The following is a 141,269-nucleotide window of genomic DNA, read 5'->3' on the forward strand; positions in this document are numbered from 1 at the left end:
ACCAGTCCTTTAACAATTTTGCTCACAAATGCAGGTCCATTATCAGAGCCAACAGATGCCGGCAGCCCAAACCTAGGTATTATCTCTTCTAGGAGTGTCTTAGCCACTATTATTGCTGTCTCCTTTTTAGTGGGGTAAGCTTCTACCCACCCAGAAAATGTATCAACCAAAACTAAGAGGTAACGATAGCCATACTTGCCTGGCCTTACCTCTAAAATCTATCTCCCAATGCTGTCCCGGCCTTTCCCCCAGGTATCTTACACCCGCATGCTGTCCTTTTACCGGTCTCATCATCTGACAGGCCTTGCAGGTGCAGACTATGTCCTGTAATGGTTTTCTTTTGTCGGGGAAACCGCAGCTGCGCTGCTTGTAGAAGCGTCAAAGTCTTTTTCTCTCCCAAATGGGTGGTTTGATGTAAATGGGTACAGAGATGTCTGCTCAGGTCGGCAGGAAGCAACAGGTTGTCATCCTGGTCCCGATACCATCCGTCCTTGCCCGCAGGGTGGTTGGTGTTATCCTGCATCCAGCTTAAATCGGAGGGAGAGTATATGGGGCTTGGGGGGAGAGTCCCCATCCCCGGCAGTGGTAATCCTACAGCCAACACATGAGCTTGGCAGTATCCAGCGGCCAGCTCACGGGCTGCTGCATCGGCAGCATGGTTGCCTCGGGCCCTGGCATCTTCCTTTCTGGTGTCCTGGGACATGTACTATGGATACCGCCCGGAGCAAGTGGACCGCTGCCAAGAGTCTGCATATTTCAGGTAGGTTCTTAATCTCTTTTCCCTCTGCCGTCAAGAACCCCCGTTCTTTATATATATAGGGCCTTGAATATGCACAATGCCGAATGCATACCAGCTGTCAGTGTAAATGGTGATCTTTTTTTCCCTTTCGCCCTCTCTAGTGCTTGTGTCCCAGCTATCAATTCTGCTTTTTGGGTGGATGTTCCAGGGAGCAAAGCCTCGGCCCAGACGACCCTCCCAGTGTCATCTACTATGGCTGCCCCCGCTTTTCTCTGCCCATCCTTTATATAACTGCTCCCATCTGTGAACCGTATCAGCTCACTGTCCTTTAATGGTATGTCGCTAAGGTCTCTTCGTATGGCGGTTACCTCAGCCAATACTTCAACACAGTCATGGAGAGGCCCATCCTCCTCCGGGATGGGCAAGAGAGTAGCAGGATTTAGAAAACAAGGTGTCTGAAAGTGTATCTGGGGAGCATCTAACATCAGGGCTTGGTAATGGGTTAAGCGAGCGTTAGAAATCCACTTATCCGGTGGCTGTTTGAGGATCCCCTCTATGGCATGGGGAGTGTAGACCAGGAGGCGCTGTCCATAAGTCAACTTGTCAGCATCATGGACAGGGAGAGCAGTGGCTGCGATGACACGGAGATGGGGCAGCCATCCAGCAGCTGCCGGGTCCAGCCGTTTAGAGAGGTATGCCACAGGCCACCTCCAAGGTCCCCATTGCTGTGTCAGGACTCCCTTTCCCACTCCCTGCATTTCATCCACAAACAGTTGAAATGGCTTAGCCGGGTCAGGGAGAGCTAGGGCTGGGGCTGGGAGAGCTAGGGCCGGGGCTTCTAGCAATGCCCGCCGAAGTTCCTGAAACGCCTGCCTCATTGGCTCAGTCCAAGTCCAGTTCTTATTTTCTCTACTTCCTTCATATAGAGGCCAGGCCTTTTCAGCAAACCCCAGGATGCATAGCCTGCAGTACCCAACAGTCCCTAAGAACTCCCTCACCTGCTGAGGAGTCTTTGGCTAGGGGATCTGTAAAATAGTCTCTTTCATAGCCTGAGTCAACCATCTTTGCCCCTGTTTTTTTTGTACCCCAAGTAAACGACTTCCTGTTTAGCAATTTGGGCCTTCTTTGTACTCGCCTGGTACCCCAATGTCCCCAAAGTCTGAAGGAGGTCGCCTGTGGCCTCTAGGCATACCTCCTTGGTAGTAGCGGCCAGCATGAGGTCATCCACATATTGCAATAGGACAACATCGGGGTGGCTAGTCCAGTACTCACAGAGGTCCTCACCTAGAGCCTCGTTGAACAATGTTGGTGAGTTTTTAAATCCCTGTGGAAGGCGAGTTCCGGTCAGCTGTCCTATAGTTTGACTGTCTTCGTCAGTCCATTTGAATGTGAAGATCTCTTGGCTCTGGGGGGCCAGAGGCAAACTGAAAAAGGCATCTTTTAAGTGCAAGATTGTATACCAGATGTAGTCTGGTGGCAAGCCGCTCAGGAGGGTGTATGGGTTAGGGACAGTGGGATGAATGTCACTCACCAGTTTGTTAACTTCACGAAGATCTTGGACGGGTCTAAAGTCCATTCCCCCGGGGTTTTTCACAGGCAGCAGGGGAGTATTCCATGGGGACCAGCACTTTTTAAGAATCCCTACCTTCAGGAGGTGCTGTATGTGTGGCGTGATTCCTTGCCAGGCCTCCTGACTCACGGGGTACTGCTTTACCTTCACAGGGGTCTCTCTGTTATTAAACACTTTCTCAGCTGCCCTCACCAGATCCTGTATTGACTGTTCTCCCAGCCTCTCTATCCTCTGTAACTTCCTCCTGATATCCGGAGCTGCCTGATTAATAAATGCTAGCAAGACTGCTGCGCGTGACTCATCAGCCTGAGGGTCCATGGGCGTATACTGCCTGAAAGCCTCCATTAACCTCTCTAAAAAGGCTGCCGGGCTCTCATTTGGCTCCTGCCTTATCAAATTTACTTTAGACAAATTCGTTGGTTTCCTGGTGGCTGCCCAGAGGCCAGCCATCAGAGTCTGACTGTACACTTGGAGACGCTCCCTACCTTCAGCGCGTTCAAAATCCCAGTTCGGTCACTCAAAGGAAACCCCTCCTCGATTAGGTGGGGCTGCATGGTGGGTCTTCCGTCCACTCCTGGAACATGTTTTCATGTTTCCAATAGAATTCACTCCCGTTCCTCCATGGTGAAGAGCACCTGCAACAGCTGCTGACAATCATCCCAAGTAGGATTGTGAGTAAACAGGATAGAATCTAAGAGATCAATAAGACCTTGGGGTTTTTCAGAAAAAGAAGGGGTTTGAGTTTTCCAGTTATATAAATCACTCATAGAAAACGGCCAGTACTGGTATGTTCACTCCCCACCGGGATTTGCTGGCCCCACCCGGACAGGGAATGCCTGAACGGTGGATGAAGGAGCCTCCTGGCTTCCGTCCTCAGACAAGTCTCCACCCCTTCAAGTCCTTCCACGAGTTCCTTGGGCTGGCCCCCCTCCCATGGTGGAGCCGAGGGTTCTGGGTCCCTCCTTTGTTCTACGGACGACACCTGCGGTATCTGTGGGGGCAAGGGTGGCTGCATATATGGGGGAGGTGAGATTTCAGTGTCTAAGTCAATCAGGCTAGGATATAAAGAGGATTCCTGGAGCATCAGCTTCTTCTTCTGACTCTCCCAATCTTCATGGTCAGTCATTACAGACAAAGGGGTGGAAGAGCTTTGACCCATAATGACGGAGCTCACAATGAACACATGGCACCGACACACAAAGAAAGGCGACAGACAGAAGACAAACAAATATTGGCCAAAAACACAGAACTAGGTCTATCCCAGGTTACTGCTGTCTTGCTTCCCAATGTTATCTCACTGAAGGGCGTCCACTGCCCACCAGATTCGGAGTCAGGAGAGACGTTCCTTCCCAATCCCTCACAGAACCAGCTGCCTTCCAGCGCGAATGCTGGGCCCCGGTCTTATGCTGGCTGCCAGTTGCCTTCCAGTGCGCCCACTGGGCCTTGGTCTTACACTAGCTAGGATGACTAATTCACCTCTGATTAGGCCTTAAAAGAGCCAGCTGCCTTCCAGTGCGTATGCTGGGCCTCGGCCTTACGCTGGACTTAATCAGACTTAACACCGGTGTTCAAATATCTTTCCTCCTAGTGAGGAAACCCCTTCTACCGGGAGAGTGTTATTCTTCCCAGTTAAAGAGATCCCAGACGGGCCCCCAAACGTTATGCCCAGAGTCCGAGTCCCCAAAACTGAAAGAATAAGACATCCAGAGCAATGCAAAAGCATAAAGGGGTTTTATTTCTAGCTCGAGCTAGGGCTCCCGCCACATCCAACGCAGTGGAGTGGAGCAAGGAGCCCCAAGCCCAGATTTACAGCAGTATTTATAGGTTTTTAGAATAGAGAGTTGGCAAGGGCTGATTGGCTGCAGGAGTTTCCTAGTATTTACTAATTGGCTAATCTTTATTAGCTGCAGGGGTTTCCTGGTATTTACTAATTGGCTATTGGCTGCAGGGGGATGTCTTTTACGTCCTGATAAACTCAAACCAGGTTACGGGGAGTATGCTGATTAGACAAGTCCTGGCATCCACAGGGATGACCTCACTGGGCAATGACTCAGCTTTTCCCGTGAGTCCTACTTTAGTCCCTGAAGCCTATCATGGCGTTTGTTAGGTCCCAACAAGGGTTCTGGCCCTGGCCTGTTGTGGGGCCCAGGAATCTGTATTTATACCTTGAAACCCATGTGAAGGGAGTGGGGCCAGCCTGAGCCCTAGACTCTGAAGGGCTGAGCCTCAGGGACTGGAGGGCCTCAGGGACTGGAGGGCGTCACTCCCTTCTCTGCCATCTTTGCTACATCCCTGAAGCCTTTTCCTTCGTGACCCAGAAGCTCCTGGTGCTGTGCTGGGTGCTGCTGCTCAGCCTCCTCTTTCAACTGACTCTCTAAGTGAAGGGTACCCAGAAAACCACCACTGCCCTCAGGCAGCCCGCTTTGGATGCTAAGACAGGCTTACTCCAGAGAAGCAAGAAGAGGTCCTGCCACTCCTGTTCTTGAAGTCTGTTGAGGATATGTGAAATCAGACACTTTGAGTATCTTACCATTCAGGACTTTCCAAGGCTTTCAAGAAATGATACAGAGCCAGAGCCAGCAGCATTGAGTGAGACCCTAGACAGCAGCCCACCTCCTTTCAGGCCTTCTGAGGGATGAGACTCTGGGGTCCAGTGGGCCAGGGGGTTACACGAAGGAACAATCTGAGCTAAGCTCTGAGAGAAGGAGCTGTCCAGGTAGGCTGGGGTCTTGGCCAAGCCTCTATAGCAGGAGAGGGTAGGAGCAGGGGACCAGGAACTGCTGGTAGAGAGAGATAGGACCCTGCCTGGGAAGGGTCTCTGGTTAGGTGGGGCAGGGCCAAGAGGGGCTGATGAGTTTAGCATCCTTGGTGTGTGGAACCCAGTCAAGAGTGAGGCAGGGCCTGGGTGGAACATGGTGGCCAAGTTAGGGCTGCAAGACCCACTGGTCCAAAGGATGAGATGCTGGGGATACCTGGGAGATCCCAGCTCCTGACAGCCTGGAGCAAACTTGAGCCTCCCTCCAGCTGGTGGCTCAGATGCTGAAGAATCTGCCTGCAATGCAGGAGACCTAGGTTCAATCCCCGGGTTGGGATGATGCCCTGGAGAAGGGAATGGCAACCCACTCCAGTATTCTTGCCTGAAGAATTCCATGGACAGAGGAGCCCAGTGGGCTACAGTCCATGGGACTGCAAAGAGTCAGACAGAACTGAGCAACTAACACTTTCACTTTTCACTTTCCTTCTGGTACAGTTGGTTCTCTTTCATGCACCACCCTCTCATTCATTCAGGAGTCCCATTCCTGCCCAGAGGGAGTGCAATCAGCCTGGGGCATGGGAACCCCTCCAACAGCAAAAGGGGGCAAGTTAAAGGAGGTGATGTGTATGTCAGCCCCAGCCAACCCAGGGGTTACCTAAACAAATGAAAACCCCCCCACTGCAGAACCCAGGCATGATTACCTAGGAAGCAGCATAACTCAAGGCTGGGCCTGGCTGTGGGCCTTTGGCCCTCCTGTGAGTCATCTCTGGTGGCCCCAAAGGTCCTGGCCCACCCCAGGGGACAAGAGGGCAGCTCCACCCTTCCTGGGAGCAGCAGGCCTGTCTAGTTCCAGTGATGTCATAAGGATTTTTCCAAATTACGTTTCTGGATCCATCACCCGGGTCAGAGGAGGCATGAGGAACAGGCGGGACCTGGGCCTTTCCCTCTTTCCTCCAGACTACAGCTCAGACCCTGAGGTTCCACTGCTGCTGCTCTGCCCCCACAGAGCCCACCGGGTGCCCCTCCAGTATCTGGGGACCTGAGTCTGGATTCTGCCAAGAGGAACTGGGATTCAAGGTGACTTCCCAGTCCCTGGGCCTGGCCTCCCCTGCTGTCTCTGACTAGGGAAGTTCCAGCATGTCTTCCTGAGCCAAGGCCCCTCTGCCACCCACTGCAAGCCCTGTCACATCCCAGCAGGTTGTCAGCAGTTCATGGGCATCCAGGGCTGCAGCCCTTGGTCAGCACCCAGAGTCCCACGCTGGTCAGGAGCCCCCAGGCCTCCCCTTCCTCACTGCAGAGAGCCCAACTGTGAGTGTGCACCTCTGTGCAGGAGCAAGCCCATCCTGATCCTGTTGCTCAGTCCCTTCTAAAGACATCACAGGTAGCTGTCATGAGTGGAACCTCCAAGGACCTCACAGTAGATCTTAGGTATCTGTGAATGACAGGGATAGGAGCATGTTTACAGGGGGAGGTTCCCAGGCAGCGGTTGGGAGGCTAGAGAAGGCGCAAGTGGAGAGGACTGTGAGGGTGTGGGAAGGGTGTTTGTTTCAGGATGATCTAAGGGTGTGTGTAAACTGACGAGGTGATCTAGGACTGGGGCTGATGAACTATGGCTCATGGACCACGTCTGGCTGCCACCTGTTTCATAAATGGAATTTTATTGGAAGAACCACACCCCTTTGCTTCCACATTGTCACTGGTTGCTTCTACTCTCCTGCAGCAGAGTCAAGTATGTAGTAGTAACAGAGACCACAATCAGCTCGATTAAACTCTGCAGGGGCCACTGGAGAGGCTGGGAAAGATTCACAGGATCTGCTCTTGTCCTAATTAAAGGACACTGAGTGTTTGATGAGCTTTGGATGGACACAACCAAAGTGACAGCTGAGCACCTCCATATTGCCCCTGGGGGGCTACAGCCGTGACTCAGCTCAGCGTGCTGTTGCTCAGAGAGTGAAACACACACGTGCAGGCCTTGGGCCTTCTCCTCTTCTGGGGCTTCTGTCTCACCGCCTGTTCCACCTCACCTGGGCTGCTCCTCCTCACTCAGGCTGCCGATGAGACCCTATGTGCACCTGAGATGGAGCCTCCAACTCAGTCATCAATAATATCAATAATTTTGGAGAAAGTCTCAGATCCTATAGGTTTTACACTGCAGTTGTTGGGTGAGGACAGATAAGGATTTAAACAAACAGGGGAGTCTCAGACAGGATGATTGCTACAGAGACCCTGGCGGGCTCCTCATCAGGCGCCTGCCCCATGAGAATCCTGTTCACTAGGTAGGCAGCTACCTTAGTTTTTCTTCTCTTCCACGATAACTTTCCAGGCTGTCAGATGACCTCCTCCAGTTGAGAACTTGTACCTGTTCTGGTCTGAGGTCCTACCTGTGGTCTCTATTCTTCCTGTGTGAGCATGGAGGCTGGCCTGACCAGGAAAACAAGCTTACTTAGGGTCCAAGAAGTAGCTGGCCCTTACTAACCAGATGGCCAGGCTGGGAAGGCCTGGAGAGGGAAGGAAATGCCTGGCACAGGGCTGCCCAGCTGGGACAGGTCTCTTGGCTACCAATCATTGCTCTGAACAGAAAGGGCAGAGATGGCAACACAGGGGGTGTCCTAACATGAGCTCCCCGCATCCCTCCTTAAAATGCCCTCTCTGATCTCCAAACCATATCTGGGCCCAAGAGAACAGCCCACAATGCTCCACCAATGGCCTCTGTTGACACCAAAGCCTCCGTATTCATCTGGGGCACGAGGGACACCAGACACAGGCTAGGGGAGCAAAGTGCACCCACAGAGCCCTCGGGAAGGAATCCTGTTCTCTCACCAAGCGACTCCGACATGTGCCAGGCACTGCTTGGTGCCATGCTCCAGCAGGGCTTGGGGTGGGGGTGGGGCGGTTCCTGATGGAGGGGCCTGTACTCCACATGGAGACACCATCTAAAGACGCCAGGACAGGTGACTGGGCATGCAGCTTCTCACCTGTGACATGCAGGATAATCACACAGGAGGCCTCACCCAGGCACATGGTGAGTGATGCTTTCTGTTAACTTGTTCCTACCTCCAATCTGATGCCATTATACTTTCCCCAAATGTTCTTTCTTGTAACTTATTTAGTTTGTGAGATATTTTATGCATCCTTTACAAGCTGCCCCAAAACTAAACAACAAGGTGCGCGGAGTATGTGCTGTGTGTGTGCCTGCCTGCATGTGCCTGCAGGTCTCCGTGTGTCTGTGTGCGTCTGCACGTTTCTGTGTGTGTCTGCAGGTCTCTCCATGTGTGTGTCTCCATGAGCATCCCGTGCCTGAGTCTGCCTGCACACGTGTGCCTCTGTGTATGTATGCCTCTGTGTGCGCACACAAACGCACATGTGAAGAAATAACTGTGTAATTACATCTGAGTTGCTGGGGATGAAGTCCCCAAGCAACTCTCCCACACTGATCTAAGTGAGTTAGCACGTGCTCCTGGAGCCTGTGTGATGGAAGGCTTGCTTCCATGGAGTGGCCACCAAAGGCAACTGAGACACAGCCTCCTCCTTCTGGGCCCAGTTCCAAGGGAAGAAAGTTCGTGTGACAAAAGCTTGAATACACAGAAACATTGCACAACATTACAAATGTTCGTGACATCATAGGAAGACAGGAAGCTGGCCAGCAGCCCACAGTGGCCATTGCTCCCCAGGGCATGCGTGGCCAGAAGGTTCTTACGGTCCTTGGAGCATGGGTTTCTAGACTCACACACTCTAGCTGTGTCTACAAGTCAGAGTTTTGTCTGAAAATAACCTCCATTTCCTTATAAAGATTAAAAAGTAACTAGGGAAGAAAACTATTTTTCCAGCATAAATTTCCCCTCTTCTTTCCTTTCACAAAGAATATCTGCTAACATAGGTTTTGAGAATATCGCTCCAAGGTGTACTAGAAAGCAAACATCAGTTTTGGAGAGGAGGTGTGCAGACTCCCACCCTGCAAGGGTACCTGGTGAGAATGTGTCTGCACGGTTACTACTGCAGATGGTTCTTCGGGAATTAGTGTTTAATAGTCGGCTCATAAATAAGATAAAAATTGCAACTGAGGAACAATCCCAGAGAGGAGGTTATGGATTTCAAGCTTGATTTCAAATAAATCTAATGATGCACTTACCACCATATGTTTAAACTGTGACTTTCACAGAGGTAGTCAAGGAAGAGGCTGTTTTAGGGCCAGTCTCAGCTACAATTTATTTTGTTGGTTTTACAGTTAATTCAATGTTTTAAGTTTGCCTTGCAATATCAAAACACTGATCCAGAAACTCCAGGGAAGGAAAACTTGTGTTGCAAAGCTCCACACAGCTCCTTGTATTTTTAATTATAAATAACAAAAGTCAGCAAGAAGCACCCAATACTTGCAAGGACCATGGAACCATCCCTAATCCATGCACACATTTAGTTCCAATGTTTGTGGGTCACGGAAGAACCAAGAGAGCTCCAGAAAAGCAGCACGCAGTTAGCACCTTAAAGGAAGACTCCAGACAGCTCTGCGTGGAAGGTGGCAGGTGGGAAAAAAAAAAAAAAAAACATTTCTCCCATAAACTCTTCAGCTTGCCCACATCCATCCAGAGATATGACAAAAGTGGGTATTTACATGCCCACTTGGCCTTGGCCCAGCCTCCTGAGGTGACTTCACCCAGTTTCCTGGTTTGTTTCCTTCTCCACAAGACAGAGTTTCCTAAGCTTTTTTCCAGTTTTAAGTGTTCCATATACATGTTTTTATTTTAAGTCAGCATGATCCTTTCTGAGAGAAAGTAAACACAAACCATTAATTTGTTGACTGGTACGTTATCTGGTTATCGTGGCCCCTCATTATTTGCAGGTTCTGTATTTGTGAATTTTCCTACTTTTTAGTGCTGGTTTCCCTTTTTGAAACTTATTTGGCCCCTTGCAGTGAAGGCCTGAAGACACAGGACCAGGGCTGGGAGCAGCGCCTGACCAGGGCGGGACGGTGGACTGGATGGTGCCCAGAGGGTGGACTCAGAGGCCATCGGCCCCATGCTCCTTCTCGGGTAAGACTGTGTGTTTGGCTCTCAGCACGGCGAGGCCCTGGGCTGCCCTGGGACAGTTCGCTCCACCTCTGCGGAGCCTCAGCGCTGCCAAGGGTGGGGGTTAAATCGGGTGCCTTTCTGCTCCCTCAACCCTGCTGGGCGGCCTCTCCTTCAGCTCTTGCAGTGTTGTCCATCACTCAAAGACAAGATGAGCCAGGCTTAGGAAAGGAGGGTGGGCAGCAGCCTCCCTTTCCTCAGTGGAAACCTGGCCCAAAGCCTTGCTGTGGCTGTGAGAAAGCACTGCACGGGCTGAAGTGAGGACCTGGAGAGGAGCTGACAGCACTCGGGGAGGACGGGGTCTGAGGGACGCGGGTGTGAGTGTCCTGCCACCCCTTGAAGCGAGGAGCTGGGTGGAGGCCCACCTGTAGCGGTCACCATCTCGACCGGAGCCTGGGTCTGGGCGACACAGTGTAACGGCCTCATCGGACCTTCCCTTCTCCCATCCCTGCTTCTCAACCGGCCTGAGCAGCTCGGGTTGGCAGCCGCCTCGGGGGGCGGGAGGATAGAATGATACAGAGGGTAGACTCAGAGGCCATCGGCCCCATGCTCCTTCTCGGCTAAGACTGTATGTTTTTGACTCCCACCACGGCGAGGCCCTGGGCCGCCTGTGGCCAGTTCACTCTATGGACTGAGGAAGATGGACTCTTGCTGGCCTGCAGGAAACCTGGGGTGCCACAGCTCCTGTCCTTCCAGGAGAAATTCCACATCTGACCCAGCCTCCTCAGTCTTTCACCACTCGCCCCAAGTTTCCCTGGGTGGTGCATTGAGAACAGGGCTCCTGGTATCACCTGGGGCCTTGGGCCTCTCGAAGCCAGCCGCAGATGGGCCGAAGGGAGCCCCGTGGTGTGCACACCCTGCGCCCTTCCTAGCTAACCCTTGGGGTGCTCTGATGAGGACACAGTCCCTCCCCGTTGGAGGGAGGAAGCAGCTGGGGTGGAGCTGGGAGAGCGCAGGAAACTAGCATGCCCCACAGAGGGTGTGCCTTTCTTGAGAAACGCAGGTGGGAGGTTTGAATTCTGTGAAGTCATTCTGGCTAATGATTTCTTTACCACTGTGCCCCTCCAGGGGGACTATGTGGACGGTGCATTCACTAGGGTCCCTCAGGTCCCAGGATGACACGTTAAAGTCCCACATGCTGGGAAGCTTCTCCCAGGTGTGTGAAAGGGGCAGGGTCTTTGATTAGAGCAGAAGACTGGGAGAAGAATAAAAAGGTCATAGGGTGGCCCCAAACGTGGTGAAAGGAGCACTGTCTAGTGCCTAGTGGATAGGGCATAGGCTGCTGATCTTTCACAGGGACAGGACGCTGAGACCTGGGACTCACACTGCCGGGCCCCTTGGCTGCAGTGACGCAGTCCTAGCACTCGCTGTTGCACCCTGTGCTGAGGCGGTGCTAGTTAACTGTTGCACGGGGAATCACAGAGGATGAAAAAGAGCATGATGCTTACTAGCGCCAGCACAGCCTGGCTGTCACCAAAAGGAAGGCTTCAGCAGTCAGACGGAAGGACCACACACCTGGATGAGAAGCCGGGGCTCACCCAGAGCACACGCACCATATGCTGGGTCTGAAGTGGGCGAGGAGCAAGAGTTGGCCACACGCGTGGTGACCACAGTCCAGCCCCCCAGACGGCAGCACTTCTGCCCAGGCATGGGTTCCATCTCCCTAGGGACACCACGTGCAGCTGAGAGCGGTGGCTGCGAGGCGTCTTGGGCACACCACCCAAAAGAGCTTTACTGCCCTGGCTGAGAATACTCACATTTCCTAATTCAGATGTTGCGACTAATGTGCTGTGGGTGGTAGAGGGGAAATTTTGGAGTAGACAGCCCCAGATCTATCCCTGCCCAGGGCTGTGCACATCTTCCTGGGGAGGTGCTGCCTGATGACAGGATGGGGCACGGCTGATCTCAGCTATTGGGAGGCAGAACTCCTTGCCCTGGCACGGGGCAGCCTGGGCCAGGCTCCCAACCCACCCAGACTCTCACACACACATGTGCACACAGTCACACCCCAGCGCCTTCATATGCACATATACCCCACACCCAAACCCATGTACATACTTCTCTGTACATTCATTCCCATGCACACACACAGCCAACGCTTGCACACACATATACATACACACATGCATGTGTAGGGCTTCCCTGTAGCTCAGTTGCTAAAGACTCTGCCTGCAGTGCAGGAAACCTCGGTTTAATTCCTGGGTCGGGAAGATCTGCGGGAGAAGAGATAGGCCGCCCACTGCAGTACTCTTGGGCTTCCCTTGTGGCTCAGCTGGTAAAGAAGCCTCCTGCAGTGTGGGAGACCTGGGTTTGATCCCTGGGTTGGGAGGATCCCCTGGAGGAGGGAACGGCTGCCCACTCCAGTATTCCGGCCTGGAGAATGCCAAGGACAGTATAGTTCATGGGGCCTCAAAGAGTCTAACATGACTAAGCAACTTTCACTTTCACGCACATACACACGCATACACGCCTAAACTCACACACATATCCTTGCACACACACCTCCAAATCCACTCACACACCCTCCATTGCACATATCTGACTCCACACATAGTGTACACACACCACCCAACACACATGCTCATGTATCCACACCACTCACACACATGCTCATGTATCCACACCACTTGTCCTGTGGTGTGTACACACACACACACACACACATGCTCATGTATCCACACCACTCACACACGCTCATGTATCCACACCACTTGTCCTGTGGTGTGTACACACACACACACACACACACACACACACACATGCTCATGTATCCACACCACTTGTCCTGTGGTGTGTACACACACACACACACACACACATGCTCATGTATCCACACCACTTGTCCTGTGGTGTGTACACACACACACACACACTCATGTATCCACACCTCTTGTCCTGTGGTGTGTACACACACACCCCCTCACACACACACACACTCACGTATCCACACCTCTTGTCCTGTGGTGTGTACACACACACACACACACACACACTCATGTATCCACACCTCTTGTCCTGTGGTGTGTACACACACACACACACACACTCATGTATCCATACCTCTTGTCCTGTGGTGTGTACACACACACACACCCCCTCACACACACACACACACACACTCATGTATCCATACCTCTTGTCCTGTGGTGTGTACACACACACACACACCCTCACACACACACACACACACACTCATGTATCCACACCACTTGTCCTGTGGTGTGTACACACACACATGTGCTCATGTATCCACACCGCTGGTCCTGTGGTGTGTACACACACACACACACACGCTCATGTATCCACACCGCTGGTCCTGTGGTGTGTACACACACACATGTGCTCATGTATCCACACCGCTGGTCCTGTGGTGTGTACACACACACACACACACGTTCATGTATCCACACCGCTTGTCCTGTGGTGTGTCTTCATCCAGGATCAGGAACACTGACAGCAACAGCGCCGAGGGAGCTTGGTGAGCTACAGGTCAGAGCACTCTCTCCCACTGGCTCCCCTGCCCTGGAGCCAGGCTAGCCCTCCCTCTTCTGCCTCACAAGGCTGCTCCCACTTCGTCCTTGGACAGCCCTAAGCATGCATCCCAAGGCCAAACCCAGCTCCGGAACAAGGAGGAAAAGAAGCCAACGCTGAGCAGGGCTGCTGGTCAGTATCCTATGCAGATCCTGGTGGCCACGGCCTGAGTGGCTGGAGGTCAGAGGCTGAGGAGGCCACGGGGCTCGTCAGGAGGTGGGGCCCTCGGAGAGGAGCAGGAGCCTCCTTCGGTCAGCTGACGTCTGCCCGGGCTGTGGGCAGCCTCCATGCAGGCATGCTTGCCGGGAGGGCTCCAGAGTGTGCTCAGGCACCACTGTGTCACCTCAGGCACTGTTTCCAGAACACCGTCAGGGTTTCACCCTGTCTCCCTGCCTAAGCTTGGTGCCTGGAGGCTGCGGATCCTTTGCTCCCCCTCCCCCTATCCTTTGCTGCTTACCAAAGACCTCCCTCCTAAAGAAAGGGCGCTCAGTGCATCGTCCCTTCCCACCTTCAGACTCCAGCTGCTGGGAGATGCCACCCCGGCACTACATGCTGCCCCCTCTATCACCTGTTCTCTCCCCTTGGATGCCCTCCCTCTGCCATGCCCAAATCCCTTGCCACTGACCATCCATCGCTCAGCCCACACTGCTCGGCCCCTTCTGCCTCGCTGTGGCTGTAAGCTCACTTTCAACCTTCCCAGTGGTCTGGAGACCCAGGCAAGCTCATAAGCAGAGATGATAGAGCTCAACGTATGAATGAGGAAAATATTAATACTCCCCGCACAAAATTTTCATTTGGATCCGTTAGCACTATACAGATAGCAAGACTGTATTAAAATAGGCCTCAGACTGTACCTAATTTTTATCAGACTCTGAACATAAGGAAAGAATTAAGCTTTGAAGGAGGTATCATTTCCAAATTTAAGCAGATTTTTGTTTTGGAACTTTCTCCCTTGAAAATTACCAAAAGCCAAAACTGACAGGCACGCTTTCTTCTGAAATTGCAGAGTAATTTATTTATTTATTCAGGCCATGTGCTGGCTGGGATGGCATCTGGAGATAAACATCTGCTTTTGGTGAGAGTCTGCAATTTAGTCATGCCAGGCGCACAGCAACTTCAGTCATGCAAACGCACAAAGTATCTGGCCCTCTTTCTAAAATAAGAGACTGGTCAGAGGTGGGAGCCAAGTGCGGAGTCCTTCCCCATCTTCCTGTGGCGGAGCTTGTCCCAGGCAATGGGTCTTCTTTACAGGAAGGGGCCTTAGGAATGCCTATCCTGCCCTCTCCCCAGGACCCTATCCCAGGCCTTCTGCTTTCTGCCTCCTCACTCCTGCCATTTCATGCTCATCATTCCCCTGCTCAGAGACACACCCAAGCTGAAGGCTTAAGGCATGGAGCAATAAAAATTAACCTCTCCCAGTGGCATACCCCTCAGAAGCTCTCCCCTATATCATCCATCTGAACTTCATGTAGCCAGGACCCTAAATGGGTTTTGGTACAAACTGTGTGCCAGGCATGCCCTTATGGGTGCAAACGGTGCCTACTTGACCCCTGGGAGGTCCCACTGGAAGGGTGGAGAAGCCCAGCTGCAGGCAGTTATAGCTGATACACCCGGATCCTAATGAGGGCTCCAGCATCACCTCTGGGCCTGCTTGGGGCTCACCCCGAATGCCAACAAGCTGCAAGCTACCTGCCTGATCTCCTGCCCCCCAACATGGATTTCCTGTAGTCCTGGTGCAAAGAGGAGAGGGAAGACTGTAGTCCTGAGGGCTTGAGAGTCTCCCTCTCTGTCTTCCAGAGACGCGCTTCGTGGCAATTTCCAGAAAGTCTCCCAGGCACTGGACAGGCGAGCTTTGCTCCGTGCAGTCAGTCAATTCATCACAAGATCTGTCAACCGCACTGAGTCCTTGTCATGCACAGAAGTTCAGACACCCCGGCTTGTTCTCTCCATTCTGTATCATTCAGAGGGAGCTTCCTAGTGCCCTGGGCGCCATCAGATGATCTCTGCCCCATTTTGGCCTCGTCCCCTCTCTCCATGGATGGAAGAGCCTCTCTTCCCTCCCGGAAGCCAAAGGGTTTTTGCTGAACAAATTCCTGATCTCAGGACAAGCCAGAAGGGCCAGACTTGTCTCAGGTTTAAACATGAGCAATTTGAGTCAAGGACCCTCTTGACTGATTGGAAAAGACTGTGATGCTGGAAAGATTGAGGGCAGGAGGAGAAGGGGATGACAGAGGGTGGGATGGCTGGATGGCATCCCCGACTCAAAGGACATGAGTTCAAGCAAACTCCGGGAAATGGTGAGGGTCAGAGGAGCCTGGCATGCCACAGTCCACTGCGCCACAGAGAGTTGGACGTGACTTAGCGACTGAACAACAAAAATACCGTTTTTCTAGATTCTACATATATGTGTTAATCCATGGTATTCGTTTTTCTCTTTCTGACTTACTTCACTCTGTGTGATAGTCTCCAGGTCCATTCACGTCTCTGCAGACAACACAATTTTGTTGTTTTATGGCTGAGTAATATTCATACGTACCACATCTTTATCCGTTCCTCAGCTGATGGGCATTTAGGTTACCTAGAGAGCATCACCAACTCAACGGACATGACTTTGAACACACTCCAGGAGATAGTGGAGGACACAGCAACTGAACAACAAATACCCTCTTGTAACAAGCAGGCAGTAAGATGGGCTGTTGGGCCACAGCATTACATGACGTTACATGGTGTACAGGTCCCTATGGCCATTTTTCAGGAGGAAAAAAAAAAAAAGCGAGACCATCTCTAGCACTGTCAGGAGTGCCCTGGGTTCCGGAACACCTCCAGTGATGGGAACATGTCAGAAATGCTTAACGTCCCTAGAGGAAAGGAACTAAACTCAGGGGACCCTGCTTTCAAAACAGACAAGATGCAAGCCCCAGTGGGCAGGGTGCTCTGAGTTTGCTCTCCAAGCGGGCAGCATCAAAAACACTTGGCCAGCATTAGCCTGCCTGTCTCAGCCACACATCTACAGTGTGCAGAGAGTGGAGGGACCCTACCTGAGCAGAGAGCTCCATCGAGCACTCATCACTCTTCTTGCTGTCGTCTCCCTTTACACCCCTGCCAAGGGGGCACGCTGCACCCACAAACAGCAGCAAACCGTGATGTCCCCTCTCAGACGCTTACTCCACTGGTCACTGGTCATTGGACAGCGCCCTACTCACCCTGTGGGGGTCCTGGGTCCACTATTACTTCCTGTCTCTCCTGACTTTACTGCTGCAAACACCAGGCACCACAATAGAAACCATCAAACTAAAAACATGCTGCACGTGGGGAACAAACAGGAACATTTCCATAGATGGGGCTGGTGTCCAGCTGGCCATTCGCATTTTAAGTCCCCTGCTGCAGCTCCCTGGCCCACTGCAGGTTCTGGTCTGGCTGTCACCTTGGAAATAGCCTGCTGGAACCAGAGCAAGAGGTTCCTTTTGCGATGACAAGGGCACCTGGTCACCAGGCTGAGAGGGTGAGAGGGTTTCCTCCCCATAGCTTATGATTGCCTTCCTCATACTCCTTCTGTCTCCTCAAATGTGTGATGGAGAGGAAGGGGACTTCTCCCAGGACCTCAGCACTAAAGACCTCCTGGAAAAGGAGTGTCTTCACAAAGCCCTCTGTTCGCTGTCTCCTAGCTCCTGAAGCCACTGTGAGGACATCTCACAGCCACCAGGGGTGGTGGAGTCTCACAGACAAGCAGCCAGGAGGTAATGGCTTAGGCCAGGGCCTCTGGCTGGTTGTAACAGTGGGGCTTTAGAATCCATGTTATCGATGCAGAAATGAATCTTCAGAGGTGGGAAGTAACTTACAGAAGTCCTTCCTGTGAGCTGATGCATCAGCCCTGTGGGTGAGGAGTGAGGGCTGCGCCACTGCTTTCCTGGATGCAGGAAACAGGCAGGGGGATCCTAAGACACCCTCAACATTCCTGCCCTGTGTTCACACAGGCTCACCCAGCTATTTGATCAAACACTGATAAGGTGTTGCTCCATAGAGATTTTGTAGATAGGATCAGCAGACCTTAAGATAGGAAGATATCCATGTGGGCCTGACCCAATTACATGACTTCCTTTAAAAGTATTTTTCTCTACCTGGTTGCAGCGGAAGAGTCCTAGGTTCACAGCATGAAAAGGATTTGGCCTGCTTCTGCTGGTATGAAGATGGAGGCCATGGGGCAAGGAACATGGGTCATCTCTAGGGGCTCAGAGCAGCCCAGCTGAGAGCCAGAAAGGAAACAAAGACCTCGGTCTCACTGCTGCAAGGAGACAAACTCTGCCAGCAACCTGGATGAGCCTGGAAGAGCCCCAGATGAGCCCATATGAGGATGCAGCCTGGCTAACGCCCTGATTTCAGAATTCTGGCCTCCAAAACGGTAAGAGGAAATTTCTGTTGTTTCAAGCTACCCAGTTTGTAGCACTTTGTTATGGCAGCCCTGGGAAACAAACACAGATTGTATTACTTGGGAGTGGTACGCCACTGCAACAAATACCTAAAAATATGGAAGTGGCTTTAGAATTAGGTAATGCCTTGACAAGTTTAGAGACGCATGATAGAAAAAGCGTGAACTGCCTCGAAGAGACTATTGGTAGAAATACAGAGGTTAAAAACTCTGCCAGTGAGTACTCAGAAGGAAATGAGTAACATGTTATTGGAAACTGAAGGAAACTTACTATAAAGTGGCAGAGAACTCGGCTGAACTGTGTTCCACTGTTGGGTGAAAAGCAAAACTTGTAAACGAACATGAGGAGATTTCTAAGCAAAGTTTCGAAGGTGCAGCCTGGTACCTCCTTGTTGTTTATAGTAAGACTTGTTAAACAGAAATGATGAGCATCTGATGATGTGGGGAACTCTCAGCCTGTGCAGATAGCAAAAGAGGCTAAAATTAGGAGATTCGTGGTAAGGAAGGTTATCCACTAGGGAGTGTGGCTGAAGAGATTAAGGGTGTGACTCAACCATCTCAGCAGAAGCAAGGAACAGAGATGGGGTTACCTAGGGAAGATCTTAGTGGAGGGATCTTCTTGTCTGTGGTGTGGATTCCCATGACAAACACAGGAGACCCACACGTGTTTTGAGAATGTCAACCAGCAGAAGAACTGCCAGCTGGGACTGAAAAGGATGAAGTGAAAAAAGGGCTGTTGGACTTCTAAAATTCTATAGGCAGGACACAGGCTGATAGAGCTCCTGAGCTATTGGCATGTTCAGTATTGTAAAGTAAAAAAATCAAAAAATAAATAAAAAATAAAGAGCACACACACAAATAAATAAATAAAAAGGCAAAGTCAATAGCACCATACGAAAAAAAAAAGGAAGAGTGCTGGGCCTTGAAACGGAGTGGGATTTGCCTCGCTGGAGTTTAGTACTGCTTGGACCAGAGACTGCTTTCTTTCCTTCCTTTATCTCCTTCCCTCTTTCCCTTATTTTTTTCCAGTGGTCTTTGTTTCTTAGAGCGGTTTTAGGTTCACAGCAAAACTGAGTGCAAGGTATAGAGAACGTAATCCCTGGCCTCCCGGACACAGCGTCTCCTGCCGCCACAATCCCACAACAGAGGGCACATCCGTTATAGGCAGTGAGCCTACACTGACAGGTCACTGTCATCCAAAGTTCACGTGAGGGTTCCCTCTCGGTGTTATACATTTGATGGGTTTTGACAAACATAACCCTGTTTTTTAGCAGTATCATACAAAGTGGTTTCGCCCTAAAAATCCTCTGTGCCCTGCCTATCCATCCCGTTCTCCCCTCCATCCCCAATCCCTGGGAACCATTGATCTTTTTACTGCCTCCTTGGTCCTGCCTTTTCCAGAACATTATATAGTTGGAATTATATAGTACGTATATTCTCAGATTTTCTTTCAGTTAGGTAATATACATTTAAGCTTTTTCCATGTCACTTCATACTTCACAGCTCATTTCTTTTTAATGCTGAGTAACATTTCATTGTCTAGATGTACCACAGTTTATTTGTTCGTTTTGTCCTTTGGATTACAGTCCTTATCAGGTATGTCTTTTGCAAATATTTTTTTTTCCCAGTCTGTGGCTTGACTTCTCATTCTCTTGACAGTATCTTTCCCAGAGCAGAAGATTTAAATTGTAATAAAACCCAACTTATCCATTCTTCCTCTCATGGATCATGACTTTGGTGGTGTATCTTTCCTAAGATCTAGGTTTTCTCCTGTTATCTTCTAGGTATAGTTTCGTGTGCTACATGTAAGCCTGTGATCCATTTTGAGTTAAATTTTTGTGAACAAGGTCTGTGGGTGTCCAGTTGTTCCAGCACCATTTGTTGAAGAGTATATTCGCCGCATTGTGTCGCCTTTGCTCCTTGGTCAAAGATTCACTTACTATATTCAGGTGAATCTACTTCCGGGCCCTCTGCTGTTTCATTGATTTGTCTATTTTTTCAACAATACCACACTGTCTGGATTACTATCGCATTATAGTCATCTTGAAGTCAGTCCTCAGACCCTGTTCTTCTCATTCAGTATTGAGTTGCCTATTCTGAGTCTTTTGATTCTCCAGATAAACTGTAAAATCAGTTTGCTGATATCCACAGAATGACTTACTGGGATTTTGATTGGAATTGCATTGAATTTATAGATCAAGTTGGAAAATACTGATATCATAACAATAGTGACTTTTCCTATCCATGAACATAGAGTCTATTTAGCTCTTCTTTAATTTCTTTCATTAGTATATTGTAATTTCTCTCATAGAGCTCTTATATATATTCTGTTAGATTTCTACCTAAGTATTATATTGGGGGGCTGTGCTAAAGTAAATGACATTGCTAACTTCAAATTCCACGTGTTCATCAATGGTATCTGGGAAAGTGATTGACTTTCGCATATTAACACTGTATCCTGCAACTTTGCTATAACTGTTTATTAGTTTCAGCAGTTTATTTGTTTCGGTCAATTCTGATTTTCTACATAGAAAATCATAACCTCTGCAAGCAAAAAAAGTTTTATTTTTCCTTTCCAATCACTATACTTTCTATTTCCTTTTTTAGTTTCATTGCATTAACTTTCAGAACAATGTTGAACAGGAATTGTGAGAAGGAACACTTTGTCCTTGTTCCTGATCTTAGCAGAAAAACTTCAAGCTTCTCACTATTATGTATAGTATTTCCTTAGATTTTTTTCATAGATGTTCCGTATGAAGTTGAGAAAATTCCCTTCTGTTCCTAGTTTGTTGGAAGATTTTTTTTTATCATGAGTATAGGATTTATCATATGGTTTTTCTATATCTATTGACATGATCATGTGATTTTTTCTTCATCTGTTGATGTGATGGATTATATTGACTTTTTAAAATGTTGAACCAGCCTTGCAAACATGGGATAAATCCCACTTGGTCATTGTGTATAATCACTTTATGCATGTTGATTTGGTTTGCTAACATTTTGCTGAGGATTTTTGCATGTATTGGTACCCTGTAATACTTTTGTCTGGTTTCGTATTAAGGAAATGCTGGCCTCATAGAATGAGTTAGGAAGTTTGCCCTGTGAACTCATTTAATAGATATAAGAAGGGTTGTTTCTTTTCAGTTTGTTCAGCTTTTAACTTGTTAGGATGGAGAAGAGACTTCCCAGCTCCTCTCATGCCAGACAGGAAACAGGAACTCTAGTGACCCTTCCTAACTTCCATATCACCTCTCCCAATTTTGGAGTAGGAACAGCCTATCACTTATCATATGCCTGTCCCACTACTGTATTTAGAAGCAGATGATCTGTTTTCTGGCTTCACAGGTCAGAGACAGAGGGAAATTTTGCCCCAGGATGGACAGTACCAAGTGTCTCACCAATACTAGATGTGAATGATTCAGATGATGAGATCAGAGCTGATGATATTTAGATGAGATTTTGGATGAAGAGCTGTTACGTAATGGGTTGAGACTTTTGCAGATGTTGGGATGGACGAATATATTTTCTATGTGGGATGAATGTGAATTTAGGAGGAACATAGGACAGATTATAATAGGCTGAACTATTGCCCTCAAAAGATATGTTGAAGTCCTAATTCCAGGAACCTGTGAATACGACCTACTTGGAAAAAGCGTCTCTACATATGCAGTTAGGTTACAAATCTTGAGATGACCAGATCATATGGGAATTTTCAGTGGATGCTAGATCCACTGACGAGCGTCCTTTTAAGAAAGCAGCACCGGGAATTTTGAGGCCGACACACAGAAGAGGAAGAGGTAACGGGAAGATGCAGTGGAAATGGAGAAATGTGGCTTCAGAAAGTGGAGAGGCCAAGATTCTCCCCTAGAGCCTCTGCGGAGACCAGGCCTCTGCTGACCCCTTGATTTCAGAATTCTGAACTCTAGAATTGAGAGAGCTCAAATTCTGCTGTTTCAGGCCACCCAGTCTGGGGTATTTTGCTACAGCAGCCCCAGAAGACCATACACCTCCATCTACTCTTTCGTACAGTTTGCAAACAGGCCCGGAAATGGGGAGACCCTATTCCATGCTGTGAGGTCTGTGAGTGAAGGGCGGGTGATGCGGAGACCCCACCCACGCTGAGGTCTGTGGACTGTGACAGCACCCCACCCATGACGATGTTCCTGTGCTGGGCAGTGCGACAAGGGAGAGCTGAGCAAGCGGGAGTGGGTGGATCTGTGAGCAGCCTCAGGCTAGTTTATGAGGCCAAGAGGGCAGAGTGCTTACCTCACAGGATCCAGAGGGCAGAGCAGGCTCGAGCAAGATGCACGGTGTCTCTTCTTATGAGCCCACTCCAAGCACACAGGGCAAGTGAGGCTGCAGCTTCAGGCATCTCCTCGTTTTGGGTTAAGCTGACAGGACAGTGAGTGACCGAGAAGGCATCTTGTTGCCTCCCCAGCTACTGCTTCAACCGCCTCTGTGACCCTCCTGTGCTGAAGCAATGTTCTACATGAATAAGCCAGTTGGGAAGAGAGGTGGTCTCTAAGTTTAGCAAGCAGCTACTGCTTCCAAAAAGAAACCAATTTTCTGTGACATGGGGCATAAAATGGGTGGGTTTGAATCTGTAAGTAATCCTGGTTCTTTCAGACCACACACCGTGAGCTGGGGCACTTCCCTTCTCTCCACACTGTTCTTCCTGTGGGTTCACTCCTGTTGGGCAGTCAGGGTCTCAGCAGAGCCTTGACTACAGACCCTGGGTGGGTGTTAGGTATTTGTTTCCTCACTTGTCAGAAAGATAAACAGCTCCTCTCTGGGGAACTTCTGTGAGCACTCTGCAAAGCCAGCAGGCTTGTGCGTCTGATTCACAGACAAACCACTTACTGGGCACTTCGGAATGGGATCCTTGGTCTCACCTTCTGAGCCACTTCCATCATCTTCATTCCTAACCTCCATTCCCAAACTGTGTATCTCTATGCTGCCATCACCTTAGGAAACAAACCGCCCTCTAGAGCATCACTTCCACTGGAAAATGCAGAAGGCCCAAACAACTACATATAAGGGACTTCACAAGGCTGTGCATTCTCTGCTTGTCCTCACCTTCCATGGTAGCAGAACCCAGTGCCTGCACCCCACCTGCCACTCCTTTCCAGGGCGTCTGCCCCGAGCCTCTAAAAAAAGAGTCCAGCCTCATTAATCCCAGCACCAGCTCCATTGACCAGAAGCGGGAACAGAACAGCCACTGCCTGGGGGAAGCCACCTGAGTATGGAGGAAGAGGCATGGGCAGCAGGCTTGGGCTGTTTGCGCATCCTGGCAGGGCCCGATCCTCCTTTATGGATAGCTGGGTTTCTGCACCCTGCCCGTTACTCATTCTAGGGAACATGCCCTAGACCTACTAACCCTCCAACCTCCAGAAGAGACAGATGGAGGAAATGAGTTGCCATTCCCTAGCTCACACCTCCCTCCCCAGGGTGAGAGAGAGGGACAGAGGTTGTGATAGAAGACGAAGGGAAAAGCCAGAGGTCACTGAGGAACCAGTGCTGCCTCGGAGCTGGTGGGACAGCATGCGGGACGGTGCGGCACTACTGTGCCCCAGGACAGTAGCTGCTCATGGTGGGACGGCCTGAATATGGCTGCCTACCCAGCGAGAGCCCAGGACGTGAGCCAGACTCAAAGAACACAGCCTTGACCACGGTCATGCTCACAGCTCCCCACTCCTGAAGCCGGGATCTCCTCACCTGGACACTGCACAAGGGCCTTGAGTGGCGCCTGGGTTGACAAGCAGCCCCTGCTGTCTTTGAATTGATGCCGTCTCTGCCCCTGCCGGTCTGTTTCTCACTGAGGAGGCTGAGGGATGAGACTGAGCAGTCCTTCTGGGAAGCAGGACCACCCTCGTCTCAGATTAGCTGAAGGACCAACCTCGTGGCTTTTTACTTTCAATATGAATCAGGGAAAATTACTTCCTGGGCAAACCCACAGCTGTTCTGTTTCCAGATGGGTGCCAAAAGCTTGAGATACTATGTGGCTGCGGAAATAAGCTGCAAATGCGAAAACTGATTACAATTTGCAAGTTGTATTCAAACCCATAACTAATAATTGAATCAGGAGCAGTGAGAGGGGAGGGGGCTCCTCATAGGTGAGGCCAGTGGGGCCTTGGAAGCTTGCAGCATGGTCTCAAGCCACAGCTGATATCCCAATCAATACAACTTCCTCCAAGAGGGCATTTCATCAAACCCAAAACCAAAGCCCCCCACCCCAACTAACTGCCTGTAGTCAAGTTTCCTGTGTTATTTGAAAACGTCTCTAAGATTGACTTCTATCTCCTTCTCTCCTAAAATCCGTGTGTGCTGTTTTGGAGCCTCCAGAGATTACTTGTGGAAAACATTACCTGCCATTTCCCATCTCATTCTCTCTCTACAACCCCCCCCCCCCATTTCTGCCTTATAAAGGAACGGGACTAGTGCCATCAATGCAGGCTTTGAAGCTCTGAACAGCTGAGCAGAGTCAGGAAACAAGCCGGAGGGTGTCTCCCAGCCTGTGACTGGTACCTGTGCTGGAAGCAACTTTGCTGCGAGCAGTTTGGTCTCACAATTGGCTGTAAGGCAATTGTTCCATAAAAGATAATTTACTACAGTCTTGCAGAGCATTAATAATCGATTCTTTAGCTAATTTAGATACAGCAGCTTGTTCTCTAATGCTTTCCTAACCAAATTATCCAATATTAGAAGCTGGAGGGAAAGAAGAATCAAGGACCTCCTATTCCCCCAACCCCAAAATACATGGTTATGTGATTCCTCATCAGCGTAAGTTTCTTAAAAATGGTGACGTTATTTGATAGCAGAGTACATGATGTAGCTGGAATTTGGCACAGAATCTGGCTTAGATGATCTGGTTAAATATTAATATAAGGACTGGCCATGTAATGGAACATTTAAATATAGTCCAGGTATGTACTACCAATGATACACAATACATTGATAATAGCATCCTTCATCTGTTCATTTTACTTCCAGAAAAACGTCAAGAGATTTCAGGGTTTTTTTATATCATAGAGAACTTACAACTGACATAAGATCCTGAATCCTTAAATGACTGACTGTGAAGAAGGAAGTGTCATCACTTTCTAAGTTATACCCAAATACAACTATAACCGTGAATCTACACACTTTCATGGCATTCAAACATTTTTAGCATTTTCATTTTTCCAAAACAAAATCTTTTAAAGATTCTGTCATTCGTTTTTCATGTTTCATTATGCTGTTTTTGGCTTTCTATCTTTTATGGCAAAAATACCCAAAACCCTCCCAGCCTCAACCCTGGGCTCAGTGCTGGCCGCCAGCAGCAGTGCCACATGAAGGGCTCAAGCCACGCTTGAGTTTGGGGCTAAGGAGGGAAGGGAGATGCCCTCCAGACAATGCTCCAAGACTCTGATGTGAAGCTTCAAAGGAACACACCCATGTGGGCAGGTGAGTGCAAAGCCCTGCAGTCTGCTCTCCTATGGCTTGCAAGCTGGGGACATGTCTAGATGTTCAAACGGTTGAAAGAAAATCAGAACAAGGATAACATTTTGGGACACATGAAATATATGAAATTCTAACTTCACAGGTAGTTTTGATGGGACATAGCTTGACTACTTGTTCCTAAGTCCAGGCTGCCTTCATTTAACAGTAGACCTGAGACATTTCAACAGATACCACATGGCTTGAAAGATGAAGTATTTTTTACCTGGTCTTTTATTGAAAAAGTCTGCTGACCTCTGCCCTAAACAAACAAAAGAATCAGCCGTTTTTGATGAAATGTCAAAGCAGTTTCATTTCAGCTCAGTATGGGTCTCACAGCTCCATTAGATGTGGGTTCTTATTCTGCCCACCTCTATAGAGTGTAAAACTGAACTTAAAGAATTACGTGTTTTAAGAACTGCAAACTCCTTATGGGGTGACAACAAACTGAACCCAATCCATTCCCTCAGTCAGAGGTTAAAGGGCAGGTAGATTCTGTTACTCACGTGCATGAGCCTGACCCACCGACACAAACCCAAAGTCAGTGTTAGAGGACAAACTCCACATCCGGAAAACAAAAAACACAATACACAACAGGTCCTGATCCAAACACCAGTGGTGATGACAGCGGGCTCGGTACGCCTTTCCTGCCACTCTCCAGAGGGTCTCCTCACCTGGTAGGATCCACTTGGTTCCAGCCGTCACACTTACCACCTAGGCCGCCTGAGGATGGCAGGAGCGATCACCAGCCGACCTGCTCGTCCCCTTCCCTAGGCACTGCTTCTGGGAGCATCTCCATCTCAACAGCTGTCCCCCTCGTGGCCTCCCCGTGTCTAGAACATGGAGGCAGAGCCAGTGCACCATAGTTGCAGGGAGCAGAGGGAGGTGGAATTATTCCCCTGGGAGAAGTGTGTCATGGGAGTCAGCTCCTGGTTTCATAGAGTTCTTGGCAATTTTGCTTCAGCCTTGGTGACTAACCATTTGGCAGATGGATTTTCTGCTACAGGAAGGTGTCAAGGTTTAAAAAAAAAAAAGCATAAAATGGTCTTTGATGGGCTTTTTTTTTTTTAAGAAAAACACTCTAAGTCTCCACATCAATTCAATTTAGCTATTCATGGGTGAGAAAGGGCCCAGAGAATTGTCCTCTAACAGTACAATGTCTTCTGTGCCACACACCTTCATGCTCAAGAGTATCTGGTGATGGATAAGGAGAGGGTGAGGCCCACGGAGCTCAGGGGTTGTTCCTGGCAGGGGATCACCAGCAGAGCCCTGGCCCCTGCTTTCCAGAGGCCTGTTAGCAGCCGAGGTGTCTATGCCCCCGATGCCAGAGGAGTTACCTATTTTCAGGATGAGCAGAGGCTGGCTGGCTGCTGGAGACTAAGCTGGGGACCTTTGACCAGTGCCCACCAGTATTCAGAACAGCATCATGAGCGGCACAGATTTGTGTTCACGTCCGCTGCTCAGGGCTCTCCAGAGCTAGATGCAGAGATCGCAGGTCCGATGGCAGCAAGTCACCTGATCATTAGAGGCATCTGGCTGATGCACGCACCCTCCGATGTCCTGACTCCGGGCCTGAGGTCAGTGTGTGTTGTGTGCGTGTATGTCTGTATTTTCTGAGTCCCAGGCATGAGCCCAGTGCGTGGCCATCGTGAGAACCACGTACTCTACCCCAGGGGACACACTCTTCGAGGGCTGCCATGAGAAGCTATGGTATTTGGGTGCAGCCTGCCCACCTGCACTTGCCCATGCCCACATGTGCTAAATCGCTTCAGTTGCATCCAACTCTATGCAACCCCATGGACTGTAACCTGCCAGGCTCCTCTGTCCATGGGATTCTCCAGGCAAGAATACTGGAATGGGTTGCCATGCCCTCCTCCAGGGGATCTTCCCAACTAAGGGATCCAACCCGTCTCTCCTAAGTCTCCTGCACAGGCAGGCAGGTTCTTTACCACTAGTGCTACCTGGGGAGCCCATGCCCAGGGCACAGGCTGCCTTTCCTCAAGTGTTCCTCCAAGTTCCACAGGGATGTGATCCTGCTGCGGCTGCTTCTAGGCATGAACTCTCAGTAACTGTCCTTGCTGACACCCCTTCACATCTGCTGTGTTCTCCCTGACTTCCCTGGTATCATGCACAAGAAAGTGCGGCATGGGGCTCAGACCCCATGGAATGGGCATGAGCTCTGAGCTCATCCATCACTTGATGCACAGGAAAGGTCAAGAGCAACTCTTCACATGCCTGCATTGATATGAGAAAGCTTGAGAGAACAGGCCCACTTCTCACTTTGGCGGTTAGTAAGTACAAACCAAGTAAGACAGAGACTAGGAATATAATTTACCAAACTGAAAAAAGAACTGAAAGACCCTTATGACCATTACTTTCTAGAAATGCTACTTTCCATGTCTTTTTGGAATGGATCAGCTGTCACAAGGCTGGGCATCCCTAGGTGACCCAAAATCCATGCCCACTGGGAACCTCAGACCTAATGTGGAAATGGGGTCTCCATAGACATCATCAAGGTAAAAAGATCTTGAAGTGGGATGACCCTGGATTAGGATGGATCCTCGTAAGAGAAAGGACAGGGAGTTTTGAGACACAGAAACGTGGGGAGATGGCCACATGACAATGGAGGCAGAGACCTGGGTGATGTGGCCACAAGCCCAGGGATACCTGGAGGCACCGGTGACCTGAAGTGGCACAAATGATCCTCTCCTAGAGACACCAGAAGGGTCGCAGACTGCCCACACCTCAGTCCTGAATTTGTGGCCTCCGAACGTGCATTCCTACTGCTGTAAGCCTCCTGGCAGCCCCAGAAAACACACTGCGAATTAATTCTTAAAACCACCCAGGACTCAGTGCGCAAGGGGAGTGGTGCACCATGGCAGCACGGGGCTTGCAGGCGCCATCCCAGGAGGGCTGCAGCAACGGCGCTTCACAGCAACACCCGTGCAAGGCCTAAGTGAGCTTCTCCGGCCCGGGCTCCTTGGGATGCTATTTCAAAGCAGCCTGAACGCGGCTGGTTGTGAGAATGGGAGGACGTCACCCACTTCTGCTTTCCCCTCGTCTTCCCATGAGGGGCTCTCCCAGGCACACACTGTGCTGTGCTGTGCTTAGTCACTCAGTCGTGTCTGACTCTTTGAGACCCCATGGACTGTAGCCCGCCAGGCTCCTCTGTCCATGGGGATTCTCCAGGCAAGAATACTGGGGTGGGTTGCCATGCCCTCCTCCAGGGGATCTTCTCAATCCAGGGATTGAATCCAGGTCTCCCACATTGCAGGTGGATTCTTTACTGTCTGATCCACCAGGGAACACACTAAGGCACCCCAAACCAAGTGAAAAGGCATCAATGTATAGCTTCAAACAACATTCTAAAACTAGCATCTCTGTCTCTGGATAGAAATGGGGCAGAAAAGCAAAAATTAACACTATTTAAAATAGGTGCAAAAATAAAATAAAATAAAATAGGTGCAATTTCACCAGTCAGAATGGCTGCGATCCAAAAGTCTACAAACAATAAATGCTGGAGAGAGTGTGGAGAAAAGGGAGCCCTCTTACACTGTTGGTGGGAATACAAACTAGTACAGCCACTATGGAGAACAGTGTGGAGATTCCTTAAAAACCTGGAAATAGACCTGCCTTATGACCCAGCAATCCCACTGCTGGGCATACACACTGAGGAAACCAGAATTGAAAGAGACACGTGTACCCCAATGTTCATTGCAGCACTGTTTATAACACCCAAGGCATGGAAGCAACCTAGATGTCCATTGGCAGATGAATGGATAAGAAAGTTGTGGTACAGATACACAATGGAGTATTACTCAACCATTAATAAGAATATATTTGAATCAGTTCTAATGAGGTGGATGAAACTGGAGCCTATTATACAGAGTGAAGTAAGCCAGAAAGAAAAACACCAATACAGTATACTAATGCATATATATGTAATTTAGAAAGATGGTAACGATAACCCTGTATGCGAGACAGCAAAAGAGACACAGATGTATAGAACAGCCTTCTGGACTCTGTGGGAGAGGGAGAGGGAGAGGGTGGGATGATTTGGGAGAATGGCACTGAAACATGTATAATATCATATAAGAAATGAATCGCCAGTCCAGGTTCGATGCAGGATACAGGATGCTCGGGGCTGGTGCACTGGGATGACCCAGAGGGATGGTACGGGGAGGGAGGTGGGAGGGGGGTTCAGGATGGGGAACACGTGCACACCCGTGGCAGATTCATGTTGATAAATGACAAAACTAATACAATATTGTAAAGTAATTAGCCTCCAATTAAAATAAATATATATTAAAAAATAATAACAAATAAAAAAATAAAATAGGTGCAATTTGTACTGCTTTCATGTTTGACTAAAAACTGAGCAGTAAAAGAATATTTCAGGTGTCTACAGGATGAGCTCCAGGTGTACCAGGTGTACTCTTAGCTTTTGTTAGAACTTACAGTACAACCAAAAAGAAACTGACCTGTCCATCAGAGAAAAATGGAACAACGTGAAGGCAATGGGGTCTGTGCTGAGCAGGGCATGCAGGAGAGGCAGGCTCAGGACTAAATGTGATTCTGGAGAAGAGATTTTCCTGACAAAGGATATGCCTGCAGTGTTCAAACAGGCAGAGGGTTAGAAATAAGCAGTTTCTTTCATAGAGACATAAATCATCCTTTTTATGGTTATCAAGAATGGAGACAGGATGAAAATACAGCTAGTTGTGCACTGGAGACCCGGGACTGTGGCCAGGCAAAGTGGTCCCTGAGGCCTGGGTCCAGCTTCACCCTCAGAATGAAGACGCCGTGCTGCCGTGGCCTCCTCGCAGGGCTCAGCCTGTGTGAACGTGTGTGTGCTCCTGACTCCCCAGGCAGCCAGGGAGGGCCTTGCGGGTAGGCAGGTCACTGCATTGTAGGCAGAACTCCTCCTGTGCACTTTCAGCTCCCTACAAGGGAATCCCTTGGCGGCAGCTACGATCACCCCAAGCCACTTTCTTGGCAGCCCTTCATCCTGAGGCAGCTGTGCACCTCCCGGGACAGGCACTTGGACTGACTTCCCAGGGTCTTCATCTCAAAGGAAGCATGCAGGATCTGAGAACAATGCACTCAGAAGTGATTCTCATCAGAAGCAGCCATCCCTCGGCTTTCCTATTCTAAGTCAGTTTTTTCATTCGTCGGGTATGCTTGTCGATGGTTAAGGTTGTCCGGTCCACAGCTGCAGTGATGCCATCCAAGGCCTCATCCTGTCTCTCCAGCTCTGTCTCGGTGTCTAACGCAAGACCTTTGAGCTTCCTCAGGATCTGCAAGAGAAGCACAAATGATAGGAGGGGCTGCCTTTTCTCATGCTCTCAAAAATAGATAATATATCTTTCTATTATTTTCATAACACTTCAAAAATGTGTAGCTGATGGGGATAACCACACTCTGAGCACAGAGCCTCCAGCTCTGACCCGGCTGTGGGTCTCAGCGCTGCCGTTTTCTGGCACTGACCTTCAGCGAGGTAGGGCTGTCGGGAGATGATGCATCTGCTGTCTGGCCCTGCTCCAGGCCATAAACAAGGAGACTGACCACACAGCCCCAGGAGATACGTCCCTGAGGCACTGCTGCTTCTAACCCACGATTCTGACGCTGACCGCCTTGCTGAGAATGTTACCACATCCACATGGAATTCCTGCAACGGTAGTGGCACGGGGCAGGACCGGGAATCCCGAGGCCACAACTCAGGCCTGAGCTCCAGCTCTCACCTGATCACTGATTCATTCGCCTTTCCGCATCCAAGGGCCTAACTGCAGACTGAAGCTGGAAAACCGAAGTTTAAAAAGAAAGGCAAGCCCCCTTTTTTGTCTGTATGTTTGATATATTTCACACACAAATGCAAAAGGCAGAACAAAACAGGAGAAATAGCCAGAGGTGATGAAGCAGGTACACAACACAGCCCCATGGGCCTACTCAGAAGTGCTGGGAGACAGCCCTGTAGGTGCAGGCCCTGGAGTCCTCCAGGGAGGCAAAGGAGGCGCCAGTGAGCGCAGACACGGAGGAGGACACACAGAGACGCCAGGAGCGCGCAGTGACGCCACAGGGAAGGACGGCGTCCCAGACCAAGGGAGTCGCCCAGGCTGGATGGCAGCTCCTTGCCCCGTTTCCGGGACTCATGTCATACTTCACATAGTTTTATAAACTAGTTGAGAGCAACACTGTATTACAACTCTATCTGAGAGTAGTTGCACTGTGAAATGACTTTAATTATATACCTACTGAACCAGGGTTTAAAAAGTTAATGTTTTGACAACAAAAAAGAAATGATTTTGAGAGAAATCTTAATGACCAACTACTTGCAATAAACATCAGTACTGCTCCTCTTTTAGAGAAAGGTTCAGGAAAGGAAGGAACTGCCCAATCTGAATTAAGACGGGCCCTTGGCGCCCGGTTTACTAACCCCCGATGGACCAGCCTGCCTATGGATCCATGCAAAGTCCTTTATCACAGGAGGGTGGGTCTGACGATGAGCAGCCTGGGTGAGCACCAGAGGAGGACCCTGAATGCAGTCCTACCGATCACATATCACACTCCAGACCCGAGAGCCACTCCCCCCGCAGGTCCCACCCAGAGACACGGGCAGGAAAGCTCTGGGTTCCAGAGGTGGCCTGGGATAATCCTGAGCAGTGCTACTGCCTGGGAAAGGAGGCCACACCTCAAGGAGCGTAAAGTGCACCCACGTGGTGTCTCAGAAGGCACAGTAGTACCTGTGAGGTCAAACGAATCAAAAAGGAATGCCTGAGCACCTGGCCCACCACCCGCTGCCTGGGAGAACTCCTCCGTTTGATTAACAAGAAACAGAATAGGCAGGGAGATGGCCAGGAGGAGAATAAGATCAACTCCTTCCCTAAGAACGGTGGGGCTCAAATGAGATCACAAATGTGAACAAGCTGTGAAAACTATGAAGTGCTACGTAAGGTGCCGCCGCCAAGTCTTCGAACGCTCAGACTGAAGGAACCCAGCAAAACACCCCCGCTTTTTGGAGGGCGATGTGGATTTGAGGGCCGCTGAGGTCATCCGCAGTTATACGCAAGTCAGTGACAGAGGCAGGACTTACCCCATCTCTCTTCAAACAAAGCATCATCACAGGGATCTTCGTCATGAGAAAGAGAATGAATCCTGATCCAAGTTAGCAGTCTGAGACACTGCCTTTCTGCGCCCTCTGGGAGCTGGTGGAAACTCCACGCGTTGAGTCACTTGAAAAGCTGGACAGAGCTCTGGAAAGTATCCTGTGGGGTCAGTCAGCTCTGGAGGGGACGGGCCGGATGACCTCATACAGGAGGTCTTTTCCATCCCTCATTTCTATGATCTCATGTGGCTGAGGCCCAGACAGCATAATAAAAAAGTCGCCACTCACCACTGTGTCAGGCAGGTCCTTCCATGCTGTTCTCTCTGGTCAGCTGTTCCTCCCTTACTGCCTCCATTTCAGTGTGATAGAAAGGCCATTCTACCAGAAACTTGCACAAAAGGCCCCCTTTGTTAGACACCTGCATCCCATCTGACACCTCTGAGGGGGTCTCTCTCCTACGTTGAGTGATTAGGCCACACAGACCCTGCGACTCTCTTTGCAACCTCTACATCCTTGTCAATCACATCAAAACGTGGTCAGGTCTATTTTCAACTGAACTGTTTTTCAGGACGACCAGGTTCTAAACTGTAAACAAGCACTGTTTGCACACGCACTGACGGCAGGAGATGGGCTTTCGGCAAGGGAGCCACATGTTCCCTTCACTGCAGGTAGTCAACTGTTTTGTTCTGTTCTGATATTAACAGTGCACACAGAAAACCAGGAAACAGAACTCAGAAGAGATGATAAAAGTCCTCCAAAACCCAAATCCAAATTAGTGCCTGTTAGACAAGCACTGCTGATAATATTGCTTTCTCGTCCCAACATCCAAACACTCTCAGAGGAAAGTAAAACTGGGGATTAGAGTGTGTGTATGTATATATATGCGTGTGAGCTCAGCTGGGTCTGACGCTTTGCAGTCCTTTGGACTGTAGCCTGCCAGGCTGCTCTGTCTATGGGATTTTTCAGGCAAGAACACTGGAGTGGGCAGCCACTCCTCCCCCAGGGGATCTCCCTGCCTGAGAGAAAGAGCCAGCACTGCAGGCAGATCCCTACTGCTGAGCCACTGGGGAAGCCGCATGGACATATGATCTATAGGCATGTGTGTGTGTATATGGTTTTGTGTTCTCGGTTCTCATTCCCCTGTTATCTGAAATAAGAATAGAATTTAGGGGACCCCTGCCATGTGCCCTAACTATTCTCTGTTAATCCTCAATCTAACTCTGTTTCACAGATGAAGCTGAGAAGGGTGGGTGACTTGCTTGAGTTCCTGGGGTCTAGCTCCTACTGCTGCTGCTAAGTCGCTTCAGTCGTGCCCAACTCTGTGCGACCCCACAGACAGCAGCCCACCAGGCTCCCCCGTCCCTGGGATTCTCCAGGCAAGAACCCTGGAGTGGGTTGCCATTTCCTTCTCCAATGCATGAAAGTGAAAAGTGGAAGGGAAGTCGCTCAGTCGTGTCCGACTCTTAGTGACCCCATGGACTGCAGCCCACCAGGCTCCGCCGTCCATGGGATTTTCCAGGCAAGAGTACTGGAGTGGGGTGCTGTGGCCCTTACAACCGCTGCACGGACAAGAGATGTCACGGCCATGACTCAGAAATCGCATCACTGAGACACTGAAAGAAACTGCGTGAGACCCTTAGAAAATGGCGACAGGGCTCTCGTCAGGGATAGGCGGGCAATTCACATATCTTAGCACCTGTGCCAGCTCTGAGAGCCCTGGGCGACTATGGAAAGATTTCCAATTAGGGAGAGCCATACTCGAAATTTCAAATTTTCTAATAAAAAGTAAATAGTATAATTAATAATATATTTTACTTAAACCAAATAACCCGAAATATTCTCATTTTAACACGTGAGTGGGTGCTCAGCTGCGTCCAACTCTGCAATCCCAAGGACTGCAGCCAACCAGACTTTACTGTCCACGGAATCTTCATGGCAAGAATACTGGAGTGGATTACCATTTCCTTCTCCAGGGGAGCTTCCCAACCCACAGATTGAACCCGTGCCCTTGGTGTCTCCTGCAATTGGCAGGTGGATTCTTTACCACGAGCGCCACCTGAGAAGCCCCCCATTTAAACATGAAGTCAATAAACATTAATGAGAGGTTTTATATGCATTCTTCTTTTATATGAAGTTCTCACAAGCTACTTGTGAGAACTTGGGCCCGCTGCTTTTCAAGTGCTCAGGACCCATGCGTGGCCAGTGGCTGCTGCACGCGGCTCAGGCCCGTGTCGCCAGGCAACAGCACTCTCACCAAGGACCACTTCATGTGACAGATGCTGTGTGTCCTACACTTCTACAGCCAGCTTTCTCTAGCGGATGAATCAACTGCCTTTTTTCCAAAATGAAACAGTGGCAAAAGCAAGAACACCTATATTCTTGATTCTCTGCTTAATAAACACAGTAGTAAAAGGCACAGACAACTTATTTTGTGAACAGGAACAGCTGACATGCCTACAAAAGTTGAGCATTTTAACTGAGTATGAGTCCAAATAAAGGCTGGTTCCTGTTGAGTTTCATTTGGAAAAATTTTCACTGAGATGGTCTTAAAAATAGCACTCATTCTATGCAGCCTATTGAGACCCTTGGTTGGTCTGCCAAAACAGCACTTGAAATTAATTAATACTGCAAAAACAAAAGTGAGATCTTTAAAGCTACTAAGTCTGCAAAGAAAATTACTGAGTAAACCTTCAAACTACTAGTACCTCTGGAATATTGGTTCAGTGTCTTTTTCCTTTAAGAAAGGGATTGAAGTAATTAAATGGCATCGTGTGCATTCCATATAACATGGGATGGAAAGAATGGAGAATATGAAGTCTGGCCAAACCGTAAAACAGTTGTTACTTCTGTGGCCCAGGATGACAAGCTGTCTAGTCATCAATGCATGATGTTGCCAGCCTCTGGAATATCAACGGGGCTCTCAGACGAACCTTCACTGGGCTCTGACTCAAAGACTAGGGTCAAAATGGACTCTTCCCCAAGTCTCTGCTCCACTAATAAATAAACCCAGCAGCCAGCCATCATCCAGCTACATTTGTACCTACACAGAAATTATGTGATTAATAGTACAGTGAATTTTAGGGAGAACTTTGATAAATTCCCAAGAAATATATAGTGCACATAAGTACAAGTTAAGACAAAATAACATGTATGCCAGTATCTCTGGGAGCAGCATCTTGAGAAAACACCATAGAAATGCTCAATGCTCTTCAGCTCAGGGGTCACAGGCGCTCAACAAAGCCAGAGCAGGAGGCTTGGTTCCCCACAGGCAGGATGCTGGCCTCACCCATGAGCCTCAGGAACCAGGAAGTGGGAGAGCCTCGATGACTCAGGCAGGAAGTGGGAGGCACCACATGGTCCCCAGGACAGAGCAGAAGTTTCTGTCTTCTCTGGAAGAGGAAGACCTGCTGCTCGGCCACATGCTACGGTGACCTCCATCTCTGCAATGTCACAGACCTCAGAACGGCGGCACAGACACCATCTGGGTCGACAGAAGAACAGATACAGAGATCCTTTAGCTTTCCAGCCATTTTCACTTTGTTTATAAAAAAAGAAAATAAATTATGGAAAAATGGCTCACCCAGTAGAGGAGGCTCCCTTACCAAAACAGATGTATGCCTCACGCCAGCTCTCAAGGTGTGAAGGCCTGGGAATCAGAGGCCCCAAGCTCCGCTGTACGCAGGGCCTGGAACACGTAGGCTTGTGCTTTCACTGTGTCAGGACATGGCCTTATTGTTTCTACAAAGCTGTAACACGCTAGCTGCTGCCTCACTTATAGTCTGAAAAAAGAGAGTGCTTTGTTCTACCTCACAATAAAACTCCAGGATTTAGACTATTAGTATATTTAAGTCCCTAAAATGAGTAGGAGAAGGAAACGGCAACCCACTCCAGTGTTCTTGCCTGAGAACCCATACACAGGGGAGCCTGGTGGCCTACAGTCCATGGGCGTGAGGGGATGTCTCAACAAAGAAGTCGGAAACGGCTTAGCGACTGAACAACAGAACAAAGTCAGTTTAATGTTAGCTAGACTGTCTGCCTTGATCTTGCTATTAGACTGACCCACTGAAAGACTGCATTTTCTTGCAGTAAGAAACTAGCAACCATTTAAGAATAGAGCTGGGATAAATCAAGCTGTCTGCAGTTCTACCATTTGGGACTATTAACATGCTATAGAGAAGTCAAAGAGGGAAAAATTGGCTCCCTCTCAACCAAAGCTCTGGAGGCGTATAGAATATTCTAGGCTACAATTGGTCACATTCAGCAGTCACAAGCCACCCCTGTGCCCCACTCTGTCCTCTCTGCATTCCCTGAGGTTTTGAGGGCGACCTGTGATGCACAGGGGCAGGAAAGGGTTCTCTTTTAAGGAGCACCCCTCTTCACAACCCCCTCGCAGCACAGAATGTTGAGCAGAAACCTGCCTTACGCACCAGGGCTGTGTCTGTACAACAAGACTTTGAGAGCTGAGTCTTCAGGGATCTGTTAGCCCTCACTTGAAGTCTGCTGAATAGTGCGGTTATAGACACCTGCAATGGCCCACAGCAAAGATGGCCCCTTTAGCTCACGGCCTGGGCAAGGAAAGCACCTCCCAGGACTATAGAGAAGTCCTGGGAACCAAGCTGCTATCAGACTGTAAACAGAGCTTCCCATGATAAGAACCATGTTTTTAAGAGAGGAATGGAATCCCTACCAAGTGAAATGCTCGACAAACTGAAGGAAATGCCTCAGTGGGGACTTCTCAGGATATGAAATAAAGAGAAAATGCATTAATTTGGAAGTTCTTCAGAGCTGACTGGGTCACAAACATTTGGGGCCCCACTGGTAAATTGTTTAGAACAGAATTCTGCTCCATATAGTACCAGCCTCACCTTCACTTCAAAGCAAACCTCAAGCAGGGGCCGTTTTGTAAACCGTGATAGCAGCACGTTTTCTGGGAAATGTGCAGCCTGCTGAAGGCCACACGGCTCACTTGCCAAAGGCACTTACTGGCCATGAGAAGCTATGTTTCCAACAATTAGTCTCCAGCCCTGTGCTACAGATGGGATGGGCAGAGCATGCTGCCCAAGGCCATGAAGCTTCCCCAATACTGTGTCCATGTATTCATCCAATTTTACATTTAAATACTGCCTAAGACCAACTTTCCAGCCTGAACCAAAAACCACCTACTACTAGTTAACTATTTTTTAAAAGTTAAAAAAGATGCTGGCAATGATGAGATATCCCGATAGAAAATCAATAAGGAAACAGAAGACCTGAACACCATCTGAACCCAACAGATGTACAAAGCATACTCCACTCGAATCAGTGGAGCCCGCAGTCTCCTCCAGGGCACACAGAACATCCTCCAGGACAGACCACATGGCAGGCCTCAAAATAAGCCTCAACTTGAGACCGAAGTAATAGAAAGTACCTTCACAGTGGAATGAAACTAGAAATCTGGAAAAATTTTTAAAATAACTCACAGATATGTAGAAATACAACACCCTTTAACAACCAATGGGTCAAACAGGGAAATTAGTAAACTCTCTAAGACAAATGAAAGTAAAACCGCAAGATATTAAACTAGTAGCAGACTGAACCCAAGTAGAATCTATCTCAGAATGCAAGGGTGGTTCAGACTTAGAATACAATATTGTAAAGTAATTAACCTCCAATTATAATGAATAAATTTATATTTAAAAATAAATAAATAAATAAGATATATTTAAAAAAAAGAAAATCAATTCAAGCAATATACCATATTGTTAGAACAAACAGAAAAAACGTATAAAATCAACTCAACTGATGCAGAAACAGCAAGGACAAAACCCAACATCCTTTCATGATAAAAACCTTAGAAAAGCAGGTGTAAGACCAGAAACTATAAAACTCCTAGAGGAGAACATAGGCAAAACACTCTCTGATATAAATCACAGCAGGATTCTCTATGACCTACCTCCCAGAATACTGGAAATAAAAGCAAAAATAAACAAATGGGACCTAATTAAAATTAAAAGCTTCTGCACAACAAAGGAAACTATAAGCAAGGTGAAAAGAAGCCTTCAGAATGGGAGAAAATAATAGCAAATGAAGCAACTGACAAACAACTAATCTCAAAAATATACAAGCAACTCCTGCAGCTCAATTCCAGAAAAATAAACGACCCAATGAAAAAATGGGTCAAAGAACTAAACAGACATTTCTCCAAAGAAGACATACAGATGGCTAACAAACACATGAAAAGATGCTCAACATCACTCACTATCAGAGAAATGCAAATCAAAACCACAATGAGGTACCATTTCACACCAGTCAGAATGGCTGCGATCCAAAAGTCTACAAGCAATAAATGCTGGAGAGGGTGTGAAGAAAAGGGAACCCTCTTACACTGTTGCTGGGAATGCAAACTAGTACAGTCACTATGGAGAACAGTGTGGAGATTCCTTAAAAAACTGGAAATAGACCTGCCTTATGACCCAGCAATCCCACTGCTGGGCATACACACCAAGGAAACCAGAATTGAAAGAGACACATGGACCTCAATGTTCATCGCAGCACTGTTTGTAATAGCCAGGACATGGAAGCAACCTAGATGTCCATTGGCAGACGAATGGATAAGAAAGCTGTGGTACATATACACAATGGAGTATTACTCAGCCATTAAAAAGAATACATTTGAATCAGTTCTAATGAGGTGGATGAAACTGGAGCCTATTATACAGAGTGAAGTAAGCCAGAAAGAAAAACACCAATACAGTATACTAAGGCATATATATGGAATTTATAAAGATGGTAATGATAACCGTGTATGCAAGACAGCAAAAGAGACACAGATGTATAGAACAGCCTTTTGGACTCTGTGGGAGAAGGAGAGGGTGGGATGATTTGGGAGAATGGCATTGAAACATGTATAATATCATATAAGGAACGAATCGCCAGTCCAGGTTCGATGCAGGGTGCAGGATGCTTGGGGCTGGTGCACTGGGATGACACAGAGGGATGGTGTGTGGGGGTGGGGGTGGGAGGGGGGTTCAGGATTGGGAACACATGTACACCCGTGGCAGATTCATGTTGATGTGTGGCAAAACCAATACAATATTGTAAAGTAAATAATAATAATAATAATAAATTTTAAAAAATAAATAAAAATAAAAACCTTAAAACATACACACACAAAAAAGAAAAGTGGGACTAAAAGAGAACTTCCTTCTTTGATAAAAGAAACCCAACCTACCCATCTGAAACTATCCAAAAAACTGCAGAGGAAGAAACACTTCAAAAAGAAAGAAAAAGAAGGAAATACTTCCAAACTAATTCTATGAGGCAGGCGGATTCTTTACCGCTAAGCCACTGAGGAAACCCCCTGCCCCGCCACCAACTGTTGGTGGGGATATAAACTGGTATAGCCATTATGGAGAACAGTTTGGAGGTTCCTTAAAACACTAAAAACAGAGATACTATATGATCCGGGAATCCCACTCCTGAGCACATGCCTGGAGAAGAATCAAAACTCTAAAAGATACAATTCTAAAACTGGTGGTTCCAGCTCTGTGAAAACTGCCACTGGTGATCTGACGAGGATGCACTGAACCTGTAGACTGCTTTGGAAAGCACAGTCATTTTGACAGTATTGACCCCGCTAACCCAAGAACATGACCTTCTCTCTCCATCTGTTTGTGTGGCTTCGAGTTCTTTCAACAGGGCCTTACCGTTGTCTGCACACGGGTCTCCTGTCTCCTTAGGCGGGTTTATCGCTAGGTATTTCACTCTTTTGGTTGCAGTGGTGTCGCGGGGTTGTTTAATTTCTCTTTCTGATTTTTCACTGTTAGTATATAGGAGCACAAGGCATTTCTATGTGTTAATTTTATACCTTGTGATTTTACTAAATTCACTGATTAGCTCTAGTAATTTTCCGGTGGTATCTTTAGGGTTTTCTATGTGTAGTATAATGTCATCTGAAAACAGTAGAGTTTTACTTCTTCTTTTCCAACCTGGTTTCCTTTTATTTCTTTTTTTTCTCTGACTGCCAGAGCCAGGCCTTCTAAAACCATGCTGAATAACAGTGGCAAGAGTGGGAATCCATATGACCCAGCAATCCCACTACTGGGCATATACCCTGAGAAAACCGCAACTGACAGACACGTGAACCCCAGTGTTCATTCTAGCACTGTTTACAACAGCCAGGGCATGGAAGCAACCTAGATGTCCACTGACAGATACAGACACAGTTACAGTTGTGGTAACACACTGCCATATTTAAAACAGAGATCCGACAAGGGCCTTCTGTGCAGCACAGGGGACTCTGCTCCACGTGGCGCGGCAGCGGGGACGGGAGGGGAGTCTGGGGGAGAATGGAAGCACGCACATGTATGTCTGAGTCCCTGCCCTGTTCACCTGAGACTGTCCCAACACTGTTAACTGGCTATGCCCCGATACAAAATAAAGTTTTTTAAGTTGTACATATATGTAATAGAATATTACAGCTCGTTAATATTAATAATTAATATTAATATTACAGCTCTGTGATATTACAGAACGGTAATACCTCAGCTATTAAAAGGAATGAATTTGAGTCAGCTGAACTGAGGTGGATGAACTTAGAGCCTGTTCTACAAAGTGAAGTAAGTCAGAAAGAGACAACTATTGTATGTCAACACATGTATATGGAATCTAGGAAAATGGTACCGACGAGCCTATCTACAGGGCAGGAACAGACATGCAGATGACGAGAACGGATGTGTGCAGAGAGCCGGGGAAGGAGAGAGCCGGATGAATTGAGAGCAGCAGTGAATCTATACGTTGCCATGCGCAAAGCAGACTGCTAGTAGGGAGCTGCGGCACAGCACAAGGAGCTCAGTCCAGTGTGCTGTGACTGTCTGGAAGGACGGGGGCTTGGGCAGGGCGGCAGGAGGCGGCTCAAGAGGAAGGGGACACACGTATGCTCATGCCTGATTCATGCGGGTGCACGGCACAAACCAATACAACCTTGCAAAGCAATAATCCTCCAGTTAAAAATACATAAAAGACACATGCACCCCGAAGTTCACTGCAGCGCTATTCACAACAGCCAGGACACAGAAGCAACCTAAATGTCCACTGACAGAGAACTGAATAAAGATGTGGAACACATATGTCTATGCGCACACACACATATATATACACACAATGGAATATGACTCAGCCATTGAAAAGAATGAAATAATGCCACCTGCAGCAGCATGAATGAACCGGGAGATTATTATACTAAGTAAAGTCAGACAAGGAAAGACAAATGTCTCTCTTTGACATTTCATATGATATTGTTCATATGTGGTGGTCGGTGTTCAGTCACTGTCGTGTCTGACTCTTTGTGACCCCATGGACTGCAGCATTCCAGGCTTCCCTGTTCTTTACCATCACCTTGCTGCTGCTGCTGCTAAGTCGCTTCAGTCGTGTCCGACTCTGTGCGACCCCACAGACAGCAGCTCCCAGGCTCCCCCATTCCTGGGATTCTCCAGGCAAGAACACTGGAGTGGGTTGCCATTTCCTTCTCCAATGCATGAAAGTGAAAAGTGAAAGTGAAGTCGCTCAGTCATGTCTGACTAGTAGCGACCCCATGGACTGTAGCCTATCAGGCTCCTCTGTCATGGGACTTCCCAGGCAAGAATATGGAGTAGGGTGCCATTTCCCACTCCAGGGGATCTTCCCCACCCAGGGATCGAACCCGCATCTCCTGCACTGGCAAGTGGATTCTTTACCACTGCACCACCTGGAAAGCCCATTGGAGGGTCCTAGAATAGGCAAATTCATAGAGACAGAGCGAAGATTAGACATTACCAGGAACTGGACAGAGGTGCAATGTGGAGTTATTGTTTCACTATAACAGATTCTGTTGGGGGTGATAAGAGAGCTCTGGAAATAAAACCATCAGTGGTGATGGTTGTGAAACATTTTTGAATGTAATTAATACTATTTATATAGTTAAAATAGAGGAAAAAAAATTTTTTAATAGTTAAAATGACAAGATTTTATTCTACATATTCTACCACAATAAAAAAAACATGGTTATAATATACATAACCTTCCACAGGCAGGTACTCAATAACAGTATAATCAAACACTTGATTTTAAGACTTGAGGTTCATTCAAAAGCTGACCAAGAACACAGGAAAATGTTTTGAAGGGTGAACAAGTCATCCTCCAAAATGAAATGCCTGACCATCTGTTTCTTGCCCCTTGGCATTCTATTTTCTGCACCACCAAGCAGCTGCTCTAGAATTTGTTCCCTGAGATGCTGGTACATTCTCGAATCACAAAATCTTAGGGTTCCTTATCTGCAGCTTCTTCCCTATCCACAGCTCCCAGGGGTAATACAAAGTACAGACTACATCCCCAAGATTCATCTGCGTGGGTATCTGGACCCGAAGGACAGGTGCCTGCCCCATGCAGCTCAGGTTCACACCACAGCCTCTATGTGGAGGAGGTCCAGTGTGCCCACATAGCTTTCTCTGTCAACTGCAGAGGACACACAGCCACACACTTGGACTGGCCCTCTCATTATGAACAGTCACTGTCGCAGACAACAACAAGGGCTTCTGCTAGAATGGTGACCATACCCAACACGATGGGAATTCCAAAGGCTGCTACGGAGAAGAGCTGGTTGTCCCAGGCAATTACAGAGGCCACCAGTGGGAGGCACATGAAACCACAGCAAGCAGGGCTGGGCTAGGCAGTGGGGGCACCACGTGTCTGTCTGTCTGTCAGAGCAGCGCTCATGGTTACCAGTGACCCAGCTAACCAACAGAGCAGACAGGAAAACCAGAAATGAGTAAGTACAGCATGGCGTCTTCCTGTAGCTCAGCTTTCCTTTCACTGCGGCAGATTCTGCATTAGACGGTAGGTACTGGAACACACTGCAGGTCAGTGCCTTTGCTTTTCAGAAGTGGAGACTGGGGCCAGGGGAGCAAAGCAGACTCCCCAGGACTAGAGACAACAGGCAGGGCTGGGGCCAGTGCCGGGATGCCAGCCTCCTACGCCAGGGCTCATCCTAGGCCACATGACCTTCCACTGAAATGCCCCCTGTATGTGGACAACAAAAGCTACTAGGTACCTCTTCCTCTTTTAATGGTTTAACATTTAGAAATGACATGGGATATGATGTCAGAAACATTTATTAGTAATTCACAATTAGAGTAACATATATTTAAATAAACAGCCTACTTCATTTCCAATATTCAGATTGGTATCAAAACCATAAATAAAAATACTAACCTTCTAACTGTGCCTCATAATTAACAATGAAATGAACTGTCTGAAAAAGATTCAGAAGAAAGCAGAGGACAACAACAAGAGAACCTAAGGAGAATGAGTAAAAACCTGAAATCATCTCGTCTCTCCTTATTTAAAAATCTTCAATGATTCCAAGTCACTTATAGGACAAAATCCAGACTCCTTTGAGTGGACATGTCCAGCTCCCTCTCCCCAGACCCCTCCACAGAGCCCACTCCAACAAAGGTGTTGGCACGCGCTCCTAGCACTGGTCAGTGGTCCTATAGCTGGTGGAATGTATTACTGCTTTTCTACTTTTGAAGGCCTGCCAGTTTAGCCATTCCCACCTTCATCCTAAGAAGTATCAGTTCTAGAATGTGCATTTCTGAGGTGTGGTTTAGCCTACCGCCACAGCTGATGAGAAGCATCATGGATTACCACCCCTCACTCATTATCTCATGACTTTGTCCTGACAATTATTCAAGGAAACCCAGATGTGTTGTCTTCTCCAAATAAACAAGTAATACACTGAAGCCAGGGCTACACAATCCCACTAATTCAGACATTTATTTTAGGCTAAAGATCAGTTATGCAAGAAATGAAAGACTCTTTTTTTTCCTAACTAGGAAAGGAGACATGAATTGGGACAAATTTAAATAACTGGGGGAAAAGTACAAGGAAAAAGACCAGAAAGGTGGAGTTACTGAAGACGAAATGTATTTTATAATTTCTACAAAAAAGAAAGAAAAAAGAAAAAGAAAATAAGATTATCTTATAATAAACCATAATGGAAAACAATGTGAAAAAGAATATAAATAGACACACACACAACATATAGAAAGAGAGAAAAGGACACTAGTTTCTTAAGATAGTTAGCAAGGAGAGAGCCACAGCATCCTTCCTGCCCTTGAATTATTTCAGGAACGATCCAGTGAATTACCAGTGCAGATACGTGTGGAACTTGGCTCAGCTAATCAACGCAGAGACAAAAGGCCTGGCCCTCAGTCATCTCCCCAGCACAGGCTCCACAGGGCTGCCTCTTCAATAAACTCTTCTCCTCATGCCAGCTGACGAGCTAAGTTTTCCAGTAAACCAACTTTCTGACTGAACTGAATGAATCACCTCCATTTTTAATTTTTGTGTTTTGCACTTATTGTTTATAAAGATACCACATACAGTAGGCAAGCTAAATGCCCAAATGTAATCAAACAGAAAGTTCAAAACTATGCCCTCCACTCTTGCCATGAACCCACACTGTGTGCAGCCCTTTCTCCTGGAAATGACGATGCGCCCAGGGCGAGTCTTCCCTTCACTGCTGTTCCGCGGCCGGGGACGCTGAAGAGCCCGATGAACCGGAAGGCCAGAGCCGGGCCAGCTTTCCGCCCTGATCCCTCCTCTGGTGAAAGACGCAGGAAGGGTGAAAAAACAGCAAGCACAAGACACGGAAGTGGAGATTAAGAAGTTATGAAGAAACTTTATACAACAGTGATTGTCTGAGGACAGAACCGGGCCGTTTTTGTCTTATCACTTCCAAATGCTGTATCAAATACACGGGAGCCACAGAGTTAGTAACGAAAGAGCAGGAGTTCTGAGGCAGGAAAGGTTAGCACATCAGACATTGGAAATGATTCACGGGATTCTGCCAAACCCCTCTGAGGGACTCTGATTCCTCTCCCGGCCTCCTCCACCACGTGCCCTCCCACAGCGGATGGTGGACAGCCACAGCTACGCAGCAGATGGGGCCCAATTGTAGCCCACATGCCTGCTGCAGAGGCCCAGCACAGAGGGAGCTGGCACACTGCGCTGAGCACGCTGCTCCGAGCACGCTGCTCCCTGAGGAAATCATGGCGCGTCTTCTCTCTAGCACCCCAACTGCACTTTAAGTCACCAAAATCCATTTTCACGTAATGACTTTAATAGCATCTGCAGCAGAAACCACAGATGAATGGACGGAGATTTTCTTGCATTTTCATTTTCCCTAGAAATTTAACTCATTCCTACCTATGCCCGAGCTTCAGCTACACAGCTCAAAATTCTTCTCTAAATATGAAACATGTGTTTTACCTCAAAAAGACAACCTCGTATGAAACTACGTTCTCCGTGCAGGGAAGGAGAATGAGACCGCTAACCAGCACAAAGTCCCGCCCCTCCTGTGGGTAGGTCCTGCCAGCCCAACCGCTCAGGGATCACCACGTCCTCTGCCCCAAAGCCAGCATCCTGATTCATGACCACGGCATCTGCTCTTCCCAGCACGGACGCCACAGGGCCCACGGAGGCTTGCTGATGACAGTCAGGACCAACCACACAGACACCAGCTTTCGTGGGGAAGAATGGCGACCTCAGTGGTTACTGAGGGATCTTCTAATCTTAGCTGTTGGTGCCTCCATCTCCATCTCTCCCATTCTATCCATCCAGCTTTTAGGGGAAGGGCACACTGGACATGACAGCAGAGACTGTTTATCTGAAATTGGAAGGGCCCTCTCCAACTACATGGCCACCAGTAGAATTAACAGATAAGATTGTTACATTTCCCATGAAAAAGCCATGTTCTTGCTCCAGTCTCAGCACAACGGTGGGACACAGGAGAGCTCATCTCAGCCGCAGACATCTTCGTTGGAGAGTGAGAGAAGGGACCCAGATCCTACCAGTCTGAGGCCTATATGTACTCTCATTCACTTTCACAAGAACAGGTTAAGTTTGCCTTCACAGTACAAAGCTTTCTCAAGTCCCAAGACAGACAAGATCTGCAGTGTTCTGGAGTCAATAAGCCTATCCAAAGAAGGGATTAGTAAGCTGCAAATTTTGCTAGTTGCAGCTAGAAAACAGCATGTCTACGTGTCATTACTAAAAGCAATTCAGTTAGATCAGAAGGAATAAGTGACAAATGATGTATGTTTAAAATACCCCATAGTAAAAGATGAACACTTTTTTCCCCCAAAAGGAAAAAGCTGAGCTTAAAGCAGTCTATGCCTATGTAGACACACAGAATAAAATTATCTAAAAACAGGTTTAAAAGGCATACAAGGCTTTGATGACATTTGTGGGGTGCCATCAACAAAACAGTCTCTCCAAAACGGAGCCTGGATCTGATGGAGCCTCTAGAGCTACAAACTGACCTACAGGAGCGCCAAGGCAGAGAGTAGACAGCTCACCACCTGCTGGGAGGTGGGGAGATCAAGGAAGTAATATCTTGCAGGTTGCAAAATTTTGACAGAGAAACAATTCAGCTTTTTTTAATCAAATAAAGCGCAAAAGAAGAGATGACAGAGGAAAGTTGTGAATTAAAGGCACTTCACTAAATGCAACACAGGGGCCTTATGAGGATTCCAATGGGAGCAAACATGTGACCCATTTTTCTAAATGAGGGAACTAAGGGAAACCTGAGCACTGGCTTGATGTCTGATGACACCAAGGAATCTACCTTTTACTTTTTTAAGGTGAGTATGGTACTGTGCTGATTTTTTATTTTTTTAATTTATTTTTTAATTTTTATTTTTTACTTTATTTTGCTTTACATTTGAATCAGTTCTAATGAGGTGGATGAAACTGGAGCCTATTATACAGAGTGAAGTAAGCCAGAAAGAAAAACACCAATAAGTATACTAACACATATTATGTGCTGATTTTTTAAAAGTTCTTTCTTTTAAAGCTACTGAAATATTTATGAATGAAACGACACAATGTCTAGGTATCTGCTACATAATTATTAAAAAAGGAGGAAGAAAAGGCCCCTGTGTTGTCCAGCACTAACATAGGAAGGTAAATTGAAAGTATTTCTATCAAATATTGTTTAAATTTCAATTTCCTGGACAAACAGTGGCAAGCCTTCTCAAGAACCAGTGTCCAATACTTGAGGGCAAGTGCCCTCAACTATACATGCCCAGGCAGTGCATACACAGAGAGCACACACATGGGTGCTGCATATGTGTGCACACAGTATACACATGCATACATGTACATGTACAGAGCATATGTGTGCACACACACACATACAAGAAGCAAGACTACTGTGTGTGCACAGGAATGCTATGTGTATCTGCATGCCACAAAATGAAAGGAATCAGAATGGGCAATGCCTTTATTCTCCTTTTTTGAGCCACAGGGAGCTGAGCAAATCAGGTAGATATCCCAACATTTCTGTGTAGGTGAGGGGCAAGCATAAATCAGTGGACAGTTGTTTTTAGGCAAGAAAGAGAAGTTGCCTGCAGGGTAGGATATAACACTATGAATGCATGTTACCTGTCCCAGTTCCTGGGTGTCTTCCTCAGAAATTACTGGCTCGCTTGTCTGTAGCTGAAGTGGCCTCCCTTCCTGGCTCCCTGACGAGGATTCACAGTGCGTGGCTTGGTCCATCAGTTCAGATGCTGAAATGTAAAGTCAAACACAGAGGCATCTTCCAGAAGGTGTGAACAACACAAGCACATTCAGAACTTTAGAAAAAGTGGTGTTTAAGACCGTCAGAGCTCTTTAGGTTCACAGAGTGTTTTCACAGTCATCTATGTGTGCAGAGCCTCTGTGCTTGCCAGAGCAGTAAGTGTGGTGAACTCACTTGGCTGAGCCTCTGCTTAGTTGACTGAATGTGGGACCTGCCTGAGCCTTGCCTTCTATCCCAATCCAGGGTTGCTTCCTTACCCAACACTGATCGGAGTGAACAACACAGTAAATACTCGGGATCTTGTTCTATAACTGACTTTGAGAAGAAAGATCTTTTACCCAGGAGTATATATTATTTAGTCACTAAGTTGTGTCCAACTCTTTTGTGACCGCATGGACTGTGTAGCCCACCAGGCTCCTCTGTCCATGGGCTTTCCCAGGCAAGAACACTGGAGTGGGTTGCCATTTCCTTTTCCAGTTTATTAGGATGGTGGAAAGATGAAAGCATATTGGTTTGAGAACCAGCATCTGGATTCCAGGACCAACTCCTTTGAGCAGCTTGCTCTGCTTCAGCAGAATGGGAGGGCAGAGATGGGACACTCCCACTTCCTTCCAAGGACCGTCAGGGTAGTAAGCAGCGCTGCCTTCTGGCAGAGTGGCCTAGAGCAGCTGATAAGTGCATTGTTAGGAAAGGAAATTCATCTTGGGGTCCAGTTCCTGCTGGGCCTGAATAATACAGCTGATAACTCTAGGGTATGCTACCTGTACAAGTCCCTGCTCGGGGGGAAGAACAGCCACCTCCAACAGGTACACAAGTATCCCCTTATTGTTATTTCTTTAAAAAATTCTTACAAACTAACACTCCTTGAAATTCCCTAACTGAGCAGAGAAGACATGAGGATGAGAGTGTATTTACTAGAGTCTCGGTCAGATAGAGTGAGCTCAGGAACCAGCTGATGCAAAGCAAAACCTGCATGGAGGCAAGGGCAGGGGTTCCACACTGCAGACCCGAGCACTCCCCTGGGAAGGAGGACCCTAGGAGAGACTGCTTGCCTTTTAACTGTGCACACCTGTGAGAAGTGCAACCTACACAGAACTGCTACACCGTCACATATACCTTGGGAGTCACAACACAAAAACCTCAGTACATACCATGCACTCGGGTTGCTTTTCTATTCTTCATATAAAAGCTGCTTGCAATCAACCAAATTGATTTCACAACCCGTGTTCTACAACCTCCAAAGTGTCACTACTCCATCCTCCTAAGGGCTTATTAAATAGAGAACTTTCCACAGCATACAACTCACTGTTGGTTGGTCTTATAAGACATAAATGTCACTAAGATGTTACCTAATAAAAAGCACTTTTCTAAGCTATTAGCAACAGAACACCATCAGAGCTAAACTGGGCAACAGAGGATGTGTTCTGCTAACTATTATCAGCCTAAAGGAAAAGCTAACTAATGCACATGACCTTAAAATGTTATCAGTGGTAACATGACGGCCAAGTGCACTTCACGTGTCTATATAACAGTGGTTCTCTGGCCTAATGGGTGAAAGTGAACTCCTCGGTCAGCCTACACCCTTCTCTCTAGTCTGCTCCCTGACCCTGCACACTCCTGTTCCTGCCACCCTGGCATGACCCCGCATACCGGCCCTGCCCACCATGCACCCCACTGCACATGCCATGCAGACAGATGTCCCCTAGCCTGAGTCTGGAGACATGTTCTCCACTCAGCCCTTTCATTAATTACAGCAATCTCCCGTCATCTGTCCTGGTGCAATTCAGCTTACACAGTGACAGTGACTCGCTAAGTGCTGCACTGCTCTTTGTCTCCTTCGGCATCTGCTGGAACTGGGCTCCCCCAGCTGGTTCTCCGGGAGCAAGGCCCACGTCTGATTCACACTCGTGCGCTTGGGCCCAGCGCTGCGCTCCTTCACTATCACCCTGGTTTCCATTCCAACAGCTACAGCTGCATGACAGGCAGAAGCATATTACTTTTAAATTTTTAACAAGCGGGACTGAAAACCAGAAAATCACAACTGAGGACTTTTCCTCCTGGAATATGCTAATCAGAGATGTTTCTCACAATGAGCTGTGGCATCACCAGGGTCCCGCCTAGGACAAAACTCAGCCACCCTCAGAACTGCGTGCTGAGACCTGGGTTGCTGACTCAGTTACTTTAATGCTTTGAAATATCTTCTGAAAAAAATTAATTTGATGCAGTATAAGATGGTTTTTATTTCAGAAGTCAACAGCATTAACAGTTAAACAAAACAAGCACAAACTGTTCAAGCTACGTGAGAATTTACAGATGATCCCACTTTCTAAGGACAAGGAGGCATCAGGGGGAGCCCTGAGCAGGGACCGGGCTGGCAGGGGCAGCACCAGACGCAAAAGTCACCTCTGTGCATTAGACACAAACTGGTCGCCTCAATGCAAGTTCAGAGCAAAGACCACCAGGGCCTGCCCTGTGAGCAGAAAAACTGCTTCAAGTCTGTCCAGTTACGAGCAAATCCTTCTCCCTGTCCTTGGGCCCCAAATGCCCCACTGATGACACAGGATGCCTACTCTATCCAGCAGCTTATATAACTGGAGTGGGAAGCCCTTTCAGGAAAAAAAAACACAAAATGCCCCATGTCCTCAATGTAATGGGAGGTATAAGGGAGAGAAAGCTGAAATGGAGAGAGAAAGTAGTCTCAACTAATTACAATTTTAAAAAAACTTACTTTGCAAATTTACAAAATTATATGGCACACGGCTTGGACCTGTGGGTCCTCGCAAGGGATCGAGGGGTTGAGGGTCAAGCAGCTCTCTGAGGGCCTGTTGACAGTCGGGAGTCATCATGCTCTAATAACCACACGGGGCCTGTCTGAAGTCAGCACAGTGCTCGTGTCCTAGTGGGCACGTGGGGGTCTGTCGGTGGTCAGACCCTGACAGCCATGGCCCATAAGCCACATGGAGCCCTGCTGGCGGTAAGCACGGTGCTGTGTCCCAGGGTCAGAACCCCACTGCTTCAAAGGACGGTCCTACATTAATGGCCCTGTGCAGAGACTTCAGTGCCCCAGAAGTTTACTTACCATTTTACAGAGATGCATGTGCTAAGCAAGATTTCCACAGGGTCAGTGAATGGGAAACCGGTCTTCTTAAATTAGATGGTCAGAGAAGGCCCCTCTCAGAAGGCAACAGTTAGCAAACAGTAAAAACAAAACTCAGGACCAAAAAACTCCTTAAGAATGCCATGCACGGACCTTGTTCTTATGATAAGAGCTCTGTGGTCTTCCTCCCCAAACCCATCACCCCAGTGGGTCATGAGACAACATGAGACAAGGTCCAGCTTGGGAAAAGGCTACAAACCTGACCACTGTCAAGATCATCAAACAAGGGGAGTCTGAGAATCCGTAATAGTCAAGATGAGTCCAAGATGAGACTCCAAAATATCATGTGGGATCCTGGATAGGATTCTGGAACAGTAAAACTTGAGGAAATCTGGATAAATCAGGGAATTTAGTGAGTAAAGATGTATCAATACAGACAGCTTCAGACAATGAACAGTACTAACGTAAGATGGCAAGAACAGGGGAACTGGGTGTAGGAGACGCGGGTACTCTGTGCTATCCTCAAAACTTTTCTCAAGTCTGAAACTATTCTAAACTTTAAAAGATTATTTTAAAGATACTGCGCAAGCAAAGAGCAATCTGCAACTCCTCTTTCCTAAGGTGGATCTTCCCACCTGCATCGTTTCCAGCCCTTGAAGCCCGGGAGACTCTCCTCCTCCCCCAGTCCCAGCCGGGCCACCTAGACTCTCAATCTGTCTACACTATGCATTACAACAAAGGTCTCTGGAAAGTTCTTCTGGACTCTGGTTCTTAACACTGGTCCACTGTTACTAGACCGCCACCTTCTGGCCACACATTGTACTAAAATAGCTCACTGAGGAGACAGAGAGACGTTCCTGAGATGTCAAAGTCATGGTTTCTATCTCCGCTGTTCCTGCTGTTTCCCATACAGGACAGTAAAAACAGAGGTGCTGACAGGTGCAACACCAAGAAGGGTAACAGTGAGAAGTAAGTTCTCATCCTGGGCTCGACAGGACCTCCGTGAAGTTCCAAGCAAATGAGATATCGCTTGCTCACTGAACTCCGCATGCTGGCTTCTTCCAAACGTAACTCCTCATCCCCTGCCTTCCTCCAAATCCACAGCTGTAAGGTACACCTGCCTTGCTGGGCAAGGCAGCTTCACAAGGGGAGGATGGCACTTCACGCTCAGTCCAGACTCAGACACATTGTAGGGATACCACTCAGAAGCTAAAGTTAGCACTGAAATGAAAACCAATCTGTCACAGTGGATGTGGCTCAGCTCATTCCATATATATACAATCCGTTGCTGGGATGGGTGAGGCCATAGTACCCAGTTAGTCAATCCAACCCTAGTCAAGCTGTCGCTGGGAAGGTGTTTGTAGATGTGGGGAAAGCTCTCAATCAGTTAACTTTAGGGGAGGGGATCTATCCTAGACAATCTGGTGGGCCTGGTTCAATCAGCTGAAAAACCTTAAAGGTATAATGTCTGCAACTTCCTCGGGAAGAAAGACATTCAGTCTCTGCTCGCAGCCTCAGTTTGTGAGCAAGAGGTCCACTTTCCCCTTCCAGATGGGGCGGCCCTGCAAATCTGCAGTCGCTTAGCTTTCTGCAGTCTGATCACAGCTGGAGTCCCTGGCGCTCACTCCCTGCTGCTCTCTAGCCCCATCTGCCACCTGTATACTAAGAGCCAGAGCTTATCATCCCATCTTCCTCGGGGTCTGCCCTCCGTGACAGCAAGGCCCAGCAAGCTTGCCCTCTTCTCACTTGCACAGTATGACGTTCTGTGCCACACAAAACATGCTCCCACCTGCCATCTCATTTGTAACATTCTGTGCCACGTTCTCTCTGAAACCACCATGCCTAACAATGAATCAAATGCGGTAGAGCTCCGTGACAAGGATGGTTTTCAGGACTACAGGTACCTGGCATCATACCTGGTATAGATGGATTCCTCAACGGCACTGGTAAAACCAGCAGCCCACAGTGCTCTGCATCTGGTCCCACCAGCCAGGCCCTCCTTCCTCCTCTCCCTGCTGAGGCTCCCCAGGGGAAAACGGCAGTGATGAGGACTCAAAGACTTGCGTTATCAGAGGAGCTAACCAGACTGAGCTTGCAGATGGCCTTTCCTGAAGGGTCCTTCTGCTCAGGATCTGATGTTGGCCGATACAATCTACCCTTTTAGGCCCTTTTATGTAAACAGATTACATACTGAAATCAATCACTTAAAAGGAAAAGGAAATGAAAGGAACTGGAATAGTAACAAACATACCTCTTACAAACAAACTCTAACAACTGAAGCTAATAAGAAAAGATTATTACTTATTAGAAAAATCACTATAACAAGGAAGTAATGTCACCTGTAATGTTAGTATTAGAAAATAGAAGGATATGTTATGACTTTGGGATTTCTTAAGCAGGGCTCAGAAATAAACTTATGGGGAAAAGTGGTGGATCTGGCGACAGCAAGATTAGAGGTTTCTGTAATGGAGGCTGACAGTCTGGGAGACGTATCTATCGCTTCTAAATCAACGAGGGATGAATATCTAGAATGAATGATGAACCCCTATAATTGTATCAGAGAGAGAAAAAAAAAGCCTAGTAGAAAAACAAAAACAAACAGAACGAGCAACCCACAGAGAAAAATCTGCGAGACCAAAAAGCAACTAAAAGGTGTCTGATATTTCATCTCACAATCAAAAAAATAAAAATGCCATCAAGACACCACTTGCCACCCTCACATCCACGTGTCCTGCCACCCACACTGGACCCTGGGGCAAGACTCAGCTATACCCTCCACACCCCACAGAGACCTGCAAGAGGACACTGAAGCCACACTGCCAAGAAAAGCAAAGGTTTTTCACAATCTTTGTAGACGCTAAAAATCACACAAAAACTATGCTGCATAGTTAACAAAAATTCTGACATCCAAACACACATCTGGAAGGTGGGCTTGGAAGACCTCAACTAAGTGCCAAGAAAACCAAGAGTGATGCGGGGTCCAGGTGGAGACACACCAGAGCAGGTGGAGATGATGCTAGCTAAGACCCAAAAGTGTTGGTTCTCAAATCAAACAGAGGAAAGAGGTGAAAACATCTAACTTGGGAGCTTTCCTTCTTCTGAGAGTGTCACCAAAACCTTTCTGACCTGCTTGGAAACCACACCTCTAAAGGAAATGATAAAATGGAGTGATCTGATATTCAGAGGGTAAATACCAAGAAAAATGGTCTGAAAATATTTTTATTTGCAAGCAAATGGGCAGTCGCTAGTGAGCTGAAACCAGAAGTTGCTGTGTGATGCATCGTGGTCAGTACGCACCATGGGTGTGCTGAGTTCGACTGTGACTTTACAGGTTTTGTGCACAGACTGTTTTGATGATCACTCACCTGCTTGCCAGACTGAGTAGCTTTTCTCTGCTAGGAAGGAGGTTCTAGCGCTTCTGAGCATCATGGCGACTTCTAATAACTCGATCTTCTTGCTGAACTGTACTTCCAAAATGGGGATAACCTCTGGCATCTTGGCAGATATCAAACGATAAGTTATATCTGGCTTCCCAATGAACCGCTGGCGGATGCTAATTTCATAAGGTGTGTGGACCCTGATATCATCCACATCTTCTCTTTCGAATCTGTGCATGAGCAAAGAATCTGAGTTGTAGATTTCCAACCCAGAAACAAGGACGGTGAGTCTTCCTGGTTTAACATGAGATTCTGTTCTTTGGGAAATAACAGCAGGAACTTGGATCACTATCCCTTCTTTTCCGAGAGCTTTGGAATCAGCCATGGAGGTGTCCCACTTGGGCTTTGTCTCCGATGGCGTCTTCCAAAGCTTGGAGCTAAAGGGCCACCAAGAAGGAGACTCCAGTTCGGTCAGCAACCTAAAAAAGCAAACAACACACAGAAAGCAGAAAATCAGTTGTTAATTTTTTTTTTCTTTTTGGAAAATTGCTTTGACCTTTATAAAGAATGTTACCATTTTATAGTTTTCTTTTCCACAAGCATTCCAAGAAGCAGCAAAAGCAGGAATTATTATCCTCATGTTTTAAAAAAGAAAACTGAGGCTAAGAGCAGTGGGACATTTGTCTACAGATACATAGATAACCAGGAGTAGATACACAACAGAAACATCTTCTGACTAGAACACTGCTCTTTTCACTCTTGACCTGGGGTAGTTTGACCAAAATAAATCCTGACCATAACCTTTAGAGAACTATCTAATAGAACTTTCTGCAGTAATCTGTATTTCCTAATCCAGCAATGGAGACACGTGGCTACTGGGCACCTGACATATAGCCAAAGCAATGATGAACTGAATTTTGAACTTAATTTTAATGTGGTTAGTGGCTATCATATTGGACAACACAGCTCTAACTTAACCACTAGTACATCAAGAGATGTATCTAAAAAGTCATTAAGAAAGGAAAACAGTGGAAGGAAGAAAGGAAAAGCAAAGGAACAAAAGAACAAATCAAATGAATAGGAAACAAATAACGAGACAGTAGAATTATCACAACCATATGTGTAATCATACCAGATGTAAGTGGACTAAATTCTCTAACTAAAAGGCACATGGTCAGTCTAAATAAAACACAGTTATATCCTGTCGACAAGAAGCAACATGAAATATTAAGACACACAACAGACTGAAAGTAAAGGGACTGGGAAAGTAAAGTGAAAAACAGCATGCCAGAAATAAACTCTAAGACAAGAAATGTAACTGGGAAAAGAGGGACAGTGCATAGTAATAAAAGAGTCAATCTAAAAACAAAGACTCGATGACAGTAAATATGCATGCATCCGAAAACAGAACTTCAAAATCCATTAAGCAAAAACTGACAAAGCTAAAAGTAGTTGCAGGTTTTAACAAATTTCTCTCCATAACTGATACAGCAAGAAGACAAAGGTAATTAGTAAGAAGATAGAAATTTTGAACAATACTATTCAACCATCTCAACTGATACCTCCAAATGCTGGAAGCACTCTTTGAAGTATATTCAGAACATAAACAATAACAACAAAAAGGGGGTTCCGCCTTGGGGGAATGTCCCGAAAGAACAAGTGAAGAAATCCTGAGGCTGGTGGGTTGGCGTTCTCCTCTGTTATCTATCCGCGGAATCATCACTGACGCCTGCAGCCGCCGCAGGGAAGGGACACCACCACCCAAGAAAAGAGCGAGCAGGCCGGCAGCCGTGGGGCAGAAAAGAACTGAGTGCAGGGTCTTTACAGGTTGGTCCCTTTCGGCGACGCTCCCCTTGAGGCCATGGTGCCGGCGGAGCTCTGGGCAATCCCCAGGTGAGGGCAGCGGCTCTGCCGGGGATTCCACCGCGGAAGAACTGGGTCGATGCTTTGTGGGGAAGAAAGAATGTTGCCCGCACTGCTCCCCGGTAGCCCCGTGAGCGGCCGCGTTTGTGGCAGCAGCAACACTAAGCACAGCGTGGGCCGAGGAGGCGGTTCAAGCTGCTGGTAGAGTCGCTTGTTGGCTCTTTTTCCGTAATATGCGAGACGAAAAAACAGCCCAAGAACACAGCTCCGCGTTACCATCTACTTCGAGCTTCTTTTCCTTCCTACTCGGAGCTGATTTATGCGGAAACATGCCTTGCACTTGTACCTGGAGGAACTGGAGACAGTGGATTCGACCTTTAGCGGTGGTTCTCTATCTGTTGTCCATAGTGGTTGCGGTTCCCCTCTGCGTGTGGGAACTACAGAAACTGGAGGTTGGAATACACACCAAAGCTTGGTTTATTGCTGGGATCTTTTTGCTGTTGACTATACCTATCTCGCTTTGGGTGATACTGCAACACTTAGTGCATTATACACAACCTGAACTACAGAAACCCATAATAAGGATTCTTTGGATGGTACCCATATACAGTTTGGATAGTTGGATAGCTTTGAAATATCCCAGCATTGCAATATATGTGGATACCTGCAGAGAATGTTATGAAGCTTATGTCATTTACAACTTCATGGGATTCCTTACCAATTATCTAACTAACCGCTATCCGAATCTGGTATTAATCATTGAAGCCAAAGATCAGCAGAAACATTTCCCTCCTTTGTGTTGCTGTCCACCATGGACTATGGGAGAAGTATTGCTGTTTAGATGCAAACTGGGTGTGTTACAATATACAGTTGTCGGACCATTCACCACCATCATTGCTTTATAGTCTGTGAGTTACTTGGTATATATGATGAAGGGAACTTTAGCTTTTCAAATGCTTGGACTTACTTGGTTATCATAAACAATATGTCTCAGTTGTTCGCCATGTACTGTCTCCTGCTCTTTTATAAAGTGCTGAAGGAAGAGCTGAGTCCAATCCAACCTGTTGGCAAATTTCTTTGTGTAAAGCTGGTGGTGTTTGTTTCTTTTTGGCAAGCAGTAGTTATTGCTTTGTTGGTAAAAGTTGGCATTATTTCTGAAAAGCATACATGGGAATGGCAAACGGTAGAAGCTGTGGCCACAGGACTCCAGGACTTCATTATCTGTATTGAGATGTTCCTTGCTGCTATCGCTCATCACTACACTTTCTCATATAAACCCTATGTCCAAGAAGCAGAAGAGGGCTCATGCTTTGATTCCTTTCTTGCTATGTGGGACGTTTCAGACATTAGGGATGATATTTCTGAACAAGTAAGGCATGTTGGAAGGACAGTCATGGGACATCCTAGGAAAAAGTTTTTTCCTGAGGATCAAGATCAAAATGAACACACAAGCTCGTTATCCTCATCATCACAAGATGCACTCTCAGTTGCCTCTTCAGTGCCGCCCTCACCTGTGGGCCACTATCAAGGGTTTGGACACACTGTGACCCCCCAGACTACACCGACCACAGCTAACGCACCTGACGACACAGGGAACGATGCTGCAGGAGCGAGAGAAGAGCCGTCAGAGAAGCCCGTGGCCTCCTGAGCAGTGTGCAGAAGCAGACTGTGCTGCTGCCGTGTTACTTCATTACCTGGTGTCCCGTTGCTCAGGATTTTGTGCTTAGGACAAGCCATTAATGATGGAAAATTTGAACACAACGGCACAAACCAGGTACAACCACCGGATTTATACAACTAGGTTTTGTATATCACAAATAATCAGTCTAAATATCCTAGACTTAGACTTGACTTCTTAACACTACAGAGTATCACATCCTCAAATGGTAGACAATGACTACTAACCATTCCTGACATTACAGTACTTTATCAAGAGGAGGACATATTAAAAAATCAGTGCTTCCTACCACTGCTCATGAATACAATGCTCTGGAACTAGCAGAAGGTATAATTCAGAAATGCGAATTAGTGGACCTCAATCATAATCATGTGCCATATATGCTTACCTAACAATTATTTCTCTATTTCTCAAATGAATGTCTTTCAATAAATGAGAATTTATCATTAAAAACAACAACAACAACAACAACAAAAAGAATATGTTATATAATGGAGTGGTCAAGATGGCACAAAATGAACACCTTTACTTCCTCCCACTGCTGTTGCGAAGTCGCTTCAGTCGTGTCCGACTCTGTGCAACCCCATATACGGCAGCCCACCAGGCTCCCCCGTCCCTGGGATTCTCCCAGCAAGAACACTGGAGTGGGGTGCCATTTCCTTCTCCAATGCATGGAAGTGAAAAGTGAAAGTGAAGTCGTTCAGTCATGTCCGACTCTTAGCAACCCCATGGACTGTAGCCCACCAGGCTCCTCTGTCCATGGGATTTTCCAGGCAAGAGTACTGGAGTGGGGTGCCATTGCTTAGGAAAAGAGAAATGCTTCTCTTAAATGATACAAAGTATCACATGCTCAGAGACCAAGCAAAGAGGGAGTAATTTCAAAGCAGTCTAGATCAGACCTACCTGTTACACTTGGAGAAGACTGCCAGGGAGGTAGGAGGCCACCAAAACTTCTGGGGACACAGAGCTGGTTAGGGTCTATCATGAGGATACTGAAGCTGGCAAGTGCATGAGTGAATGTACTTCTTTGGAGTCTAGACTATCAGCACTGGAACATGGCTCCACCCACCAGCAGGTGGCCAACAGTCCTGGGACCTCCCACACTGCACAGCCATGACCCTGACAGGCCTGCAGGCAGAGACCCCAGTCCTGGACCAACAGAGCTGTAGCCAGCCACACAAGAATCTGGCACCACCCACCAAAGGATAACAATCAGCTCTGGGACCCCAGGCCCTACAGGCAACTATACTGGGCACAGGTTCCACTCAATCAGGCAGGCACCAGCCCTAGGAGTCCTTGCTTCACATACTAGCAAGTACTGGGACTTGCCAGCTCTTGCAGACAGCAGTCCAAGGCTGGTAGGCCCCAAAGTCAACTGTACTGGGACCAGACACCACCTACCAGCCAACTATAAAATATTTGAAGTGAATGAAACTAAAAACAAAAACATAGTGGAATGTAAACAGAGCAGTCATGAGAGGGAAATTCATCTCTCTCAATGCATATAGTTGAAAACCTCTTCTTGTTATTCAGTTGCTCAGTCACGTCCGGCTTTTTGAGACCCTATGGACTGCAGCACACCCCCAGGCTTCTCTGTCCTTCACTGTCTCCTGGAGTTTGCTCAAACTCATGCTCATTGAGTCGGTGATGTTATCCAACCATCTCTTCCTCTGCTGCCCCCTTCTCCTCCTGACCTCAATCTTTCTGAGCATTAGGGTCTTTTCTAACGAGTCGCCTCTTCCACATCAGGTGGCCAAAATATTGGAGCTTCAGCTTCAGCATCAGTCCTTCCAATTAATATTCAGAGTTTATTTCCTTTAGGATTGACTACTCAATCTCCCTGCAGTTCAAGGGACTCACAAGAGTCTTCTCCAGCACCATAATTAAAAACGATCAGTTCTTCGATGCTCAGCCTTCTTTATGATCCAACTCTCACATCCAAGGATGTCCACTGGGAAAACCGTAGCTTTTGACTATACAGACCTTTGTTGGCAAAGCGATGTCTCTGCTTTTCACTCTCTAGGTTTGTCACAGCTCTCCTTTCAAGGAACAAGCATCTTAATTTCATGGCTGCAGTCATGGTCCGCAGTGATTTTGGAGCCCAAGAAGAGAAAAATCTGTTACTGTTTCCACTTTTTCCCCTTCTATTTGCCATGAAGTGATGGGATCAAATGCCATGATCTTAGTTTTCTGAATGTTGAGTTTTAAGCCAGCTTTTTCACTCTCCTCTTTCACCCTCATCAAGCAGCTCTTTAGTTCCTGTTCACTTTCTGCCATTAGAGTGGAATCATCTGCCTATCAGGGGTTGTTGCTAATTCTCTCAGCAATCTTGGTTCCAGCTTGTGATTCATCCCACCCTGGCATTTTGCACGATGTACTCTGTATCTGTATAATTCTTCTGTGTATTCTTGCCACTTCGTTTAAATCTCCTCTGTTTCTGTTAGGTCTTTGATGTTTCTGTCCTTTATCATGCCTATCCATCTCTGCATAAAATGTTCCTTGATATCTCCAATTTTTTGGAAGAGATCTCTAGTCTTTCCCATTCTGTTGTTTTCCTCTATTTCTTTGCATTGTTTACTTAAGAAGGCTTTCTTGTATCTCCTTCATATTCTCTGGAACTCTGCATTCAGTTGGATGTATCTTTCCCTTTCTCCCTTGCCTTTCAACTCTCTTCTTTTCTCCGCTATTTGTAAAGCCTCCTCAGACCACCACTTTGCCTTCTTGTATTTCTTTTTCATTGGGATGGTTTTGATCAACACATCCTGTACAATGCTAGGAACCTCCACCCACAGTTCTCCCACAGTTCTTCAGGTACTCTGTCTACCAGATCTAACCCCTGAATCTATTCATCACCTCTATTTTATAATCATAAGGGATTTGATTTAGGCCAGGCCTGAATGGCCTAGCAGTTCTTCCCTATTTTCTTCAATTTAAGCCTGAATTTTGCAATCAGGAGATGATGAAAACTTCTTAGGAAGGTTAAATATCAGTGGTCTAAGCCTCTACCTCAAAAAGTTATAAATTATACACTAAGAAAGTAGAAGGAAAAGTAGGAAACAATGAAAAGGAAAACAGAAAAATTACAAAACATTATCTCTGAAGTAATTTTAAAAATTAAACCCCGAGCAAGAAATAATAAAGAAAACAATTGAACAAGACAGGGAACAAACAACCGAAAAGATAAAATAGGCTTAAGTAAATTTATTTTATTTTTTAATATAAATTTATTTTAATTGGAGGCTTATTTTACAATATTGTATTGGTTTTGCCATATATCAACATGAATCTGCACGGGTGTACGTGTTCCCCATCCTGAACCCCCCTCCCACCTCCCTCCCCATACCATCCCTCTGGGTCATCCCAGTGCACCAGCCCCAAGCATCCTGTATCATGCATCGAACCTGGACTGGCAATTTGTTTCACATATGATACATGTTTCAGTGCCATTCTCCCAAATCATCCCACCCTCTCCCTCTCCCACAGAGTCCAAAAGACTGTTTTATACATCTGTGTCTCTTTTGCTGTCTTGCATACAGGGTTATCGTTACCATCTTTCTAAATTCCATATATATACATTAGTATACAATACTGGTGTTTTTCTTTCTGGCTTACTTCACTCTGTATAATAGGCTCCAGTTTCATCCACCTCATTAGAACTGATTCACATGTATTCTTTTTAATGGCTGAGTAATACTCCATTGTGTATACGTACACAGCTTTCTTATCCATTCATCTACTGATGGACATCTAGGTTACTTCCATGTCCTGGCTATTATAAACAGTGCTGTGATGAACACTGGGGTACACGTGTCTCTTTCAATTCTGGTTTCCTCTGTGTGTACGCCCAGCAGTGGGATTGCTGGGTCATAAGGCAGTTCTATTTCCAGTTTTTTAAGGAATCTCCACACTGTTCTCCATAGTGGCTGTACTAGTTTGCATTCCCAGCAACAGTGTAAGAGGGTTCCCTTTTCTCCACACCCTCTCCAGCATTTATTGTTTGTAGACTTTTGGATATCAGCCATTCTGATTGGCATGAAATGGTACCTCATTGTGGTTTTGATTTGCATTTCTCTGATAATGAGTGATGTTAAGCATCTTTTCATGTGTTTGCTTGCCATCTGTATGTCTTCTTCGGAGAAATGTCTGCTTAGTTAGGCCATGGTTTTTCCTGTGGTCACGTATGGATGTGAGAGTTGGACTGTGAAGAAGGCTGAGCGCCAAAGAATTGATGCTTTTGAACTGTGGTGTTGGAGAAGACTCTTGAGAGTCCCTTGGACTGCAAGGAGATCCAACCAGTCCATTCTGAAGGAGATCAGCCCTGGGATTTCTTTGGAAGGACTGACGCTAAAGCTGAAACTCCAGTACTTTGGCCACCTCATGCAAAGAATTGACTCACTGGAGAAGACTCTGATGCTGGGAGGGATTGGGGGCAGGAGGAGAAGGGGACAACAGAGGATGAGATGGCTGGATGGCATCATGGACTCGATGGACCTGAGTCTGAGTAAACTCTGGGAGTTGGTGATGGACAGGGAGGCCTGGCGTGCTGCGATTCATGGGGTCACAAAGAGTCGGACAGAACTGAGCAACTGAACTGAACTGAACTGTTTAGTTCTTTGGCCCATTTTTCGATTGGGTCATTTATTTTTCTGGAATTGAGCTACAGCAGTTGCTTATATATTTTTGAGATTAATTCTTTGTCAGTTGCTTCATTTGCTATTATTATTTTCTCCCATTCTGAAGGCTGTCTTTTCATCTTGCTTATAGTTTCCTTTATTGTGCAGAAGCTTTTAATTTTAATTAGGTCCCATTTGTTTTTTTAAATTTATTTATTTTAATTGGAGGTTAATTACTTTACAATATTGTATTGGTTTTGCCATACATCAACATGAATCCCCCACAATACAGGGTTATTGTTACCATCTTTCTAAATTCCATATATATGTGTTAGTATACTGTAATGATGTTTTTCTTTCTGGCTTACTTCACTCTGTATAATAGGTTCCAGTTTCATCCACCTCATTAGAACTGATTCAAATGTATTCTTTTTAATGGCCATTTGTTTAGTTTTGCTTTTATTTCCAATATTCTGGGAGGTGGGTCATAGAGGATCCTGTTGTGATTTATGTCGGAGAGTGTTTTGCCTATGTTCTCCTCTAGGAGTTTTCTATTTTCTGGTCTTATGTTTACATCTTTAATCCATTTTGAGTTTATTTTTGTGTATGGTGTTAGAAAGTGTTCTAGTTTCATTCTTTTACAAGTGGTTGACCAGTTTTCCCAGCACCACTGGTTAAAGAGATTGTCTTTCTCCATTGTATATTCTTGCCTCCTTTGTCAAAGATAAGGTGTCCATAAGTGTGTGGATTTATCTTTGGGCTTTCTGTTTTGTTCCATTCATCTATATTTCTGTCTTTGTGCCAGTAGCATACTGTCTTGATGAGTGTGGCTTTTTAGTAGAGCCTGAAGTCAGGCAGGTTGATTCCTCCAGTTCCATTCTTCTTTCTCAAGATTGCTTTGGCTATTCGAGGTATTTTGTATTTCCATACAAATTGTGAAATTATTTGTTCTAGCTCTGTGAAAAATACCATTGGTAGCTTGATAGGGATTGCATTGAATCTATAGATTGCTTTGGGTGGTATACTCATTTTCACTATATTGATTCTTCCAATCCGTGAACACTGTATTTCTCCATCTATTAATGTCCTCTTTGATTTTGGCTTATGCAATTTTATATTCATCAATTATTACATTGTTAAGATGGCAAAACTCTCCCAAAATGACACATTCAACCCAATTTCTATCAAAAGACCAACTGGCTTTTGTGTAGCAACTGGCTAGCTGATCCTAAAATTCACATGAAAATGCAAGGGACCCAGAACAGCCAACCATCTTGAAATAGAAGAACAAAGTTAGATTCCTATTACCTGATTGCAAAACTTACTACAAAGCTATAGAAATGAAGATGGTGTAGTGCTGATCTAAAGTTATGCATATGAATAAAATATAATTCAGAGTTCAGAAACAAACTTTGACATTTATGGGCAATTGATTATCAACAAGGGTGACAAGACAATTCAGTGGGGAAACATGTCTTTTCGACAAATGTTGTTGATACAACTGGATATCCATAGGCAAAAAAAAAGAAACTGGTCCCATTTCTTATGCTTTTCAAAAATGAACTCAAAATTAATCATATATAAGAGCTAAAACTATAACAACTCTTAGAAGAAAGCACAAGAGTAAATCTCTGCAACCTGGGATTAGACAAGAGATTCTTAGATATGATACCAATACTGAAGCAATATTAAGGAAAAAATAGATATATCACACTTCATCAAAATTAAAAATTTTCATATTTCAAAAAACAATCAAGAAAGGGAAATAGCAATCTACAGAATAAGAGAAAATATCTTAAGTTATATATCTGATAAAGGGACTTATATCCAGAGTATATAAACAATTCTTATAACTCTAGAATAACAATAATAAATGGTCAAAGGACTTGAAAACAATATATACATATGAACAAAAAGCACATGAAAAGATGCTCACTATTGTGAGGAAATGAAAATGGATACCATAATGAGATACCACTTCACACCCACTAGGATGGCTATAATTTTAAAAGAAGGCAATTAACAAGTATTAGTGAGGATGTAGAGAAAATGGAACTCTCATACATTACTGGCAGGAATGCAAAATGGTGCAACTATTTTGGAAAACAATTTCTCAGCTTCTAAAAATGTTAAACAAAGACCCAGCAACTTCTCTCCCAGGGGAAATGAAAATATGTACCTACATAAACACTTGTACATGAGTATCCACAGCAGCATTATTAATAATAACCACAAAGTAGAAACAACACGTGTACCGTTGGGTAGGGAGTCCCATGGTAGTCTAGTGGTTAGGATTCGGCACTTTCACTGCCGTGGCCAGGTTCAGTCTGGGGACTTGAGATTCCACAAACCACGTGGTGCCCTCCCCCACAAAAGACTAAAAACTAGTCAATGGGTAAACAAAACGTGACAGATCTACAAAACAGAGTATTATCCAGAAATACAAAGTAATAAAGTACATCCTGCAACATGAATGAATCTCAAAAACCATAATGCTAGCTGAAAGGAGACAAATCCATACAATATACAGAGAGCAGATTGGTGGTGACCTGGGCCATGGTTAAGAACAGAGAGTGACAGCAACTAGGCTTGAGGCAACCTTTGAGGGTGACAGAAGTGTCCTAAAATTGGACTTTAGTGACATTCATTTAACTCTGTAAACTAAAGATCACTGAATCGTTCACATAAAATGAGTGAATTTTATGGTATGTAAGTTAGAAAGCTGTCCTAAAACATCTACAACAGACAAACAGCAGTAAAACATTAGAACATTTAGAATAGGGAGAAAAACACATTAGCCACAAAGGAACAATAAATTCTCTTTAGTAATAACATATGCAAAGACGACAATGGAAAACATCTTCAAAATGTCGAGCTAAATTTGGCTCAACTGTGAAGAGCCAAATTACCATTCAGAGTGTCAGTAAAATAAAGGCATATTTCAATATATGAAGACTGAGACAATGCTACTTACCCATAGAACCCAATGAAAACATTATGAATTCTAAAAATTCATTATGTAATCCTTATTTTACCACAGAATGTGAGGAAGTGGTAAAGATCTGATTGAAGAATGGCATGGCTGTTAAATGAGTATTAGGGAACCAGGGCTCTGGACGGCAACTGCACTGACGAGACTTTCTCCAGTGACTCTGAGCTTCTGTGCCTCCCCTTGCTTCTGCCCTACAGTGTAGGCTTTTCCTGGAATTTGTCTGCAGACCATTCACCCAACAGTCATATTTAAAAGATAATAAAAGGTGACAGGAGCTGTTCCTGAATACCTGAGATTATATAAGTTAAGGTTTACAATCCTAGATATTACTACCTGCTAAATTATTGGATTAAAAATGTCACAACATGCTTAAAGATGGAAGAGCTTAAAGTTCAGTAGTATAGTAATTGCAATGGATTGAAACTCATCAAATACTTTTAGATCCAGGAATTCAAAAGGATATTAAAAATTATAACAACACTTTTTGATGATGATAAAGAACAAAATCATTACTTTGAAAACTGCTAAACGCAGAAAAACAAAGAAATTTGCTCTAGAATGAAATGGTCACATGAAGGGCATCATCTATTCATAAAAGCCATATAGTTAATGAGTACAGGGAAGATGGTGGAATAGGAAGCTGCAGGAATCTGTCCCTCCAGCAAAACAAATAAAACTGGCAGAACTGTCTGAAGCAACTACCTTGGAACTCTGGTCAAGGAGAACATTTGCAGCATCCAGCAGGAAGTTGATGCAGAGACACTGAATCTCCCACCCCACAAAACCATAGCTCACAACTGTGGAACAGCAGCAAGTATTCCCAGTGTGGCCTGTTGGAGCCAGGGTGGACAACAATGACCTTTCCTCCAAAAACTGAGACTGTTGAGTTTTGACTGGGGCTTTCGATTGCTGAGAGGTTGGCACAGAGATCTCTACCACCATGGGCTGAAGTGCTTCCCAGTCAGGAGGGAATTTAAAGAAACAAGACCTATTTATTTTTTCTTTCTTGGGAGCTTCAGTGGCCACACTTAACAAGGAATACACACTTTGCAAAAATAGTCTGTAGTCACAAAAAGTCAGTTCCAACCCTCAACAAGCAAAAACCACCAACCCCTGAGGTATAGGAGAATTAGATTTCCAGAGTGTCATCAGTCAGCTTGGGCTGCAACAGACTGGTAGCTTAAGCAACAAGTATTTATTTCTTACAGTTTTAGAGGCTAAAAAGTCCAAGATCAGCATTACAACAGATGTGGTTTTTGCTCAGAGCTCTTTCCCTGGCTTTCAGTCACTTTCTCTCCAGCTTCTTCCTCCTCTGTAAAGACACTAATCCCATCTTGGAGGCTATACCCTCATGAGCTCATCTAAACTTTACCTTCCAAAGGCACCACCTCCTAACACCATCACACTGGTGGTTTAGACTTTATACATGAACTTCAGGGACACATACATTCAGTCCATAACAGAGTTCCAAAAACATAATCTTTAGAATGTGTAGTTCTAAAGAGAAAATTACAAAATATACAAAGAAAGAGGAAAATATGGCCCATTCACAGAAAATAAAGAAAGCCCAGACATTTGAATTATCAGTCAAAGACATTGCACCAACTGTCTTAAATATGTTCAAAGAGCTAAAGGAAATTATGGACAAAGAACTGAAAGAAATCAGAATAACAATATATGAGCAAAGAATCTCAATAAAAAGATAGAAATTATGAAAAGAAACAGTAACTGAAATAAAAAACTCACTACAGGAAGTCAACAGCAGATCTGAGCAGGGAGAATAAAGGATAAGCAAACTTGAAGGTCAAACATTTGAAATTTTCTAGTCTGAGGAGCAGAAAGAAAAAAGAAAAATGCTGCTGCTCCTAAGTCGCTTCAGTCATGTCCGACTCTGTGAGACCCCATAGACAGCAGCCCACCAGGCTCCCCCGTCCCTGGGATTCTCCCTGCAAGAACACTGTAGTGGGTTGCCATTTCCTTCTCCAATGCGTGAAAGTGAAGTCGCTCAGTTGTGTCCGACTCTGAGCAATCTCATGGACTGCAGCCTACCAGGCTCCTCCATGCATGGGATTTTCCAGACAAGAGTACTGGAGTGGGGTGCCATTGCCTTCTCTGGAAGAAAAATGAACAGAACCTAAAGGAACTATGGGACACCATCAAGCAGATCAACACATGTATTTACAGGAATTCCAGATGGACAGAAAAGAGGCAGAAAATATATTTGATTTGAAACTTCTCAAATCTGGTGAAAACCATGAATAGACACATCCAAGAAGCGCAACAAACTCCATGGAGAATAAAAAAGAAACACATTATGATCAAATTGCTGAAACTTAAAAGACAAAAACAAAAATTTAAAGCAGCAAGAGTGACTCGCCATATACAAAGAATTCACAATAAGTAATACTGCTCTGTAATCAACCCACCAAGTAGCTGACTCAACACCCTGGAGAAAGATGCCATGTTGGAGACTCAGTGTTGACCTCTGCTGCCACTGGACTGCACAGCAGTGGCAATCGCCAAGCTGGCCTTGGTAAGCGGAGCTCATGCTTCAGTGCCCAAACACAGCCTCCTCCACCCTGTTGCCATGGCCGTTGTGGCCATGGGCCCACTGGGCAATAACAGGATGGACTGGAGAGACAGGCTCACTGGGGTCCAGAGAATGGGTCTTCCTATCCGTTTGGTTACTATAATTCTCTTCTGCTGAGGAGATGCTTTGGTGACCATTCACGTGGGACATATCTTCATCTTTCTGCCCATTCAGAAAGATCTATTCATACAATTCTACCCCAGACCTCCTCGTCATCAAGTTTCCAATCATGTTTCTTCCAGTCCCTGAACCTCCAGCCAAACCACTTTGCCACAACCAATCAGTACACAGTTCAGCCTCTGGCCATCCCTCCTTCCAAGCAGACTGTTGACCAGAATAGTACTTATCATCACTAATCCCAGAAGAGGACTCCAAACACCTCCCCACAGCACCGTGGTGCTGGAGTCAGCATGAAACACAACACAGTTAAGCGCCGGATGGAGCAACGCCTTACTGAGTTTTATTTACATAGGGAAGAGACAGAGCAAGATCAGTTCCAATGATGGGCACAGGTCCCTCATGGCCAGCAGGTCCCTCCAGCAGCCAATGGACAGCAACTGGCTCATGCACACCCCTCAGTACCACAGTGGAAGGACCCTTCCCCTTCCCCCATGGAGTCAGAAAAACTCAAAAGACTGGGTATGCTTGAGAACCACTAATGTACAGGCTTAAGCAGAATAAAAGATCACTGGTAGAGACTGTAACAAGGAAAGTTACTCCCCCAAAAGCATGGCATGGGTTGTGGGGTTGTTTTGCCTCTTGATGATGAAGTGTTCTAGCCCAAGGCCCACTCTTAGGAGGCAAAGCCGGGGTAAAGAGACCGCATACACAAGACTGCGCTTCCCCACACAGATGAGCCAGCAGCACTGCTTGCGGTTCTGTCCACTGGGAGGGTCTCCCTTCACCACTGTCCTTTAGGATGACCCAGAGAGAAACCGTCTGCTACCACTCTCCTCTTCTGGGTAGTGCCCACATATCTGGCAACCAGGCCCCAGTGTTTCCTCCTCAGTCAACTGACTGCAGGCCACTCCCCAAGCGGGGAATGAATTACAAACGGTTGGGTAACAGAAGGCAGTGTACCAGAAAAGGGTGCGAGGAGCATGCGTGTGGGCCGACTCCTCCTGTATCCTAACCTGTGTCTTCAGGGCCTACTTGAGCCCAGTCTTTTGTATCCCACTTTCTGTGGGATACATTTGATGATGGGGTACTGCTAAGTATGCCCAACTGCATAAATGGTGAATCAGATAACAACCACTCAAGATGAGCAGCTGAACTTGTATGGTAGCTTGGTGGCCCGTGGCTGTGCTCTGTCTCTACTAATGCCCAGTAGCAGGCCAAGAGCTGATTCTCAAAAGGAAAGTTGTTATCTGCAGAGGATAGCAGGGCTTTGCTCCAAAATCCTAAAAGTGTGTACAGAAATTCCCTATAAAGGTTTGCAAAAGGCTCCAAAGAGCACACCTGTCTGCCACTCACACATCATATACCAATGGATCATATGACCCAAGTGGCAGAGCAGCTCTGGACCTGTTTCAGAGCCTTCTCTTGTTCTAGGCCCTACTCAAAACCAGCAGCTTCTGTCACTTGGTAAACATGCCAGAGTAAGACATCCGTATGAGGAACATGTTGCTTCAAAAATGCTAAGAAGCACTGCGCCTCCTTTTTGGTTGTAGCAAGAGTCAGAGGCAACAACCTACCCTTCACCATAGAGGAAACACTTCAGTGAGCCATATACCATGGGATTTCTAAAACTTTCACTGAAGTAGAAGGCCCTTGAATTTCCGTCCAATTTCCCATCCTCTGATAGGCAGATGTCTTCTGAGTCTAGAGTAGTTGCTCCTTCTTACTCACTAAGTACAATCAGCATTAACATCATGTCATCTTGTGGAAGAGAAAAGGCATCAAGACCTTTGTGAACTAAATCATGACACTGGGCTGAAAAGCTGGTATACCCTTGAAGTAGGACAGTGGAGGTGTACTGCTGGCCTTGTCAGCTGATAAAAACTGCTTCTCGTGGTCTTTACTACCAGGGATGGAAAAAAACACTTACCAGATCAGATGCTGCATACCAGGCATCACAGGCTATGCTTGTTCATTTGCTCAAGCAGTAAAGCTGCATCCGGAATGCCAGCTGCAATTACAGTCACTACCTGCTTAAGTAAAGATGTCCTGCGAGACCCGTATTCTTTCCCATAGCCAAATAAGTGAGCTGAACAGGGATCGGGTAGGACTTACTATCCAAGTTCTTGACGGTGGTACTCATCTCTATAATCCCTCCAGGAAAGTGAAATTGCTTTTGGTTTACTAATTTTCTAGGTATAAGCAGTTCTACTGGTTTCTACTTAGGTCTTTTCCACCAGAGTATCTCTCATTCCACAGGTCATGGAACCAGTGTAGGGATTCTGCCAGTTCCTGAATATGTCTATTCCAGTTATATACTTCAGAACCAGGAAAAATTACCACAGAATGGGTCAGGGGTCATCTCATTGTGAGATGAACCTGAGCTAAAATTCCACTGATCATATGATCTCCAAAAGCCCCTAGATGAACCACAGTGATGTTTTGGGTCCCCTAGAATCAGTTTTAGTTGAGAGCTAGTGTCTAGTGTGAAAGTGCTGAGTCTCTCAGTCATGTCCGACTCTTTGAGGCCCCATGGACTGTAGCCTGCCAGGCTCCTCTGTCCATGGAATTCTCTAGGCAAGAGTACTGAAGTGGGTTGTCATTTCCTTCTCCAAGTGTCTAGTAGTCCCTGAAAATCTGATTATTTCCTTTTCTCCAGTGCACGGTCACTCCGGTAAAATGCCATAGGTCTCTTGGGGGGAAAGCTGGGATAAAGATGAACAGTATACAATTTGATAGCATACTGAGATCCTTCCACAAGGTGAGGGACCCACCTTCCCCATCATTCAAGGTGGTTCAAGTCTAGATATCGATTAAGAAGCTATGATTTTGTTTTTAATTCAATTTAGATGTTGTTCACATCACCTACAACCCTTCCGCTTAACAGATCAAGTAAGAAGACACAGATGGATAGAACAGTCTTTTGGACTCTGTGGGAGAGGGAGCGGGTGGGATGATTTGGGAGAATGGCATTGAAACATGTATAATATCATATAAGAAATGAATCGCCAGTCCAGGTTCGATGCAGGATACAGGATGCTTGGGGCTGGTGCACTGGGATGACCCAGAGGGATGGTATGGGGAGGAGGGTGGGAGGGGGATTCAGGATGGGGAACACGTGTACACCCGTGGTGGATTCATGTTGATGTATGGCAAAACCAATACAATATTGTACTTAGCCTTCAATTAAAATAAATAAATTTAAATTTTTAAAAGTAAATAAATAAATTGTAAGAGGCAAAAAAAGAAAAGGAATTGAGTCAACTGCCCAACTATTTCTCTTCTAGGGGCACATGATCAATTGGCCAATGGATTCCCAGGTCTCTGGGAATCAGATTATTCTGATTGCTTGTTTTGACTCTGCTGTCCATTATGGTAACCACCCCCACTTGTCTTTGGTGATTTAAGTGCTACCACTTAGCCCTGCCACCCCAAAATCCAATTATCCCTGCTCATTTAAGGCAGTGGCAGCAGTTCCCACTGTAATTTCTGGCCTGCAGAGAAGAGCAACCACACAGTTCTTCAAGGATGCTGGGACTCCTCTTAAAAATTTATTTCCCACCATCAAGGTGAAAAGTGTGTCTTCTTGGACCCTGTCAGGGTAGATGAGGAGCTCTCACATAATACATCTACTCTACCATTCCAATCCTCCTCAGTCTTCCTCTGAGATGCTTCCTATACTTCCACGGAGATGCTTCCTCTGGAGTATACCAAGGCAGTTCTGGCATTCCAAACTTCATTTAGTCTAGGCTGCCTTTCAGTCCACATCTCATGCAACCAACCATTAGAGCCTTTTTAACTTCTCGAGCTGCAGCAACAAACCTAAGATCTCTGTTTAGCAAGCCCCCATTTCAGTAAACTCAGCCACATCCAACTTCATATTCCTCTCTTCCAACTTCATATGCCTCTCACCACTGAGCCACACCCAAGATATCTGCACACATATTCTTAAGATCTCTGTCTGTAAAAACTAGAAAAATCATGTAGTTCTTTTGAAGTATCGTGCACCTCCTTTTGTAGGTCACACTTTGTGCTTCATCTTTCGGGATCTGCTGAGACTTAAGCCTAACAATATACCTAGAAGCAAAGAGGGACGGTGAGGGCAGGTCTTGAGGAGAAGTTGCACTGTCTCGCAAAGCAATTACCTCAGGGGAGGCCATTACAGATTCCCCAGGCAAAGTGTGGTTAATCACCTCAGATAGGGATGGAAGAGCTGCTTTTACTGGCAAAGAAGACTCATCAGAATTTAGGGGTTCTATTCTTTCAGTTTCATCAGGACCTTTCCATGTGTCCACATTCTAATTTTCAGGATCCCATTTCATTCCTATTAATACTCTTGGTTTAACAGCAGACACCATGCTAAACTGGGATTTCAATTTACATTATGATTCAGTCACTCACAGGATGACACTCTAGATCTGATTTTCAACAATCTCAGCTGTGCAGCTCTGGGAGCTAAGGTTTTCTTTCAGGGCAGATATAGCAGTGTTCAGGTCACTATGGGGCACCTGAACTCATCCCTTCCTTTCCATACTTCGTCCAGTGCAGTTAGAGCAGCCAGCCAAGCTCATTACCTATCAGCGTGTCAAAAATGTTATTAGGAGAAAAACAAAAGTTATTAGGTATCAAACGCATGGTCACTCAGAGCCTTTTACGAATATCTGATTATGAACAGCCCATGATGATATTTTATGTATCGCCACTGCCGCATCATCAGTGCCTCCTATACCATTTGAAATAAGGGTCAGTAGTCACTTTAAATCTAACCAGACTATATTTCAAAATCTGTAGAATTCTGAAAACTCATCTTCCCTCAGTACAAAAAGAGAATGAAAGAGGAAGGGGAACAGGGAGAGAGAAAGGGAGGCAGAGAGGGGCAGAGAAACGTGGCGGCCGTGGGGGAGAGAAAGGGAAGGGACCGTATTTTGGAAAGACTGCTGAAGGTACTGTCCTATGGGCTTAGTTGTATCTGACTCTTTGTAGCCCCATGGACTGCAGCCTGCCAGGTTCCTCTGTCCACAGAATTTTCCAGGCATGAATACTGGAGTGGGTTGCATAAATCTAGGACTGTCATGGAAAGATAACCTGACATTCTCAGACCACAAAGCATTGCTCTCAAACACTGTGACCACGCTCCTTTCAGCAGAACCAAAAATTTCACTGTACACCCCAGGCCTTCCCACACAGAAAAATAAGACAAGGCTATCCATAACAACCCAAGAAAAAAGAGAATAGGGCATCCATGAAGTAATAACAGGCTGCTATTCAAAAGAAACACTTCGAAAACAAAAAACAATTCTTGGAAATTAAAAATATGATAACAGAAATAAAAGGTAGGAAGATAAAATCCAAGAAACAAAAGCAGAACAGAGACTGCTTCAAGATGGAAGAGTAGAAGGAAATGTGCTCATTTTCTCCTGAGAGGACATCAAAATCCCAACTAGCTGCTGAACAACCATCAGCAGGAGGATACTGGAACCCACCAAAAAAAGATACCCTATGTCCAAGGACAAAGGAGATAGACTTCCACAAGACTGAGGCAAACAGACTCCACTCTTGGGAGGGCACAAATAAAACCTTGTGTGTACCAGGACCCAGGGGACTGGAGCAGTGGCTCCACAAGAGACTGAGACAGACCTAGCTGTGAGTGAGTGAGGGCGGCCTGCCGCGGGGACAGGGGCACTGGCAGCAGCAGTCCTGGGAGGTGTGTGTTGGTCCGAGTCCTCTTACAGGTGGCCATTAGCCCTACCTTAGAGCCTGTGGACTCCAACACTGGGTCACCTCAGGCCAAACAGCTAAAAAGGAGGCGGTGCGTGCCACTCATCAGCAGACAACTGGGTTAAAGATTTGCGGAGCACAGCATGGCCTTGTCGCCAGAGCAAGACCCAGTTTTCCCCACAGCCAGTCCTCCCATCTAAAAGCTTGTACAAGACTCATCCTCATTCACCAGAGGGAAGACAGAAGAAGCAAGAACTACAATCTCATAGCCTCCAGAAACCACAATCACAGAAAGCTAACCAAAGTGAAAAGAAATAGGATTATGCCCCAGGTAAAGGAACAAGATAAATTACCAGAAAAACAACTAAATGAAGTAGAAATAGGCAAGCTTCCAGAAAAAGAATCCAGAATAATGATAGTGACGATGATCCAGGATCTTGGAAAAGAATGGAGGTAAAGACTGACAAGATGCAAGACATGTCTACCAAAGAACTAAAGAACAGACAGAGATATACAATACATTGAGAATAACTGAGGCAAACGAAAGGATAGATCTGGAAGACAAAATGCTGGAAATCACTGCCCCAAAACAGAATACAGGAAAAAAAGAATGAAAAGAAAAGAAGGCAGCTTAAGAGACCTCTGGGACAACATTAAATGCACCAATATTCACATTACAGGGGTGCCAGAAGGAGAAGAGAGAGAGAAGGGACCCAAAATAACATCTGAAGACAATACTAGCTGAAAACTTCCTGAAGATGGGAAAGGAAATAGTTAACTAAGTGCAGGAAGCACAGAGAGTCCCAGGAAGAATAAACCCAAGGAGGAACACACCGAGACACATAGTCATCAAATTGACCAAAATTAAAGACAAAGATAAAATACTTAAAGCAACAAGGGAAAAAAGACAAAATAACACAGAAAAGAAATCCATATAGTTATCAGCTGATTTCTCAAAAGAAACTCTACAAGCCAGAAGGGAATGGCATGGTATATTCCAAGTGATTAAAGGGAAGAAACTACAACTAAGAACACTACCCAGCAAGACTCCTGATCAGATCTAATGGAGAAATCAAGCTTTCCAGACAAGCGAGGGTAAGAGGATTCAGCACCATCGAACCAGTTTCGCAACAAACGCTAAAGGAACTTCTCTACTCAAGAAACAAAGAGAAGGAAAAGATCTTCAAAAAACAAACCCAAAACAATTAAGAAAATGGTAATAGGATCACATATATCAATAATCACCTTCAATGTAAATAGATTAAATGTACCAACCAAAAGACATAGACTGGCTGAGTGAATACAAAAACAAGACCCATATGTATAGTTGTCTACAAAAGACCTATCTCAGACCTAGGGACACTTACAGACTGAAAGTACGGGGATAGGAGAAGGTATTCCACACAAATGGAATTCATAAGAAAGCTGGAGTAGCAATACTCATATCAGACAAAACAGACTTTAAAGCAAAGACTGTTGTAAGAGACAAAGAAGGACGCTACATAACGATCAAGGGTTCAACTAAGAAAAAGATATAACAACTGTAAATATATATGCACCCAGCATAGCGGCACCTCAGTATGTAAGGCAAATACTAACAAATATAAGGGAAGAAATTAACAGTAACACAGTACCAGTGGGGGACTTTAACACCCCACTTTCATCAATGGACAGATCATCCAGACAGAAAATTAACAAGGAAACACGAGCCTTAAATGACACTTTAGATGAGCTGGACTTAACTGATACTAACAGAGCATTTCACCCAAAAGCAGCAGACTATGCATTCTTCTCAAGTGCACATAGAATATTCTTCAGGACCGACAACACCCTGGGCCACAAGGTGAGCCTTGGTAAATTTAAGAAAATCAAAATTACATCAAGCATCTTTCTGATCACAACACTAGGTGATTAGAAAAAAATTATGAGAAAAAAAACAAAACTCTCAAAACCACAAACACATGGTGGCTAAACAATATGCTACTCAACAACCACTGGGTCACTGAAGAAATCAAAGAGGAATAAAAAACACCTAGAGAAAGGGAAGGGCTTCCCTGGTGTCTCAGATGGTAAAGAATGTGCCTGTGATGCGGGAAACCACTGTTTGACCCCTAGGTTGGAAAGATCCCCTGGAGAAGAAAATGGCTACCCACTCCAGTATTCTTGCCTAGAGAATTACACGAAGGAGTCTGACAGGCTACAGTCCACGGAGTCACAAAGAGTCAGACACAACTGAGTGATAAAACGCACGCGCGCGCACACACACACATGAAAACAAAAGCACAGCAGTCCAAATGTACGGGAAGAAACAAAAGCAGTTCCAGGAGGGAAGTTTATAGCAATACAATCTTACCTCGAGAAATAAGAAAAATTTCAAACAACCTCACGCCTAAAGCAACTAAAGACCAAACAAAACCTACAGTTAGTAGAAGGAAGGGAATCATAAAGGTCAGAGCAGGAATAAATGAAATGGAGACCAAAAACGTGGCAAAGAGCAATGAAAACTAAAAGCTGGTTCTTTAAAAAGATAAACAAAATTGATAAACCCTAAGCAAGACTCACCAAGAAAAAAAGGAAGACTCTAATCAACAAAATTAGAAACGACAAAGAAGTTGCATCATAAGAGAATACTGTGAACAACTGTTTGCAAATAAAATGGACAACCTGGAAGAAATGGACAAAGGCTTAGAAAGGTACAGTCTCCTTACACTGAACCAGGAAGAAATAGAAAATATAATAAACACAACCAGAAATTGAAACTGTGATTAAAAAAACCTCTTGGGCTGCCCTGGTGGCTCAGCTGGTAAAGAATCCGCCTGTAAGACAGGAGACCTGGGTTCAATCCCTGGGCTGGGAAGACCCCCTGGAGAAGGGAAAGGCTACCCACTCCAGTATTCTGGCCTGGAGAATTCCATGGACTGTATAGTCCATGGGGTTGCAAATAGACATGACTGAGTGGCTTTCACTTTCAACAAACAAAAGTCCAGGACGTGATGGCTTCGCAGGTGAATTTTATCAAACATTTAGAGAAGAGTTAATACCTACCTATCATTCTGAAATGGTTCGAAAAAGTCATAGAAGAAGGAAAACTTCCAAACTCATTTTACGAGACCACTATCACTCTAACCAAAAGCAAAGATACCACACAAAAAAAGAAAACTACAGGTCAATATCACTGATGAACATAGACGCAAAAATTCTCAACAACGTACTAGCAATGTGTATCCAACAATACATTAAAAACATCACACACCATGAACAAGAGGGATTCATTCCAGGGATGCAAGGATTTTTCAACATCCATAAATCAATCAATGTGAAACATCAAATCAACAAACTGAAGAATAAAAACGATATAATCATCTCAATAGATTCGGAAAAAGCTTTTGATAAAATTCACCACCCATTTATGATAAAAACAAAACTCTCCAAAGAGTGGGAATAGAGAATACATACCTCAACATTATGAAGACCATATACGACAGACGTACAGCTAGCATCACACCGACGGTCAAAGCTGAAAGTGTCCCCTCTAAGATCAGGAAAGGATGTCCATTCTGGCCACTTTTATTCAACATAGTTTTGGAAGTCCTAGCTCCAGCAATCAGAGAAGAAAACGAAGTAAATGGAATCCAAATGGGAAAATAAGAAGTTAAACTACCACTGCAGATGACATGATACTATACATAGCAGATCCTACAGATGCTACCAGAAAACTACCAGAGCTCATCAACGAATCTGGTAAAGCTGCAGGTTACAAAATCAATACACGGAAATCTGTCGCATTTCTATACACTAACAATGAAAGATCCGGGAGAGGAATTCAAGAAGCAATTCCATTTAGTATCACAACAAAAAGAATAAAATACCTAGGAATAAATCTATCTAGGGAGACAAAAGACCTATTCTCCAAAAACCATAAGATGCTGATGAAAGAAATCAAAGAGGACATAAACAGATGGAAAGAAATACCATGTTTGTGGATTGGAAAAATCAACATTGTCAAAATGACTATATTACCCAAGGCAATCTAAAGATTCGATGTAATCCCTATCAAATTATCAATGGCATTTTTCAAAAAACTAGAACAAAAAACCTCAAAATTTAATGGAGACACAAAAGACCCCGAATAGCCAAAGCAATCCTGAGAAAGAAACAGAGCTGGAGGAATTAGGCTCCCTGACTTCAGACTATACTACAAAGCTACAGTCATCAGAACAATATGGTACTGGCAAAAAAATAAAAATATAGACATATTTATCAATGGAAAAGGATAGAACACCCCCAAATACACCCATGCACCTACGGTCAACTGACCTATGACAAAGAAGGCAAGGCTATGCAACACTGGAAAGACAATCTCTGCAACAAATGGTGCTGGGAAAACTGCACAGCCACAAGTAAAAGAATTGAAATAAGATCACTCTTTAACTCCATACACAAATATAAGCTCAAAATGGATTAAATACCTAAATGTGAGACCAGACACTATGAAACTCCTAGAGGAAAACATAGGCAGAACACCCCCTGACATAAATCATAGGAACATCTTTTCCAATCTATCTCTCTGAATAATGGAAACAAAAACAAAAATAAACAAATGGGACCTAATTAAACTCAAAAGTTTTGCATGGCAAAGGAAACAACAAACAAAATGAAAAGACAACCCACAGATTTGCAAATGATGTGACCGATGGGCGATTAGTCTCCAAAATGTACAAAGAGCATATGATGATTAACAGCATCAAAACAAACACCCCACTCAAAAAATGGGCAGAAGACCTGAACAGACATCTCTCCAAAGAGGACGTACAGATGGCCAAAAGGCAACGAAAAGATGCTCAACATCACTAGTTACTAGAGCAATGCAAATCAAAATTACAAGGAGCTATCTCCTCATACCAGAATGGGTATCATCAAAAAATCCACAATGAATGCTGGAGAGTGAAGTGGGAATGTAAATACCTACACTGTTGGCGGGAATATAAATTGGTACAGCCACCATGGAGAACAGCATGCTGCTGCTGCTGCTAAGTCGCTTCAGTCGTGTCTGACTCTGTGCGACCCCATAGACAGCAGCCCATCAGGCTCCCCTGTCCCTGGGATTCTCCAGGCAAGAACACTGGAGTGGATTGCCATTTCCTTCTCCAATGCATGAAAGTGAAAAGTGAAAGTGAAGTTGCTCAGTCGGGTCCGACTCTTAGCGACCCCATGGACTGCAGCCTACCAGGCTCCTCCGCCCATGGGATTTTCCAGGCAAGAGTACTGGAGTGGGGTGCCACTGCCTTCTCTGGGAGAATAGCATGAAGCTTTCTTAAAAAACTAAAAGTAGAGCTACCATATGACCCTGCAATCTCACTCCTGGGCATATATCCAGAGAAAAACATGACCCCAAAGGATAGGTACACTCCAATGTTCACTGTAGCACTGTTTACAACAGCCAAGACTTGGAAACAGCCTAAATGTCCCCCAACAGCAGAATGGATAAAGAAGGTGTGGCACATATCCACAACTGAGTGCTACTCAGCCACAAAGAAGAATGAAATAGTGCCATCAGCAGTATCGTGAATGGGCCCAGAGAGTGTTGTACTGAGTGAAGGAAGTCAGACAGAGAAGGAGAAATACTGTATGACACCCCTTATGTGTACCATCAAAACAGACAAGTCCTTCATTGGAAGCACTGATGCTGAAGCTGAAGCTCCAATACTTTGGCCACTTGATTCAAAGAACCGACTCATCGGAAAAGACCCTGATGCCAGGAAAGATTGAAGGTGAGAAGGGGACGACAGAGGATGAGTTGGTTGGATGGCATCATTGTCTCAATGGACGTGACTTTGAGCAAATTCTGCAAGATGGTAAAGGACAGGGAAGCCTGGTGTGCTACAGGTCATGGGGTTGCAGAGTTGGATACAACTTGGTGACTAAACAACAAGGACAACAAAGAAATGATACAAATGAACTTACTTACAAAACAGAAAGAGACTCACAGACAGAAAAGGAACTTATGGTTCCCAGGGGGAAAGGATAGTTAGGGAGTTTGGGAAGGTCATGTACACACTGCTATATTCAAAATGGATAACCAACAGAGACCTAACTGTATAACACATGGAACTCTACTCAAGTTATATGTCAGTCTGGATGGGAGGGGTTTAGGGGAGGATGCATACATGTATATGTACGGCTGGGTCCCTCTGCTGTTCACTTTAAACTACCACAACATTGTTAAATTGGCTATACCCCAGTAGGACTTCCCAGGTGGGACTACTGGTAAAGAACCTGCCTGCCAATGCAGGAGATGTAAGAGACAGTGGTTCAGTTCCTGGGTTGGGAAGATCCCCCAGAGAAAGAAATGGCAACCCACTCTAGTATTCATGCCTGGAGAATGCCATGGACAGAAGAGCCTGGCAGGCTAGTCAATGGCATCACAAAGAGTTGGACATGACTGAGCAACTTAGCACACACATACCCCAATACAAAATAAAAAGTTTAAAATTTGAAAAAAAAAAAAAAGGCAGAACGAAAGGATGAGGAAAAGGAAAAATGAGAACAATATTAGAAGATCAGTTCAGAGTTCAAGAAGTCAGAAACAAAAAAGGGGGAGTTTCAAAAGAAACACACTTCAAAAACTGAGGTGAAAAAAAATTCAAAGAAATAATACCGGAAATAACAGGCTCCCTGAGGGTCTACCACAATCAGCTTGAAAGGACCCATGCCGAGAAGAATCAGGAAGCACAAGACCACCACTCTAGGAACACCAGTCAGCTGCTCTCTGGGTAAATCACCACAGAGCTACACAGTATGGTGCCTGCATGCACCCTTCCTGTTCAGGTATTCATATTTTAATTCTATATTTTTCCTGCAGTATTATTTGCATGTTAAAAAATCATATAAATGGTATCCTGCTGTACACATCTCTTTGCAACTTGCTTTGTTTTTCAAAGAGTGCTTTGGGATTTATTCAAGTTGGTATCTAATATATAACAGTTAATATGAAAAATTAGTCTATTTTGTGACATAGCTTATATACCCAATCCCCTTGAGAAACAATTGACTAATCGCTCACTACTGTTCAGAGTCTTTTATGAAAGTTCATGTCCACACATGCTGTGCTCAAGAGCCAACATTTCCCAGGTTACACATCTGAAAGAGAAAGGTCACAGTATGGGGTCTGTGCACCTCTGGCTTCACCAGGTATTGACAACTGCTCTCCTAAGTGGCTGAGCCAATTCACATTCTTGACAGAAAAATCAGAGTTATTATCACCCCACATCTGAACTAACAGCTGAGGCTACCCACTAATATACTTGTTGGTTTACCTTTCCTTATTACTAGGGATGATGAACTCCCTTTTCACTGGTCTTCTGGGATTTCTCAATTGCGAGACACTATGGCAGAGACTACTCATGACCCTTATTATCCATTCTCCTGTTTTTCCTTTGAGAGTGAATATCTGAGCAACCTCTCACAACCACCCAGCTTCTTTGCTCATAAGTGTAGTTATGAGATTAAGCCCTGCTAGTAGGATACGAGCAGAACTGATAAGGGAGATTTTGGGGTCATCTTCTTAAAGACACGGCTGCACACCCTGGGCTCCCTCTCTGTCCCCCCTCCCCACTGGCTGGGAATAACTGATGCCACCAACTTCTGATGTAGTAATGGTGCCATGTGATAAGATAGGAGGACGTTCTAGTCAACATGCAGCCCCAAGTGATGGGGTAAAGCAGAGCTTTATATCTGCCTGGGATACCTACCTTCCTTTGGACCATTATATTAAACTTCTAGCTTTTATCAACCACAATATTTTTGGATCTCTGTTATAGTGGCTTGTTAGTCTAAAATCCAGTCAATGACTTTTCCTAACTTTTTTGTTGAATTGTCTTTTTCTCATTTGGCCTTTAACGAACTAGATGTTAATCTTTTGTTGGGATACGGGTAGGTATCATAAGTACTTTCTTCCAGCCTCAGGGTCGTCCTTTCACTTTGTCTTTTGTCAAAAGAAGATTTACAAACCACCCAACTGTTCTCCAAAAGTATTATACCAATTGCCGTTTTGATTATATTCTTTGCAGTCAAAAATGGAGAAGCTCCATGCAATCAATAAAATGTACAATCAATGAGCTCCTTATGGCAAAATTCAGGGTTAAATGAAGAAAGTAGGGGATACCACTAGGTCATTCCAGGATGACCTAAATCAAATCCTTTATGATTACACAGTTGAGGTGACAAATAGATTCAAGGGATTATATCTTGTAGAAAGAGTGCCTGAAAATTACAGTGCCTGAAAATGGATGGTGATTTGGAACACTGTACAGGAGGCAGTGACCAAAACCATCCCCAAGAAAAATAAATGTAAGAAGGCAAAGTGGAATCTGAAGAGGCTTTATAAATAGCTGAGGAAAGAAGAGAAACAAGAAAGGAAAAGACATACCCAATGAATGCAGAGTCCCAGAAAATAGCAAGGCGAGATAAGAAGCCCTTCTTAAATGAGAAATGCAAAGAAATAGAGGAGAACAATAGAATTGGAAAGACAAGAGGCGATATCAAGGGAACATTTCATGCAAGAATGGGCACGATAAAGGACAGAAACAGTAGGGACCCAACAGAAACAGCAGAGAGCAAGAAGAAGTGGCAACAGTACGGAAGAACTGCACAAGGAAGCTCTTAGTGACCCAGATAATCGCGATGGTGTGGCCGCTCACCTAGATCGGGACATCCTGGAGTGTGAAGTCAACTGCATCTCAGGAAGCACTACTATGAACAAAACTAGTAGAGCTGATGGAATTTCAGCTGAGTCATTTAAAATCCTAAAAGATGATGCTGTTAAAGTGCTGCACTCAGTATGTCAGCAAATTTAGAAAACTCAGCAGTGGCCATAGGACTGGAAAAGGTCAGTTTTCTTTGCAATCCCAAAGAAGCGCAATGCCAAAGAATGTTCAAACTACTCTACAACTGCACTCATTTCACATGCTAGCAAGGTTATGCTCAAAATCCTTCAAGTCAGGCTTCAGCAGTACATGAACTGAGAACTTCTCGATGTACAAGCTGGGTTTTGAAGAGGCAGAGGAATCAGAGATCAAACTGCCAACATCTGCTGGATCACGGAGAAAGCAAGGGAGTTCCAGTAGAGCATCTACTTCTGCTTCACTGACTACACTAAATCCTTTCAGTGTGTGGGTCACAACAAACTGTGGAGAACTTTCAAAGAGACGGGAATACCAGACCACTTTACCTGTCTCCTGAGAAACCTTTATGCAGGTCAAGAGGCAACACAGACATAAACAATGGACTGGTTCAAAACTGGAAGGAGTATGACAAGGCTCTACTGTGTCACTCTGTTTATTTAACTTATATGCAGAGTACATCGTGTGAAATGCCAGGCTGGATAAATCACAAGCTGGAATCAAGACTGCTGGGAGAAATATCAACAACTTCACATATGGAGATGATACCACTCTAATGGCAGAAAGCAAAGAGGATCTAAAGAGCCTCTTGATGAGGGTGAAAGAGGAGAGTGAAAAGCTGGCTTGCAATTCAACATTCAAAAAACTAAGATTATCACATTCTGTCCCATTATTTCATGGCAAACAGAAGAGGAAAAAGTGGAAGCAGTGTCAGATTTTACTTTCTTGGGCTCCAGAATCACTGCAGACAATGACTGCAGCCATTAAGTTAAAAGGTGCTTGCCCCTGAGAAGGAAAGCTATGACAAACCTAGATAGCGTATTAAAAAGCAGAGACATCACTTTGCCAACAAAGGTCCACAAGCTATGATTGTTCCAGTAGTCAGATGTGAGAACTGGACCGTAAAGAAGGCTGCCCGTGTGTGTGCTAAGGTGCTTCAGTTGTGCCGGACTGTTTGCGACCCCATGGACTACAGCCCGTCAGGCTCCTCTGTCCACGGGCTTCTCCAGGCAGGAATACTGGAGTGGGCTGCCGTGCCCTCCTCCAGTCAATCTTCCTGACTCAGGGATCAAGCACATGTTTCTTATGTCCCCTACATTGGCAGGTTGGTTCTTTACCACTAGTGCCACCTGGGAAGCCCAAAGAAGGCTAAGTGAGAAGGTGTTAAGTCGCTCAGTCATGTCTGACTCTTTGCAATCCCACTGACTGTAGCCTGCCAGGATCCTCTGTGCATGGAATTCTCCAGGCAGGGAATACTGGAGTGGGTAGCCATTCCCTTCTCCAGGGGAGCTTCCCAACCCAGGGACCAAACCTGGGTTTCCCACATTGCAGGTAGATTCTTTACCCTCTGGGCCACCAGAGAAGTGCTGAAGAATTGATGCTTCTGAATTGTGGTGTTGGAGAAGACTCTTGAGAGTCCCTTGGACTGCAAGGAGATCAAACCAGTTAATCCTAAAGGAAATCAACCCTGAACATTCATTGGAAGGACTGCTGGTGAAGCTGAAGCTCCAACACTTTGGCCACCTGATGCGAAGAACTGAGACACTGGAAAAGACCCTAATGTCAGGAAAGATTGAGGGCAGGAGGAGAATGGGGCAGCAGAAGATGAGATGGATAGATAGCATCACCAACTCAATGGACAAGAATTTAAGCAATCTCTGGGAGAGAGAGGAGGACAGAGGAGCCCGGCCTGCTACAGTCCATGGGGTCACAAAGAATCAGACACTACTTAGCAACAGAAGAACAACAAAATTCTTACTTTTAGTTATTACTAATCTGATCATTAAAACCTAGATTTCCATTATTTTAGAGTACATTTCTTTGATTTCCAGTGTAGATGAACATTCTTCTAAATCTCTGATCTCAATGTTCTATGTTGAAGCTATTTAATAGGTGTCTCTATTTCCTACAGGACTGTTGTGTTAGTCTACAAGGGTTGCCTGCTCTAACAAACAACTCCCAGAATCTTTAGGGCCTAGCCCCAGTAGAGGACTATCGTTTGTTCACACTGCAGGCAATTGAGGGCTCAGATCAGGGTTCTGCTCTGGGAGGCCACTTGGGGCCCTAAACTCTATCTAACTAATGTTCCTGTCCTAGCGCCTTCCAGTCCTGGAGGATTCCAGCGGATAAAGGGGAAGACAGGCTTAGAGATTGGGTAGGAGGGCTTTGAGAGTCTAGGCCTGCACGTGACCAACATCACTTCAGTTACAACTCGGTCGTATAACTCCTGAACTGCAGGAAGAGTGGGAAAATGTCTAGCCCTGTTCCCATGAGGAAAGCTCACAGAGGTCTGATGATGATACATCTCATTCACCATAAGCTCCTCCTCTGAAGAATAAGAAGCAGGGCCCAGTTCCCTGTAGCTCCAGCACGAAGCCCTTTACCACACAGGGCTTGGAAGTAGCAACAGGTGGTGACTCCAGAGTGTGGCCACTCAGAAACAAGGGCCTCACAAACAGCAGCCCTGTACCCCTGGCCTGAGAGACAGGGGGCCCACACTCAGGGCCCATCGTGAGGCTGCCACCTCACCCTGAGCTCTCAAGCAACAATTCCAGACATCAGGGAGGGAGAGGCCACTCCTGCTAGACTCAAAGATCCCTGACACACTTTACAGGGCAGATAGCTGGCACAGCACTTCTCCAAGTGTGGCCTCTGAGACCCTCCAAACGAGTCTGGGAGGTCAAAATTACTTCATACGATACCACAGTGCTATGTAGCTTTTGACTCTCATTCTCTCACAAGTGTAGAGGGGCGTTTCCAGAGACTTGTGATATCACAGCAGCCTGACTGCAGAAGCAGGCATGAGAATCCAGCTGTTTTATACTAAGCTTTGCTTTAAAGAGAGGTGCAAAAAATCTTAAACAGTGACACTCCTCTCACTACACATTTTGCTTTATAAAAGTTATTTTTCATTAAAAAAAAATGTTATGTTACTAGAAGCCTGGCATGCTGCAGTCCATGGGGTCGCAAAGAGTCGGACATGACTGAGCGACTGAACTGAACTGACGACATGGATTTATCACTGTACTTTTTAAGTGAATAATTATTTAATGCCTTAGTTAAAAAAAAAAAATATGGTATATATTGGTATATACAACCCACATAAACAAAAGCTCTTTGGGTACTCAATTTTTAAGAAGTTGAGATGACCCCCAAGACTGAAGGCTTGAGAGTGGTTTGGTGCAGTGGCTAAGATGGCAGCCTCTGAAGCCAAAATGCTTTAGCTCAAACCTTGCTGCTGTGCAGGTATGAGAAAGAAATTAAGATAAACTGTGCTAACAAACTTAGTGTATGACCTTGAACAAATTACTTGGCCTCTCAGCCTCAGTTCCCATGGACAAAATGAAGAACCACATGCTCTTCTCGGCTTGTCTGGGGGCTCAATGAGGTAATCCCCATAAACGCTTGAAACTGTACTCGGCACATAGTGCACGCTCAGTGAATGCTGGCCCTCACTTATGTGTCTGCCCTCAGCAGTCAGCTCAGCACAACTGCCCAGAACAGGAGTACAGCTTGTGTTTTCAGAAGCTGAATGTGAAATAAATAGAAGAGGATGGAAAAGATATTATACCACAGCCATCCCAAGGTCAGGTTAGGATTACAGTGTTTGCTCACCTGTCAGCCACATCCAGATCAGATTCCATCTTGTCCAGGCCTCTGGAGATACTGTCGAGTTGCTCGCCCTGATGGTGGAGGACTTTGGCTGTGTCTTCCAGACGCTTCTGAGTACAGGCCATCAGACAAGTCAGCTCCTTCCCCTTGGTCATGGAGGAAGAGGAGGCCTCAGCGGCAGCTCCTGACTCAGACAACAGCAGCTCTCTCCAGAAATGCTCAATGATGCTGAAAACGGCATTTCGACTAGGCTGCAAGGAACTGAACCAGTGCTTCCTGTGGTCCCTCTCCAGGATGGTAATGGAACTGAAGATAAAATGAGAAGCTTCTTTCTTGACCTCATTTATACTAGAGAGGGGAAAGCTGACAAGGGTCTCTCTAGTTTTATCAGTCGTAAACTTTAGTGAGAGAGGAGTTAATGACAGTCTTCCAGGGACCCACCGCTTCTCAAGCTCTAAATAATAGGAGCACGGCCAGGTTTGGACGCAGGTGTCTCTGTTCATCTGGTTCCCGGGTCAGTTTGCACCACGGCCAAGGTTACTCTGCCTCTGAAGGAAAGGGCACACGTTAGTGGGCGGACGAGCCTGAAACAGGACCTGGACACTTGGACCAGAGACAGCAGGACACAGATGCTGAGGGCGTGATCCGGGTTTCGAGCCCACGGGAGACTCCAGCAGGGGCCAGGCTCTCACACTGCCCGTGACAGGCAGGATGAAGACTGCGCCCGACTCGGAAGAGAAGCAAGGGCCGGGGCCAGGCCTGTAGCGGTCCCAGAGCACCACGGTCCCCAGGGGCTCTGCACCACAGCACCCTCGGTGCTCATCCGTGGCTAGATGCGACCGAGGGGAGAAAGTCACTGGGAACGACTGCCCGAGCAGTCTTCACAAGAACACCACTCTGGCTGTGAGGACTCTACCGCTAGACGTTCTACACGTGTTCAAGCCAACACTCTTCTTTAGACATTTTTATAAGGTTGCTTAGTTTCATATAGAAAATAATCCTGCAGACTCTGTCATCTGTGTAATCCCAACTAATTTTATAGAGTTCCATATAATCATATGTACGTATTTATACACGGTTTTATACAGTTACAGGTGACAAAGGGATACTACTCATATCTACAGTTTGCATTTACCAATGCATTTTTTTCTTTTTTTGGACACGCTGCACAGCTTGTGGGATCTTAGTTCTCCAACCAAGGACTGAACCCAAGCCCTCAGCAGTAAGAGTGCAGAGTCCCACCCACTGGACCAGCAGGGAATTCCTTATCAATACATTTTTTTCTGTTTTTGGACACACCACACAGCTTGTGGGATTTTAGTTCTCCAATTAGGAACTGAACTCAGGCCCTCAGCAGTGAGAGTGCAGAGTCCCAGCCATTGGACCAGCAGGGAATTCGTTATCAAAGCATTTAAAAGTCACGAATGACAGATCTGAAACAGCCCTTGGAGAACACTTAGTCCAACCCTCTCATCATACAGATAAAGAATATAAGGCCAAGAAAGGATGAAGACTTTGTACAGGGTCAAACCACAAGTTTTAAGTCCCCCAACATACTACACTGGGCTGCAAGTAGAAAAGAAACAGCAACATCCTTGGTTCACAGAGCTTAAGAGCATATTGGAATTCTATAAACTTCCTCACTGAGCTATACTCTAAAGACTCAAGACTCTTCAAAGTAATTACTGCACTACATGCCACATCAAACACCACAAGGCTGGACACCGAAAAAGGGAGTAGCTGCACCTGAAGAGCTTGCACTGAATTGAGAGTCCCGGTTATAAAGAAATAAAGTGGCTTGAGATTAGGAAGAGCATCATCAACTATGAAGTGAGTCAATGCGAGAAAACAAAAAACCCAAAGCTCACAGGGTACGGGCATAAAAAGAGACGTAAAGAAGTCTTAACTGGACTATAGTGGCATCTAACTGGTCTCCTGCCTTTGGTACTCCAAAACACCAGCTGCTGCTGCTGAAATCTTCTTTCCAGAGTAAGAGAGGCCTTACCCGCCCTCGGCCTCTCCTCCCCTCTTTCTACCTTGCGGAGGCATACAGAACTTAGGCACACTTACAGTACATGTTAAATGGTAGGATGACCGCTTGTTATTTGACCGCAGGCTCTCAAAGGGCAACGGTCGTATTTTACTCATAACCCTGACTCAGGACACACTTGAGACTGAACGAGTGCAGCAGACACTCGTGGCTTATGGTGTCTGTCCAGCTGTGACCCTCAGCATAGTTGTGGTTGGCGCTCAGGCTGGCCTCACCCTGCTGCTTAATGCTCTCCATACAAGGTGTGGACATTACTGAGAGGGAATTCTTCACGGTGTTTCTCCACATACTATATCAAAAACTGATATGAAATTTGATGTCATGAAAACTGTCCAGGAGTATCTTCCTTATAACTGTGGACAGTGTCTTCCTCCTGGCTGAGAGATTTGTTTCCTGACCAGGATAATAAGTGAGTGTCCCCTCTAAGTTATGACACAAACCCACGGAATGTGCAGCATCTACTTGGGCCTTAGAAGTCAGGGGCAAAGGGGGCAGCTGTACACAAGAATCCTGCTGTGCCACACACAACAGGCCCTTCCTCTCTGAGCAAGGGCCTCCTGTCTTCTTCCACATCTGCAAAACTAAGGCAGGCTCACTCTTAAACCTCAAAGTCTCAGACCCTTCTTGATTCCCGGCAGTGATGTGCACCACAAGATCCTTCTACTTTGGGGTATGGGTTCTTCATACCAGAATCTCTATTAAAAATAAGTATTTAGGAAGTAAATTCCACGAGTCAACTCTATCAACTCATAACACCCTAAGATGTTTCTATCTGACTTAAGGGAATCAAGACTTTCCCCAAACGTTAACTCATTTTAAACATAAGTACACGAGAAGCTCAAAAACAGGCGTCAATAGCTGGGGAGAAGGAGGCCTTGAGGAGGAGCCTGTGGTACTGGTAATGTTCTGCTTATTGCCCCGGGTGTATTCATTTTGTGATAATTCAAGATTTGTGCTTTTTCTGTTCTTATGATTGGCTAATTTTTCTGTATTAACACTTCAATGAAGGATTTACAAATAAAATAAAATTTTATTAAAAATAACAAATGTACGTACACACGAGAGATGTACCAAAACTAAATTTCAGCTGGGTATCACAATTTCAAAAACATCTGAAACCACTGCCTTGGTAGCAGTACACCTGGAAGACTACAACGCCAGCCTCTCCTACAGACAATGGCCGGCGTTCCCGCTCATCTGCGTGTGACCCCTTCCGTGCGTGACATCAGCCCTCCTGCATCCACTTCCTGGTCTGTAAATGGAGGTAACTGTACCTATCTCATACTGCAGTGGTGAGGCTTAACTGAACCGATATGTGAAGGGTACTTAGACGAGTACTTGGCACCTAATACACGCTGTAAGTGTGATTACAAATACTACAAAGTATCTACAGAACTCACTCAGTTCATCTGTTAGGTGTGAACAGTCTACAGTTTTCTCTTGAGCCCACCTCTTTAATGACCGCTAAAACATCACTATACTCGGAAGCTGTCATTTGGTCTCACTAGTTTTCACCATCTGATCAGAGCTGGCTACAGACAGCATCTGAACAGAGAGACAAACACGATAGTGGAAAAGGGGAGAAGAAAAGAAAGGAGGACGTGCGTAGACACACAAAATTAAGGTGCCAAAACAACCTGATTCCACTACAAGAGGAATACATTTAACTATGTGAATCAAACTGAAGCACTTTCCAAATGTATTCTGGAACTTCTCTTAATCACAACAGCAAGGGCTGGCCCAAACTTCCCAGATATGCATATGTGCCAATCAAGCCCTGTTACAAGTACAAAGCAGTCCAGTTTACTAACTGCTAATTACTAACCTGCAATTAGGACAAGCCTAGAAGAAAGCTGCCACACTAAGGATGAGAATTTTGTCATCACTACAAAAGACATGGCACTTGGAAGTAATAAATATAAAGGTATCAGGGCTGGAGGGACCGCAGAGGTCACCTCCAATTCACTTCATTCAGCAAATGAATGAACACAGTCCTATCATGGCAAAAGCTCTAGAAGTCCACTGACCGGACTTTCCTGGAGGTCCAGTAGTTAAGAACCCGCCTGCCAATGCAGGGGACACAGGTCCGATCCCTGGTCTAGGAAGATCCCACATGCCACGAGCAACTCAGCCCGAGCACCACAACGACTGTGCCTGGAGCCCATGCTCTGCAGCAAGAAAAGCCGCTGCAGGGAGAAGCCTGTGCACGGCAACGAAGAGTAGCCCCCACCCCCATCACGACTGGGGAGAGCCCACACACGGCAAGGAAGACTCAGTTTAGCCAAAAATAAATAATTTTAAAAGACATTCAAAGTCCACTGATGGCTTGGCTAATACTTTCAGGAGTATTAGCATCTTCAAGTGTTTTCTCGGAGTGTCAATTCTGAGAAAGCAACAGCCTTAGGATCTACATATCTAAGGAGACATGAGCCCAAGAATCCATCTTCTCAGCCAACATGATGATGAATGCCAGACCAACACTAAAAACACACTGAACAAACAAACAAGCTCATACTCCCAACTCGGCAGGGCTCTGTAAGTGATCCAGGAAATCCATGCTCTTATGTCACTGGAAAGCTAACGAAGGTCTCCTCAGCTGTTTGAAACTCCTGACCTTCTGTACCAAAGACTGGTGTCATCTTCTTTGCGGGCTTTATCTGTGAGCTCCCTCCCAGGTCCTCCCGGCACACGCTGGGATTGTGGAGAAGCAGAATGCAAGGGGCAGAGCAGTCGGGAGGGTGCCTTTCCTCTTAAACAGTGGTTCCCACCGGACAAAGGAACTGCAAACCCAAAGGGTCTTCATCAGACCTTCCCCCCTAGAAAGGACACTCACCCAAGCACTCTGAAACAGACATAAAACAGACTACAGAGCATCGCTTGACTGGGGCCTCTCACAGGACAGGGAAGCAAGGGAGGTGCAGACCTTCAGCTTGTTACGACTGATACATCTGCCGTCCTTCCTGAGTTAGGACCCTGGCAAGCCACCTGCACAACCCGCTAGCACCATCTTGCCCTGAAGCCACTGGGCAGTCATTCAGATGTGAATAAGAGAAAAGAGTTTTACTTTGAGAATTAGGGGACGACTAACCCCAACAATTTAACCATGTTTTTCAGTGTTTCCACGTCCAAGACAAGGTGCCTCTGGCCTCAGTCACCCGTGTGCTCACAGCTCTGGTCAGGCTCCAGCTCTGAAACTGGCAGAACCCTGGACCTTCTGACTGGAAACAGCCTCCCGCCACCTGGCCACTCTGTGCCCGCCATCAGCCCCAAGAGAGCTGATGAGGGGCTGGAGCATGTCTACTGCTCCTCCCCATTCTTAAGAGATTGATTCAGCATGAAAACTGAGTTCACATTAACAAGCTACCTGACCTGAGCCGTCATTCCTGAGTACGTACTCTGGGAGGTATTCCTTGAACACTGAGACTATGCACAAATCCCCCAAAGAATTATTGAGTCTGGCACTGCAGCATCCAAGGAACCATACTGTAGTTCCAATGCCAGCTCCATCACAAACTTAATGACTGTGGAAAAGTTATTTCACCTTCTGGGTCTCTGTTAACCATTAAAATCACTAAAAGACCCAAGGACAACAGCAGCTCTAAACTATTCTAAAATTCAAAGAGAGAGAAAAGAGGAAAGAAAGTTTAAGAGAAGAGCAAAAACAGCTCTCTTTCCTGTAGTATATAGAAGAAATATGAGGAAAGTACTTAGGTTTGACAAATACCAAGGAAAAAGCAAAGGGAGAAACCTGTGGCCACAACTTTTCCTACAACAGATTTCCATGGCAGCCTTCCAATCAGACCAAAATAAATGACGAAGAAGTGGAAGAGCCAAAGGAACAACATTCCCATGTGCATTAGAATGACCCCACAGACACCCTCCCTTTGCCTCAGCTAGGACTCGGATACCACACCTGTCCCTGGGTGCCTGCCCTTCCTCTCTCCATGCACAGTTTGTGGGAAGCAGTGTCCCCACTCCCTCAAAGATCAGGTTCTACTTCTCTTGATCCCAACTCCCTCCCTCTCCCGCAGCAATAACTTCTCTGTCCCTTCACCACTAGGAGAGGGCACGCTTTTTTTTCCCCCTAAGGGCCAAGCAGTAAATATTTTAGGCTTTGTGAGCACATGGTCTGTTAAACTATTCTGCTGTTGCAGACTATAAGTAGCCAGACAATCCCCACAGTCTACGCACTGTTCCTCCAAGAGACTCCAAATGCGGCCCCGTGCTTGGCCACCAGCCAGGAATCTCCCCCTCCAGATAGGCTCCTGTCCCCGCTGCTCACGGACACTTCTCAGCCCAGGCCTCCAGGTGGCCAAATCTAATGCACACATCTGCTCTAACCTCTGCCCAACACGCCTGCCCACCTCCCGAGAGACATCATGTCTTGGACTCTTGGGAACCAAGCTCCCCCGGTCTCCCACCCCCAGCGCCTGTTTTCAGTCTGCTCTGCTGGTTCTTCCTCTTCCACCTGACTGCCAAATGCCGGAATCACCAGTCACAACCTCGGTCCTCTTAATCAATACTCTGTTCTTAAGTGAGTCAACACAGTTTCATGGCATTAAATACACCTTCCAGCTGCTGTCTGGCAAACTTTCCTGTCCAGCCCAGACTCTCTTATGACTTGAGTACTGCCTGGGCATTTCCACCTGACCATCTAATAGACATTTCCAACTTAGCAAGCCCCTCCATCTGCTCCTGCATTTCAGGGAAGGCAGTGCCAGGTGAGTTCTCATAGATGCCCTCTCCCTTATCCCTCTCAGTCCATCACCATGTCCTGGCAGCTGTACCTCACACCTGCCCTCTGCACTCCCCACCCCCACAGCCACACCACTAGGCAATGTTGTCACTACTCTCCTGGACAACTTCCCAACTGACCTCCTTGTTTCATTCTGCCCCCACCACGCATTCCCTATCAGCCAATGTGAAAACCATAAAACAAAATGAGAAAACGTCACTCTTCTGCTGAAACCCTTCCCCATATCCTTGAGCAAAGTCACCAGCTAGGTCAGGTAGGCTTTAGTGACCACAGCCACAGCACCCGGCCCAGTAGAGACAGGCTCTCTCTCTCTGCTCTGTTCCTCAGGGCTCCCCACCTGCTGCTCTTTGGACTCTGAATGGCCAACTCCACCTCTCCAGGTCTCTGTTCCAGTGGCATCCTTGCCTCTTCACCAACCACAGCACTCACGATAATTCCAAAGAGCCTGTGAATGTGTTTACATGTTGACCAGCTGGGTCAAAACACTGGAGAAGGCAGACACTACAAGGAGGGTGCCTTGGGGACAACACTGGTGCGTCAAAGGAACCAGTGAACTACAAATCATATGATGTGAAAACACCAGCTGTGTCCACTGGGGACAGTCTTCTTCTTTCTGTATGCTAAATTAGGTCCTCATTCTATGCTAAGTTCCTGGAGTCCTTACTTGGCCCTCGCCTGCTGTAACCTGGAACCCACATCTCCAGTGAAAACACAACACACCTGCTGACCTATGGATAGAGGTGAATTAGGGAGGGGCGGTCACACCAAGGCACCTCAAGAGTGTCTGAGACTAATCCACACAGTGATGCTCTTGGGGAAGAAATGAGTGGTCACAGGGACTGAACTGACAGCACACTGCAGTTAGTATAATGGATCTCTTTTAGCACTTCCATCAGACCTGTGTCCTGGAGCAGACTCAGTATCAAGTAAACACCCTATTTTTAGTTAATTTCCAATGTAACAGACCAAGCAACGTTTTACACACCTTCCAATAACTCCTGGCCATTAGGAGGATTAGAGTCAGAACAGTGGGAGCAGTGTCTCCAGGCACCAGCAGTCAGCCTTTTCCATTACCTTCACCTCCTGCTCCTCAGAGGCTCCCACTTTCAACCTGGGAGGTTTGGGGTGTTTCGTTGCAATAACACAGCCTATTCACACGGCATGCACCGTCTTCGGAGCTTCTCAGAGCCGAGAACTAGGAGTTTATGTATTCCCACTGCATTTCCTACAAATGCTAACTTTTAAACTCCCCTCCTGCTGTTTTTCCTCTGGTCCTCTGTGGGGTGTGTCACTGGGATGTGATAAGGCATGCCATGCTCCCAGATCTGATTCCGGTCTGGGTGGGGCTCAGGAATGTGCATTCCCTACCAGTGCCTAGGTGATACCAGGGCTGTTGTCTAGGGGCCTTGGAGGAACACAGACCTGTGTTCCAGTCCCAATCCTGTTCTCAATAGCTATGTCAGAAACTTATGCATACAGTGGTGGTAATAGGGTCAACACTAGAGAGCCATCATACAAACTAGAGAAAATACAGGACAAAATGCCTGGCCCTGGGCACATGCTCAAGAAAGGAGACATTCTCTCCTACCCTGAGCTAGTCGTTCCATTGCCCCAACAATCCTGGGAAGCATGGGGACCTGCTGGCCTAAAGCGTCCCCTTACTTATAAAACTTAGTCGCAACCACAGAGCTTCAGAAGCTGAAATTCTGGAATTCTTCCCAGGCAATGTCTCTCTGAACTCCATATTTCCCTTATGAGGCAAACTTTGAACCATATTTCCCAAATCTTTAGACAATTATGAACATTCTGCTTCCCATATTTTTCCTATTTGCCTTCCATGATCTGCACTTATCACAACTAAAATCAAATAACTAAGGATCATCCAGTCAATATGTGGCAAAAAAAAAAAAAAACTGACAACTGTTAATCTTTTTTAAAAAGTTAAAAGCAGCAAAAGCTTACATATTTAAATTCACTTATATGTAAAATAGAAAGAAAGACTCTGTGTGTGTGTACAGAGAGGGACATAGAGGGAAAAAACGAATGAATGAGTACATGACTGGAAGGATAACTCTATATCAAGAAACGAAAAAATGCTCATCTCTGGATGGCATTAAGGGTGACTCTTTTTCTCCATTTTAACTTCCCAAGGCATTCTAACTTTCTGCCCAACTCTGGCCCAATGAAGAATTCCACAGCTTGACCATGTGAGGTACAGTAAGACAGACTGGGAAGAGCGCACAGTGCACGCAGAATCACACAACCCCTCACACTGCTCTGCTCACCACAAACTCTCCACCACCTGTCCCATCTCACCCGTGTTCTCAGCTCCCACTTTAGACCCCTCCTCTACCTGGACTTCAGACTCTCCCTAACTCACTTTCTTCCTAGTCCTCCCCTCTGCCTTACCCCACTTCTGGTCCTTGCTGTTCTCCTGCATAAGCTTTAAACCCCTTGGAGAAGAGTCTCCACCCCCAAACCCCTCTCCAAAGCTCAGAGCCCCAATATCCCCAGTTTCCCTCATGCCACCTATAAGGATAAACAAGATTACATCTTCACTGTTCAATAAAGGGGAAGAAGCTGCCCCTTCTCTACCCTTTGAGTGTTTCTTTGGGTCAGCAATGAAACAGACTCAGTGTTCCGATTTTACAGGACACAGTCACCACCTGCTGACTCAGAGCTGTAAATAAACAGGGACCTCCAGAAGCCAGGCAGGAGTCTCTCGTCAGGCACAGACTACACAGATGCATCTATTTTTCCCTCGAGGCGATGACAGAGGTCTTCACAATTCTTTCTCTGCTTTTTGTGTGTGCAATGTGTGGAGTTCTGCCCAACTCTACTCTCTTGCAGATGCCTTAAATGTATCTGCTCACACACGAATGAAACTGTTTTCTTCTCTCCATACTGATAAGGGTAGATTTCAGTTGGAAGGACATATGTTTCTCCAACATGCTGAGACCCTGACGTGTCATCCCCACTCAAGTCTCCCTTTCTTGTCCCTCATTTCAGGTCTGCTGGTGTGCACAGCCTCGTATTGCCACACTTGAACCCCCACACCTTCACTTCAGACCCTCGCTATTCCCCCAGCATCCCCTCCAGGTTCCCACCACCCACTCCAGGTCCCATCATCCTATCTTGGTCTACACATCCCCTCCATGTTCCCAGCATCGCCCTAGGCCCTCAGCACTCCCCTAACCCTCAGCATCCCCACCAGGTTCCACCATCACCGGCAAATTACAGCATTCCTTCCAAGTCCCCATCATCTCCCTAGGCCTCCACCATCTCCCTAGCCAGGGCCTCTCCATCCCCTCCAGGTCCCCAGCATCCCTCAGTTCCCACCTTTGGCCCTTGTACCTCTCTGTTAGCCCTGCCCACATCCCATCAACCTTCCGCAGTCCTTGAAGGTTGAGAAAGGAAAGAAGAGGAGTCCTTGCCTCGCTGGTAGCGTCAGGAGGGATTATGCCGGAAAGGCACAAGCCCAGCTACAGACTAGAGACACCGCTTACCTGAGTCGCTGGGAAGACGAGAAAACAGCGAGACGCGGGGCCAGCACGGTTCGACAACCTCTGAAGCCCTGGGGTACCCGAAGCTGGGTCGAAGCCGCTACAGGCCGTTCCAGTACCGGGTGCGGGCCGCAGCATGAAGCGAGCATGCGCGCAGGGCCTGGCTCGCCGTGTTTCAGGCTCCGGCAGGAACTCCGAGTGCAGACTCTTGGTTCCGCTTGACTGCTCTGGGACTGCCGCGGGCTTTGCGGTCTGTACCTCGCCGGTTTCTCTCTGGCCGGCTGTGGGCTGTGAGCCACGGACGCCTAGAGCGTTTACTCCGGAAGCAGTTTTAGCAAACACTTCCTTTTTCTCCTCCCAGTTTGAAGAGCAGAGACGGGAATGCGCAAGTGGGATTCCGGGCTTCCGCCCTTCGCGGGTCCGCAGCCAGGAGGCTTCAGCGCTGTTTCCATCGTCCGTACCAGCCCCTCTGTCCCCGCTGCTCCTTCGACGTCCCCCGAGCCGTGCCCCGTTCCCAGCAGCCCTCCAGACTCCCCGTCCCCCCGCGGCAGACTCCCAGCCCGGGTTACCCTGCATCCCACGGACGCAGAACCTGGCCCGGGATGGACAGGGAGACGCGCGTGTTCGCCGAGAGCCACTTCAGAGGCTTCGAGGGGCGTCTCCCCAGCAGGGTTTGTCCAAAACTGGACCGCGTGGACTTCATCGAGAAGCCTGGCTCCTTTTCCTACGCCGACTTTTTCAAGGGCTACCTGCTCCCCAACTTGCCCTGTGTTTTTTCCAGCGCCTTCACCGAGGACTGGGGCAGCAGGAGGCTCTGGGTGACACCCAGCGGAAAGCCCAACTTCGATTATCTGCTTCAGAACTATGGTAAGGACTGGGCAGGAACACCCTGGAGTGCAAGCACAGGCCTTGACTCTGGCCTAGGTCAGACTGTGAGGGCGCAGATGAGGAGAGCCAGAGAGGGCTTGAGGGAGGCAGGGCGTGAGAAGAATTCACTGGAGACGGTGTAGCGGTGAATTGGAGGGCGGACAGGGTCAGGGAGGATGGACAGGCTGGAGGACTCTCAGAAAAGTCTTGTGCCTGAACCTTTCATTTCAGGAGACGTGGTTGTGCCTGTTGCAAACTGTGGGGTCCAGGAATACAACTCCAACCCCAAAGAACACATGCCCCTCAGAGACTACATCAGCTACTGGAAAGAGTACATTCAGGGAAACTACTCCTCTTCACGGGGCTGTTTATATCTCAAAGACTGGCATCTGTGCAGGTAAAGGGGCCTGGAATGCTGGCCACAGCACTGCATCTCAGTTCTGAATGAGCCCTGGCTGCACACAGAGGAACTGGGCTTTAACCCATTTAGGAATTTAAGGTGACCACTTCAACCTGGTTGAAAGTGTCATTCTCTCCAGTCATAGCCGTCTCACTATGCCATCACAGGCTTGGCTGCTGTGAAGAATGTGGGCTTGGCAGAGGTGCATATGGCTGTGGTTACCCACCTCTTCGTTGTCAGTTTTGCCCAGAGCCTTCCTTGTCAGCTTCACCTCCATCTAACTGGCAGCACCCAGCCTTTGCCTGTCTGCTCAGGCGCCCCTGGGACCAGCCTCCTGTGTCCAAACCTACTTCTCCACGTCGGGCCTCTTGTCATTCACCTTGGTTGCTGCCAGTTTCCAGACTGCCCTGCCTCAAGTCCTGCACTCCACTGCTAGGCTCACTAAAGTCCAAATGAGCTTTCCAGCAGGACTGTGTCCCTCCCATTTAAAAATCTCCATCACTAACAAGCAATGGCAACTGTTTCATGAGGGCTTCCAAGGTTTGTCCCCACCCACCGCACACGTCTTCCACCTGGAGAGCTCGAAGGATGTTGTCCTCAGAAACATCTCGCTCATGTGGGCAACCCCACCCCTTCTGTGGTGTTGCCATTCTCTGAGGTGGTCCTCGGGTTTTGTAGCCATTTCCCCTGCCAGGGTTATGCTTTTCACAAGCAGAGAAGGGGTCCTACCAAGACCCCCGCTCTCTGGCACAGGGCCTTGGCACAGAGTAGGTGCTCATTTAATAAATGAGTGAACAATTGAGTTCTTGTTTCACTGACACAGGAATTAAGACTCAAAAACAATGAGTTCAGGCCCTTGTGATTCCCAAGAGCAATCCAAGAGTACATGAAAAGCATCAGCAGCATCCTGCTCATGGCTTGCGTTGGTACTACCTGCCACACAGTTTCTTACCTGGCAGACAGACGCTAAGATGCAACCAAACTCTGGCCTTGGCCTCAGGGATTCATATTCCAGCAGCCCAGATGGATTCATAGACTCAGACACTCATGTCCTGTGCATTTGTGCTTCAGATTAGCAATGAGTGGTTTTTACATACTTATCCTAGAAGCTTGTTCACTGTTTATTTGAAATTCAGTTTTGACAGAGTGTCTTGCGTTTTCCTGGGCAACCCAAAAATAAAAAGAGCAGAGGAAGACCTGCATCAGGTAGGCAGGGGTAGCCATAGGGGAGATAATATCTGAGCAGGGTTTTGAAGGGTAAGCAGGCGTCTGTTAGTGTGCAGAGGCATGGCAGCGGAAGAATCTGCATGGTGGTGGGGAAACTACCAGTGGTTTGGTACTACTGAGGCTGTTCCGTAGCATGGCCTCTGACCCACAGTGTTGTATGACTGTAGATAGATGCGCACTCTCCCTTGCGCTGGTTTGGAATGTTCCTCTATTTGGGATCCCATTGGTTGGGTTGTGGGGGTGAACCAGGAGAGTGAGGGATGGAGAAACAAGGCAAAAAGGACCTTGGTGTACCTGGGCTGTCCTCATGTCTGGGCTTATGGCTTTGAATCTGCTTGATAGTCAGGGTCACTGGTGTGGGTAAAAAAGTGGAAGCCCCCAAATTTGGGAAGCTGCCGTGATGCAAATGATGCATTTATAACCCCAGCTCAGCCAGAGGCTGAAATCCTGGAATGGGTGTGGAAGGGGCCCTGAACATCTACGTCACTGCCTGTACAAGTTGTCTAGGTTCTGTCATAGCACCCCCAAAGCCATTTTGTCTGCTTACATCTCTGGTTCAGTCATTTGGGCAGGAATCAGCTAGGGTCACTTGGGGCTGTAGTCATCTGGTGGCTGGGCTATGGCTGGATGGTCTGAGGTGGCCCCACTCCTGGTGGTTGGTGCTGACTCCAGAAGGCAGGTCAGGGTCATGCACATAATTTCAAAACTCTCATGGTATTTCATGTACTCAGGATGTGGGTGCTGGGAGGTTGGCTTGTAGCCACTTACGCTGCAGCTTCATGCCCCTCTCTAAAGGGACTTCTCGGCAGAAGGCGTGTTCACCCTGCCCATATACTTCTCATCTGACTGGCTCAACGAGTACTGGGACGCCCTAGACGTGGATGACTACCGCTTCGTTTACATGGGGCCCACCGGCACTTGGTAACCGCCTGTCTGCTCCCATCCACCGTCCTACACCCCGTCCCCGGTCACTCTCCTGAACCTTGCTGTTGGTCTGTTGGCTCTTGCCCAGAGCCTCTCAGAGGTCCCCGTTAGCCAAATGGAAAGAGCTCCTGCACCTCCTTGTGATGTTCTGGGGTTGGGGAGGTTTGGTCCCCCCACCTGGCTCAACAGTCTATTCAGAAGAAGCATAGCCCACACCCGAGCCACATGGTACCAACAGGAGCTCTTGCACAGGTCGCCGTTCCATGCCGACATTTTCCGCTCCTTCAGCTGGTCCGTCAACATCTGCGGGAGGAAAAAGTGGTTCTTCTTCCCACCAGGGCAAGAAGAAGCCCTGCGGGATTGCCATGGTGGCCTACCCTACGACGTGACCTCCCCCACCCTCCAGGATAGCCGCCTGCACCCCATGCGAGATCGCTGTGGCCCGCCACTGGAGGTCACACAGGAGGCAGGCGAGATGGTATTTGTGCCCAGTGGGTGGCACCACCAAGTCCACAACCTGGTAGGATGGCACTCCACACCCCATGACCTATGCCAGATGGGTCAGGGAAACAGGCCACGCTACTGCACTGGGCTGACTCTTTCCCCCACTGAGCTGGGCACTTTGGCCTGCCCAGCAGCTCTCCTTGCCTTCAGCACCTTCCTGAATGCGTTCCTGCAGAGTGGGCAGGGAGAGCCTGGGTATGGGATGGGGCAGGCCACGGGCAAGACATGGCTGCATGTAGCCATGTTGGTTCCTACACGCAGCGCTGCTGACGGCCCCCAGCCTCTTTGCCTCCCTTACATGTTACTTTCTTGGGTGACAGTGGGCAAGGGATCCATACACGTGGGGTTGTCCCAGCCTTTGGGGAGCCCCACAATGGGTTAGTAATTGTGGATTAGAATGATCCCAGCCCCGGCTCCCTCTTCTCTGCTGGCTCCCACTGGGAGATAGGAGTGCCTTTTCCCAGCTGAGGAAGTCCGAGCGGATCTCAGGACAGGGGGAGGGGACAGTGCCCCCTGTGGGATCATGAGGACAGCCTGCACCCTGCCCCTTCCAGGAGGACACCATCTCCATCAACCACAACTGGGTCAACGGCTGTAACCTGGCCAATATGTGGCACTTCCTGCAGCAGGAGCTCAGTGCCGTGCAGCAAGAGGTCATTGAGTGGAGGGACACCATGCCTGACTGGCATCACCACTGCCAGGTGGGACAACTAGTCTGAGCTGTAGGGGGGCACGGGGTGAGTGAGGCTCGCCACAGCTATGTAGGAGTAGGAGTTGGGTAGGGCCACAGTTGGGGCAAGAATATGCTCACTAGGCCAAGGCCTCAGTCAGGGAAAGGTGTGGAAAAAACCCCAGGACAGCCTGCAATCTAAAGGGAGGTGTGGTCTCTGAGGTCAGAGCTGCAGTCTTAGGGGCCCAGTGGCAACTAGGCCTACCTATGTGAGTGAGGGTCTGGGGCTTCCAGACTGCAGCACTCAGACCCCTTTGGTCACTGGCCGACCCCCAGGTGTGTCTCTACATCCTCAAGGACTGGACTGTGTGTCAGGGCCCTTTGTAGCCTAGACTCAGTATAGGGTCAACAGAGCTTGCCCAGAGCTATGAGTGAGCAGCAGCTCACTGGCTGTTTCTTTCTGACCCAGGTCATCATGAAGTCCTGCTCTGGGATTAATTTCGAAGAATTTTATCACTTCCTGAAGATCATTGCTGAAAGGAGGCTTCTCCTCCTTGCGAAGGGGATGAGCCCTGGCCAGGTAGAGGGTGGCGAGGACACTGGGTTGGGCCCCCAGCAGGCCGCATTTGACATTGGCCGCATAGCTGAGGTGCTGGAGTCCGTGGTGGTCCACCCTGACTTCCAGAGGGTGGATACTAGTACATTCTCACCACGGCCAGAGGTACTGCTGCGGCAGCTGGAAGAGGCTGTAGCTGCCACCACGTGCCTTTAGTGCATGCTCTGAGGACTGGGTGAAGCACGTCTTTGGGGGACGCTGGAGGCACCAGTGTGGAAGGCGGTCAGCCTGCTCCAGGATCCCTTCTGGAAATAAAGCTCTGCCCTCCTGTGTGGCCTGGGATCTGTCACCTCCCCGTTGAACTGTCACTTCAGTGTCTCAGGCAGAGTTCCTGCTCTTAGGGGTCTGGTGTGTCCTGGCTCTCTTTTGGCATCCCTGGGGCCCTGACGCCTGTCCAGAAGGTCCAGGCTCCTTGTCCTTGTGAGGCTTAGCCAGGACTGGGAACTGGACCTTGTGAGGGAGTGCATGGGGAAGTGTTGGTCATTTGGACCCAGAGCAAGGAGGTCAGGGATGTGCTGGGGACTGAGGAGTGGGGGTGGCATATGGCCAGGTTTTCTTCCCCCCACCAGCCTTCCCTCAGCAAAGGCTAGCACCCATGCTGACAGCCTCCCACCCTCAGCAGTGCAGGGCCCCCTCTGCAGTAGCACCACATCCCTGCATGAGTCCACAGATCTCCCACTAGAAGAGGGCCCTCAGTGTAGGGCAGAGACTGGGGCCCAAGGCAGACCCAAGGCCTGTGTCTCCATCCCACATTGGAATCACTGTTTAGAGCATCCCTTCCCTCTTCTGGCCTGTGACCCTCTTCTCCCCAGCAGGATCCTGAGATGTCTACTAGTCAGAGCTCCAGGCCTCATGTGCTATCCTTCATGCAGATCTCCCAGATGTCATAGGTACATCGTTTGGGTGCTCTTTGGGCCCTGGCAATAGGGCAAGGCAAAGTCTGTCCCGCTCCTGCTTGCTACAGCAGTACCTTTCCCCCGCAGAGACTGAGCCCACCCTTGCAGCTGCACACCCAGTGAGGGAGAATGCCTTGTCTGAGGTCTCCCTGTGGGCCAGGTAGGACCCAAAGGCCAGCTGGAACCTGGGTCTCGTCCACACCTCATACACCATCCAACTTCAACTCGTTGCACACCCACTATTGGCCATCTAAAGTCACTTTGCAAACTGAGTGAGCAACCACTCTTTGTGCACTCATTCTGCCCTGTCCAGAATTTACCATTGCACTCTTTTCACATGTGCCTGTACCATCCAGTTTCCACTTGTTGCACACCTATATTATATGCAGTAGTCACAGTTTCAGGATTCTCCAGAGAAATGGAACCAGGGCTGGTGAGTGAAATCTGCATGATGGGCTGCAGACTCAGGAAGAGCTGACACTGCAGTCTTGAGTCTAGAGGCTGGGAACTCAGGCAGGGCTTCTGTGATCCAATCTAGAGGCAGAATTTTGGGAAACCAAGGTCCTTTGCTGTTAAGATCTTCAACTAATTTAATGAGGTCTACCCACATTTTGGAGGGTCATCTGCTTAAAATCTCGTCAGTTGAATGTTAACCACATTTTTAAAATGCCTTCACAGCAACATCCAGACACTGGCATTTAGCCAAATAACTGCACCATGACCTAACCACACTGGCACATAAAATGGACCACTGTAATCACTCCTCATATATTCACTAGTCACTCTGCTTCATCCAGTGCCCAGTTCTTACATGCCCATCCAGACTCACCAATATCTCCTTGCACACTCACTGCGTAATTAAAAAGCCAGTGACTCATTTCCAGGTCACTTTGCACATCTATTTGCCATCTGGAGTCACTGCATACTCTCCACGTGCAGTTCAACCAGTCTATGCATGTGCGTCCCACTTTCACTCCAGCACACTCTTGTAGCATTAACAACCGCTCCTCCCATGCTCACCATCAACTTTTTCTATTCTCACACACTACTGTGTGCATCTACAAAATTATTGCACACACACTGGGGCCAGGTTATCAGCTTCCCCTCATGCCCCTCTTCCAGCTTCCCCTCCTACACAGCCATTGTGTGCCATCTAACAGTGCTTGCACACTCACTGCAAAACAACTACTGTGCACATTTCTGTGAATGTATTAGTCTTTCCTTGCACATTAATTCTGCACCATCCAGATTCATCCATAATCAACTCCGTTAACGGTCATTATGTATAGTTCAACCATCAGACATAGAATGAGCTCTATCTTGCTCATCCTGTGTCTTGCACTCCCACTTGCATTCAACAGTCACTTGCACAAATCCTTTAGGGCCTGCCAGAGGTGAGCCCTGATGGGTGTCTGAGTGACAGAACCATCAGAAAGGAAAAGGTAACTCAGAATTGCTCCACAATTCATCTGTTTCTTGCCTTTAAAGCCTATATATTCAGAGGGGGGTATTGAAAATCCATGACAGGGTAGTCTGAAGGCTGTGTAGGGTCCCAGTGGCTCCTTTACTGTGCCCGACATTAACCCTTTAGTTTCCAGTCCTAGGAGAAGCCTCAGGAGGGGACTCAGGTGAGGGCAGGGCAATGTGTGTTTCCCATCCATGTTGGAAGCAGTCTAGTGTTTAATTGGTAGAGCTGTGTCTGCGCTGTCCATGGATTGTTGGTCCTGGTGGTATACCTCCTCCCTGCCTATCAGGCTGCATCTTTGAGCCCTTCCTACAGGAAAGGTTGACATCTCCATGATATAACCAAGCCCCAGGCAGAGAAGAGCAGCCATTAATGTGCCTGATATGGGACTGGAAACCATCTAGGACGTTTCTGCGTTAAAAGTTTGCAGGGTACTGCAGGGATGCTGGGAATCCTTGTACACAGGCAGCAGGAGTGCTGGTAGAATGACATCACAAATCTTTCCCTGGAAAGGAAATAAGCAGGGAAAGGAATCCTGAGGTCAGAGGAGTATTCCAATTTATGTGAAATACTGACCTTGGGAAAGTGGGGTGATGGGAAATCTTGCCTGCCCTCAGTTTGTTTGCTAATAACCTTCCTCTGCCTTTTTGAAATACTGACCTTGGGGAAGTGAGGTGATGGAAAATCTTGCCTGCCCTCAGTTTGCTAATAACCTTCCTCTGCCTTTTTCTTTTCCATGTTGTATGTTTTCTCCTTTTCACAAGTTTCTCCACTTAGGGCTTACAGAATTGCAGAGTTTGACCAACAGTTTCCTAATTGGTGGTCAAAAGATACCTCAATAACAGAAGCAGAAAGCTCTCCCTCCATAGTGTAGAAATCAGCCATTGTCCTGGGGTAGGAAGTGATCCTGGCAAGAGTTAACTTTTAAAGATGCCCACATTTCAGTGGTTGTTGGTATGCCTGTGAAAATACCCTCAGCTTCCAAATTTCCCGAGTTCTGAGGGGCTTTCTCAGCTCCTTGTTCAGTTTAATGATACTGAAACAAACATCTCTGTGAAAGATGGATGTGGACATGTCCTTCAGAGAAGGATAGCTGTTGCTTCTTTCTTCTTCCACATACAATAAACCGATGGCCTTGCAAGACTTACTGAATGAGGAATGAGAGTGTCTGTCTCTTTCTAATCACAAAGAATCACAACTCCTAGGCTATAGTAGAAAATGGGGTTTTAGTACAATATTCAAGTGCAGCTTTGGCTATTTACAATAGTAAACTTTTTTTTTTTTTCCACCTTTTATATAAAAAAAGCAGTTACTCTCTCACCTCCTCTGAAATCTTCCCACTGGCCCCTTCTCCTGTGGTCTTGTAAGTCCTTGGTGCTTGGCACTTGCAGTGGCACCAGACAGCATCAGTGGGATGAAGATGAAGAGCAAGGTATGTGAAGTGGGGTCTCTCCTCTCCTGGGGAAGGGGAGTGGGTAAGACTGTCACTCTCAGTTGGCCCTGATGATAGAATCTCTGAGATTCCATCTAGCCTGAGAAAGTGGAGGGAGGTAGGACCAGGATCCCTGGGAAGGTCGTAGGGAGGTGCTGTGAAACAGGAGGGAACTGCAGTCGTCTGACCCAGTGGGTGAATGGGGTTCTGGGCAGCCTGTGGGCATAGCTGGCAGTGAGTGGTACTGTGAAGGGCACTGTACAGAGGGCAGTATCTGGCAGCAGGCAGGGCATTGTGCCCATTGGCAGTGCTCAGCTAAAGTTAACCAGCCTTCTGGTTCCCAGCAGAAGGCACCTAAGGCAGTAAAACCCATGGGAGGCCAGGTGAGCCTGTGAACTGCCCAGCCAGAAAACAGGTTCAGTGGTGAAACAAGCCTGGAGGTGGCTTGGGCTGTCAGGTTGGGAGCAGAGTGTCTGGTTGACCTGGGCCACTTCAGTCTGGAAGTTTTTAATTCACTCTGGAGAGGGTGACCCTGAGGCTAGCTACTGTCAGGAATCAGAAGATGCCCTTTGTGAACCAGAGAAAGAGCAAAGTAAGGCTAAAAACTTAAGAGCAGAGATGAATATAATAGAACAACATAACAATGGAGAAAATCAACAAACTAAAACTTGTTTCTCTGGAGAAATGAAAACATTGACAAACGTTTAGATAAATTGACTAAGAAAAATGTAGAGAAGACTCAACTAAAGTCAGAAACAAAGTTTGGGGTTACCCAGAATGACCCTGGGTGTCCCATCCCTGCTGCTGTTGCTTTGTTGAATGCAGTGGGTACAGCCCATTCCACTGGTAAAGTCAGTGCTCTAACTATAATCCAGACAAGAAACCAGAGGACAGAACACAATTTTGGATGTCATCAGACAGTGGTTCCCCGGGCCCTTCACAGACTCCAGGAGTGGTGAGAACCTCAGTCCTCCCTTGTCTCCTTATTAGCTTCCTCTGGCCCTGGATGTCCAGTTCACTCATGACACCTCACCAAGCCTGGACAGTAAACCTAACTCCACTTCCTAATGAGGACCCCAAGCCTCCAGCAAAGATGGTCATGTCTCTGGACTTAACTATGTTATAAATTACATCTGGTCCTCAACCACCCATGCCCTCAAGCTACTCTGCTTGGAGGATTGCCAGTGTCCTCAGCACAGTGGACCATCAATGAAGGACCAAGTCCAAAAGATACTTCTCTTGAAAGTGGAACTCTTGGGGTCGCTCCATGCACCCAACTTATAGAGGAGGAAACTAAAGATTTCTGTAGCCCCCTCCACACTAAGGGATTTTGCTCAGATGCCTATATCAGTAGACATAAGACCCCAACAACAAGAGTTCCAAGTGCCTATATCAGTAGACACAAGACCCCAGGCACTGTCCTGTCCAGAATGCTCTACAAGTGTCCCATTCCAGAACCCTGGGGGACCTCTGCCTGTCAGCCTGGTATCACTCCCCCTCCCCATGCTGTGGGCCTGTGGACATGCTACTAGGAGATTAAATGTCCCTACCCCATGAGAGAGCTTCCCCCAACCTCTTTTTCCTCTTACCACCTTCAGGTGTCTACCCTTCCTCTGCCCCCATACTTGTGGTGCCCACCTGGAAGTCTCTGTGTGTATTGGAAGGATACCTGAAGGAATATGGCCCATTAAGGAGAGGGTGAACAGGGGTCCACCAGATTCCTATGGAATTTCATTCTTAAAACTTAACCCATGGGAGTGGTTGATTAAGGGTATCAGGATAAGAGTTGGGCCTAAGAGGTTGGGATTAGGGATCAAGTGTAGGACATTAGAGTCAGGGTCAGTCTTGAAATTTGGATCAAGATTGAGATCTGAGATTAAGGTTTGAGTTTGTGTTTGCGCTTGGGTTTCAGTTTGTAATTGGGTTAGGGGGTCAGGGTCAGGATGTAGGTTAGGGTCAGAATTAATAACAGGGTCAAGGTCAGGGTCAGGTTTTGGCTTTGAGCCTAGGGTTAGGATCAGGATAAGAGTCAAAGTTTGGATTAGATTTTAGATTTGGAGATGGATTGGGGGTTAGGGATTTGAATTAGGGTCAGGGTTAGGTTTAGAAACAATTTCAAGTCTCTATAAACATTTCACACATTACAGAATATCACTTCCATTAACAAAACACTGTTTGGAACACAGCTTATAAGTAGCTTCTAGAAACACCTTCATTTCAAGTCCCTTAAATACTTCACTACAGGCATTATAGAATGGATAACACTTCCATTTACTGATGGAACACTATACGGATTGCAGGTTTCAGTGACTGTTTAAAAACCATTTCAAGTCTCAAACATTTCACCACATGCATTACAAAATGGGTATTATTTAATTCATTGAAAGAACACTGTACTGAAGGCACCTTGCAAGTAGCTTGTTATAAACATCTTTATTTCCAGCCGAGGTCAATCTGAGACAACTGTTATAGAAGTTAATTGAATGGCAACTCAGAACCTGAGGACAAGTCACTGATACCTCAGACAGACAGCTAGTCAACCCAGAAGGTAGGCATCCTAGGCCAAGGCCAAGGCTGAAACACTTTAGAAAGACAGGTGACTGAGCTAGTAGCCAGGTGCTTGAGGCCAAGTCTAGGATGATCGGGTCAGACAAAAGGTCAACACGGCAGCTTAATGCCTGAGGCCAACTCCAGGACTCCTGTGAAGGACAGCTGGTCTGGCACATTAGTATTAGAGGTCAAGTTCAGGATGCCTGAGACTTTAGATTGGTTGTTGACATCGCAGCCTGACAAAAGACCAAGTCTGGGACACCCTGGAAAGGAAAGGCCAACCCAGCAACCTGATGGCCAAGGCTAAGTTTAGGGTGCCCAGGATGAACAGCTCTTCAAACCAGAAGGCTAACACCCAAATCCAAGTCTGGGAGGCCTGGGGAAAACAATTGGTAGACGCAGCAGCTCAGTGCCCAAGGCCAAGTCTAGAACACCTAGGACAAAGGGCTGGATGATCCAGCACCCAAGATCAAGTCTGAGAGGCCCAAGACATACAGATGATCAACTGAAATCTGGCACTAGAGGCCAAGTCCAGGACACTGGTTGACCAACATTGTCCAAGGGTGAGTTCAGGAAACCTGAGATACCAGTGATAGCTTGACCTGACAGCTCAGTGCCCAAGGCAAAGTCTGGGACCTTCCAAGACACATGAGACATCCAAGATGAATAACAAGTCAGCCCAGTGCCTGATGTCAAGTCGGGGATCCCTAGGATTGTCAGCTGGTTTGCTTGACAGTCTAGTACGCTAGGCCAAGTCTGAGTACTAGACATGGGATGCCTGGGATTCATATTTGGTTCATCCAGCAACTTGACACTTGAGGCCAAATCCAGGATGCCCTACAAGACAGCTAGTTACTTGGCAGAATGGTACCTGAGACCAATTTTGGGATACCTGGATCAAAGAGTTGGTGGGCCTGCCAGCCTGACGACACCAGAGGTCAATCTGGAAAGTCTGAAATGGACGCCTGATTGACCTGGAAGCTTGGAATCCAAGGCCAAGCTCAGGTCACCTGGGATGAATAATTGGACAGTTCAGTAGCCTGGTGCCAAGTTCCTGAATGAATAGCTAGTTGACTAGGCTACCACCCCCCAAGGTCAAGCCTGGCTCTTCTAGGATGAATATTTGGTCACCCCAGCACCCAAGGAAAAATCTGGGATGTCTGAAAAGAACAGCTGATTGACTCTGCAACCTGGAGCCTTAAGACTAAATCTGGGACATCTGGAATGCCTGAAATAAACAACTTGTCAGTCAGGCAGTCTGGCAACCAAAGCCAATTCTGAGCCACCCCAAACAGACAGCTGGTCAACTCAGAAGCTCAGTGCTTGAGGCATAGTCTAGAAAACCTTAGACTGACAGTCAGTTGACCCAGCATTGCAACCATGGAGATCAAATCAGGAACCTCTGTAAGGGACAGCTAGTCAACATAGTAGATCAACACCCTAAGCCAAGGCTTGTTGTTGCTCAGTTGCCTAGTTAAGTCAAACTCTTCATGACTCCATGGACTGCAGCCCTCCCTGTCCCTCACCATCTCCTAGTTTGCCCAAGTTCATGTCCATTACATCAGTGATGCCATCCAGCCATCTCTCCTCTGATGCCCTCTTCTCCTTCCTTCAATCTTTCCCAGCATCAGAGTCTTTTCCAATAAGACAGCTATTTGCATCAGGTGACCAAAATATTGGCCAAGGCTGGGACCTTACAAATAGACAGCAGGTTGACTTGGCAGCTCAGTGTTTGAGGCCAGTCAGTGATGCATGGACATCACTAAGTTGGACAGATGTTCAACCCACAAGCATGATGCTAAAGGACAAGTCAAGGATGCCTGAGATGAACAGTTGGTCACCCCAGCACACTGGCATTCAAGACCAAGACTGGGAAACCCTGAACAAACAGCTGTTTGACCCAGCAAGCCATGTCTGGGTTGCCACAAATTAACAGCTGATAGACCCAGAAGCCTAATATATGAGGCTAAGTCTATGACATCCTGGGTCAGATAGGTGGATGATGTGGCAGACCAATGCTAGAGGCCAAGTCTTGGATCCTGGAGGAACAGATGGTCAACCTGACAGCAAGTGCCAGAGGCCAAGTGATCTAGGGGTAGACAGTTGGTTGGACTGGCAGACAGATGCAAAATGCCACGTTTGCTGCTGCTGCTGCTAAGTCGCTTCAGTAGCGTCCGACTCTATGTGACCCCATAGATGGCAGCCCACCAGGCTCCCCCGCCCCTGAGATTCTCCAGGCAAGAACACTGGAGTGGGTTGCAATTTCCTTCTCAAATGCATGAAAGTGAAAAGTGACAGTGAAGTCGCTCAGTTGTGTCCAGCTCTTCAAGACCGCATGGACTGCAGCCTACCAGCCTCCTCCATCCATGGGATTTTCCAGGCAAAAGTACTGGAGTGGGGTGCCATTGCCTTCTCCCAATGCAACATTTGGGAACCCCCAAATGGACAGCTGTTTGACCTGGCAGCCCACTGAGAAACCAAATCCAGGATCCTCTGAACAGATAGCTGGTTAACCAGGCAACCCACTCTTCATGGCCAAGTCTGAGACAACCAAGATGCCTAGGACGCAGTTAGTTGATACAGCAACCTGACACTGGAAAACAAATATGAAAAGGCTGAAATGTTTGGGATGGACAGCCAATGGAGTCAATAACCCAATGCTGGTAGCCAATTCTTGGATGCCTTGGAGAGTAAGCTAGTCAACTCAATACTCTTGCCATCCAAAGCCAAGTCTAGGATGCCAGAGATTGACAGCTGGCGAACCCCAAGACCTGGTGGACAAGGCCAAGTTTCATGATACCGCAAGACTGATAAGTGGTCAACCTGAAATCCCAGGAACCAAGGCCAAGTCTGGGAAATTGGGACACCCTAGACTAATATCTTGGAGAAGGCAATGGCACCCCACTCCAGTACGCTTGCCTGGAAAATCCCATGGATGGAGGAGCCTGGTAGGCTGCAGTGACTGAGCGACTTCACTTTCACTTTTCACTTTTGTGCATTAGAGAAGGAAATGGTGACCCACTCCAGTGTTCTTGCCTGGAGAATCCCAGGGATGGGGGAGCCTGGTGGGGGTCACTTCATGGGGTCACACAGAGTCGGACACGACTGAAGCGACTTAGCAGCAGCAGCAGCAGCAGCAGACTAATATCTTCAAGAAAACTAGAGACACCAAGGGAACATTTCATGCAAAGATGGGCTCGATAAAGGACAGAAATGGTATGGACCTAACAGAAGCAGAAGATATTAAGAAGAGCAAGAATACACAGAACTGTAAAAAAAATCTTCATGAACCAGATAATTACTATGGTGTGATCACTCACCTAGAGCCGGTCATCCTGGAATGTGAAGTCAAGTGGGCCTTAGAAAGCATCACTACGAACAAAGCTAGTGGAGGTGATGGAATCCTGGTTGAGCTATTTCAAATCCTAAAAGATGATGGTGTGAAAGTGCAGCACTCAATATACCAGCAAATTTGGGAAACTCAGCAGTGGCCACAGGACTGGAAAAGGTCAGTTTTCATTCCAATCCCAAAGAAAGGCTATGCCAAAGAATGCTCAAACTACTGCACAATTGCACTCATCTCACATGCTAGTAAAGTAACACTCAAAATTCTCCAAGCCAGGCTTCAGCAATACATGAACCATGAACTTCCAGATGTTCAAGCTGGTTTTAGAAAAGGCAGAGGAACCAGAGATCAAATTGCCAACATCTGGTGGATCATCGAAAAAGCAAAAGAGTTACAGAAAAACATCTATTTCTGCTTTATTAACTATGCCTTTGACTGTGTGGGTCACAATAAACTGGAAAATTCTGAGAGAGATGGGAATACCAGACCACCTGACCTGCCTCTTGAGAAACCTATATGCAGATCAGGAAGCAACAGTTAGAACTGGACATGGAACAACAGACTGGTTCCAAATAGGAAAAGGAGTACATCAAGGCTGTGTATTGTCACCCTGCTTATTAAACTTATATACAGAGTACATCATGAGAAATGCCGGACTGGAAAAAGCACAAGCTGGAATCAAGATTGCTGGGAGAAATATCAATAACCTCAGGTATGCAGATGACACCACCCTCATGGCAGAAAGTGAAGAGGAACTAAAAAGTCTGTTGATGAAAGTGAAAGAAGTGAGTGAAAAAGTTGGCTTAAAGCTCAATATTCAGAAAACTAAGATCATGGCATCCGGTCCCATCACTTCATGGGAAATAGATGGGGAAACAGTGGAAACAGTGGCTGACTTTATTTTGGGGGGCTCCAAAATCACTGCAGATGGTGATTCATGGGGTTGCAAAGAGTTGGACTCTACTGAGTGACTGAACTGAACTGAACTGAACTGAACAGGGACATACCTTTCAGCCACTCATTGTAGCTGACTTTATTTTGGGGGGCTCCAAAATCACTGCAGATGTTGATTCATGGGGTCGCAAAGAGTCGGACTCTACTGACTGAACTGAACTGAACTGAACAGGGACATACCTTTCAGCTACTCGTAGCTCGATGACATGCCCAGTGCCCTGGTTGTCCCAATGCTGGTCCTTGTTGAGTGTGAAAATCTTCACGGCTGAAGTGTGTCAGTCGACATGTACCTGGGGGTCAAGAAAAGCCCCTACGGGAGTGGCTGGGAAGCAAGTCTGGAGAAGGCTGGAGCCAGTGTTGGACGACGCCAGGAGCATCCGAGGGGGCACCCTGGCCTTACGAACTGCCCGACCTGGAGCCAATCTACCACCTAGGAGTGGACGGTACCCCAGCCTCTCCTCTGCGTTGGTCTCCCTGTGATGGGTCTGCCACCACCACTGGCAGGTCAGCTCCGTGGGCAGACATCGACTCCTGGGTGGCAGAATGGCCCCATGGGCAGGCAGTGACTCCTGAGTGGTGGACAGGTTCCAGGGTGGGCAGAGGTAAGGCCAGGGTGCCCTCCACTCCTGGGTGTCCTCCAACATCAGCTCCAGCTTTTCCCAGACCCCCTTCCCAGCCACTCCAGCAGGGTCTTTTCCTTGTCCCCTAGCCACACATTGACCGACATCCCATGGCCAGTGAAGGTTTACACGCTCAACAAGGACCAGCATTGGGACAACCAGGGCACCGGGCATGTCATCCAACTATGCTGAGCAGCTAGATGGCTAGTAGGAGGCAGTTTTAAAAAATAAGGGGGCTTACATACAAGGTTTGTCTCTGTCAGTCTCAAGACAAGTAGATCTTTCCATCCTCCTGCCACAATCTTAAAAATTTGTAGAGAGGCCTTTAAATTATTATTTATTTATTTATTTATTTATTTATTGGCTGTGCTGGGTCTCTGTTGCTCTGCATGGGCTTTCTATAGTTGTGGCAATTGGGAGCTACTCTAGTTGCGATGAGTAGGCTTCTCATTATGGCGGCTTCTCTTGTTGCAGAGCACAGGCTCTAACGTGGTCTGGCTTCAGTAGTTGTGGTGTGATGGCTCAGTTGTGCCATGGCACGTAGAATCTTCCTGGACCAGAAGTCAAACCAGTGTCCCCTGCATTGACAGGTGGATTTTTAACCACTGAACCACCAGAGAAGTCCTACAATAGGGTCTTGTCACACATCCAGTTCAGATGGTCTCAACAACACACTGCTCTCTCAAGGCTGCATCCTTGAAGTGGCTGCTGGTGTGGAAATAGTAGGTGGAACATACCTTCCAAGGACAGGGGAGAGGTTAAGGAGCCTCTGATCACCTGATTCCTGTTCATAGGTCAATTAGCAGTCACATCCTCTTGATGATCTCCCCCAACATGACCATCTATGTAGGAAATCTGGAAGAAATAACAAACAGCTCGTAGAATAAGCAACTGCAGCAGGATTACAGGATGTGTGGTTAACATACAAAAGGCAATTGCTTGCCTCTATACCAGCAACGAACTCATGGACTTTGAGATTAAAGATATAATACCATTTATATTAACATCCCCAAAATGAAATACCAAGGTATAAATCTAACAAAATATGTGTAATATCTGTGTGAAAAAAACTATAAAACTCTGATGAACACAATTAGTGAAGAAGTAAATAAATGGAGAAATATTTCTTGTTCAGTGCATTGATAGATTGAATACTGTCAAGTTGTCAGTCCTTCCCAGATTGATCTATAGATTCAATGCAATCTCACTGCAAATTATTTTGTGCATATTGATAAGCTGATTATGAACTTTATATGGAAAGGCTTAAGATCCAGAATAGCTAACAGACTGTTGAAGGAGAAGAATAGTTTGAAGACTGATGCTACCTGACTTCAAGACTTACGACAGGCATATCTCAGATATTACAGACCCTAGCAATATACTGAATACTACAATAAAGTAAGTCACATTAACTTTAATTGTTTTCCAGTGTACATAAAAGTTATGTTTACATTATACTGTAGTCTATAAGTGTGCAATAACATTGTGTCTAAAAAATGTAAATAATGTAAGTAAAAAATACTTTATTGCTAAAAAATGCTAATCATCATCTGGGCCTCCAGCAATTCATAATCTTTTTGCAATGGTAATATTAAATATCACTAATCAGGGATCTCCATAACAAATATAATCATAATGAATATGTGAGTTAATAATGAATTGAAATATTGTGAAAATTACCAAAATGTGACAGATCCAAAGTGAGCAAATGCTGTTGGAAAAATGCCACTGATAGACTTGCTTCAGTCAGTGTTGCCACAAACCTTCAATTTGTAAAAAATAAAAAATATCTGCAAATTGCAATAAACTGCTTCCCCTGTGGCTCAGCTGGTAAAGAATCCTCCTGCAATGCAGGAGACCTGGGTTCAGTCCCTGGGTTGGGAAGATCCCCTGGAGAAGGGAAAGGCTACCCACTCCAGTATTCTGGCCTGGAGAATTCCACGGACTGGAGAGTCCATGAGGTCGCAAAGAGTCGGACATGACTGAGCAACTTTCACTTTCACTAGATGGTAAGCACATTCTCTTGTAGGGGGCTTCCCTGGTGGCTCAGAGGGTAAAGCATCTGCCTACAATGTGGGAGATCCGGGTTTGATCCCAGGGTCGGGAAGATCCCCTGGAGAAGGGAATGGCAACCCACTCCAGTACTCTTGCCTGGAAAATCCCATGGACTGAGAAGCCTGGTAGGCTACAGCCCATGGGGCTGCAAAGAGTCAGACACGACTAAGCGACTTCACTTTCACTTTCAAAGCACAATAAAGCAAGATGTGCATGTGTAAACTACAGTAACCATATAGCATCATTTTAGTGAAAGAAGGGACTCAATGAAATATGATAGAAACCTCACATCAGTTCAGTTCAGTCACTCAGTTGTGTCCGACTCTTTGCGACCCTATGGACAGCAGCACACCAGGCTTCCCTGTCCATCACCAACTCCCAGAGCCTACTCAAACTCATGTCCATCGTGCCAGTGATGCCATTCAACCATCTCATCTGTCATCCGCTTCTCCTCCCACCTCCAATCTTGTCCAGGATCAGGGTCTTTTCCATTGAGTCATTTTTTCACATCAGGAGGCCAAAGTATTGGAGTTTCAGCTTCAGCATCAGACCTTCCAATGAATATTCACGACTGATTTCTTTTACGATTGACTGGTTGGATCCCCTTGCAGTCCAAGGGACTGTCAAGACTCTTCTCCAACACCACAGTTCAAAAGCATCAATTCTTTGGCGCTCAGCTTTCTTTATGGTCCAACTGTCACATCCATATATGACTACTTGAAAAATCATAGCTTTGACTAGACAGACCTTTGTTGGTAAAGGAGTATCTCAGCTTTTTAATATGATATCTAGGTTGGTCACAGCTTTTCTTCCAAGGAGCAAGCACTTTTTAATTTCATGGCTTCAGTCACCATCTGCAGTGATTTTGGAGCCCCCCAAAAAAAGTCTGTCACTGTTTCCATTGTTTCCCCATCTATTTGCCATGAAGTGTTGGGACCGGACTCCATGATCTTAGTTTTCTGAATGTTGAACAACTCTTTCACTCTCCTCTTTCACTTTCATCAAAAGGCTCTTTAGTTCTTCTTTCCTTTGTGCCATAAGGGTGGTGTCATCTGTGTATCTGAGGTTATTGATATTTCTCCTGGCAATCTTGATTCCAACTTGTGTTTCTTCCAGTCCAGCGTTTCTCATGATGTACTCTGCATATAAGTTAAATAAGTTGGGTGACAATATACAGTCTTGATGTACTCCTTTCCCAATTTGGAACCAGTCTGTTGTTCCATGTCCAGTTCTCACTTTGGCTACTTGACTTGCATACGGATTTCTCAAGAGGCAGGTCAAGTGGTCTGGTAATCCCATATCTTGAAGAATTTCCCAGAGTTTGTTATGATCCACAGAGTCAAAGGATTTGACGTAGTCAATGAAAGGTTGTTGTTGAATCACGCAAAGACGCTGGGATTCTTGGCCCCCGGAGGAGAAGAATTCAATCCGGGGCCAGAGACGAGGCTTGATTGCTCAGAGCTTTTGTGTAATAAAGTTTTATTAAAGTATAAAGGAGATAGAGAAATCTTCTGACATAAGCATCAGAAGGGGGCAGAAAGAGTACCCCCCTGCTAGTCTTCAGCTGGATGTTATATAGTCACTCAGTTCAGTTCAGTTCAGTCACTCAGTCGTGTCCAACTCTTTGCAACCCCTAGAATCACAGCATGCCAGGCCTCCCTGTCCATCACCAACTCCGGGAGTTCACTCAGATTCACGTCCATTGAGCCAGTGATGCCATCCAGCCATCTCATCCTCTGTCGTCCCCTTCTCCTCCTGCCCCCTATCCCTCCCAACATCAGGGTCTTTTTCAATGAGTCAACTCTTCTCATGAGGTGGCCAAAGTACTGGAGTTTCAGCTTTAGCATCATTCCTTCCAAAGAAATCCCAGGGCTAATCTCCTTCAGAATGGACTGGTTGGATCTTCTTGCAGTCCAAGGGACTCTCAAGAGTCTTCTCCAACACCACAGTTCAAAAGCATCAATTCTTCAGCGCTCAGCCTTCTTCACAGTCCAACTCTCACATCCATACATGACCACAGGAAAAACCATAGCCTTGACTAGACAGACCTTAGTCGGTAAAGTAATATCTCTGCTTTTAAATATGCTATCTAGGTTGGTCATAACTTTCCTTCCAAGGAGTAAGCGTCTTTTAATTTCATGGCTGCAATCACCATCTGCAGTGATTTTGGAGCCCCAAAAAATAAAGTCTGACACTGTTTCCACAGTTTCCCCATCTATTTCCCATGAAGTGATAGGACTGGATGCCATGATCTTCATTTTCTGAATGTTGAGCTTTAAGCCAACTTTTTCACTCTCCTCTTTCACTTTCATCAACAGACTTTTTAGTTCCTCTTCACTTTCTGCCATAAGGGTGGTGTTATCTGCATACCTGAGGTTATTGATATTTCTCCCAGCAATCTTGATTCCAGCTTATGTTTCTTCAGTCTAGCGTTTCTCATGATGTACTCTGCATATAATTTAAATAAGCAGGGTGACAATACACAGCCTTGACATATTCCTTTTCCTATTTGGAACCAGTCTGTTATTCCATGTCCAGTTCTAACTGTTGCTTCCTGATCTGCATATAGGTTTCTCAAGAGGCAGGTCAGGTGGTCTGGTATTCCCATCTCATTCAGAATTTTCCAGAGTTTATTGTGATCCACACAGTCAAAGCCTTTGGCATAGTCAATAAGACAGAAATATAGTCACTAGCAGTCTGTTAATGAAAGAAAGGAATGTCTTAAAACTCAGAATGGCACCAGGCCCCTCACTCATAAGATGCATTTTGGGATAATCTTGGTACCAAATGGTTCATCCTGGGCCATAAAATGATTAACTTGAATCCTGAAGAAGGGCAGATCACCATACAAATAGTTTCATTTACATAGATTGGAGGAACAGTATCTGAGTATAACATACTGGTTTGTCAAGTAGGTTCTGAGCCAAAAGGCGGAACCGACTTGAAGACAGAGTTTGGGGTAAATGCATAGTACATTGGCATAGCTTAAGACATTTTCATAAGAAAAAGGCATTGCTTATCTCTAGGTTTGAAAAAAGTTAACTTCAGATGAAACCAGGTGTCATTATGGCAACCCAGTATTTTAAGAGAAACCTCTTTTTAAATTTGTATAGAGAAGGAAAAATATCGCTAGTTTGTTTCCTCCTCCCGCTTAAGAGAGATAAAAATGTCTGACACTTGCAGGCTATTTTCTGCGTTTGGAGAATCCTGGCCTTCCTGCCTGTTACCCTCTCATCAATAAAGCAAAAGTAGATGTTTTTCTGGAACTCTCTTGCTTTCTCGATGATCCAGTGGATGTTTGCAATTTGATGTCTGGTTCCTCTGCCTTTTCGAAATCCAGCTTGAACATCTGGAAGTTCACAGTTTGAGTACTGTTGAAGTCTGGCTTGGAGAATTTTGAGCATTAGTTTGCTAGTGTGTAAGATGAGTGCAGTTGTACAGCAGTTTGAACATTCTTTGGCATTGCCTTTCTTTGGGGTTGGAATGACCTTTGGAATGACTGGAAAACTGACCTTTTCCAGTCCTGTGGCCACTGCTGCATTTTCCAGGTTTGCTGGCACATTGAGTGCAGCATTTTCACAGCATCATCTTTTAGGATTTGAAATAGGTCAACTGGAATTCCACCACTTCCACTAGCTTTGTTCATAGTGATGCTTCCTAAGGCCCACTTGACTTCACATTCCAGGATGCCTGGCTCTAGGTGAATGATCACATCATCGTGGTTATCTGGGTTATTAAGATCTTTTTTGTACAGTTCTTCTGCGTATTCTTGCCACCGCTTCTTAATATCTTCTTCTTCTGTTTGGTCCATACCATTTCTGTCCTTTATTGTGCTCATTTTCACATGAAACGTTTCCTTGGTTATCTCTAATATTCTTGAAGAGATCAGTAGTCTTTCCCATTCTATTGTTTTCCTGTATTTCTTTGCATTGATCGCTGAGGAAGGCTTTCTTGTATCTCCTTGCTATCCTTTGGAACTCTGCATTCAGATGCTTATATCTTTCCTTTTCTCCTTTGCCTTTAGCTTCTCTTCTTTTCTCATCTATTTGCAAGGCCTCATTAGACAACCGTTTTGCCTTTTTACATTTCTTTATCTTGGGAATGGTTTTGATTACTGCCTCCTGTACAATGTCATGAACCTCCATCTATAGTTCTTCAGACGCTCTGTCTATCAGGTCTAATCCCTTGAATCTATTTGTTGCTTCGTAAGGGATTTGATTTAGGTCATACCTGAACGGTCTAGTGGTTTTCCCTACTTTGCTCAATTTAAGTCTGAATTTGCCGATAAGGAGTTCATGATCTGAGCCACAGTCAACTCACAGTCTTGTTTTTGCTGATTGCATAGAGTTTCTCCATGTTTGGCTGCAAAGAATATAATCCATCTGATTGCAGTATTGACCATCTGGTGATGCCCATGTGTAGAGTCTTCTCTTGTGTTGTTGGAAGAGGGTGTTTGCTATGATCAGTGCGTTCTCTTTGGAAAAGCCTGTTAGCCTTTGACCTGCTTTGTTTGTACTCCAAGGCCAAATTTGCCTGTTACTCCAGGTGGCTCTTAACTTCCTTCTTTTGCATTCTAGTCCCCTATAATGAAGAGGACATCTTTTTTGGGTCTTAGTTCTAGACGGTCTTGTAGGTCTTCACAGAACTGTTCAACTTCAGCTTCTTCAGCATTCCTGGTTGGGGCATAGACTTGGATTACTATGATACTGAATGGTTTGCCTTGGAAACAAACAGAGGTCATTCTGTCATTTTTGACATTGCATCCAAGTACTGCCTTTTGGACTCTTTCGCTGACTATGATGGCTACTCCATTTCTTCTAAGGGATTCTTCCCCACAGTAGTCGATATAATGGACATCTGTGTTAAATTCACCCATTCCAGTCCATTTTAGTTCACTGGTTTCTAAAATGTTGATGCTCACTCTTGAAATCCCACGTAAATACAGCCAACTGATGTTTGACAAAGAGCAAGGGAAATACAGTGGAGCAATGACAATCTCTTCAACAAATGGTGCTGAAGAACTGAACATCCACACATGCACAAATAAAATGGATCTAGACACAGATCTTACATCCTTCACAAAAACCAACTCAAAATCAACCTATATGAAAGCACAAAATGTAAAATTTTTAAAGATAACATAGGAGAAAACCTAGACGACCTTGGGTAAGGTAATGACCTTAGATACAACACCATAGACATGATCAATGACAGAAATAATTGTAAAGTTGGACTTCATCACAATTAAAAATGTCTGCTCTGATGGTACAGTGGATAAGAATTCACCTGCCAGTGCAGGAGACATGGGTTCAATCCCTGGCCCAGGAAGATCCCACATTCCACAGAGCAACTATAGCCCACGGGCCATAATTACTGACCCTGAGTACTGCAACTACCGAAGCATACCTCGAGTCTGTGCTCTGCACCAAGAGAAGCCACCACAATGAGAAGTCCACACACTGCAATGAAGAGTAGCCCTCGCTTGCTGCACCTAGGGAGAGCTTGCGTGCAGCAATGAAGACCTAGTGTAGCCAAAAATAATATAATTTTTTTTAAATATCTATTCTGTGAAAGCCACCATCAATCTAATGAAAATAAAAGTCATAGAATGGGAGGAAATCCTCACAAAGGACTTATTAGATATTATCCAAAATATACAAAGACCATTAAAGCTCAGTAGTAGGAAAATAATAAGATTTTTTTTAATGGGCTAAAGACTTTTATGGCAAATAAGCATATGAAGATATATGGCAAATACGCATGTGAAAAGATCATCATATGCTCTACATCACATGTCATGAAGGAAATGTATATTCAAATAACAATGAGGTTCCTTCACATGCCTATTAGAATGGCCAAAATCCAGAACACTGACAATACCAAATGCTGTCGAGGATGTGGAGCAAGAGGAAGTCTCATATTTTGCTGAAGGGAATGCAAAGTGGGACAGCCATTTTAGAAGACAGTTTAGTAATTTCTTACAAAACTAAACATACTCTTACCATATGATCCAAGTGTGAAAGTATTAGTCATTCAGTCATGCTTGACTCTTCATGACCCCATGGACTGTAGCCTGCCAGGCTCCTCTGTCCATGGTGTTTCCCAGGCAAGAATACTGGAGTGGGTTGCCATTTCCTTATTCATATGACCAAAGAGTCATGCTCAAAAGAGAATTTGAAAACTATGTCCACACAAAAACTCGCACTTGGCCATTTAGAGCAGCTGTATTAATAATTACCAAAACTCGTAAGTAATATAGATGCTCTTCAGTAGGTGAAAAGGTAAAAAAAATATGGTACATTCAGACAATGGAATATCATTCAGCTTTAAAACTCAGTGAACAAAATCAAGTCATAATGAAATCAAGTCACAAAAAGATGCAGAGGAAACATAAATGCGTATTACAAAATGAAAGGAGCCAGTTTGAAATGGCTTCATACTGTGTGATGCCAACTCTATGACATTCTAGAAAAGGCAAAACTATGGAAACAGTGAAAATATCAGTGGTTGCCAGTTAGGGGATAAGGAGGGATAAACAGGCAGAGCACAGGGGATTTAAAGCTGTGAAGCTACTCTGTAACCATAGATATGTCATTCATTACATATTTGTTCAAACCTATAGAATATACAAAACCAAGAGTTAACCCTAAAGTAAACTACAGAATTTGAGTAAGTGGGATGTCACTGTAGGTTTATCAGTTGTAACAAACATACCACTGTGGCAAATGATGTTGATAAATGATGTTGAGGGAAGATATGATACATTGGTGTAGAAAATAAGTGAAAAATTATTCTATCTTCCAATCTTTCTGTGAACCTAAAACTGCTCTTTAATACTTATTTGTCTTTTTTCAAAATTAAAAAAAAAAAAACAGAGGTCTGGTGGACACAGTGGGAGAAGGAGGATAAGAAAAATTGAGAGAGTAGCACTGACATGCATACACTTGTCATTGTCGCTGTTCAGTCGCTCAGTCGTGTCTGACTCTTTGTGACCCCATGGACTACAGCACACCAGGTTTTCCTGTCCTTCACCATCTCCTGCAGCTTGCTCCAGTTCACGTCCATTGAGTCAGTGATGCCAGGTATACACTACAATGTGTAAAACAGATAGCTGTAGATAGCTAGTAGGAAGCTGCTGTATAGCACAGGGAGCCCAGGTTGTCAGTCTATGATGGTCAAGAGGGGTGGTATCGGGGGGCAGGTGGTGGAGGCTCAAGCAGAAAGGGATGTTATATATATCAATTCAGTTCAGTTCAGTTCAGTCACTCAGTAGTGTCTGACTCTTTGCAACCGCATGAATTGCAGCACACCAGGCCTCCCTGTCCATCACCAACTCCCGGAGTTCACCCAAAATCATGTGCGTTGAGTAGGTAATGCCATCCAGTCATCTCATCCTTTGTCGAACCCTTCTCCACCTGCCCCTAAACCCCCCCAGCTTCAGAGTCTTTTCCAATGAGTCAACTCTTTGCATGAGGTGGCCAAAGTATGGGAGTTTCAGCCTCAGCATCAGCCCTTCCAATGAACACCCAAGACTGGTATCCTTTAGGACGGACTGTTGGATCTCCTTGCAGTCCAAGGGACTCGCAAGAGTCTTCTCCAACACCACAGTCAAAAGGATCAATTCTTCAGCACTCAGCTTTCTTCACAGTCCAACTCTCACATCCATACATGACCACTGGAAAAACCAGAGCCTTGACTAGACGGACCTTTGTTGGCAAAGTAATATCTCTGCTTTTGAATATGCTATCTAGGTTGGTCATAACTTTCCTTCCAAGGAGTAAGCATCTTTTAATTTCATGGCTGCAGTCACTATCTGCAGTGATTTTGAGCCCCCCAAAGTAAAGTCTGACAGTGTTTCCACTGTTTCCCCAACTATTTCCCATGAAGTGATGGGACCAGATGCCACGATCTTCGTTTTCTGAATGGTGAGCCTTAAGCCAACTTTTTCACTCTCCTCTTTCACTTTCATCAACAGGTTTTTTAGTTCCTCTTCACTTTCTGCCATAAGGGTGGTGTCATCTGCATATTTGAGGTTACTGATATTTCTCCCGGCAATCTTGATTCCACTTTATGCTTCTTCCCAGCGTTTCTCATGATGTACTCTGCATAGAAGTTAAATAAGCAGGGTGACAATATAGAGCCTTGACGCACTCCTTTTCCTATTTGGAACCAGTCTGTTGTTCCATGTCCAGTTCTAACTGTTGCTTCCTGACCTGCATATAGGTTTCTCAAGAGGCAGGTCAGGTGGTCTGGTATTCCCATCTCTTTCAGAATTTTCCATAGTTTATTGTGACCCACATAGTCAAAGGCTTTGGCATAGTCAATAAAGCAGATATAGATGTTTTTCTGTAACTCTCTTGCTTTTTCGATGATCCACCAGATGTTGGCAATTTGATCTCTGGTTCCTCTGCCTTTTCTAAAACCAGCTTGAACATCTGGAAGTTCACGGTTCACGTATTGCTAAAGCCTGGCTTGGAGAATTTTGAGCATTACTTTACTAGCGTGTGAGATGAGTGCAATTGTGCGGTAGTATGAGCATTCTTTGACATTGCCTTTCTTTGGGATTGGAATGAAAACTGACCTTTTCCAGTCCTGTGGCCACTGCTGAGTTTTCCAAATTCGCTGGCATATTGAGTGCAGCACTTTCACAGCATCATCTTTCAGGATTTGAAATAGCTCAACTGGAATTCCATCACCTCCACTAGCTTTGTTCGTAGTGATGATTTCTAAGGCCCACTTGACTTCACATTCCAGGATGCCTGGCTCTAGGTGAGTGATCACACCATTGTGATTACCTTGGTTGTGAAGATCTTTTTTGTACAGTTCTTCTGTGTATTCTTGCCATGTCTTCTTAATATCTTCTGCTTCTGTTAGGTCCATACCATTTCTGTCCTTTATTGAGTCCATATTTGCATGAAATGTTCCCTTGGTATCTCTAATTTTCTTGAAGAGATCTCTAGTCTTTCCCATTTTGTTCTTTTCCTCTATTTTTTTGCACTGGTCGCTGAGGAAGGCTTTCTTATCTCTCCTTGCTAGTCTTTGGAACTCTGCATTCAGATGCTTATAGCTTTCCTTTTCTCCTTTGCTTTTTGCTTCTCTTCTTATCACAGCTATTTGTAAGGCCTCCCCAGACAGCCATTTTGCTTTTTGTATTTCTTTTCCATGGGGATGGTCTTGATCCCTGTCTCCTGTACAATGTCATGAACCTCCGTCCACAGTTCCTCAGGCACTCTATCTATCAGATCTAGTCCCTTAAATCTATTTCTCACTTCCAACCGTAAGGGATTTGATTTAGGTCATACCTGAATAGTCTCGTGGTTTTCCCTACTTTCTTCAATTTAAGTCTGAACTTGGCAATAAGGAGTTCATGATCTGAGCCACAGTCAGCTCCGGGTCTTGTTTTTGCTGACTGTATAGAGCTTCTCCATCTTTGGCTGCAAAGAATATAATCAATCAGATTTCGGTGTTGACCATCTGGTGATGTATAGAGTCTTCTCTTGTGTTGTTGGAAGAGGGTGTTTGCTATGACCAGTGCGTTCTCCTGGCAAAACTCTATTAGCCTTTGTCCTGCTTCATTCCATATTCCAAGGCCAAATTTGCCTATTACTCGGGTGTTTCTTGACTTCCTACTTTTGCATTCCAGTCCCCCATAATGAAAAGGACATCTTTCAGGGGTGTTAGTTTTAAAAGATCTTGTAGGTCTTCATAGAACCATTCAACTTCAGCTCCTTCAGTGTTACTGGTTGGAGCATAGGCTTGGATCACCATGATATTGAATGGTTTGCCTTGGAAATGAACTGAGATCATTCTGTCATTTTGGAGATTGCATCCAAGTACTGCGTTTCAGACTTTTTTGTTGACTATGATGGTTACCCCATTTCTTCTAAGGGATTCTTGCCCACAGTAGTAGATATAATGGTCATCTGAGTTAAATTCACCCATTCCAGTCCATCTTAGTTCGCTGATTCCTAGAATGTCGACATTCACTCTTGCCATCTCCTGTTTCACCATTTCCAATTTGCCTTGATTCATGGACCTAACAGTCCAGGTTCCTATGCAATATTGCTCTTTACAGCATTGGACCTTGCTTCTATCACCAGTCAATCCACAACTGGGTGCTGTTTTTGCTTTTGCTCCTTCCCTTGATTCCTTCCTCACTGATCTCCAGTAGCATGTTGGGCACCTACTGACCTGGGGAGTTCCTCTTTCACTATCCTATCATTTTGCCTTTTCATACTGTTCATGGGGTTCTCAAGGCAAGAACACTGAAGTGTTTGCCATTCCCTTCTCCAGTGGACCACAATCTGTCAGACCTCTCCACCATGACCCATCCGTCTTGGGTGGCCCCACATGGCATGGCTTAGTTTCATTGAGTTAGACAAGGCTGTGGTCCATGTGATCAGATTGGCTAGCTTTCCCTGATTATGGTTGCAGTGTGTCTGCCCTTTGATAAAACTATGACCGATTCATATTGATATACGATAGAGACCACCACAACTTTGTAAAGCAATTACCCTTGGGGGGAAAAAAAAAAACCCAAACGGAACAAAACAAGAAATTAGTCACCAGTCCCAGTCTTTGCAGACTGGATCTGTGATAGGGAAGTCCTTTACTAATTATCTGGCTTGCTTTCAGCCTAGGAATCAGATGGAGGTGAAAACTTAAGATCCTTTTATGTCTCCTGTGCACATGAATCTCGGTTGAGCCTTGTGTTGCTTTCTCAGCTGCTTTTAAATGTACTGATTTCCCAAGGCTAATTGCAGTCACCCCTTAATCTATTACACTCTTGTAATGGCAAAGGGGCTTGCATAATTCAGTGAAGCTATGAGTCATGCTGGGCAGGGCCACTCAAGACCAATGGGTCATAGTGGAAAGTTCTGACAAAACATGGTCCACTGGAGGAGGACATGGTAACCCACTGCAGTACTCTTGCCAAGAGAACCCCATGACCAGTATGAAAAGGAAAAAATATATGACACCAGAAAATGGACCCCACATGTCATAGGGTGTCCAGTGTACTACTGGGAAAGAGCAGAGGCAGTTACTAACAGCTCCAGAAAGAATGAAGCAGCAAGGCCAGAGAGGACACAACATGCAGTTGTGGATGTGTCTGCTGGTGAAAGTAAAGTCCAATGCTGTAAAGAACAATATTGCATAGAAACCTGGATTGTTAGGTCTATGAATCAAGATGAATTGAACATAGTCAAGCAGGAGATGGCAAGAGTGAACATTGACATGTTTGGAATCAGTGAACTAAAATGGACAGGAGTTAGTGAATTTAATTCAGATAACCATTATATCTACTACCATGGGCAAGAACCCTCCACAGGAAATGGAGTAGCCCTCATAGTCAACAAAAGAGTCCACAATGCAGTACTTGGATGCAGTCTCAGACATGAGAGAATGATCTCTGTTCGTTTCCAAGGCAAACCATTCAACATCACAGTAATGAAAATCTATGTCCTAAACACTGATTCTGAAGATGAAGCTGACCAATTCTACAAAGACCTACAAGACCTCCTAGAACTAACACCAAAAAAGATGTCTTTTTCATTATAGGGGACTGGAATACAAAAGTAGGAAGTCAAGAAATACCTGGAGTAACAGGGAAGTGTGGTCTTGGAGTACAAAATGATGCAGGGCAAAGGCTAGCAGAGTTTTGTCAAGAGAACACACTGGTCATAGCAAACACCCTTTGCCAACATCCCAAGAGAAGACTCCACACATGGACATCACCAGATTGTCAATATGAATATCAGATTGATTATGTCCTTTGCAGCCCAAAATGGAGAAGCTCTATACAGTTAGCAAAAGCAAGACCTGAAGTTGACTGTGGCTCAGGTCACGAACTCCTTATTTCAAAATTCAAGCTTAAATGGAAGAAAATAGGGAAAAGCACTAGGCCATTCAGGTCTGACCTAAATCAAATCTCTTGTGATTATACAGCAGAAGTGACAAATAGATTCAAGTGATTAGTTATGGTAGACAGAGTGCCTGAAGAACTATGGACAGCGACTCCTAACATTGCATAGGAGTTGGTGATGGAAACCATCCCCAAAAAAAGAAATGCAAGAAGGCAAAGTAGTTATCTGAGGAGGCTTTACAAATAGCTGAGGAGCAAAAGGCAAGGGAGAAAAGGAGAAGATATACCCAACTGAATGTAAAATTCCAGAGAATAGTAGGGGAGATAAAAAGCCTTTTTAAATGAATAATGCTTGGGGCTGGTGCACTGGGATGACCCAGAGGGATGGTATGGGGAGGGAGGAGGGAGGGGGGTTCAGAATGGGGAACACGTGTATACCTGTGACAGATACATGGTGATGTATGGGAAAACCAATACAAGAAAATAAATAAATAAATTAAATTAAATGAAAAGGTAGTTATAAACCAAAAAAATTTAAAAAAGAAAAAGTACACAGAGGAAAACAATAGAATGGGGAAGACTAGGGATGCCTTCTAGAAAACTGGAGATATCAAGGAAACATTTCATGCAAGAATGGGCAAAATAAAGGACAGAAAAGGTAAGGACCTAAGAGAAGCAGATGAGATTAAGACAAGGTGGCAAGAATACACAGAACTATACAGGAAAGGTCTCAATGACTTGGCTCACTCACCTAGAGCCAAACATCCTGGGCTGTGAAGTCAAGTGGGCCTTAGGAAGCATTACAATGAACAAAGCTAGTGGAGGTAATGGAATTCCAGATGAGCTATTTCAAACCCTAAAAGATGATGCTGTGAAACTGCTGTACTCAATATGTCAGCAAATTTGGAAAACTCATGAGTGGCCACAGAACTGAGAAAAGTTTTCATCCATATCCCAAAGAAAGGCAATGCCAAAGAATGTTCAAACTACCATGCAATTGCACTAATTTCACATGCTAGCTAGGTTATGCTCAAAATTTTTTGAGTCAGGCTATGGCATCTGGTCCCATCACTTCATGGGAAATAGATGGGGAAACTGTGGAAACAGTGTCAGACTTTATTTTTTGGGGGGGGGGCTCCAAAATCACTGCAGATGCTGACTGCAGCCATGAAATTAGAAGACGCTTACTCCTTGGAAGAAAAGTTATGACCAACCTAGATAGCATATTCAAAAGCAGAGACATTATTTTGCCAACAAAGGTCCGTCTAGTCAAGGCTATGGTTTTTCCAGTAGTTATGTATGGATGTGAGAGTTGGACTGTGAAGAAAGCTGAGTGCCAAAGAATGATGCTTTTCAACTGTGGTGTTGGAGAAGACTCTTGAGAGTCCCTTGGACTGCAAGGAGATCCAACCAGTCCATTCTGAAGGAGATCAGCCCTGGGATTTCTTTGGAGGGAATGATGCTGAAGCTGAAACTCCAGTAGTTTGACCACCTCATGCGAAGAGTTGACTCATTGGAAAAGATTCTGATGCTGGGAGGGATTGGAGGCAGGAGGAGAAGGGGACGACAGAGGATGAGATGGCTGGATGGCATCACTGACTTGATGGACGTGAGTCTGAGTGAACTCCGGGAGTTGGTGATGGACAGGGAGGTCTGGCATGCTGCGATTCGTAGGGTCACAAAGAGTTGGACACGACTGAGCGACTGAACTGAACTGAACTGAACTGATAGCAGTATGTGAACCAAGAATGTCCAGATGCACCAAGTTGGTTTTCAAAGAGGCAGAGAAATCAGAGATTAAATTGCCAACTTTGGATGAGTCATGGAGAAAGTAAAGGAGTTCCAGAAAAGCATTTACTTCTGCTTCATTGACTCACTAAAGCCTTTGACTATGTGGATCACAACAAATTATGGAAAGTTCTTAAGAGATTGGAATACATTACCTGCCTCCTGAGAAAACTCTATGTGGGTCAACAAGCAACAGTCATAACTGGACACAACAACAGACTGGTTCCAAATTGGGAAAGGAGTATGTCAAGGCTGTATATCGTCACCCTGCTTATTTAACTTCTACGCAGAGTACATTATGTGAAATGCCCAACTGGATGAAGCACAAGCTGGAATCAAGATTGCCGGGAAAAATACCAATAACTTCAGATATGCAGATGACATCACTCTTATGGCAGAAAGTGGAGAGGAACTAAAGAGCCTCTTGATGAAGTTGAAAGAGGAGAGTGGAAAAGTTGGCTTAAAACTCAACATTCAAAAATGAAGATCATCACATCTGGTCCCATCACTTCATGAAAATAGAAGAGAAAAAATTGGAAATGGTGAAGGACTTTATTTTCTTGAGCTCCAAAAATACTGCAGATGGTGAATACACCCATGATATTAAAAGGCACTTGTTCCTTGGATTCTTTACCAACTGAGATATCAGGGAAGCCCAGTTTTCCCCTCAGTCAGTCTCTCCCATCAGGAAGCTTCCACAAGCCTCTTATCCTTATCCATCAGAGGGCAGAAGAATGAAAACCACAATCACAGAAAACTAATAAAAACTGATCACATGGACCACAGCCTTGTCTAACTCAATGAAACTATGTGCCATGCCATGTAGGGCCACCCAAGATGGACGGGTCATGGTGGAGAGTTCTGACAAGACATGGTCCAGTGGAGAAGGAGATACCAAACCATTTCAGTATTCTTGCCTTGAGAACCCCATGAACAGTTTATGAAAAGGCAAAAAGATAGTACACTGAAAGCCAAAATCCCCAGGTGGGTAGGTGCCCAATATGCTACTGGAGAAGAGTGGAGAAATAACTCCAGAAAGAATGAAGAGACAGAGCCAAAGTTAAAACAACACTCAGTTGTGGATGTGGCTGGTGATGGAAGTAAAGTCTGATTCTGTAAAGAGCAATATTGCACAGGAACCTGGAATGTTAGGTCCATGAATCAAGGTAAATTGGAAGTGGTAAAACAGGAGATGGCAAGAGTGAACATCAGCCTTTCAGGAATCAGTCAACTTAAACAGACTGGATTGGGTGAATTTAACTCAAATGACCATTATATCTACTACTGTGGGCAAGAATCCCTTAGAAGAAATGGAGTAGCCAGAGTCTGAAATGCAGTACTTGGATGCAGTCTCAAAAATGAAAGAGTGAACTCTGTTCGTCTCCAAGGCAACCCATTCAATATCACTGTAATCCAAGTCTATGCCCCCAACCAGGAATACTGAAGAAGCTGAGGTTGAACAGTTCTATGAAGACCTACAAGACCTCCTAGAACTAATACCCCAAAAAGATGTCCTTTTCATTATAGGTGACTGGAATGCAAAAGTAGGAAGTCAAGAGCTACCTGGAGTCAGACAAAGTGGAGTCAGACACAACTGAGAGAATGAACTGAACGAACTGTTCCTTGGAAAGAAAGTTACAACAAAACTAGACAATGTATTAAAAAGTAGAGACATCATTTTGCCAGCAAAGGTCCATATAAGTCAACGCTATGGTTCTTCCTATAGTTGCATATGAATATGAGAGCTGGTCATTAAAGAAGGCTGAGTGTGGAAGAATAGTTGCTTTTAAACTGTGGTGCTCAAGAAGACTCTTGAGAGTCACTTGGACTGCAAGGACACCAAACCAGTCACTCCTAATAGCAATCAACCCTCAATATTCATTGGAAACACTGTTGCTGAGCTCCAATACTTTGTCCACCTGATGCAAAGAGCTGACTCATTGGAAAAGACCCTGATGCTGGGAAAGACAAAGGCAAAAGGAGAAGGGGGTGGCAGAGTATAAGATGGTTAGATAGCATCACTGTATCCATCAAGAAGAATCTGAGCAAACTCCAGGAAATAGTGGAGGACAGAGGATCCCAATGTGCAAATGTTCTAGTGTCCATGAGGTCGCAAAGAGTTGACATGACTTAGTAACTGAACAAGGACAACCACAGCCTCTCCTCAGAGTTTTAGATGGTCTATCTTATGTTTCTATCCTTAATGTCTTGCCCCAAGTGTCTATGGGTAGTCCACCCACATCTTCCATGAGCAGTGCCTGCCACTTCTCCTCACCTGTGTTCTGAGATAGACAGGACAGAGCCCAGTACTTTGGGCAGCCCTCAGACAGGGTGGAACTTGACAATAAAAGCTCCTTTGTTCCCACTATGTTGGAGCAAGGGTATTGGCTACTCCAGGCAAAGATTTTGCTAAAATGAGACAGGGATGGGGCAAGGGTAAGTAAAACCCACAAAATTTCCCATTATTTCAAATGTTTTCAAATGTGGCTTTCTCTTTGACTGAGTTTTTTTTTTCTTCGTAGATCTTCTACTGTTTTGCAGAGCTTTCATATGGTTATTTCAGTTAGTTTCTGGTTCTTTTTTATGTTTACATGGGTTGGGGGGATATGGGCTTGGAGTTCCCTGCTGAGTCAACTTTTGCTGATGGCCCTCTACTTTGGCTCTTTTATATTAACATTGTTCTGAAAGGCTGTTGCAATGAGCCGTGAAAGATGCCAGGATTCTTGGCCTCCAGAGGAGAGGAATTCAATCTGGGGCCAGTGACAAGGCTTGATTGCTCAGAGCTTTTGTGTAATAAAGTTTTATTAAACTATAAAAGAGAGAAAGCTTCTGACATAGACATCAGAAGGGGGCAGAAAGAGTACCCCCTTGCTAGTTGTTAGCAAGAAGTTATATACCTATTAGCAAGGTGCTAATTAGAGAAAGGAAATGTCTCAAAATTCAGAGAGTGGCACCAGGCCTCTCATCCACAACATGCGTTTTGAGATAGCATTGGCACAAGGTGAGTCATCCTTGGCCATGAAACCATTGACATGAATCTTGATGAAAGGCAGATTTCCAAACAAATACAGTCTCATTAACATAGCTTAAGAGAACATTTCCATGAGTGAAATACACTGGTTTGTTGAGCCATTATCAGTTCTGAGTCTTAGGCAGAATGGACTTGAAGAAAAACAGAGTGTAGGGTAAATACATAGTTCATTAACATAGCTTAAGAAAAACATTTCCATAAGAAAAACCGCATTGGTCAGCTCAAGGTCTGAGAAAAGTTAAGTTCAGGTGGAACCAGGTGTCATCATGGCAACACAGAATTTTAAAAGAAACTGCCTTTTTTTTAAATTTTTTATTTATTTATTTGGCTGCTCTGGGTCTTAGTTGTAGCATGTGAGATCTAGCTCCCTGACCAGGGATCGAACCTGGGCCCCCTGCACTGGGAGCTGAGAGTCTTAGCCACTGGACCACCAGGGAGTTCCCAAGAAAGTTCCTTTTAATTGCATATAGAGAAGGGAAAAAAAGTCTTTGACACTTGTAGTGTATTTCCTTCTGCCACTTAAGAGAGAGATAAAAAAATGTCTGACATTTGCAGTCTGTTTCCTCTGACTGGGGCCCTTAGCCTTCCTGCCTGTTACTGTCTCAGTTCTAGAAACTATAGCCCACTCAGTATGGCAACTGAAAGAAATAAAATACGAAAGAAGCAAAACTACCATTCACATGTTATATGACATTACAGAGAAAATCTGAAACACACAGTAAATTCATTACTGGAATTTATAAGACTTGAGGCAGTAAGTTATACATAAAACCAGTAGTTTACAATGAAACTTAAAAAGATATCGCTTACAATAGCATCAAAAGTTACGTTGCTTAGTCTCTAAGTTGTGTCTGACTCCTTGCAACTGTCTTGATTTCTGCACACCAGGCTTCCCTTTCCTTTGCTATCTACCAGAGTTTACTCTAACTCATGTCCATTGAGTCAGTGATGCTATCTAACTATCTTACCGTCTGCTGCCCTCTTCTCCTTTTGCCATGAATCTTTCCCAGCATAAAGGTCTTTTCCAGTGATTCACCTCTTTGCATCAGGTGGCCAAAATATTGGAGCATCAGTCCTTCCAGTGAATATTCAGGGCTGATTCCTTCAGGATTGACTGGTTTGATCTCTGAGAATGTAACAGGCAGGAAGGCTAGGGGTCTCCAAACTGAGGAAAGAGGCTGCAAGTGTCAGACATTTTTTATCTCTCTCTTTAGCAGTAGGAGGAAACAAACTACAAGTGTCAGATTTTTCCCTTCTCTATACAAAACCAAAAGGAAGTTTCTCTTAAAATTCTGTGTTGCCATGATGACTCCTGGTTCCACCTGAACTTAACTTTTCTCAGATCTTGAGCTGACCAATGCGTTTTTCTTATGGAAATGTTTTTCTTAAGCTATGTTAATGAACTACGTATTTACCCTAGACTCTGCCTTTCTTCACCCACTCCAGTACTCTTGCCTGGAAAATCCCATGGTTGGAGGAGCCTGGTGGGCTGCAGTCCATGGGGTTGCTAAGAGTTGGACACGACTGAGAGACTTCACTTTCACTTTTCACTTTCATCCATTGGAGAAAGAAATGGCAACCCACTCCAGTGTTATTGCCTGGAGAATCCCAGGGACAGGGGATTGGTGGGCTGTGATGGGGTCGCACAGAGTCTGACACGAAGTCGGTTCGCTTAAGACTCAGAACCTGTAAGGGCTCAACAAACCAGTATGTTTTACTCATACAATTGTTCTCCTAATCTATATTAACGAAACTATGTATTTGCTTGGAAACCCGCCTTTGTTCAAGATCCACGTCAATCGTTTTATTGCCTGGGACAACTCACCTTGTGCCAATGTTATCTCAAAATGCATGTTGTGGGTGAGGGGTCTATTTCCTTTCGCTAATTAGCAGCCTGCTGATAGGTATATAACATACTGCTAAAGGCTAGCAGGGAGGCATTCTGCCCCCTTCTGATGTTTATGTCAGAAGCTTTCTCTATATCTTTTATACTTTAATAAAACTTTATTACACAGAAACTCTGAGTGATCAAGCCTTGTCACTGGCCCCGGATCAAATTCCTCTCCTCCAAAGGCCAAGAATCCCAGCATCTTTCATGGCTCAGCAACAACCTTTCAATCTCCTTGCAGTCCAAAAGATTCTCAAGAGTTTTTTCCAGTACCACAATTCAAAAGAATCAATTCTTCAGCCCTCTGCCTTCTTTATGGACCAATTCTCACATCCATATATGACTACTAGAAAAACCATAGCTTTGACATTACAGAATTTTATCAGCAAATTGACGTCTCTACTTTTTAATATGCTGTCTAGGTTTGTCATTGCTTGCCTTCCAAGAAGCAAGTGTCTTTTAATTTCATGACAGTAGTCACCATCTGCAGTGATTTTGGAGCCCAAGAAAATAAAGTCTGTCACTGTTCCCAATTTTTCCCATCCTATTTTCCAAGAAGTGGTGGGACTGGATGCTGTCATGGTTTGGGCATGGATTGGAAAAGAATTTCCAGACATGAGACAGAATAAGAGGGAAATAAAGTTTATTAGAGTGGGAGACGCTGTTAGAACAGTGGGACGGCTCAAGGGAGAACCGACCTTGAACAGGGGTCCTTAGTTCATTTTTATTCTCAGGGTACAAGGAGTGGGATGAGGTCTTACAAGTCATTTGCTGTTGCATGTGGCACATACACTGGGTGAAAGGAAAGTGAAAGTGAAAATGAAGTCGCTCAGTCATGTCCAACTCTTTGCAACCCCGTGGACTGTAGCCTACCAGGCTCCTCCTTCCATGGGATTCTCCAGGTAAGAATACTGGAGTGGGTTGCCATTTCCTTCTCCAGGGGATCTTCCCGACCCAGGGAGCAAACCCGGGTCTCCCGCATTGCAGGCAGATGCTTTAACGTCTGAGCCACCAGGGAAGAAGAGTAAGGCAAATACCTTCTCCCTATGGAGTAGGAGGGGAGACAGTTTATAATGCTCAGGAGACCTGAAATCCATTAATAGTTACAACATGGGGGAGGGAAGGATGGTAAGGGTCTGGTTTTTCTGTTCCTGCATTCCAAGACTCTTTTTGGTTTTATCTGCTCTTTTGTCCTTGGGTTACCACATTCCCCCCTCTCTTTATCTTTAGGGCCAATTCTTTGGCTCCTGTTGATACCCTGCTCATGTTTAACTATCTACCTATTTCTCTTCTCAGACATTTGGGAACCCAGTCTCAAAGGAAAAGGGGTGATGACCACTCTGACTTCTTCAGGCTGGATAGGGGCATCGTGGAGCTCTGGGGCCCCTTTGCCTGCTCTCTGTCAAGGTGCATTTATGGAGGGAGAATCCATGGAATGATAAGGCAGCTTCTTTCAGCATTGTCTAGACGTTGGTCAAGGAATATTCTTGTCGTACTACCACTTGGAGATTTGTTGTATTCTAGAAGAAACAAGTTTAACAAGAAAGTTAAAGGTACATGGCCCAAAGATTAACAGAAGTAGAAAAACTGCTCAGAGGTTAGCCAGGGGAACCAAGACCAGACAGTGGTTTATGACATTCATGTTTCTCTAGGTACAAGAAGATACAAGAATTTGGGCTCATAGAATCTTTACCTGAAAACATCTGATTATCTGAAGGCCGGTTCTTCTGAGTTTTCCCCAGAGCACAGAGTGCCTTATTTCTGATCTCCACCTTGAACTCCTTTCAGGGGGTGTTGAAGGTCAGTAGCTTGCAGTGGTCATGATGTAATCTTTGTAGAGGCAGCTGGCCAGTGCCAAATTCCAGTCAGCAGGGTCCCTTCATAGCTACATATCTGACCATGCTTTGGGGGCATTTCATGGCCACTGTATCCCACAGTGCTGGGAAGGCTCACTCCCAGGTCTTCTGGAGATTCCATTGACAGGCCACTCAGTGTGCTGTTACTAGACCAGGCCTTGAAAGCAGCAAAAGTCTTTGGACCATACCTGTCTTACTAGCCTCTTGGTCCAGGAAAATATTCCCTCCTATTGCTTCTTCCCATATCTAGAGTTAAATTATTACAATCATTGATCTCATATGGAATAGCATATCAACATTTTATCACAGGCTCAGTCACACATTCAGTAATGTAAGAAACAGTCTTCTGAAACAAGCAACATAGAAAATATTATAGCTAGCAGTTATTAGTAAGGTCATAAGCAAGAATTTAGTCAATAACTTTCATTAGGTATAGTCCAGTATACCCCCAGGTCATCTGACGTCACTTGTTAAATGACTATCAGTTCAGTTCAGTTGCTCTGTCAAGTCCGACCCCATGAACCGCAGCACACCAGGCCTCCCTGTCCCTCATCAACTCCCAGAGTTTACCCAGACTCATGTCCATTGAGTCAGTGATGCCATCCAACCATCTCATCCTCTGTCATCCCCTTCTCCAGCCTTCAATCTTTCCCAGCATCAGGGTCTTTCCAAATGAGTAAGTTCTTCACATCAAGTGACCAAAGTATTAGAGTTTCAGCTTCAATATCAGTCCTGCCAACGAACACTTAGGACTGATCTCATTTAGGATGGACTGGTTGGATCTCCTTGCAGTCCAAGAGACTCTCAAGAGTCTTCTCCAGTATCAGAGTTTAAAAGCATCAATTCTTCTGCACTCAGCTTTCCTTATAGTCCAACTCTCACATCCATACATGACCACTGGAAAAACCATAGCTTTGACTAGACAGACCTTTGTTGGCAAAGTAATGTCTCTGCTTTTGAATATGCTGTCTAGGTTGGTCATAACTTTCCTTCCAAAGAGTAAGCATCATTTAATTTCATGGCTGCAGTCAGCATCTGCAGTGATTTTGGAGCCCCCCCAAAATAAAGTCTGCCACTGTTTCCACTGTTTCCCCACCTATTTGCCATAAAGTGATGGGACCAGATGCCATGATCTTAGTTTTCTCAATGTTGAGTTTTAGGTCAACTTTTTCACTCTCCTCTTTCACTTTTTTTTTGTTTTTTATTTTTAAAATTAATTTATTTATTTTAATTGGAGGCAAACTACTTTACAACGTTGTAGTGGTTTTTGCCATACACTGACATGAATCACCATTAAAAGGAATGCATTTGAATCAGTTCTGATGAGATGGATGAAACTGGAGCCTATTATACGGAGTGAAGTAAGTCAGAAAGAAAAACACCAATACAGTATACTAATGCATACATATGAAACTTAGAAAGATGGTAACAATGATCCTCTTTCAATTTCATCAGAGGCCCTTTAGTTCTTCTTCACTTTCTGCCATAAGGGTGGTGTCATCTGCATATCTGAGGTTATTGATATTTCTCCCAGCAATCTTGATTCCAGCTTGTGCTTCATCTAGCCCAGCGTTTCTCATGATGTACTCTGCATAGAAGTTAAATAAGCAGGGTGACAATATACAGCCTTGACGTACTCCTTTTCCTATTTGGAACTAGTCTATTGTTCCATGTCCAGTTCTAACTGTTGCTTCTTGACCTGCATACAGATTTCTCAAGAGACAGGTCAGGTGGTCTGGTATTCCCATCTCTTTCAGAATTTTCCACAGTTTCTTGTTATCCAGCAGAAGTAGATGTTTTTTTCTGGAACTCTCTTGCTTTTTCCATGATCCAGTGGATGTTGGCAATTTGATGTCTGGTTCCTCTGCCTTTTCTAAATCCAGCTTGAACATCTGGAAGTTCACAGTTCACATATTGTTGAAGCCTGGCTTGGAGAATTTTGAGCATTAGTTTGCTAGCATGTGAGATGAGCGCAATTGTGTGGTGGTTTGAACATTCTTTGGCATTGCCTTTCTCTGAGATTAGAATGAAAACTGACCTTTTCCAGTCCTGCGGCCACTGTTGAGTTTCCCAAATTTGCTGGCATATTAAATGACTACAGCCTGGTGTTAATCTCCTGGTTATATATCATGGAGCATCTGATCTTTATCGGAAGATTGGTTACTGAGATAAGCTTTAGAAACAAACTTAGAGTGTCCTTAATAACTTTATTAAATCTTTTATCAATATAACATAACAGCAAGGAACTATTTCAGAAGTGAGTCTTAGTAAACATTAGACCTTAATTAACAAAACTAGAAACTTAGTTTAACAATTAACAAAACTTAACATTCAGTGAAACATAATTTTTCATTATGAGGGCATTAACCCTGTAGCCAGGGAAGGCTTTAACCCATCAAATAAAAGTCAGGTTTGTCAGGGAGCTGGGAAAAGCCAAGCGGCCGTCTTGGATTTCCCATAGCCCTAACGCTTTGATTTACAGCTACTGTTCACCCATTTTTAATTCCCCAATTCAGGAGTAGACTGTTGCCATGTTTTAAGGACATCAGGATAGCAAAAGTCTAACCATGAGGGCTTATCTTTTTGTAGAAGCAGAATAACCTTTGTCTACATGTACCATAATCTTAAATAATGTTTATTTAGTTTACCAAAGTAACAAAAGATTTTAAAAACAAATATAAACTACTTAGAGGCAAAGAAATTAATAATCTGTTATCAAAAGCTGCTTTCTAAGAAAACTTTGTTCGCTTAACATAGAGCGTAGACTAAACTCCAATCTGTTACCTGTTTACCAGACAACAAACAAAATTTGTTTATCACTTAATCTTAGAAAAGTCTTTTCCATAAATCTTGAAGTAGCAGTATTCTTGCAAAGGCATCAGAGTGAAACCATAGAAGGCAGGTTTAAAATCTGATTAAATTGTAATTGACAAAGTAACCTGGTCATTGCTGTGACTTGTAACACTTCAACATGATAACTAGAATTATAACTGACAACATTTTACCAGGACATATCAGATTTTCATGAATTTCACATAATTTCTAAGATATCTTTATTAGTAACATCAACCATACAATATACTCTGAGAAAATTTATCACCCCTTCAACAGTACTTCCCATGTAATTTAACATGCCCAATGAACCCAGGTAGTTTAATAGCTCTTTGGGATATCTCAGGGGCCCTCTGAAGCATCCCAGAGTTAGCTAGAAATCAAGTTATTTAGGAAGTTTTGCCGATAAATATCAAAAGGGTATATAACACTCAGTCAGATAGAATCATATAGATCATTGCGAAAAAATATGTTCACTTAGCCAAAGTAACAAAGAAGATTTCAAAGGTAAACATAGAACAGATCACTTCAGAAGTAAAGAAACTTAAAATCCATTATCAAAGGCAGTTCAACATCTCAATAAAACTTGTATTTATGCCCAAATCTCTTCCTTTGGGGTCCACTTTCCATAAAACCTTCTTATCACTTTCTGTACTCATTACTCTGTTCTCCCATCCTGAAACTGCCATCTGTAAGTCAGACCTACTTCCTTTTCCCTTCATAAAATGTAATTTCATTCATCATACTTTCTTTACTGAAAACATACATCCTACTTTCCTTAAGGAACCAAGAACTGACCTTTATATTAGCATTCTATAGATTGGTGAACATAAATACCAGTGATAAATTCTAAAAAAAAGTTTAGAGAACATCTCAGGATGGCATTAAACATTATTCAACGATAGTCCAAAATCACCAGTTTCTCTGTAAAAGGAAGTTAGTGTTCAGTAATGAATGTTTCAGAATCTTACTTTATTTAGAAATGACATAACTATTCAATAAACTTCCATCACTTAGTTTAGCACCACCCTAGAAATTCAAGTTACCCCAATCTGAAGAGACTATTTTAGATAGACATTTCCAAAGCATAATTATTCTTAATAATTTAAAAGCTCTTGTCTCATTTATATTTTTCTTTTTAAAAAGTTTCTTCACTCAACTTACTTTCCTTGCTGACAAACTTGTAACATATATAACAATATAACAATATGTAACTTATAATAAACATAGGCACAATGAAAATACTATGTTTAATGACTCTTGAAAGTGAAAGTGAAGTGGCTCAGTCGTGTCCGACTCTTTGCGACCCATGGACTATAGCCTACCAGGCTCCTCAGTTCATGAAATTTTCCAGGCAAGAGTACTGGAGTGGGTTGCCATTTCCTTCTCCAGGGGATCTTCCCAACCCAGGGATGGAACCCGGGTCTCCCACACTGCAGGCAGACGCTTTACGATCTGAGCCATCAGGGAAACCAATGACTCTTAAACATGCCTATATTAGATTAGCAAACAAATATTAATACTAGATATTTAATACTGAAAATTCCCCAGTTCACGAAAATCTGAAATTCATTTCGGTTAATTTCTCTTCTATTTAGTATTGTCTGATTTGTAAGCGCTTACTTTTCTTTCAGTTCAGTTCAGTCGCTCAGTCGTGTCTGACTCTTTGTGATCCCATGAATTGCAGCACGCCAGGCCTCCTTGTCCATCACCAACTCTTGGACTTCACCCAAACTCATGTCCTTCGAGTCAGTGATGCCATCCAGCCATCTCATCCTCTGTCGTCCCCTTCTCCTCCTGCCCCCAATCCCTCCCAGCATCAGGGTCTTTTTCAATGAGTCAATTCTTTGCATGAGGTGGCCAAAGTACTGGAGTTTCAGCTTTAGCATCAGTCCTTCCAAAGAACATCCAGGACTGCTCTCCTTTAGGATGGACTGGTTGGATCTCCTTGCAGTCCAAGGGACTCTCAGGAGTCTTCTCCAACACCACAGTTCAAAAGCATCAATTCTTCGGTGCTCAGCTTTCTTCACAGTCCAACTCTCACATCCGTACATGACCACTGGAAAAACCAGAGCCTTGACTAGACAGACCTTTGTTGACAAAGAAATGTCTCTGCTTTTGAATATGCTATCTAGGTTGGTCATAACTTTCCTTCCAAGGAGTAAGTGTCTTTTAATTTCATGGCTGCAATCACCATCTGCAGTGATTTTGGAGCCCCCCCAAAGTAAAGTCTGACACTGTTTCCACTGTTTCCCCATCTATTTCCCATGAAGTGATGGGACCAGATGCCATGATCTTCATTTTCTGAACATTGAGCTTTAAGCCAACTTTTTCACTTGCCTCTTTCACTTTCATCAAG

At 45.7% G+C, this 141,269-nt stretch overlaps 2 protein-coding genes across 2 annotated transcripts; one reads left to right on the forward strand and one right to left on the reverse strand.

The window, feature by feature from the left end:
* Positions 1-29,441: 29,441 nt before the first annotated feature.
* On the reverse strand, positions 29,442-97,233 carry SNAP47 (synaptosome associated protein 47). Its single transcript, XM_068980894.1, has 5 exons — positions 97,130-97,233; positions 86,821-87,365; positions 54,723-55,213; positions 48,125-48,249; positions 29,442-30,857 (listed from the first exon to the last, which is right to left on the reverse strand). Exons 2-5 carry the CDS (start codon positions 87,318-87,320, stop codon positions 30,711-30,713), a joined length of 1,263 nt encoding a protein of 420 aa, XP_068836995.1. The 5' UTR covers positions 87,321-87,365; positions 97,130-97,233; the 3' UTR covers positions 29,442-30,710.
* Positions 97,234-97,591: 358 nt separating this feature from the next.
* JMJD4 (jumonji domain containing 4) lies at positions 97,592-102,490 on the forward strand. Its single transcript, XM_068980872.1, has 6 exons — positions 97,592-97,993; positions 98,225-98,390; positions 100,416-100,541; positions 100,797-101,064; positions 101,603-101,749; positions 102,188-102,490. Exons 1-6 carry the CDS (start codon positions 97,729-97,731, stop codon positions 102,488-102,490), a joined length of 1,275 nt encoding a protein of 424 aa, XP_068836973.1. The 5' UTR covers positions 97,592-97,728.
* Positions 102,491-141,269: the final 38,779 nt, after the last annotated feature.

This window comes from Capricornis sumatraensis, chromosome 9 (assembly GCF_032405125.1).
Source record: "Capricornis sumatraensis isolate serow.1 chromosome 9, serow.2, whole genome shotgun sequence".
NCBI classification, from domain to species: Eukaryota; Metazoa; Chordata; class Mammalia; order Artiodactyla; family Bovidae; genus Capricornis; species Capricornis sumatraensis.

What these genes read in the sequence shown, in the direction of transcription:
- SNAP47 (XM_068980894.1), bottom strand. Translation starts at nt 87,320, where the DNA reads ATGAACAGAGACACCTGCGTCCAAACCTGGCCGTGCTCCTATTATTTA. An exon ending in GATCTGGATGTGGCTGACAG is followed by an intron (nt 55,214 to 86,820) that starts GTGAGCAAACAC and finishes TTGCTTTTTTAG; the next exon opens with GTTGCTGACCGAACTGGAGT. An exon ending in ACACCCAGGAACTGGGACAG is followed by an intron (nt 30,858 to 48,124) that starts GTAACATGCATT and finishes CTTCTCTTGCAG; the next exon opens with ATCCTGAGGAAGCTCAAAGG.
- JMJD4 (XM_068980872.1), top strand. Translation starts at nt 97,729, where the DNA reads ATGGACAGGGAGACGCGCGTGTTCGCCGAGAGCCACTTCAGAGGCTTC. An exon ending in TTATCTGCTTCAGAACTATG is followed by an intron (nt 97,994 to 98,224) that starts GTAAGGACTGGG and finishes CTTTCATTTCAG; the next exon opens with GAGACGTGGTTGTGCCTGTT. An exon ending in ATGGGGCCCACCGGCACTTG is followed by an intron (nt 100,542 to 100,796) that starts GTAACCGCCTGT and finishes GCTCTTGCACAG; the next exon opens with GTCGCCGTTCCATGCCGACA.